Below are 144,179 nucleotides of genomic sequence, written 5' to 3'. Positions count from 1 at the left end.
TAAAAACACGGTCGCGGAATAAGATTGTGTTTGATTTGTCTGGTCTTTGACACATCTTACCCCACAACGAATTTAGCGCGAGTTTAGCCACGGATCTTTTGGTAGGATTAACGGTAATACAGTGCGGATCCAACGTGATCCCTTTGTTCTCCTTATATTTGTGAATGTACTCACGTTTAGAGGATTCATCAACGGCCCAGAATGGATATCCTGAACTTTCCTGTTTGGTCTTGAGGAACATTTTAATATATTTCATAAAATGCTCATCAGACCTTTTACGAAAGTGCCACACTTCAAACCCTTTTAGAATTTTGTAACCTTTTTCGACAGCTTTCTCAATTTCGACAGGAGCCCATGTTCCGGTAAGAGCGCTCTCCTGATCTGTATGGTCAGATTGTTTTTGCTGATATTCGGTGCATGTTCTACATAGAGGAAAGAGAGTTTGCTTTTTACAAGAAATGGGTGAACAGGTTCCCACAGACCCCTAGGTGGTAATAGTTTTGCTCTGACGATACCGATTTCGGTGGTTTAAAGTCACGATAAATGATGATAAGGTGATCAATCGGGTACGTCTTTGTCTTATTTACAAATGGGTAAAGAGAGGTAAAATCTAAATATTCAATTCTCTCACCAGGCTGAACTACATAATGTAAATGTAACACATTTGTTTGACCGCCATAAAGATCATCTCGTGGGTTTAAACGCTCAGGAAAGTCAAAGTCTTTTAGAAACATGCGGTTGTCATTTTTCTTCATTTCATTCCACTCATGTTCCCACATCAGTGTGACTTGCAAATTGTGAGTGTCTGGCAAATTCTTCATTTTCTCCATTGATTTTTGACAGACATCTCCAAAGGTAGCTTTGGATGAGCTAAGAGGATGCGGATTCATTGAGGGAAAAACACTTTTCACACCTGTGATAAAAACATCCAAGAAACTCAAAAGCCTTACATTTTTGTCCATCTTCACAGTAACCATCTACGTCATAGTTAGCAAACTGCTGGCCCAAATTTAGCCTATTACCCAAAAACATTTAAAATTCAACATAGAAGCAAATACTCACATCTGTAAACCCAGTTGGAGATAGAAAAAAGACACCAGCCGTGAGTGAGAAGAAGCAAGGGTCCAGATTTATTGGTTCCATTTCACCACACGAGATCCACACCGATGAGAATTCTCAAAAGTGATCTGACACCTGGAGCTCAAGCTCCAGTATTTATAGTGTATTTACACAGTAGATAACCCATATACTTCAGAAAGACTATGATATCAATACCAATAGGGTTAAAAAAGAGCTCATCTACATTACCATTATGTTTTGAAAGGGGCTTATCAAATTTACCATTATGTTTTGAAAGAGGACTTTCTGACTACCATTAGGATCGAAAGTGGGAGAGAGACAAAACAATTTAGAGAGACCTTGGTCTCACTTTTATCTCGCAGGGGCAGCTTGAATCAGTTACCCTTATAAATGGCTCCTCATGGTTTTCTCTTAAAATTAAGGCCTTCCTTGCGAGACAAGAATCTTCACCATCTGAGTTATGAGTAAGTTTCTTTTACATTTTTCTGTGTTTCTGGTTTATAATTTACTTTCATATTTGCTCTATATCTCTATTTTATATATAGTTATACTGCTTGCAAATGGTTTACTGTACTTCCTACTTCATAATAGCATTATATTACCCTTCTAATATCCTACATATCCTGCTACTCTTCATATTACCCTTATAATATCTTACTACTCCTTTTTATTATTCTTATAAAGTTATAATGTTATGTGTGTGTGTGTGTGTGTGTGTGTGTGTGTGAGAGAGAGAGAGAGAGAGAGACAGAGACAGAGAGTGTGTGTGTGTTTGCACTCCTCAGCTCATACTTCTCTGTGAAAACCATAGTGTGTTACTCTTAAAAGATCTTAAAGTGTGAATCCAATTCGTCAATATCCACCTAATACCGCTTCTGTGTGTCTAGGTGCCCGTCGTCATTTTTCCTACTCTCCTCACCTGTCAGTCCGCCGTACTCTCAGTGTTCTCCTTATTTCACCCTTGCTGACTATCCCATGTCCCCAGGACGCACCCCATTTTCTTCCCCCTACCGCTCTCCTCAAGATTATGCACCCACCAGTCCTGTGAATTTTCAATAAAATTACATATTACTCATACTAGGTCTCCCTCATGTTTATTTCATGTCATTTTTATCCACAACAAAACCTGACTTCACTTTCGTTCAACGCATGGCGAATGGGTAGGTTTTGCGTGTTAGAAACGTATTTGAGCCATTGTATGGAAGGTGTTGTGAAAGATTTCTGTCTGGTGATGTAATTATCAAGCGATGTAATAGCTAAAGTGTCTTTACACAGGAACTTGGTTCTAAAGATTTTCATGCATACAGATGTGATTGTTATGCATTTAAAAGCATCGACCTTTGTACTTTTCAGAATTTCATCTCTGAAAGCTAAACAGCCCTTTCTCAAAATGGCTACGTCCTTCACACAGTATTCGGCCATCTCTTTCTTGAAATCAAAGACTTTTCAGAAACCGTGCTGTACTAATTAACGAATTCTTCTCTATCCTTAGGCATCATGCCATCTACACTGTAAAACTTAGGGTCAGGATACGGTCCTACGTAATCCTGATGTTCTATGGTGTTCCAGAAATGGGGAAAATAGCCTTTCTTGCATTCTGAAAACCCCATGGCTTTCAGGATGCTGCTCAACTTCATGGGTAAGAATGATAGGCTATCAATGTAGGACTGGCAAAACGCTGCATCAGTGAAACACAAAATTGTACCGCCTTGCGCTATGATTTTGGGCGTGATTCCTTCTTTCTCTAAATAGTTTAACAAAAGGTATGAATCGAACCCTCTTGCATTATGCACGATAAACGTATAACCTTGTATGTGTTACAACGAAACTTCTAAAGAAGGCACTGACGCAATCATCCCCTTCAGCCACCCACTCCTCTCCCTTAAAATCAATACAGCATAAGAAATTAGCCACACGAATTTATGGAGATACTAGAGATCCAGATCCTTTCTGCCTCTGGATGGAGCTCAAATCTTCTTTAATTCCAGACTGCTGGGGCTACGGCTGCTCCTAACGCCATACAGACTTCATATGAATCCATAATGAACTTTTTCACACTATCTGTTGTTACCCAGATGAGGATGGGTTCCCTTCTGAGTCAGGTTCCTCTCAAGGTTTCTTCCTCTTAAAACATCTTGGGGAGTTTTTCCTTGCCACCGTCGCCACTCAGTGGCTTGCTCAGTTGGGATAAATTTGCGCCTTTGATATCTGTATACCGTGTTGATATTTCTGTAAAGCTGCTTTGAGTCAATGTCTATCGTAAAAAGCACTATACAAATAAAATTGAATTGAATTGAAATTAGCTACATGAGTTCCTGTTTCCTGTCTAGTCTCGAAATCATAAAACACATCATTCTCATTGGCGTGTTCTTTCCTAGTCGGCTGTGTAAAGTATCTATGCTCAATATCCTTATCGAGTTTTTGGCCACGGAGTATGTATTTGGAATCGGTGCGCATGTGTTCCTTACGTTTAAAAGTATATAGTTTTTTCATGGGGAGTTTTGCTAGTTTGAAAAAAAGAGTATCCGGCTTTGCTGGCGAAACAGTGTACGATTACGATTTTACAATTCAAATGTCTCTTAAATTTCGATACATCAGCAAAGGTGACTGCGGTGTTTACAGATAATTCCACATCATATTGTAATTGTCTAGCATTTGTTTTTCACGATTCAAAAGTTGGGTAACACACAAGGCAAAACACATGTCTCTGTTGTGAAAAATGTATAGATTCTTCATTTTCTTCTGTATGGTTTCTGATTTGAATATATGGCCTATTTTCCTTCTAATTGCACCACCCTAAGGTGGTCGGACGATTTGGAGGACTATTTCAAGGGTATTATCCTTAAAAATTTCACGTTTACTCTGAACTGCATTTTCGAGCATGGTCAGAAAAGAATGTAAATCGATGACACCGTTGACTAATTGAATGCATGATGAAACATTTATCGTATCACCCCTGATTTCAACGGTGATGACATCCTCAGCAGAAATTAAATTGTTAGCGATTTCAATCACACTTAAAAGAATCAATGTATAACATTTTTGACATGCGTTTTTCTGGATTTTCTTGTTGTTATTCTGTCTCTCACTGTTCAGATAAATCTACCATTAAAATTATAGAATGATCATTTCTTTGTCAGTGGGCAAACGTACAAAATCAGCAGGGGATCAAATACTTTTTTCCCTCACTGTAAGTGTATTGAAGATTAAATTTTAGATATAGTCCCGTACCAAATTACATAATGACCAGATAAGGATAATGATATACTCAGAAAGGTTAGGGTTAGGGTTATATCAATATCAGTTTCAATTGGATAATTACATAAACATTCTACTTCAATTTATAATTAGCTATTTTAATTGTTTAAAATACATCTTCTTACCTGCTGAGAAATACATGGTGTCTGGAAGTTTTGAAGGATAGAGTCTGGAAATTCTTTCGAACCTTTGCTGATTTTCCAAACTCTCCGGAGTGTTAGCCTTTTATAGACAGGGTCGTGTGTGTGTGTGTGTGTGTGTGTGTGTGTGGGTGGGGGTGTGTGGGGGGGTGTGTGGGTGTGGGAATGCACCAGAAGCAGATTTAAAGTTTACTACTGATAATAATCAATTAGCTATGACCTAAATATTTAAACAGATGTGAGGGAACACAACAGATTACAACAAACCTAACACATGTAACATTATATATCTTTAACTACGCCTGTCAAGATCTGTGATTAATCTATGGGAATGAACATGTAACATTATACATCTTTAAGTACACCTGTTAAGAAAAGGACGGTTGTTGATAACCTTATCCTATACCTGTTAAGATAATGATGGTTGGTGATGACCTTTGACCTACACCTGTCAAAATAAGGTTACAAATCATACAAACCACTCCTCTCTTTCTCGCTAACTTTTACACATTTAGCGCTTCACATTTTAACAGTGGGAAAAAGAGCAGTCTATTTGAATTGTGAATGTGAAATAAAATCTCTCAATGTGTTCAACTTAACTATCATTAAATACTTACATACTAACAGGTTAATAAGGGCGCATGGTGGCTTAGTGGTTAGCATGTTTGCCTCACACCTCCAGGGTCTGGGGTTCAATTTCCGCTGGGGCCGTGTGTGCGGAGTTTGCATGTTCTCCCCGTGCTGTGGGGGGTACCCTCCAGGTACTCCGGTTTCCTCCCCCCAGTCCAAAGACATGCATGGTAGGCTGATTGGCGTGTCTAAAGTGTCTGTAGTGTATGAATGGGTGTGTCATTGTGCCCTGTGTTTCTGTCAAAAACGTCACTTTCAGTTTTATTATTTTTTACTATTCTAAACAGTAAAAAGGGTGAAAAAATTTTAATAGAAAAAACATTAAACAGACCTACAATGAAGTGTGAAATCTAATCCTGCATAAATAACACTGATGGGGATTATAACTGGAAAGTGATTTAAAACACTGTTTGTGTGCTTTTCTCTACTGCACTGCGGTTGTGAGAGTGTGCTGCTTGAGATTTCAGATTAATAGTTTGCTAACCAGTAATGCTGCAGCAATATTTAGCTGAGGACCTGCAGATTATAAACTGCTACTCAGTGGACCAGATTGTCTAAGTTCGATAAAGAGGTGGGATGTGTGTCTGCATTCACAGGAGACAAGAGAAAGGTTAAAAGTAATTGGCTTTACTGATATAAAAGAACAAACATCATATAATGATACACTCATGTGCATGAAATGGCTCAAGTTTCCCTTTTTGTTCTGCTCGGGTCACTTTTAAGCTTTACTTACTTTCAGTTAGACTATTATATAAATTATGAAATTGGACTCACCCCTTTGTGCCCCATAGGTCTGCATTGGCTGACGTCACCAAACTTTGTACTAGGAGGAGGTCCACAAGAGCAGAGTGTGCCATTTGGGACAGAGTGGAAATTGAATACAGCTGAAAGCTTCACGTCATAATTGATGACATCATTGCAGGAAACCAACACAATGGCGGTTGACATCACTGGGTTGTGACTGAAGTCATGATGGACTGAAATGGCACAGAGGCCAGAAGTGACTCAAATATAGAGGAAGACATAGATGGTGGGGAAAATGGAAGAAACTAAAATAGCAAGTGGACTTTAGTTGAAAAGTGCAAAAGAAGGAAAGATTGGCGTCCAGCATCAGGTAGAGAAAGTGAGAAAGATGATATCCAGTCTATAAGAAGGAAAGAGTATTATAAGGTATTGGTGAAGTATATGTCAGAAGGAGTAAATAATGTGAATCCTTTAAAATTGACCAAAAAAATGGAAAGAAACGATTGGAAACATTGAAAGTGCTAAGATGTTGCAAAATGGTCAAATTATCCTATTCTGTAAATATAACAACAACAAAAGGCAGCTTTAAGGGATAAAGACCTTATTAGGACAAAATTAACATGTAAGGTTAGGGGAGAAAAGAAATGGATGAGAGGAGAAATCACAGGAATACCTACTAATGTTTCTGCTGATTCAATTAAGAAAAGCTTGTCAGGAGCAAACGTGATGGATGCAAACAAACAAATATACTTGAAACAAGGAGAAGATGGGTAGCCTATCAGTGATGTTACATTTTGATGAGCAAAAATTGCCAGATTTTTAGGAGTTATTAGTTGCACAGTTCGACCATATATCCCACTCCCACTGAGATGTTTGAAGTGCCAGAAGTATGGTCATGTGGCAACAGAATGTAGAGGAAAACAGAGATGTGCAAGGTGGGGGGATGGGGACCATGAATATGGAAAGAGTGAGGAAGGTACCAAGCCAAAATGCTGCAACTGTGGGGGAGAATATAGCATGGGATACAGAGGATGTCCAGTAAGGAAAAATGCTGCTAAGGTACAAATTGTTAAGATAACAGAAGGATTGACCTATGCCGAAGCAATAAAAGGATTTCATGTGACAGAAAGAAGTAGAGAAGATAGATTCAGTCTCGAGGATGAGAAACAAATGTCTGAACCAAGAAGAGGTAAATTAAAATAATATTATGGCGGATAAGTTGGCTTTCATTACTTTTATTGCGGAACTGAACTGCTCGGCCTAAAGTGTGTAGAACAGAAAAAATAAAAATAATCATACGAGCAGAAGATAAGTATTTGAAGGTAGATGGAATAACAGTTGATCAGATAAATGAAAAACTAAAAATGCAAGTTACTAATACCCAGACTGCATGTGGAGGCTCATAATGGTGAGGATAATCTTGCACTGGAATAGAAGAAGCTTAATATTAAATGGGCAAGAATTTAAAATATATAGATAATTTCAAGACTAAACCTCATATAATATGTGTACAAGAATTTTGGTTAAAATCATATTTAAACTTTGTGGTTCAAGGATATTCGGCAGTGCGCAAAGATAGGATTAAAGGAAATGAAGGGGAGTAGTAACTTTTATTAAACAATGAGTAACATACTGGGAGGTGGGTGTGAATGAGGAATTTGAATTGGTAGTGGTTGAAGTATGAGCTGGAAATCAGAGTATAATGGTACATTTTTTTATAATCTGTGTAAAAGATTAAATAAGGACTTAATTAAAAACATTGGAGGAGAAGGAAACTTTACATTAGTGTGGACTTTAATGCGCACAGTACATTGTGGGGAAGTGAATATAGTTATCAAAATGGGAATACTGTAAAACAAATGTTAGATTGTAATGATCTGGTGTGTCTTAATGATGGAAGTAAGCTCTGCTTCAGCAACATGAGTGTTTTGGAAAACACAGAAGCACGTGGCTATGAGGCGGGGCGGCAGAAACACACAGCTGACAACCAATGAGGGGAGCGACCTCATGCCCTCAATTTCCTTTTCCTATATGTACTAAAATAAAAGCATTTCCTGTTTTACCTGTACTCTGTCTGCACTGTTAGACATTTTATTGCATTTTTGCAATGGTGAATAAAGAAATCTTAGTAGGAGTGTTTTTGAAGTGGAAAAAGCATATGATATGCTATAGAAAGAGGGACTCCTAATCAAATTAGATAAGATGGGAATTAAAGGTAAACTATATAATGGGTAATGGATTTTCTAATAGATAATACCTTCCAAGTAAGGGTACAAGGTAATCTACGATATATATAATATTGACAATGGTACACCACAAGGAAATGTTTGTAGCCCAGTTATTTTCGACATTATGATAAATGACATCTTTTCAGGAATTGGACAAGGAATGGGGAAATCCCTTTATGCGGACGATGGTGCATTGTGGAAAAGGGGAAGAAATGCAGCATACGTGGAAATGCAGAAAGCAGTTAAAGAAGTAGAAAAATTGGCAAATAATTTGAGCTTCAGATTGTCAGTAGAAAAAAATTGGTGTGTTTTTCAAAGGAAAACAAATCACAAATAATTATGTTCAAACAATATGGTCAAACATTGGAGCAACTTCCAGAAATGAGGTTTCTAGGGGTATGGATTGATTCAAAACTAACCTTTGCGTCTTATATAAAGAAAGTAGTAGATACATGTAAAATGGAATAAATATACGAAGATGTCTGACAGGGGTAGATTGGGGTGCAACTAGACAGTCATTGAAAAGAGTTTATTGTGCAATGATAATAATAATAATAGATTATGGTAGCATGGTGTATAGCTCACCGCCATAATCTATGCTAAACAAAATAAGTGGCATAAAGTCTCAAGTCCTAAGAATAGGATGTGGGGCGTTTAGAACATCTCCCGTCTCAGCTATACAGGTGGAAATTACAGAGATGTGTTCATTATTAAATGAGTGTGGGGAACATGAGTATGTCAATTGTAGGATTTTGGAAGGAATGCTGATAAAGGCACAAAGAAAATAGGAATTGACTGTATAGAATGAGCCCTACGGTGGTTATACCTGTGATTCCTCCTTGGCTGTTTCAGAGGCCAGTCGCTGAGTTCCAGTTGCACAGTAAAATTAATGATAAGGAAAGAATTTTGCCTGAAGATGAAATAGTGACACAATATCTGAAGCAAAACTACTACTATGGAATGAAAGAACCAAGTATGGGAACAGAAGGGAAGATACTTTAATATCCAGGCTCTGTATAGGATGTAATCTCTTAAATTATTCCCTATACACTATAGGAAAAAGTGAGTCAGATCGTTGTATCCATTGTGAAATGGCTAAAACAGTTGAGCATGTGATACTGCAGTGTGAGGCATACAATATAGAAATAATTCAATTTGTGGGAAAATGAAGGGATCTTGTAATAGATAGAATAACATTAGAAAATATATTTCAATGTAGATTGAGAAAAGTAAGATTGTATAGCATTCTCTTTAAATACTTGCGGGACACAGATTTGATTTATATTACACTCCATCCCAGTAGGTGGCGGTAATGCATCTTAAGCTGGTTTGCCAACCGCTATAAAACAATAGAAGAAGACGACGAAGGAAACACACATACACACACGGTCACGGAGCTTCCTTCTCTACACGGGCTTAGAAGCTCTTATATTCTGTGTGACCTCACTAAAGGTGAGTTCATCTGTAACTGACCACCTGAGCTACTCGGTTAACAGGTTAGTGGAGATTCTGGAGTCATGAATCTCTGTATTTTTCTTCCAGTGTCCTGATTCTTTACACCTCTTATAATGAAAACCAGACGGCGCTCTTTAAGAAAATCTCCACAGACTCCTGCTGCTACTGGCTCAGAGGTAAAGTTTAGTCATGTGTCTGATTTCTTTTTTCATTTTTACACTCCGAGAATTTGTTCATAATTAAGTAACCATGACAACACTATATACAACAAGCAGAAAACTTCCCCGCAAACATCGCGCGTTCTGATGACGTCACCAGTTAGTCTCTGTTCGTCATTGTGATATTACTCTATGACAGCGTTGTTACTTTACCACGTCTTGGTAACGTTTATTTTTATATATAATCTTGGCTAACGGTCCAGAAACGTCGTGGCCACGTCCTCAAAAAACTCTCTAACTAGTCTCATTAAGAACGATGTGAAGATGTGTTTTTATATATTGTTTACAATAATTTATTGTATTCAGTGTTTACAACAAAATTGTCAACTTATTCATGAACTCTTTTATATAACAGACTGAGGACACAATCACATTTGCGTAATTCAAAACAAAAGTAGAAAAGAAATAAATTAAGAGATAATTTTTAGGGGTTTGTTATGAGTTTAATCTTGTCTAATAATGAAACAGGTTTCTGGCTTGGGGAATAATCTAGTTATTATTTTCAGATGAGTCCACATATGTAGATAGTTCTGTGCAGTGTATAAGTATCATTATCCTCACCTGTGATCCATTTTCCAAAAAAAAACTTGTTTATAGTTTAAACAACGCATAATTCTTTTAAAATGTCTTTACCTCCTAAAAACCCCTATTTAGAATGTATAATAAATATTTTTGATTTCTTTGGACATGGACATAGTCTCCACAAAGAATAACCCAGATGGTTTAAGTGTTCTTGGTTTTATTTCAGTAAAAGAGAACAACGGTATCATAACATCGAGTGACTGTAGAAATTTTATACACATCAGTGTTTTCTCAACAATATAATAAACAAATCTTTCAATTATTTCACGAATAACATTCTGTTCATTTATGTCCACGATTCTAATACATCTACCACATTCAATCATCATGTATTTTCTAACAGCATAGTTACACAAAACGGATCGACCACATTAATACACACGCATCATAGCTAACCATTCGATACACTTTTCTTACATCATCCATATTCACCTAAACCATGCTTAAGCTTCAAATTAAAACAATACTTACCACAAAAGGTAATTTCAGAAACAAATTCACTTGTACCACAAAATGTATACATTGTATGTGGATTAAAACGGTAAAAAGTAGGGTTCACACCACATTCATTAGCAGACACATCCTAAGCATTTTCTGGTCAACAAAACCGTGAAACTCCATTATGTCACACACACAGACGTTGAGATCCAAAGGTCGTAAATCACACGCCCCTACAGAACTGTCAGTCAGGGGGACATGGAAGGGTCATAAATCAAACAGTTTAACAAAGTTCATGTTATTACTACTAACGTAATATCCGCTTCGCATTTATCTTTAAAAATACTGTCAATTGTTGGAATATCCTTCTTCACTTCTTCGAAAAAAATCAAAATAATCTTCAGCCGCTTGCAAAGAAGAATATAAATTAGACTAGAACTGAAACAACTCTTTAGTAATTAGTCTATGATCAGAGTTTTCTTCCTGATTTACTATTAAGCTACTAATCATTTTCTTTCTTGTCTCCTTTTTTCCTGCTTGATGAAATATGAACTGTTCTTTTCTCCCTTTTCCATTCATTTAGCTCTGGATCTTACATATGCACCTTTTGGTTTTCCTAATATATGCTTCATCTAGCTCGGATTGTAAATAAATAACCTTTTCCTTGTCTTTGTCGGGTTTGCAACAACAATGATTTATATCTTGAATTTAAATTCTTTTTCCTTTTTCATTTATTCAAATTTTTGCTAAATGTAATTGCGTATTCTCTAATTTTGTATTTAATATATTCCCATTTCCTGCCACTGGACATATCTTTATTTCTAATCTCAGTAATCATTCGTTTAATATAGGACCGATAGTTTTGTTTTTTTTAGCAGCTCGGCGTTAAACTTCTAGTAGCCTTTTGTTCTTGAAGGTTTTTCCTTTGGTTTTACATCAAGATTAATAATATAGTGATCTGTTAAAGGGGCATTAGAAATTATACACAATTGGTAACCAAATTGGAGATCTCACTTGTACCTAACCAATAATCGATTCTTGATCAAGTGTTTCCATTTGGTTTAATCCACGAGAACTGTCTGGAAGTTGGATTTAGTTCTCTCCAAATATCTACCAATAAATTGGAGAGACCGAAATCTCGCAAAATTCCATTCACTTGCGAATTACTACATTTAGATGGAAGTCTATCTAAATATTCATCAGGCGTTATATTGAAATCCTCTCCTACCAAAACATGACTGGGGGGTTAGTTTCTTTTATAGTCTTTTACCCTCAGTTATTGTCAATAATAAATTATTATTCTGGAAATGGTTATTAAACCCGCAAACATTCAGAAAACTCGAATGAGTTCCTTGTAAACATATAAATGATCTGTGACTTTTGATTTTTGCAAAACAGAAAAATTGTCTTCTTTTTAACATCTTTTAGACTCAATTTAACAAAGAAAAGGAAACATTTGAATTCAATGAGAACATTAAACCTATTGAACGATTAAAACAAGATATATAACTAGTACAACAAAATTCTCTGTTACCTACAACTCAGCAGATAGTGTAAAAGAGAATAAAAAGAAAAGTGCAGTTTCAGTCTCCTGTAACATCAGTCCTCGATCTCACCTGATCGCACATGGAACTTGTTAATACCGGCTCATATAATACGTTTACCATCTATGTAAGGAAGCCTGCGGATTTCCCCTCCTTTCTCGCCTGCTTGATTTTACGTCTCATCAGCATGTCTTCCCTTGTCAAATCTTCCGTGAATCTGATGCCGGCTTCTTTACACACCCCTGGAGTCTTGGTTCTTGTCCACACCTCATCCCGTACAGCTCTGCCAGCAAAGAGTACGATCACTTCCCTGTGACGAAACCCATCTTCCCATATGGTGCACGATATCCACGGCCTCACCATGACGGCAGCATAATGCGGGGTTATTTTTGTAAGAAGTTGAATTAATTTTTCACTTATCTGTTCTTTCTGCTTTTTTCCACCCTTTTATATGAAGACACTATCTTCTTTTGTATCTTTTTGTCCAATATGTGACTTTTCAACTAATTTTTTTTCTTTTATGACAGTTTCCATTTCATTATCAAACACTTTGTTCTTTTCTTTGCATCCTTTTATTTCTTCAAAATTATTCGGACACCTTTGGTTACGCTTGTGATCATGGCACTCTGCTGTTTTATTTGTGAGTTTAGCTCCTTGTGTCACTCTTTGGCTTTGGCACCAAGTACTTGGATTGACAAGATGGATTTACTCTCCAACTCAGGAGTTTTTTATTTAAAAAAAATTTTTTTAAAATTTATTTATTTTTTGTGTGTGCTTTTTTCCACTTCGTGATTTACACTGCGTAGGTCGATTAGACTCAGTACGATGCCTTCTTTTGTTTGAGGCCTCAGAGATTTCCATCATGTAGCAGTGCTTCTCCATATTTTTATTTATTTATTTTTTTGTCAGTCAGATTCGTTTCACTAACACAAATTTTTATTTATTTGAAGGCTCCTTCACTGCTGGATATGCTCACGTGATCTTGTAGTAGGTAGAGATTTAGATTAAGCTGTCAGAATTAACTCGAACAAAAGAAGAGTGCACAAAAAGTTGACTGTTCAGTCTGCCATCTTGCCCGGAACCTGTGAAGATGTGGTACCCTGGTATCCAGATAACTTACTGTCATTTTATCTTTGTACAGATATGTTCTATTTGAATATAATATTGAAAATTTACTAACTGTATCAAACATTGTATGTAAGTAAATGAATCCATGTCTGAATTTGATTATCTTTTGATGTTATTTGTCACACATCAATGGCAAATATCTGCCACCAAAAGGCAATTTACAACAACTACCAAACATTTTGCTTAGTAAATGGTGATTATTCGCAATATTATATTTTTGTGAATGAAAGAGATTTTTTAATGAAGGCCCGAGACTTCTCTTTGAATTTTAAACTGTTAACAGTGTGCAGAATCAGATTTTTGGAGTACTGCACATGCGCCTAATTTTGCCAGTAACCGCCATTTTTCAACAGACAGACGCACGCTGAAAAGGTAAGCGCTACAAATCTATCTTTATGCATAAATTTAGCCCCATGTAATGTTTAATGTCACTCTAGGTGTGGAATGTGTTGTTTTGTTATGTCTAACTTAATTTTGTAATTAAATGCCCTGTTTTGTTAATTTGCACACAAACAAGAGAGTTGTGAGGTGGCCTGAGGTAAAATCTGAGAGAGATTTTACTTCCCATTTAGTATTAAATTGGCCACATAATTTAGTTTATGACATTATTATATCATTTTCTAAACTTTAGCACTGGTCGAGTGTTAATTTTACATTATGACTGCTGCTTGCACTTGATCCATGACGTTCACACAAGCTTATGCACATGTGTTGGGCTTGAATATGTTAAAGATGTATATACAGTGTAATTCACTCGTTTTTTTTAAAGCAAGCAACATGATTATAGTCAACAAAATCAACATTATTTCTTTATGGAATGTTGCAGTGTTTATTATAAAGTGTTTATTCATGCACATAAATTTTACAAAGGGTACTTCATAATCTTTAAATAAAAACATTAACATGTCCACCCCCTCGCAGTGGCTCTTCTCCAATGACGTGTACGCTGGTGCGAGGACTGGTTTGATCCCTCTCCACCAGTACCCTGTCATAAAACTTGTGTTTGTAAGCATAGCCAGCCACTTTCTATGATCCAATCATCAACCGATGGATAAAAGCAAGTCCCGCCCTCCAGTTTTTGTAAATACATCGCAATACAGAAGTAAGAGTCGGTCGCAACAGCCGTTGCATGCCGAATTTAAGCCAACGCTCTTGTTTAAAGGGGAAATGAAGCAGTCAATCAAGTTAACATGATTTACTACGTGGATTTCCAATCTGATCAGCAATTAGAAAATAAACATTATATCTATAGATTTTCACAGATGTGTAAGGGATAAGTGTGGTTTTGTCTTATAACAAATTAGTTGGAGAAAAACTTGAACAAAAACGTCACAATTGAGTCAAATGTGATATTTTATCTTTGCAATTTAATTTAAAATGTCAAATACATATGAATTGGTAAAATATTACTATCAACTGTAAGTACCTACTTAAGTATAGCAAGTCATTCACATGTTGATTTGTTGCTGTTTGTGTCCACTGCAGTTCTTTCACAGACACTCTACTCCACTCGATGTAACATATTTATGAAGTTTACATTTATTATTAACTAATTAATGAATACATTTATTGAATAATAGTATATAAGATGTTTTTGTAAGAATGTTTCTTGTGTCAGGATTTTACATAAAAATACTCCTTCTATTTAATTAACTGTTACTGTTAATCAGATGTCCATAATTATTTTAGTAAATTAAGCTTCATCATTTTCACCTACTTGAAAGGCCAAATTGTTTCAAAAAGAGTCCCTCTTATGTTAAAATGAAAAGATGCATGCTGTCCTTATCAATTAAATATTTTTGTCTGTTTTAATTTGAAACACTACTATTATAATAATAATAATAATAATAATAATAATAATAATAATAATGATGATTATTATTATTATTATTATTAGAATGAGCTATGCTTGGAGAACCACGAGGCAGGCATTGCCCAGATCTCCATCTCACCTGGAGATTAATCCACAGGTTTATGTTTGTAGAGTAATTTTTTTTTTGTTCTGCATATGAATTTGTTGGTAAGACTTCAAAATAATTATTTAGCTCAATGGTTATTTATTAGCTTAGTATGTTTGGGGGGGAAATGACAAAATTCTGATGAATAAATGCTGTAAATGTGTTGCTGATTGTTGCTTGATGTTACTTGAGGCACAGGTGTGTCTTAATGAGTACATTTTGAGATGATGGGTCGCATAGAAATTCCACAAAAAATACCATTATAATTGTATTGTTTTAATAGCTTCCATCATAACCAATACAATTTTCATTAAATACATTTGAATTTGAAGTCAGGGAATGAAAGTCAGTCCTAGATGGGTTTAAAGCAAGTTTAATTGCTTGCTGTCCATAAAGGAATGGACAGAATCACATATCCACCACTGACCAAAGGAGTGAGATGTTAGAAACAAAGGTGGAGTTGAGGCTAAATAATTGTCATGGGAGACAGGCAAGTGTAATTGTCAGTAATTGTCATGGGAGACAGTTATAATCTGTAACATCACCACGACAAATATGGGAATCATGAGGTTACGTGGTTGGAACGTTATTTGGAATGTTGCTGTGACTAATATGGTCTGGTGCTGTTACTTTACAACATACCAGTTTGGTCATTGGAACATGCTCACCACATTCCAATAACGTACAACTATAACATTGCCATGAATATGGGCATCAATGTTACATGGCTGGAATGTTAATTGGTACGTCATTGCAACAAATATGGTTATTTCTATACAACGCAACTGTGTTAGCTGGGTTCAGGTCAGGGCTCACACTTCATGTGGCCTTTAGATTATTAATATAGGAACTGATTTCATTTCTGTTGTAAATTCTGAAACAATTTGCATAAATGTGTAACACTTATGCTTACTCCACTTGTGGAATCTTCAGCAAAAAGCGCTCTAAGAGTCTCTGGGTCTTGATGTCTAAAGAGAGACTTTATTATTCAAATAATAAAGTCGAGCAGGTCTGCGGATTAACTTCCTTGCTTATCCTGGATAGATACTTTTATACAATTCTAAATGTTGATCTCATCAGGCGGGGTTTTTTTCCCTCTTTTTTTAATTTTATTTATTCAGACCTCGGTCATGCACCACCATTATTTCTAAGACTTGGGCCTCCCTCCTTACGTTGTTTAATGGTGGCGTAGTACATCCAGCTCTCTTTTTAAACAGAATACTATATTCCAAAAAGATTACATACATTGCGAGCACAAACAGGTACCAGTATACTGATTAATATTTGGTTATACTCTTTAAGCATATGTTTTAATGGATTAACTCATTTATTGATTATAACATGCTGATGCTTTGGTTATACATGAGTGAATTATACTTTGACTGATTTAAATATTCCATAATAGATGTGGGCAAAAATGGGGTCTTATTAGTGTTTTATTCAGAAGACTTTGTTTGTTTGGGGTGGAACAGAAGATTTATGCACAAGTTCAAAACTAATGTTTATAGTTTCATAGCAATTCATAAAAATATACATTATCATTAAAAAGATTTCCGTCGTTGTTTCAGAAACATCAATAAAACCAGTGTGATATGATTCTAGTGCTATAAACTTAGGTTTCTAAATAATAATCTACATGAGTTTATGGAGCCAGAGTGCTGTAAACTTTCTGCCACTTTGGTGTAATATCCATTTTTTTTCAGCTCTTTTCATAAAGATGAGCTAGAAAAGAGTGCTGCTTAATGGGTGCCATTTATTCCACTCCATTCTACTTCCACAGACAAAAACAAAAGAATAATGTGTGAGCCAGCAGATGAAAAAAGCCAATACTTTTGGCCATAATAGTTACAAGAAACTCTGTGAACTCCTGTACGGATTAATTATATCGAACAAGTCTGGGGATCGCCATACAAGTCCCCAGGGATTACTGGAGTTTTAAGAAGCATGCATGTGGCATGAGCTAGAACTTCACAACCGATTGATAGTCAGATTATTTTTTCAACAGAGAAAGTGTTTTGATTATATTAATGCTTTAAACCATTGTATTTGGAAACACAAAGTTCCATGTTGATTTCCCAGAGTCTAAACACATTCAGTGCTTCACCTTGAAAAAACATTGACGCCCAGAGTAAGGTTATCTTTGTAGGGCTAGTCTCTGAATTTTATAAACATATAAATATTTACATTAACTATTTCTGTGTGATTAGTGGTGAGAAATTATGTGTACGGTTAACTGACTTGTTCATCTTGGCTTTTTGTACAGTCACAGTGGTTTTTGTATTAGTAAAATTGGGCTGCAATCAATGGAATTATGTTACAAAACTAAAATGTCAATTTTATTACACAAGTGGTTACAAATCGCAACGTTACAAATCTAAACGCTGTTATAGCCATTAAATGTGGGTGATTGGGTGGTCAAGCCGTATTACAGTATTGTAGGAGGTGTTTCAAAAAACAGTTCCATAAACGCATGGGGATAAAATCTAAAATACGCATCTTGAATAATTTTATTGTGTTTTCCAGATGTACCACTGCTCAGATTGTGGGGAGAGTTTTACTAAAAGTCATCATCTCCAACAGCATGAGCGCATTCATACAGGAGAGAAGCCTTATCACTGCTCACAGTGTGGGAAAAGTTTTACCCAACGATGTAATCTCCAACAGCATGAGCGCATTCACACAGGAGAGAATCCTTATCAATGCTCGCAGTGTGGGAAGAGTTTTACTTTTCAGAGTAGTCTCAAACGACACCAGCGTATTCACACAGGAGAGAAACCATATCACTGTGGACAGTGCGGGAAAAGTTTTACTTTTCAGAGTAATCTCCAACAACATGAGCTCATTCACACAGGAGAGAAGTCGTATCACTGTGGACAGTGCGGGAAAAGTTTTACTCAACCATGGACTCTCCAACAACATGAGTTCATTCACACAGGAGAGAAGCCGTATCACTGCTCGCAGTGTGGGAAAAGTTTTACCCAACTATGTAATCTACAACAGCATTTGCGCATTCACACAGGAGAGAAGCCGTATCACTGTGGACCGTGTGGGAAGAGTTTTACTTTTCAGAGTAATCTCCAACAGCATTTGCGCATTCACACAGGAGAGAAGCCGTATCATTGTGGATTGTGTGGGAAAAGTTTTACTTTTCAGTGTAATCTCCAACAGCATTTGCGTATTCACACAGGAGAGAAGCCATATCACTGCTCGCAGTGTGAGAAAAGTTTTCGTGACCGGAGGACCCTCCACAGCCACCAGCAGAGTCATACAGGACAGAAGCTGTACCTCTGCGGACAATGTGGGCGGAGCTATTCGCTTTCAAGTTCATTAAGGACACACAAGTGCTCCAACATAAAACCATCAGACATTAATGTCTCAAATTAACATGTTTTTAATTTACCTTTTTTAAAGGGGAGGTAAAGAGACATTCAGGGATTAAACTATAATATTATATTATTTGTCTTGTATTCTGTTGCATGTGATTTATTGCTTACTCTCTGGGTTTTAGCAAAATTAATGATTTTATGTTGTTTTCCTGTTCCCCTAACGCTACAATACCACTCATGGAATACACATATTAGCTTTTTAAAATGTCGCGTTGTGCATACTGTTGAACTGAACACCATTTTTAGTGACAGGATACAAATTCTGCCAGATTTCCTAATGTTTGTGAGATTACCAGCCAAGATCAAGGTGTAGTCACAGAGTTTGGGGGTGTAGTCATCAAGTCCCAAAATTTTTCAGTGACTGGAAAATTGGGCTTAAATTCATGTAGTGTGCACTAGGCTTACTGTCACCTCTATTGCTAATGCTGAATAATAGGCCTTTATAACTTTTATAACTGAAAATGATTCAAATATTCTGTTCGCAATAAGATCTTATCAAACATATCTAGATTTAACTTTATTTGTCTCCTCCTGGATATATTTGTTTCTGTGTTTCGACTGTAGATAGTTAATTAGCAGCAGACCTGTTCACAAGTCCCTGAGGTCCAAGTCAAGTCTCTGAGGTGGAGTCCAAGTCAAGTCTTTGTTCTATTTTTCGCAACAGTGTATGAGGCTAAATCAATTTTGAAATATTAAAACTGATTACTTCTACAATATGTCTTGTTCATTTATTCAAAATTGTCTAATAAAGCACACAAGGTTTTACTTAAATCATTATTTCAAAATTAAATCATTAATCAAAAAACTTTTCAAATTATTACATTTGATCCAAAAGTTCCCCATATAATTACAAGAAAACAGAGCATTCATAGAAACTTCAGGAAAGATGACTTTTTTTTGCCATTTAGTTAAAAATGCCAGTGTGCTGTGTATTTTGAGGTATTTGAGTTGCCGTAGTTTGCTGTAGTTCTCAAGCAATGATGGGTAAAGTACACTTCCACTGTAACAAAACCCCAGTGTCAATAGTGAAAACTGCTTCCAATGCAGCACTGGATGTAACTGAGCTGACCGAGACAAAACACTGAAGTGATCATGCATAGAGTGTATTTAACCTGGTAAACATGGATATTATATGCATATGGTAGCTAATACTTGGGGGGGAGACATGAAAAGGACATGGAAACCTTTTGTACTTCTTGAAAATGGACAGTAAGCAACACCCTGAGAGCTGTGTAACACTGCAGCTTCCCTTCAGATGAATTGATTGCTTTTCAAATTAAATGACATGAAGATTATCACAAGGTAAGACTTGGCTATATTGTTATTGTTTGAGGTTAATTTATGTAACATCACTTTTGCAATGTGTGATGAACACATGCCTTCAGATACGTGACGTGTGTATATAATAATGCTGGCTCTGTGTGTTTAGAGATGAATTGTTGTGATATTTGCTGCTGCAGCACTTATTGATAGGGAATGAATGAATGGGGAATAAATAGAAAAATATAGTGTTTGATGCTGTCGTGTGGGGTCCCGTAATCGGGAATGTCAAACCAAAATTCTCATCACTAATGGGCAAAAATATAAGGGTAGCTGAGTCAAGCTGGCTGCCCCCCCCCCCCCCCCCCCCCCCGGGAGATAATAGTGAGACCAAGGTCACTCTAAATTGTTTTGTCTCGCCCCTAATGGTAACTTGGAAAGCCCTTTTTCAAAACATAATGGTAACTTGGAAAGCCCTTTTTCAGAACCTAATGGTAAATTGGAAAGGCCTTTTTCAAAACATAATGGTAATGTAGATGAGCTCTTTTTTAACCCTAGTGGTATTGATATCATAGTCTTTCTGAAATATATTGGTTATCTACTGTGTAAATACAGTATAAATACAAATAAAATTGAATTGATATATCCGGACAACACAATAAAATTATTCAGGATGCATATTTTAGATTTTGTCTCCATGTGTTTATGGAATTGTTTTTGGAAATGTGTCCCACAATACTGTAATACATCTTGACCACCCAATCACCCACCTTTAATGGCTGTAACAGCTTTGTAATTTTAGATTTGTAACATTCCAAATTGTAACCATTTGCAAATCTGGAAAGGCACCATCAATGCTGAAAGGTATATGCAGGTTTTACAGCAACATATGCTTCCATCCATATTCCATCCCATCTTTACTTCTGAGAGACTCTGCCTCTCTAAAATACTTTATATATATATATATATATATATATATATATATATATATATATATATATATATATATATATATATATATATACTGACCTGTTGCCAGTTAACCTAATTAGCTGTAAAATGTTCCTTCAGCTGTTTCTTTTTAGTAAAACTTACTTTTCCAGACTTTTGTTGCCCTTGTCCCAACTTTTGAGACATGTTGTGGCCATTAAATAAAAAATTACCTTATTTTTTTCTTAAAATGGTACATTTACTCAGTTTAAACAGTTGATACGTTTTCTGTGTTCTGTTGTGAATAACATATGGGTTTATGAGATGAATTGGTGTTGTAATTAAACTGATTGCAGCTCAATTTTACTAATACCAAAACCACTGTGACTGGTCATTTTAAGAGCCAAGATGAACAAGACGGTTGACCTTACACATAATTTCTCATCACTAATCACACAGAAATAGGTCATGTAAATATTTATATGTTTATAAAATTCAGAGACTAGCCATTCAAAGATGACCTTGCTCTGGGCGTCAATGTTTTTTCAAGCTGAAGGACTGAATGTATTTAGAAATAAACATGGAAGTTTGTGTTTCCAAATACAATGGTTTAAAGCATTAATATAATCAATATACGTTCTCTGTTAAAAAAAAAAATCTGACTATCAATCAGGTGTGAAGTTATAGCTCATGCCACATACATGCTTCTAAAAATTCCAGTAACACCTCATCCCTGGATATTTGTATGGTGATCCCTAGGTTTGTGTGATATAATTAGTCCGTACAGGATTTCACAATGTCAAAAATGCTTGATTTTGTTGTTTGTTTGTTTTTATTTCAAAATTTGCGGGTTTTTTTTCTTCTTTTTTTCTTTTTTTTTGTAGTTCTTTTGCGGATAGCTGGATAATTGGTGAAACTGTTTGCACAGCCTTTCCCAAGGATGTTTGTTTGTTAAATGAGACCTTTTAGCTGTATTCATGTTCGATGCACATGATTCACATGAATTGAAGAGGACTTTGACTGAATGCACGTTGTGATGACATTACATGATGGATCTTTATTCAGAATATTCTGGATTATTATTCAGAAACCTGTCTATAACACTAGAATCATATTACACGTTTTATTTATGTATCTGAAACAACACAGACGGAAAACGTTTGAACAATAATGTATACTTTTGTGAATTGCTATGAAACTATAAATATGCAAGGACATTGCTGCAAACAATATTGCACCTGAAAGAACTATTTACCAGATCATCAAGAACTTCAAAGAGAGAGGTTCAGCTGCAATGAAGAAGGCTTCAGGACGTCCCAAAGTGTCCAACAAGCGCCAGGACCATCTCCTGCTGAGGAATCAGTAACAGAATCGTGTAACCACCAGTGAAGAGTTTGCTCAATACTGGTAACAGGTGGGTGTGAGTGCATCTGCACGCGCAGTGAGGCGAAGACTTTTGGACAATGGCCTGGTGTCAAAAAGGGCAGAAAAGAAGCCACTTCTCTCCAAGAAAAACATCAAGGACAGACTGATATTCTGCAGGAAGTACAATGATTGGACAGCAGAAGAGTGGTGCAAAGTTATTTTCTCTGATGAAACCCACCCCTGACTGTTTGGGACATCTGGAAAATCGACTGTCCGGAGAAGAAAAGGTGAATGCTATCATGAGTCCTGTGTCATGCCAACAGTGAAGCATCCGGAGACCATCCATGTGTGGGTTTGCTTTTCATCCAAGGGAGTTGGCTTGCTCACAATTCTGCCCCAAAACACTACCAGGAATAAAGAATGGTATCAAAATGTCCTGCAAGAGCAACATCTCCCAACGACCCAAGAGCAATTTGATGATGATCTGTGCATCCAGTATGATGGAGCATAGTGTCACAAGGGGCACGCATGATAATGAAATGGCTCAGAGATCATTACATTGAAATTTTGGATCCGAGGCCAGGCAACTCCACGGATCTTAAGAGTGGGAAAGCTGAAGCCCACAAATTGTGATCACCTTTGAGCAATAATAAGGCAACAATGGATCATCAGTCAGGATTTGGCCCAGAAGCTGATCTCCAGCATGCCAGAGCAGATTGCAGAGGTTATGAAGAACAAGGGTCTACACTACAAATATTGACTTTTTGCATATACTGAATGTTTTTTGCCAATAAAAGCCTTTAAAACTTATGAAATTCTTTGCAAAAGACAAAATTTATACCAATACTTTTGACCATGACTGTATGCAATCTTTTTGGAATGTAATCTTTTTTTGAGAGAGAGAGAACTGGCTTTACCACACCACCATTAAAAACAATGTAAGGAGGGAGGCCCAAGTCTTAGAATTAATGGTGGTGCACGGCCAAGTTCTGAATAAATTTTTTAAAAAGAGGAAAAAAGCCCGCCTGATGTGTTGATCTGCAGATCATCTCGGCTTTGTTGTTTGCATAATAATAATAATAATAATAATAATAATAATAATAATATCTTTCGACATCAAGACCCTGAGACTCTTAGAGTGCTTTTTGCTGAAGAAGATTCCACGACACTCTCTAACAAGTGAAGCAAGTGTTACACATTTAAATCTAATGAACGTTAGTTAGCTTGTCTTTTGGTTTGCTAATCTGCTAATAGTTTCAGAATTTACAACAGAAACATGCAATGAAATCAGTTCCTTTATTAATAATCTAAAGGCCACATAAAATGTGAGCCCTGACCTGAACCCAGCTAACAGTTACTTTGTGAAGACGTAACCGGACTGAACCATATTTGTTGCAACAACATACCAAGTAAGGTTCCAGCCATGTAACCTTGTGATTCTCATATTCGTCTGTGACAATATACAATCCCAATACCAAAAAAGTTGGGACACTGAGTAAAATGTTAATAAAAACAGAATGCAAAGATTTGTAAATTTCATGAAACCATATTGGCTCATCAGTTTGCTCCTCATCCCATTCCTGCAGCGGCAGGAATCAATAGGGATGCCCACAGAGCTCTTGTGACCCAGTGTGCCGTTCATATCTAAACGTAGCCTTTAATTCGCCACAAATAAAGAAATTGCCTATGATTGAATTAAATGTGTCAAATATTGTTTATGCCTTTTTATTGGACACCGTGGCTGCTGGACTCCCCGCGTGTCTATGAGTGGTGGCTGCCAGTGCTCTTCTCGTCACGGATGCAGAACGATTGGTATTATCACACCCTTTGGTTTTACACACCACACATCAGGTAAAACAAGTTCTCTCAAACATTGAAACACAACACATGACTGCTCAATGAAGAAGTGGTTATGAAACAATTCTTTGCTCTACTGCAAATCTAACTATTAAATGCTCAACCGCACAAGACACAATCGCACATGTTCTCCATCGTCTGCCATTCCATGCCATTCCAAGAGAAGCATGATTTTTTAACAGAAATCGTAACTTTGTGTATAAGAAGTGATTTATCTGATATTCCTTTCACCCAAAGTGAGTATGTTTTTGTAGATGGCTCATCTTCAAAACCGGCTGATGGTGTTTTTCTGTGTGGTTATGCTGTCTGCACTGTACCAGATGTGATACTCGAAGCGCACTCTTCTGCACAGGCTGCTGAGCTTTTTGCTCTTACTCGCATGTGTATGATACATAAAGGCCAAAGAGTGACAATTTTTACTGATTCTCGTTACGCCTTCGGCGTAGCACATGATTTATGATGGCAGCAGCTGGGTTTTATGTCCGCTGATGGAAAACCCATATCTCATTCTACTCTCGTTGAAAATTTGATTTCCGCTTGCGCCTTACCCGAAGCGCTAGCCATCGTGAAAACTAAGGCTCATCTAACAGGAAATACCCTGGAGATACGGGGAATGCTTTAGCTGACCGACATGCGTAAAAGCCATTGCCCTTTCTAAGTGTCTGCTATACATTTTTACACCAGTACTCTTCTACCCGGGGTTGATTTTTCATTGATGCAATCTCATGCATCACCAAAAGATGCTGAGGTCTGGCAGGCTCAAGGAGCGGTCCCAGACTCTGATGGCATCTGGTTTGATCAAGTAGGTCGCCTATGTGTTCCAAAAGCCAGCGCCCCATTTCTGATACATGAGTTCCATGGTGTTTCGCATCGAGGTTTTGTTGTAAATAATGTGGTATATGGAATATGGAGAGCAAAAAAAATAACCACAGGACACAGAGGTTAAAGCAGACTACCACATTTATTGGGAATAAGGGGGGCTGGTAGGAGAGTAAGAGGGGCTGGTAGGAGAGTAAGAGGGACTGGCAGGAGAATGAGAGGGAGAAAAAAACTGATGGTAAGGTATATGCCCTGGAGAGGGAATTGGGCTCAACAGGTCATCAGAATACTCCGAACTGAGGGAATCCATGTTCTCCATTGCCTCGTAGTCATCAGCAACGTACAGAGAAGGTGTGTGGGCGACAGGACCCGTTTGAGTGGAGGCATCAACCAGAGCAGCAGCTGGGCTGAGTCGATACCGCAAAGGAGGAGGAAAGGTAGATGTTGTAGATGGAGTGTGTAGGACATCAACCAAAAGAGCAAGGTCTGCAAATAGGTGAGACAGCTGGTATCTAGTGTTGAGATCAAAGCCCTCCAGTCCCTCTAGGGCAGCGAAAAGGAAACCAAGTCCCACGTTGTGAGCTGCATACCAAAGAACAGAGATAAGAGGGGCATGAAAAGTAGGCATTAACAGAGCATTGTAGCAATATCAGATCAATGTTTAGAGTGTTTTGCTCTGCTTAGAGAGACCGAACTAGCTACATTAATCTCTTCAGCAAATTCATCAACTTGCATACTAGATCCCGTACCTACATGTTTGTTTAAACAGATTGGTCCAGGAGTAACTGAACCACTTCTAAATATAATCAATTCTTCCCTAAGCACTGGCTATGTACCTAAATCACTTAAATTAGCAGTTATTAAACTCCTGATTAAAAAACCTGATCTTGACCCGTCTCAATTGTCCAGCTATAGACCGATATCAAATCTCCCCTTCATCTCTAAGATTTTAGAAAAGGTTGTAGCAAAGCAGTTATGCTCGTACTTAGATAGGAATAACATTCATGAAATGTATCAGTCAGGATTTAGACCTCATCATAGCACAGAGACAGCGTTAGTTAAAGTAGTAAATGACCTTCTACTGACTTATGATCAGGGTTGTGTCTCGCTGCTTGTGTTACTCGACCTTACTGCAGCTTTTGATACTATAGATCACACTATTCTCCTTGATAGATTAGAAAATGTTGTTGGTATTAAGGGAACAGTCCTCTCCTGGCTCAGGTCTTATCTGACCGATCGTTATCAGTTCGTAGATGTAAATGGTGAATTCTCCATGCGTACTGAGGTTACTTTTGGAGTTCCACAGGGTTCTGTTTTAGGCCCACTGCTCTTTACTTTATATATGCTACCCCTAGGTCAAATTATTCGTAAACATGGAATTAGCTTCCACTGTTATGCTGATGATACACAGTTGTATGTTTCAGCGAAGCCAGAGGACAGACATAAGCTTAGTAAAGTTGAGGATTGTGTAAAGGACATTAGACATTGGATGTTAATTAACTTCCTTCTGCTTAATTCTGATAAAACAGAAATACTTTTATTAGGCCCACGTGTAGCTAGAAGTATCCTTTCTGATCACATGGTTACTCTGGATGGTCTTTCTGTTTCATCATGTGCAGCAGTTAAAGACCTTGGAGTGATTATTGACTCCAGCCTATCATTTGATGCTCATGTAGATAATATTACTAGGATAGCCTTCTTTCATCTCAGAAATATTTCTAAAATAAGAAACATATTGTCACTACATGATGCGGAAATACTAGTTCATGCATTCGTCACCTCTAGATTAGATTACTGTAATGCCATACTGTCTGGATGTTCCAGTAGGAATATAAATAAGCTCCAATTAGTCCAGAATGCAGCTGCTAGAGTCCTAACTAGAACTAGAAGATACGACCATATCACACCGATATTATCCACACTGCATTGGCTCCCAGTAAAATCTCGCATTAATTATAAAATACTCTTATTAACCTATAAAGCACTAAACGGTCTCGCGCCACAATATCTAAGCGACCTTTTGGTTTTATATGATCCGCCACGCCTACTTAGATCAAAAGATGCAGGCTATCTGACGGTACCTCGAATAGTGAAGGCTACAGCAGGGGGAAGAGCTTTCTCTTATAGGGCCCCACAGTTATGGAACAGTCTTCCTATTAGTGTTCGGGACTCAGACACAGTCTCAGTGTTTAAGTCTAAGCTTAAAACGTATTTGTTTACTCAAGCCTGCCCTGACTAGTTTCTGTTCTACTTTCTCCCTCTCTCCTTTCGCCGAGCCCCACACGAATTTATGGAGATACTAGAGATCCTGATCCTTTCAGCCTCTGGATGGAGCTCAAATCTTCTTTAATTCCAGACTGCTGGGACTACGGCTGCTCTTAACACCATACAGACTTCATATAAATCCATAATGAACTTTTTCACAATATCTGTTGTTACCCAGATGAGGATGGGTTCCCTTCTGAGTCGGGTTCCTCTCAAGGTTTCTTCCTCTTAAAACATCTTAGGGAGTTTTTCCTTGCCACCGTCGCCACTCAGTGGCTTGCTCAGTTGGGATAAATTCACACCTTTAATATCTGTATACCGTGTTGATATTTCTGTAAAGCTGCTTTGAGACAATGTCTATTGTAAAAAGCGCTATACAAATAAATTGAAATTGAATTAACCCCTGGGATATGTGCACCTGGCTACTAATAGCCAAAATAACACGTAGCATTAAGTAGTAAATGAGTCACCGAAAAAGGAAGGGAATGTGACAGAAGCAGGGAGCTATCTATAGGTCTATGGATACACACACATAGAGAAGGTAAGGGAGAAAGATGAGAACAAGACCACGAAAAGGGGTAATAACACGTGAAAGTTACAGATGTCACAGAGAAATGTCAATAATCTAGAACACTCACCCATATTTAATTCAGTGGGAAAATATCCAAAGACAAGCCAAAAAGCAACAGAGACCCTATTTGTTCTATGACCGGAAGACAAGTGATGGGCAAAACGGGAAGTACAGTTTTAAAAAACCCAACCCGGGCTGGGTCGATCCTAAGGGGATTGAGAGAGGGCTAAAATAGGAACATAAGGGTTAGGAAAAATAGATAGAACACAATTATAAGGGTTGCTGAGATGGGGCAATGATGAAACATAAGGGTCGTTGAAACTGTACAAATACGGACATAAGGGGAACGGGGAGTAAAAATAGTCAAACCTATTGGTGTTGGGAAATAGAACAAGGGGGCGGAGGCTCATAAGAAAATTGTATAAAAGGGGAGCCCCACTCCAGGTTAGGTAGATCACTCTTTGGGATATCTCAAACAGTTTTGGATCTCATGTATTGGGCTGAATAAAATTGGACCTTTGCTTTTCCTCACTCACTGATTCTGTGTGATATTTTTGAACCTTAAAAAGGAGACTTGGCTGAAAACAGCGTGAGTATACTTTACTAAAAATCTAACTCATGTTTTACCTGTACTGTGTAGTGGACGGCGAATCGTTCCACATTTTGGCGACCACGAAGGGACTGGGCAAAGACCCAAATATCCTGAATCCGGGTTGTGGGACTCGGTCCCGAGTGACAGCAAAAGGCCGTGTAGGGAAAAGGTATGACAGGCACCTGTTTAGACAAAGCCCTGGCTTAGATACTCTGCTGTCACTCGTGTCAGGCCCCGCGGGACAGAGGAAGGATAGAGTTGGTCTCCAAAAGAGCCCAGATTAATTATACTAGAATTGGGACACAGTTTAAAAGTGAGTGAGAAAAGGCAAAAGATGGTGTGTCATACTAAGAAAGTAAAAAGAACTTGATAAAGAAAAAGAGTAACGAAAGAATAAGTGAAATATGTGTTTGAAATGTATGTGTGAAAGTCCTGCAATACCACTGAATTAATAGATTCAGGTCTGCAATAGAGGCAGGTGGTGCCACACAACCCCAGATACCGGCCACAGAGAAGGTGGTGACTGCTTGGTGGGGACCCCTGGTACCGCTGGAGTGAGTCCAGGTCTGCTCAGAGGTATATATATCCTGGGCCCAGGTCTGGGTAGAGCATACCTGGTGAGTGTGTGAGTAAATAAAAAGGTGTTTTGAGATAGGGAAAGTCAGGAGGAAATTGGAATGTGTTATATGTGAACTGTATGTATGGTAATGTGTGAGCATTGTAGTAGGAAGTCTTAAGAGAGCACGGCTGGACCGAGAAGATGGAAGGGAAGGGGAAAAGGGAGAACACACATAAAAAGGGAAAGAGGGTGAAAACGGGAATAGATAGGAAAGAACGCATTCGGTCGAACGCAATGGAGACAGGAAGGACAGCGCTGGACATTATAGTAGAAAAACACAAGACAGACGAGAAAGATATTAAACATTATTGCAAAAAATGGAATGAGAAAACTTGTGGACTATGGAAATTGCGGAAAAGGAGTGTCAAAAGATGAAGGACCGAATTATCATCTGGGGAGAACAAAAGAAGGGACAAAGGGCGAGGGAAAAGCAAGTCAAACAGGAAAAGATAGAAGACTGGTTTTACCGAGAGGGAAGAGAAAGGAGAGACAGAGAAAAGGCTTGGAAGGAGAAAGAGGAAGCGGAAGAAAGCGAGAGGAAAGAAAGAATGGAGAAAGAGATAGCAAGGAAGGTGCAAGAGACGATGGAAAAAGAAAGATCCAGGATTGAGAAAGAAGCAGACAGTAAGAGAGGGGAAAGGGTGCCCCAAGATGGAAAGCGAGGAGAATTGGGACCCCCGTCCCCATACAACCCCCAGTTTAAACCAGAGATAAAACCACGGAAAAAGAACCTGCCAGTGGGAATATACCCATTGTTGGGAACAGAAGAGGGAGAGGAGGAATGTGAAGAGGCGGAAGTGGAAATGCAGGAGTTTTCAAAGGACTACAAAAAAAATTACGCCAACCCGAGGAGAACAAACGGTGGCTGAAAAAATAGAAGGTGGAAGGAACATACCTGTGTAGTCACCTGTGTAGAAGAACGAAGTATGGACTTTAGTATGCCAGACATTGAAGACCGAGACAGGCAGAGAATGGTGGAAGACTACGTCAGGAGCCAACAAGGGACGCAAGAGGAACAAGCACAGAAGGACAGGTGCGAACAGTATCTACGGGAAGCGAAGCAATACAAGCAAGCACAAAAGAAATGAGTGAACTGGTACCTAAAAGAAGTAAAAAATGAGGGTGCCCATACCCGGGGATAAGTCGGGGGGGGGGGGGGGGGGGCACCAGCACCCCGAAACCAGGTGCTCAAGCCAGACGAAGGGAAAAGGGACAGCAAGGGGAGAAACAGAGGGGAAGGAACGCAGAGGGAAAGGAAGTCGGGAGATGTGAGGGACGACAGGACTTTGTGGATGGAGCTTGGGACAGAGTAGTAGAGAAAAGATGGATGAAGGGAAAAGGAAGGAAGGTGAGATTGGAAGGGGATGTTATAATAAACCCCTACCCGGGATCAGATGACGAGGATATGGAAGATTGGATGGTGAGAGTAGAAGAAGTGATCATATATCTGACGGTACCTCGAATAGTGAAGGCTACAGCAGGGGGAAGAGCTTTCTCTTATAGAGCCCCACAGTTATGGAACAGTCTTCCTATTAGTGTTCGGGACTCAGACACAGTCTCAGTGTTTAAGTCTAAGCTTAAAACATATTTGTTTACTCAAGCCTACCCTGACTAGATTCTGTTCTACTACTTCGCAGTCATAATTATCTTTTTTCTCCCTCTCTCCTTTCGCCGAGCCCCACACGAATTTATGGAGATACTAGAGATCCAGATCCTTTCTGCCTCTGGATGGAGCTCAAATCTTCTTTAATTCCAGACTGCTGGGACTACGGCTGCTCTTAACACCATACAGACTTCATATAAATCCATAATGAACTTTTTCACAATATCTGTTGTTACCCAGATGAGGATGAGGATGTTACCCAGATGAGGACCCTTCTGAGTCGGGTTCCTCTCAAGGTTTCTTCCTCTTAAAACATCTTAGGGAGTTTTTCCTTGCCACCGTCGCCACTCAGTGGCTTGCTCAGTTGGGATAAATTCGCACCTTTAATACCATGTATACCATGTTGATATTTCTGTAAAGCTGCTTTGAGACAATGTCTATTGTAAAAAGCACTATACAAATAAAATTGAATTGAATTGAATATATGATAAGGGAACAATGAATAGAATGGAGGAGCTGGCCGATCAGTCTAAGCAAATAGCAGACGTAGTTACAGGGTTGAAAACCCGACAGGTGGAAGAATTGAAGAAGTTACGCGAAATGGAACAGGTGCTGAGCCGATCCATGGCCCGACAGAGGGAAGGCTTGAAGGAAACCACTTCCAGTCTGGCCGCAGCAGGTGTACTGTCGGAGGGAGAAGAAAATATGGACCGGTACCAGCCAGTGGCAGAATTGGATGAGGAAAATAGAAGGAATACAAGACGAGAGAGTGGGGGGGAAGTGACAGGAGTGGCGAAGACGAATATGGAGTGACCCAGGGAGAAACATCAGAGGAAGAGGAAGACAAGACAGAGAGGAAGCTGAGAGACAGAAAAACCCTGAAACCCCCACTCAAATATCAAACATATCCTGCCAGGGGGAAATCCATGAGGAACAAGCAAAGGGAATCACCAAAAACACAGTACCTCCTGATGGTCATGGGGAAAACATTGCAGTACACTCCATGGAATTTCATGGATCTGACTGGATTAATACAAAGGTTACCTAGCATGTGTGAGGGAGGTCAGAAGTGGATCACGTAGTCTGAAGAAAAAATGGCAGGGCAACACCTGGCTGTAGGGGATATAAAAGCCATTCTATGTCAAACAGTGGGGAAAGGACGCGCTGAAGAGATCTTGAAAACAGCCGGTATAGACGACTCACTGGACGACCCAACAATTGATTCCGTACCATTCGGTGGAATGCGGACGGCGATATGGGATGCTATTTGAGCAATATATCCGGCTAAAATGGACCCGGGGAAATTAAAAGTAATCAAGTTACAGGAAGATGAAAATGTATTAGCTTTTGTACAAAGCTTTCAGGACAAGTGGAGAGACGAGACAGGAGTGAAATGGGACGAGACAGGAGCGAAATGGGACTCCTCGGTAGCGAGTGTAGGGCTGTTAAAAATGCTGTTGAAAAAGGCCCTACCAGATGAGGTGCAGAAGAAGCTGAAAGAGGTGGTAGGGCTGAGTTCAATGGAATGGAGTACAGTTATGGCACATGTAACACACCACATAGACCAGTACAGAAAGGCAAAAAGGGAGGCTAAAGACGCCACTGAAACCCTACTAACCCATCTATACAAGGCGCAGCTTGGGGAAATAACCAGGACTAAACAGGAAGAGAAAGAAAAAAGAAAAGAGAGTGCCAAGCAAGCGACTATGATGGTGCCCGTGCAGCCAACAGTCTTCGCTGGAACAATAGTAGAAACAAAGGGAACGGACACCCAAGGATATCCTCAAACGCAGGCAACGCAAGGACCCGTGATGATGCATCCAAACCCCTATGACCAGACGTATCCAATAGGCCCCCCCATGTACCCCGGACAGCCATATTGGAACAGAGGAAGAGGATATGGCAGGAACAGGTTCATGCCTCGAGGAAGTAACCAAACTGAGGGATGCTGGGAGTGTGGGGACCCCAGCCATTTGAGAAGAAATTGCCCACACCTCTCCCAACCAACATGATAGGGTGGACAGGGCTGAAAGGCGAGGGCAGGTGTTGGGGCCTAGAGTTCCCCAACCAATGCCAGAAGGCAGCAGAGCACAACCGCCATGGCAGCCCCAGGCCCCGGTACCCAGGCCACATGTATGGCCCCGGTGGAGGACAGGGACCGAACCAAAGTTGAAGATGCCCAGAGAAGCCAGAGGGGGAGCTGATGCAGTATGCTACCACACTGCACCCCAAGCAAGAACCCACAATAACAGTAAAAATAGGAGACATGTTCTGCGCACCTTTTATGATTGATACAGGGGCCACCTATTCAAGCATCGGAAAAGAAGGCTCCCAGCTCCCCTGTTCATGTAAGGCAATACAAACAATGGGCTTCTCAGGGAAAACTCAAACCTTACGATTTACTGAGCCTCAGGAATTAACACTGGATGGGGTGACAGTCCAGGCCCCGCTCCTGTATACCCCAGATGCACCTGTCAACTTACTAGGAAGAGACACTTTGTGTAAACTAGGGGCACAAATACGGTGTGAAGCAACCAGCATATGGGTCACGTTTCCCAAGGCTAGGGCCACGCAGTGCCTAATCGTACACAAGGACAACATAGCACTGTGGGAAGTGGATAAGGTGTACTGGCTGGAAATACCAGATCTACATCAGTCAGAACTATGGAAGAAGTATCAAGAATGGCTGCCGTGGGTCCGCTACATGCGACCCAAGTACAGGGAAGCGAGTGTTCCACTGCACTGTACCATCAAGTACGACACAGGAGGGCAGGACCAGGACTACGCACAATTATGGGAAGAAATGGAAGAAGGGCAGAGAATGGATATCAAGACGCTGGATGTGATTTGTGGACCCCAAGGAGCGGCGGTAATGGTCAAACTCCCGGATAGACTAATGAATTGGTACCAGGAAGAAGAAGACACTCCCCATGTCACCCTCACGGTAGCACACGGTTTTGAGCCAAAAGACTTGGGACCCATGGTGAAGCAAGCGAAGGGGGTGAGGGAATGGACACCCACTCAAAATCAACACCTACATACGTCACCAGATGGGAAGTACATCCGCATCTCGATAGCAGCCATCGACACAACAGTTGCAGGAAGTATGGAGATACACCGGATGGTGGACGAACAGAGTAAGCAGATGGCTATAGTGGAGCCTGGGAGCGACGATACACAGGATCTGCTGCAAGATATACCCGAGCAACTATGGACCAAGCATGCAACGGACATGGGATTGGTGAAATCAGCGGGACTAGCAAAGATAAAAGGTCAAAAAGAATGCAAGACTGCCCTATCAACGACAATACCCGCTCTCGGTGCAAGCCAGGGAAGGCATAAAGCCAACCATACAGGGATTGCTGGAAGCAGGGGTCCTCGTTCCCACCAGCAGTCCCTGCAACACACCTATTTTTCCGGTAAAAAAGCCAGGCACAGACAAATGGAGATTGGTCCACGATCTGCGTGCCATCAATCAGATAGTGATGCCAGAAACACCCATAGTACCGGATCCTCATACATTGCTGACGAACATCCCAGAGCGAACAAGGTGGTATACAGTCATTGACTTGTGCTCAGCCTTTTTCAGCGTACCCTTACATCCAGAATCACGGCACCTGTTGCCTTCACATACGAGGGGAAACAGTATACCTATACAAGGCTGCTGCAAGGGTATTGTGAAAGCCCATCAATATTCAACCAAGTGCTGGCCCAAGATTTGGCCACTCTGGACTGCCAGAGCATGGTCCTGCAATATGTCGATAACCTGTTGATATGCAGCTCCTCGAAGGATGAATGTCAACAAGATTCACTAAAAATATTGAAGTTACTAGCAGAAAATGGCCACAAAGTCAGTAGGGAGAAGCTACAGTTTTGCAAAACCAAGGTGGAATACCTAGGTCGGGTATTAGAGGGAGAAAGCCGCACAATAGCTCCCAGACATGTGGAGTCCATTAGTAAGGCCCCGAGGCCGCAGACAGGATTTAGTCGCCCGTGGATATGCGAGTTTGCTCTGAGGGTCCAACCCTTGCGAGATATGATTAAGGCAGCAGACCATACGCAACCGAATGCTAAACTGGAATGGACACCTGAAGGCAACGCAGCCTTTATAGATATAAAGGCTGCGTTGGCCACAGCGCCAGCCCTCGTTAAACCAGACTAAAGGAAACCCTTTCATTTGTACGTTTCAGAAAGGAAGGGGTATGCGACTGCTGTACTAACCCAGCAACGACAAGGCAAGGGGAGACAAACTATAGCCTACTATAGCACAGCCCTTGACAACGTAGAGAAAGGCATGTCACCATGCTACCGTTCCTTGGCGGCAGCGGCGTTCGCATACCAAAAAGCATCCTCAATTACGATGGGGCATCTGGTACATCCTTTATACGACTCATGCTCTGCATGCACTCCTGACCAGTCAAAATTTCGTAATAACCAATTTGCGACGTACAGGGTATGACTCCATACTTTCAGCCCCTGAGCCGGCTATAGAAAGGTGCACTACGGTTAACCCAGCAGATACGATGATGACGCCCCTAGACGGAGATCCACATGAATGTGTCAGTGAGTCTGAAAATTTTTTAAAGGCGCGGCCTGATCTAGAAACTGACGCTCTACACAATGCGCAGTGCACATTTTTTGTTGACGGGTCCTGTGTCCGTACAAGCGAAGGGAATCGGGCGGGATATGCGGTGATAGAAGCAGACAAAACTCCCCCGGTGTTTAGGGTAGTTTTGAGTGTTCCCCTTCCGCAACCGTGCTCGGCCCAGTTGGCAGAGATAAAAGCTCTGGCAGCTGCTTGTAAACTGGGCAGTGGGAAACGATGCAATGTGTACACAGACTCTGCCTATGCACATGGGGTATGCCATGTTTTTGGTCCTATATGGGCACAGAGGGGATTCCAGCGCGCTGACGGGTCCGCTGTGACCCGTGGAGAAGCGATCTCAGACTTGCTGTATGCCATGAATTTACCATCAGCGGTAGCTATCATCAAGTGTAAAGCACACAAAACAGATGGTTCTTTCATTACCAAATGAAACGCGTTGGCAGATGAAACCACCAAGAAAGCTGCAGTAGGACCGGCCCAGATGATGGCGCTCACGCAACCAGAAGAAACCCCAGTCCGCCACCCGATGGAGGACAATGTAGCACACATAGTGGAAGTGCAAAATACAGCCAGAGAAGCGGAATTCTCCACATGGATAAAACGGGGGGCGAAAAAGGATACAGGAACTGGTCTATGGCGTAGCATTGATGGCATGAGCGTAGCCCCCACCAGTCTTCTACCGTTACTGATAAAAGAAACCCACGGTCTTGATCATACCAATAGGGCGGAGACGATCCGAAAGATAAGACAAGAGTGGTGGTCACCATATCACCCTGAACTGGGCAGGTGCTCCAGTGAATGTCCCAGAGAAATTCAAGGCCATGGGTTCGGTTGGAAGCGGGTTCCAGCGCAGGTCATACGAAATACTGCTTGGATCAACTATCTGTGGTACAATCAACAGAGATTCATTAACTACACTCTGGGGGCTTTGGGTGTCATCCGGGATCAACTCCATGCCACATCTCTGATGGCGGCCCAGAATCACTTCGCCCTTGACCAAATGAGAGCCCCAGAGGAGGGAGTCTGCACGATGATTGGCACTGAATGCTGTGTGGCTATTCCTCTTCATACGGGTGAACGGGGTGCCCTCTCCAAGGTGCTCGCCCGTCTTCAGGCCCTACAGAAAGAGCATGTGGCCAACTCTGGTCATGGCGACGCACTGCACCTGCCATCCTGGCTTTCCTGGATGATGTCGGGCAGCTGGATGGCAACGATTGCTCGCCTTGGCACTGCGGTGCTGGCACTGTTTCTGCTGCTCGCTTTCATCACCTGTTGCATTATACCTTGCACTCGCAGATTAGCCGTGTCGGCTGTCACCACGAATAACATTTCTGGCCAACACGTTGTTTTGGGTGAGGCGGTTCCGCCTCAACAGTGGGTGGTCGTTTGCAGACGACAAAGCCAGGGCGAGGAAGCGGAGGCTGTATACGTCGACATGCGCCGGGATGTCCGCGCAGCAGCCGCGAGTGCTGCGACTCATACAACTACTGATGCAGCAGACTCAGAATCCACCACTGGAAAAGACAACGAACTACTGGATGGGGAAGACGCCGTGTAGGAAGAAATACGAGAACATTGTGTAGGACGATTACAAGCATATTACGGAGATTAGGACAGTGATCGCATACAGTTCCAGTTCCTGCAATACAAGGTAGAGGTCGGAAGAGATCTATCAGAGAAAAGCGGGTACTTCATATCCTGACTGTATTTTGGTATACCAGCCCAGGACAACCGGACTCTAGCACATTACATTCGGTTTTGCAGTTACCCTGCACGTTTTACTTGCATAGCTCCGGTGGTACTGTGCGAGAACCCAAAGTCGTCCTGGATTTATTGAAAACTACCCCGGACCAAGCTATCGTACAGATTGAACCCACAGAGGAAGGATTGGGCGTGGATGAGGAGGACCAACACCTGTGGGGATACATAACAGTGACGGTACGACAATGGTCCGTACAGAGCCAAAGATTATGAAAAGGCTGTGTTTGTACATAAGTATCCAAAGAAATGAGTAATCAACTGTAAAGACCCGATTGAGATAAGTAACCACCGGTAGGACCGTCGGACCTTTCCATAAACTACCAAGCACTACAAAAAGGGAAAAAGCGGCTTCGGAGAAGATCAGAAGAAGACTAGATGAGCCATGCCCTAGGTGTAAGTGCTAGCCTAACCTCTCCCTAAGGGCGGCCCTCAACGGTGCGTAAAGTACCTGGGTTGAAGACCATCAGTATGAAAAAGTACTAAACAACAGAGCATGAGGACGGTGACCAGTGTATTCAGGCACGCGTCTGGACATAACTGCTGTCGAGCACTAAGAAAGGCTGGCAGGGTGGGAATTTTTCCTTGATTAGGTTTTTTTTGCCCACCCCTGAATACATGGTAGCACATGAAGAATATTAAATAGGACACTGCCTGAAGGATACAAGGCTGTAAGTTACAAGGACCTGGCTGAGAAAACTATGGGAGCATGTTTCTCACATTGTATATGCATATAACCCCTGTAATGATAGTAGTTATTCTCAGCAACCTTATATAATCAGCATATGTTTTAGGTGTAGTGGGATAATCAGTATTAAATCAGTGATTACCGAGCATAATAAAACGAGGAAAAACACAGCGAATTATGTATACCTGATAAGAGGGCAACGGCGGAGGGGCGTCTTATCACCAATTCTCCAGTTGCCCATTTACTATGAAGCCCCGCACCACATCACTCTAGAGAATCTCCCTCAGGCACATCAAGACCTATTAAAAACCCATCCCGATAAGTGTAGTGTGGAAATCATAAACGCAAGAGACTCTGACTCTGATAGTGGGTATAGCGACTCAGGGAAGGAGGAGGTGTATGGACAAAGGTAGTATGGCTTTGTAAGACTGACCCTTAGGCAGCTAACCCATGATGGACGAAAGGTGCCAAAACCAATTCATACACAGATACCCTTTAAATTAGAAGGTGAGGCTTCCCCAAAAGCCTCAGAGGAGGGAATGTTTTAAATAATGTGGTATACGGAATATGGAGAGCAAGAAAAATAACCACAGGACACAGAGGTTAAAGCAGACTACCACATTTATTGGGAATAAGAGGGGCTGGTAGGAGAGTAAGAGGGACTGGCAGGAGAATGAGAGGGAGAAAAAAACTGATGGTAAGGGGTATGCCCTGGAGAGGGAATTGGGCTCAACGGGTCATCAGAATACTCCGAACTGGGGGAATCCATGTTCTCCATTGCCTCGTAGTCATCAGCAAAGTACAGAGAAGGTGTGTAGGCGACAGGACCCGTTTGAGTGGAGGCATCAACCAGAGTAGCAGCTGGGCTGAGTCGATACCGCAAAGGAGGAGGAAAGGTAGACGTTGTAGATGGAGTGTGTAGGACATCAACCAAAAGAGCAAGGTCTGCAAATAGGTGAGACAGCTGGTATCTAGTGTTGAGATCAAAGCCCTCCAGTCCCTCTAGGGCAGCAAAAAGGAAACCAAGTCCCGCGTTGTGAGCTGCATACCAAAGAACAGAGATAAGAGGGGCATGAAAAGTAGGCATTAACCACTGGGATATGTGCACCTGGCTACTAATAGCCAAAATAACACGTAGCATTAAGCATGAGTCACCGAAAAAGGAAGGGAATGTGGCAGAAGCAGGGAGCTATCTATAGGTCTATGGATACACACACATAGAGAAGGTAAGGGAGAAAGATGAGAACAAGACCAGGAAAAGGGGTAATAACATGTGAAAGTTACAGATGTCACAGAGAAATGTCAATAATCTAGAACACTCACCCATATTTAATTCAGTGGGAAAATATCCAAAGACAAGCCAAAAAGCAACAGAGACCCTATTTGTTCTATGACCGGAAGACAAGTGATGGGCAAAACGGGAAGTACAGTTTTAAAAAACCCAACCCGGGCTGGGTCGATCCTAAGGGGATTGAGAGAGGGCTAAAATAGGAACATAAGGGTTAGGAAAAATAGATAGAACACAATTATAAGGGTTGCTGAGATGGGGCAATGATGAAACATAAGGGTCGTTGAAACTGTACAAATATGGACATAAGGGGAATGGGGAGTAAAAATAGTCAAACCTATTGGTATTGGGAAATAGAACAGGGGGGGGGAGGCTCATAAGAAAATTGTATAAAAGGGGAGCCCCGCTCCAGGTTAGGTAGATCACTCTTTGGGATATCTCAAACAGTTTTGGATCTCATGTATTGGGCTGAATAAAATTGGACCTTTGCTTTTCCTCACTCACTGATTCTGTGTGATATATTTGAACCTGAAAAAGGAGATTTGGCTGAAAACAGGGTGAGTATACGTTATTAAAAATCTAACTCATGTTTTACCTGTACTGTGTAGTGGACGGTGAATCGTTCCACAGTTTCACTGGCGTAATGTCTGACAAGACATCTAAATTTTGTATTAAAGATTTGAGACATCAGATTAAACTACATCTCTCTCGCTGTTTGATCTGTTTGCAGAACAATGTCCAAGGTTCACCTGTGCGTCATGATGCCCTTCCGCCCCCACAGGTGCCCTTTGAAAGTCTGCAGATAGACTTCACACATATGCCTCGAGTTGGCCCCCACAGGATGTTGTTAGTCATCGTTGATCGTTTCTCTAAATGGGTCGAAGAGTTTCCATGTGCTACTGAGAAGGCAAAAACGGTTGTACGCATCTTAGCAAAAGAAATCATTTTGCTGGTGAAACTGTCTACACGACCTGGTGTCTGTCCTGCTGGCCCTGGATGTTCCTGTTACACCTTTACACATACACAACTAGTTCCTTTTGTATTAGCTCCTATCTACCACGGATCCAAAACAATGTTATCTTCTTTTTATATTGTCCTGCATTTCACTAGGACAAAATAGGGCAATGTGGGAAACTCTCTATTCTCTATTCCCCCAGATATGTATAAGTATGTTTAGGTTATAATTTGATCTCTGTCTCATGAACTTTCCAGACCTGTCTAATGTGTACGTGCCAGTAAACATGTCATCATAGGAACTTCCTATTTTCTGCTAGCAAACATATACCATATATGATCAAAACCTGTTGTACTTTCTCAAATGGCCTAAGATGTTTTTCGTGTATGTGGCCAGACAGTTTAACTGCCACATTATTTCCACACAGCAGTAGGCCTACCCCGGCTATTTGTACCTCTGTATATGTATATAAACCTCTGTTATTCTACAATAAATCAGAAGTCTCCCTAAACTGCTCTGGTTGCCAGTGTGTTCATTTAGACTCTCTCCCGGCCCGTATACGCTCTGAGGCAAACCACATCCGCGCGGTAGCACAGAAAAGAGAAACACTCCACTCTTAACAAAGAACGGCTGAAGGCTGACAGAGGAAAGGTGAAGATAAAGCTGTTATTTGCTTTATCCTAACAGGTTGTATATTTCTTATTCTGTAGCCCCCAAATTTAAAGAAGTGCACTTTAAAATTATAAATGGAATATATCCCACTAAAGAATCTCTAAGAGTTAAATTTAAAATGGAAATCTCGAATGTATGTTTATTCCGATATAGAAACAATGAAACATTAGTTTTTTTTATTTCAACTCTGTTCAAGGGTTTTGGAGTGATATGTACAACTCGTTGAAACAAAAGATTCCTATAATACACTCTTTTACTTGGGATGCTGTTAAATTTGGAATAATATTCAATGACAAAAAAAAAAATCTTATTTATCTTTTCTGATAAATAATGTAATAATTTTGTCAACATTTTAATTCCTAAATGTAGATGCCTAAAAACACCACCTCAACCAAACATTTTCAAAAAAGAACTCTATATATGTGGACCTGCTGAAAATAATGACTATTCCCCAAGCCAGAAACCTGTTTTCACTGTTAGACAAGATAAAACTCATAACAAACTCCTACAAATGTTATTATTTTTTAAATTTCTTTTGTTTATTTTCTACTTTGTTTTGAATTATGCAAATTTGATTGTGTCCTCAGTATGTTATGTAAAAGAGTTCATGAATAAGTTGCCAATTTTGTTGTAAACACTGAATCAAACGATAAATATAAACACATCTTAACATCATTCTTAATGAGACTAGATACAGTTTTTTTGAGTACGTGGCCACGACGTTTCTGGACCGTTAGCCAAGATTATATATAAAAATAAACGTTACCAAGACGTGGTAAAGTAACAACGATGTCATAAAGTAACATCACACTGACTAACTGGTGACGTCATCAGAACGCGCGGTGTTTGCGGGGAAGTTTTCTGCTTGTTGTATATAGTGTTGTAATCGTTACTTAATTATAAACAAGTTCTCAGAGTTTAAAAATTAAAAGAGAACTCTGACACACGACTAAACTTTACCTCTGAGCCAGTAGCAGCAGGAGATTGTGGCTCATTTCCAATAAACCAGTATCATACTCCATAAATAAACCCATTAGATCAGTTATAGTGAAAAACTTGTAAAACAACTAAACAAGAAACAATGAAATTTGGGACCAGAATAGTTTGGTATAGAAACAACTGAAAAATAAATGTAAGATTGTTTCTGATTCCTCTTTACAAAAACAGCATAATGGGGCAAACCCTTCTTTTAAACTTACTAATAAAATCATTACATGGATCATATCTATTTATTATTTTAAAGTGAGTTTCTTTGACTTTATAAGGAATTACATATTTATTTATATCTGACCACAGATTCTGAAAAAAAGAAAGGATAATCATGTTTCTACTTCACCATTGCTTATGCTTATTCTTTGGTTATGATTTTTCTAATATAAAAGGTTATTAAATTTTTTATACCTGATTGAAAGGCCCCCAACAGCAAGATCTAGTAGAGAACCAATTACAGGATTATATATCTTTTCATTTTTAACAAGGTGAAGTTTTTTGGGGAAATACAAGGAATGAGTTTTAAATATTCTTTTGAGGATACATTTATCCCAAAATTATTAACAAAATCAGTGTAATTATATAGGTCACCTGAATGACTTATTAAGTCTGTAACAAAAATTAAACCTCGTTAAACCAACTGCTCCATAAAATTGTCTTGTTTTTGTATAAAATATATTGATTATTCCAAATAACACAGGAGTGGGGAGAAAAATTGTGTTTGTAGACTAATTTCCACGCATCCAAAGCTTGTTTGTGAAAGTTTGACAACGTAATTGGAAGTTTAGTGCATTTAAAATCACAGGTAAGTAAAAAATTAAGACCACCACATTTTTTAAAGATTAGATTGGGGATAAAGAACCATAGGATATTATTCTCATAAAGACAGTGCTTGGTCCAGTTAATTTTAAAGATATTATTAATAGTGTTAAAATTTAAATCATTTAATACTCCTTCTTACGGAAGCCCTAAACGGAAAATGCATTATTACTTTTTTCTGCTGTTTTCTCATTATCTTGACATAACAAAAGTTGTTTTCTCGTGATCTCAACATAACAAAAAGCCATTTTCTAACAATGTCATTTTATCACGAGAACATCTTGTGTCTTGTGAATGGGACTGGTGTAACATGCACGTTGCCGTCTTCGCCATTGCCATCATAAAGTTTATATTTGCCCGCTACAGAGATGGACTTTATCTCCGCATTAAGAGAGAGGGGTGTCCCAGAAGAGAATCTCACAAAAATGGAGGAAGATCAGCTATGTAATGGCATGACTGTCCTCCTAAAGTATTTGATAATTGAGCACCATGAATTGTTTAAACAATTGTATTCACACAAAAACTTGCTGTCAAAACATCCTTTTGTGTTTATACTACCACATGTTGCTCAAAGCAAAGCATAAAGTTTTAAAGAATACACTCATTTTTAAGAATACAAGAATTTCAAAAGCATAACTAAATCTTTGGCAAAAAGACGCATCATATGTCAATAGGCTTTGGGAAACACCACCATTGAGACAAGTTGAGCTTGGGCCAGTGAAAACATTTTGTTGGGATGATATTCACAATGGTGAAAAGTTGGCAGTAATGCTACAGAATCCCATACAGAAAAAACATACATTCCATGAACTGGGTTAAAATAGATGGGACAGACTATAAACATGACCTGATTATATGCAATGAAATTGAGAATGAAATTCCTGTTTTCACTCAGATTCGGAAAATATGTTTCATTAACACCACTTCATTTTATTGTGGACAAACCTTTCATAGAACATTTCTCAGAGCATCACCATGCATTTAAAGTACATAGATGTGACTTGGGTGAACTTGTAAAAGCCAGGAGTTTGAAGAAGTTCTACAGTCCTTTTGATCTACAGAGTCCATAAGTTATCACCCAGGAGGGCTAATCCAGGAGGCTCGAGAAGGCGACGACAATCTGGCAGTTCTGTGACTCGACCTTGCCAATGCATAGGGGTCAATTCTGTACAAGCTGGTGGAAATCTCACTGATCCTTCCAGACAGGATCAGGGACCTCATTCTGAACTATTACAACTGTTTCAGTTTGAGACTCACCTCTGGATGAACAACATCTGCATTTCATAGGCTGGAGAAAGGAATAATCACTGGGTGTACTCTCTCAGTGATTTTGTTTACCTTAGCCATGAACATGCTAGTTTAGTTTTCAGACGTGTAATGCAGAGACTCACTTACCCGGTCAGGTGTGAGACAGCCCCCCATCAGAGCGTTCATGGATGATCTGACTGTGACCACAACATCCTCAAAAGGCTGCATATGGATCCTCCAAGGCCTCGAACACCTCACCAGCTGGGCCCGAATGGGCCAAGTTCCAATCCCTTGTGTTGAGGAAGGGATATGTAACTAACAATTTCTGTTTTTTTCCTGGGAGGAGACCAAATTCCATCAATCACAGAGAAGCTAGTTAAGAGCCTGGGGAAAGTCTTCAATAGCACATTTTGGGATACAGCCACACTTCATCAAACCGGAAAAGAATTGCATGCCCGGATTGCTGCAGTAGACAAGTCAGAGTTGCCAGCAAGTTTATAGCTTGGATTTACCAGCATGGCATCCTGACACAACTCCTCTGGCCACTGCTGGTTAATGACGTCCCCCAACCACCGTCGCGGCCTTTGAGAGGTAGATCAGCCACTCTTTGCGTAGGTGGTTGGACCTCCATTGCATAGCCTTGTACGGGAGTAAGAACAAGCTACAACTCCCCTTCAGTAGCCTGTCGGAGGAATTCATGGTTTCCTGGGCAAGAAAGATGCTGCTGTACAGAGAGTCTACTGACATCAAAGTCTCCTCGGCTGGCATAGAGGTGAAGACGGGTAGCAAGTGGAGGGCACAGCAGGCATTTGACCAGGCTGAAGCGCACCTGTGGCATAGTGTGCTGGTTGGGACAGTGGCATCAGGATGTGCAGAGCTTGGCTGGATTCAACGACCTTGGGCCCAGGGAAGGCCCAGGGAAAGGACAGGTCCAGGGAAAGGACAGGTGTTGACTGGTCCAAGAAGAAATCTGAGCAGGGGTGGTGGACAGACACATCAGTAGGATGGTGGGGATAGGACTTCAAGTGCCGTGGACTCTATGGGAAGAGGCAATGGACCAAAAGATCTCGTAGTCGGAGTTGTGAAGAGCGGACCCACACCGGATCCAGTTCCTTGTCCAATCAGTCTACGATGTCCTCCCCAGCCCAACCAATCTCTTTTCCTGGGGCCTGATAGACACCCCTGCATTCAATTCAATTCAATTTTATTTGTATAGTGCTTTTTACAATAGACATTGTCTCAAAGCAGCTTTACAGAAATATCAACATGGTATACAAGTATTAAAGGTGTGAATTTATCCCAACTGAGCAAGCCACTGAGTGGCGACGGTGGTGAGGAAAAACTCCCTAAGATGTTTTAAGAGGAAGAAACCTTGAGAGGAACCCGACTCAGAAGGGAACCCATCCTCATCTGGGTAACAACAGATAGTGTGAAAAAGTTCATTATGGATTTATATGAAGTCTGTATGGCCTTAGGAGCAGCCGTAGTCCCAGCAGTCTGGAAATAGAGAAGATTTGAGCTCCATCCAGAGGCAGAAATGATCTGGATCTCTAGTATCTCCATAAATTCGTGTGGGGCTCAGCGAAAGGAGAGAGGGAGAAAAAAGATTATTATGACTGCGAAGTAGTAGAACAGAATCTAGTCAGGGTAGGCTTGAGTAAACAAATACATTTTAAGCCTAGACTTAAACACTGAGACTGTGTCTGAGTCCCGAACACTAATAGGAAGACTGTTCCATAACTGTGGGGCTCTATAAGCGCAGGCTCTTCCCCCTGCTGTAGCCTTCACTATTCGAGGTACCGTCAAATAGTCTGCATCTTGTGATCTAAGTAGGCGTGGCGGATCATGTAAAACCAAAAGGTCGCTTAGATATTGTGGCGCAAGACCGTTTTTGTGTGCTTTATAGGTTAATAAAAGTATTTTATAGTTAATGTGAGATTTTACTGGCAGCCAATGCAGTACTGATAATATTGGTGTGATATGGTCGTATCTTCTAGTTCTAGATAGGACTCTAGCAGCTGCATTCTGGACTAACTGGGGCTTATTTATATTCCTACTGGAACATCCAAGACAGTAAGGCATTACAGTAATCTAATCTAGAGGTGACGAATGCATGAACTAGTATTTCTGCATCATGTAGTGACAATATGTCTCTTATCTTAGAAATATTTCTGAGATGAAAGAAAGCTATCTTAGTAATATTATCTACATGAGCATCAAATGATAGGCTGGAGTCAATAATCACTCCAAGGTCTTTAACTGCTGTACATGATGAAACAGAAAGACCATCCAGAGTAACCATGTGATCAGAAAGATTACTTCTAGCTACACGTGGGCCTAATAAATGTATTTCTGTTTTATCAGAATTAAGTAAAAGGAAGTTAGTTAACATCCAACGTCTAATGTCCTTTACACAATCCTCAACTTTACTACGCTTCTGTCTGTCCTCTGGCTTCACTGAAACATACAACTGTGTATCATCAGCATAACAGTGGAAGCTAATTCTATGTTTACGAATAATTTGTCCTAGGGGTAGCATATATAAAGTAAAGAGCAGTGGGCCTAAAACAGAACCCTGTGGAACTTCAAAAGTAACCTTAGTACGCATGGAGAAATCACCATTTACATCTACGAACTGAAGTATTAGCTACCATATGCATATAATATCCATGTTTACCAGGTTAAATACACTCTATGCATGATTACTTCCGTGTTTTGTCTCGGCCAGCTCAGTTACATCCAGTGCTGCACTGGAAGCAGTTTTCACTATTGACACAGGGGTTTTGTTACAGTGGAAGTGTACTTTACCCATCATTGCTTGAGAACTACAGCAAACTACGGCAACTCAAATAGCTCAAAATACACAGCACACCGGCATTTTGCACTAAATGGCAAAAAAGTAATCTTTCCTGAAGTTTCTATGAATGCTCTGTTTTCTTGTAATTATATGGGGAACTTTTGGATCAAATGTAATAATCTGAAAATAAGTTTTTTGATTAATGATTTAATTTTGAAATAATGATTTAAGTAAAACCTTGTGTGCTTTATTAGACAATTTTGAATAAATGAACAAGATATATTGAAGAAGTAATCAGTTTTAATATTTCAAAATTGATTTAGCCTCATACACTGTTGCAAAAAATAGAACAAAGACTTGACTTGGACCTCAGGGACTTGTGAACATGTCTGCTGCTTGTTAACGATCTACAGTCGGACCACAGAAACAAATATATCCAGGAGGAGACAAAGAAAGCTAAATCTAGATATGTTTGATAAGATCTTATTGCGAACAGAATATTTGAATCATTTGAATCAGTGTTATAAAGGTTATAAAGGTCTATTATTCAGCATTAGCAATAGAGGTGACAGTAAGCCTAGTGCACACTACATGAATTTAAGCCCAATTTCCCAGTCACTGACTAATTTTGGGACTTGATGACTACACCCCCAAACTCTGTGACTACACCTTGATCTTGGCTGGTAATCTCACAAACTTTAGGAAATCTAGCAGAATTTGTAACCTGTCACTAAAAATGGCTTTCAGTTCAATAGTATGCACAACCCAACATTTTAAAAAGCTAATATGTGTATTCCATGAGTGGTATTGTAGGGTTTGGGGAACAGGAAAACAACATAAAATCATGAATTTTGCTAAAACCCAGAGAGTAAGCAATAAATCCCATGCAACAGAATACTACAGTCCATGACAAATAATATGATATTGTTTAATGCCTGAATGTCTCTTTACCTCCCCTTTAAAAAATGAAAATGAATAACAAATCTTAATTTGAGAAATTCACATCAAAATCTGATGGATTTATGTTAGAGCACTTGTGTGTCCTTAATGAACTTGAATGTGTATAGCTCCGCCCACAATGTCCACAGAGGTACAGCTTCTGTCCTGTATGACTCTGCTGGTGGCTGTGGAGGGTCCTCTGGTCACGAAAACTTTTCCCACACTGCGAGCAGTGATACGGCTTCTCTCCTGTGTGAATGCGCTCATGTCGTTGGAGATTACTCTGGCAAGTAAAACTCTTCCCACACTGTCCACAGTGATACGGCTTCTCTCCTGTGTGGATACGCTGGTGTCGTTGGAGACTACTCTGACAAGTAAAACTCTTCCCACACTGGGAGCAGTAATATGGCTTTTCCCCTGTGTGAATGCGCTCATGTCGTTGGAGATCCCTCTGAAATGTAAAACTCTTCCCACACTGTCCACATTGATACGGCTTCTCTCCTGTGTGAATGCGCAAATGCTGTCGGAGAGTACGCTGGCAAGTAAAACTCTTCCCACACTGTCCACAGTGATAGGGCCTCTCTCCAGTGTGGATACGCTGGTGTTGTTCGAGACTACTCTGACAAGTAAAACTCTTCCCACACTGTGAGCAGTAATACGGCTTTTCCCCTGTGTGAATGCGCTCATGCTGTTGGAGCTGACTCTCACGAGTAAAACTCTTCCCACACTGTCCACAGTAATACGGCTTCTGTCCTGTGTGAATGCGCTCATGTCTTTGGAGATTACTCTGAAAAGTAAAGCTCTTCTCACACTGTCCACAGTAATACGGCTTCTGTCCTGTGTGAATGCGCTCATGTCGCTGGAGATTACATAGTTGGGTAAAACTTTTCCCACACTGGGAGCAGTAATACGGCTTCTGTCCTGTGTGAATGCGCTCATGCTGTTGGAGATTACTCTGAAAAGTAAAGCTCTTCTCACACTGTCCACAGTGATACGGCTTCTCCCCTGTGTGAATGCGCTCATGCTTTTGGAGATTACTCTGACAAGTAAAACTCTTCCCACACTGTCCACAGTAAAATGGCTTCTTCCCTGTGTGAATCCGCTTGTGATCTTTGAGATGATGACTTTTAGTAAAACTCTCCCCACAATCTGAGCAGTGGCACATCTGGAAAAACAATAAAATTATTCAAGATGAGTATTTTACATTTTGTCCATGTGTTTATGGAATTGTTTTTGGAAACACCTCCTACAATACTGTAATACAGTAATAGATTTTGAGATTTGTAACACTGCGATATCCAACCACTTGTACATGTGTAATAAAACTGTCATTTTAGATTTGTAACATAATTCCATTGAATGCAGCCCAATTTTACTAATACAAAAACCACTGTGACTGATCGTTTTTAAGAGCCAAGATGAACAAATCAGTTGACCGTACACATCTTTTCTCATCACTAATCACACAGAAATAGTTCATGTAAATATTTATATGTTTATAAAATTCAGAGACTAGACCTTACTCTGGGCATCAGTGTTTTCTCAAGGTGAAGCACTGCATGTGTTTAGACTCTGGGAAATCAACATGGAACTTTGTGTTTCCAAATACAATGGTTTAAAGCATTAATGTAATCAAAACACATTCTCTGTTGAAAAAAAAATCTGACTATCAATCAGTTGTGAAGTTCTAGCTCATGCCACATGCATGCTTCTTAAAACTCCAGTAATACCTAGGGACTTGTATGGTGATCCCCAGACTTGTTCGATATAATTAATCCGTACAGGAGTTCACAGAGTTTCTTGTAACTGTTATGGCCAAAAGTATTGGCTTTTTTAAATCTGCTGGCTCACACATTACTTTTTTGTTTTTGTCTGTGGAAGTAGAATGGAGTGGAATAAATGACACCCATTAAGCAGCATTCTTTTCTGGCTCATCTTTATGAAGAGAAAAGAGCTGAAAAAAATGGATATTACCCAAAAGTGGCAGAAAGTTTACAGCACTCTGGCTCAGACCACAAACTCACATGGATTATTATTTAGAAACCTAAGTTTATACCACTAGAATCATATCACACTGGTTTTATAGATGTGTCCGAAACAAAGACGGAAATCTTTTTAATGATATTTTTATGAATTGCTACAAAACTATAAACATTAGTGTTGAACTTGTGCATAAATCTTCTGTTCCACCCCAAACAAACAAAGTCTTCTGAATAAAACACTAATAAGACCCCATTTTTGCCCACATCTATTATGGAATATTTCAATCAATCAAAGTATAATTCACTCATATATAACCAAAGTATAAGCTGTGAAAGAGTATCAACATGTTATAATAAATAAATGAGTTAATCCATTAAAACATATGCTTACAGGGTATAACCACATATTAATCAGTATACTGGTACCTGTTTGTGCTGGGAATGTATTTAATCTTTTTGGAATACAATATATATATATATATATATATATATATATATATATATATATATATATATATATATATATATATATATATATATATATATATATATATATATATATATATATATATTATTATTTTTTTAAAGAGAGCTGGATGTACCACACCACCATTAAAAACAACGTAAGGAGGGAGGCCCAAGTCTTAGAAATAATAGTGGTGCATGCCCGAGGTCTGAATAAATAAAATTTTAAAAAAGAGAAAGAAAAAACCCCGCCTGATGAGATCAACATTTAGAATTGTATAAAAGCATGTATCGAGGATAAGCAAGGAAGTTGATCCGCAGACCTGCTCGACTTTGTTGTTTGAATAATAAAGTCTCTCTTTAGACATCAAGACCCTGAGACTCTTAGAGCACTTTTTGCTGCAGAAGATTCCATAAGTGGAGCAAACATGAGTGTTACACATTTATGCTAATTGTTTCAGAATTTATAACAGAAATTAAATCAGTTCCTTTATTAATAATCTAAAGGCCGAACCCAGCTAACACAGTTACGCTGTGAAGACATAACTGGACCGAACCATATTTGTTGCAATGACGTACCAATTAACATTCCAGCCATGTAACCTTGTGATTCCCATATTCGTGACAATGTTATAGTTGTATGTTGTTGGAATGTGGCGAGCATGTTCCAAAGACCAAACTGGTACATTGTAAAGTAACAGCACCGGACCATATTAGGCACAGCGACGTACCAAAGAACATTCCAACCACGTAACCTCACGATTCTCATATTCGTCGTGGTGATGTTTCAGCTAGTAACATCATCGTAGTGAGTACTTCCCAACGACCATGGTCGGGAGTCTGATCATTTAATACTTTCAATCTCAACTCACGAATATATGAGCGGCTGATTACCTGTCTCCCATGACAATTATTCAGCCACTACTCCATCTTTGCTTCGAACATATCTCACTCCTTTGTTCGGGGTGGATATGTGATTCTCGAGCCATTCCTTTATGGACAGCAAGCGAATTTCTTTACTTTAAACCCATATAGGACTGACTTTCATTCCCTGACTTCAAATTCAAATGTTTTAATGTTTTGTTTGAAGCAATTAAAACAATACAATTATAATGGTATTTTTTGTGGAATTTCTATGCGACCCATCGTCTAAAATGTACTCATTAAGACACACCTGTGACTCAAGTAACATCAAGCAACAATCCGCAACACATTTATTCATCTGATTTTTGTCAATTTCCCCCCCAAACATACTAAGATAATACATAACCATTAAGCTAAATAATTATTTTGAAGTCTTACCAACAAATTCATATGCAGAACAAAAAAAATTTACTCTACAAAACATAAACCTGTGTATTAATCTCCAGGTGAGATGGAGATCTGGCTAATGCCTGCCTCGTGGTTCTCCAAGCATAGCTCATTCTAATAATAATAATAATAATAATAATAATAATAATAATAATAATGTGCTTCCCATTAAAACAGACAAAAATATTTAATTGATAAGGACAGCATGCATCTTTTCATTTTAACATAAGAGGGACTCTTTTTGAAACAATTTGGCCTTTCAAGTAGGTGAAAATGATGAAGCTTAATTTACTAAAATAATTATGGACATCCGATTAACAGTAATAGTTAATTAAATAGAGGGTTTTTTGTTTAATGTAAAATCGTGCCACAAGAAACCTTCTTATAAAAACATCTTATATACTACTATTATCTTATATACTATTCAATAAATCTATTCATTAATTAGTTAGTAATAAATGTAAATTTCATAAATATGTTACATCGAGTGGAGTAGAGTGTCTGTGAAAGAACTGCAGTGGACACAAACAGCAACAAATCAACATGTGAATGACTTGCTATACTTAAGTAGGTACTTACAGTTGATAGTAATATTTTACCAATTCATATGTATTTGACATTTTAAATTAAATTGCAAAGATAAAATATCACATTTGACTCAATTGTGACGTTTTTGTTCAAGTTTTTCTCCAACTAATTTGTTATAAGACAAAACCACACTTATCCCTTACACATCTGTGAAAATCTATAGATATAATGTTTATTTTCTAACTGCTGATCAGATTGGAAATCCACATAGTGAATCATGTTAACTTGATTGACTGCTTCATTTCCCCTTTAAACAAGAGCGTTGGCTTAAAGTCGGCATGCAACGGCTGCTGAGACCGACTCTTACTTCTGTATTGCGATGTATTTACAAAAACTGCAGGGCGGGACTTGCTTTTATCCATCGGTTGATGATTGGATCATAGAAAGTGGCTGGCTATGCTTACAAACACACGTTTTATGACAGGGTGCTGGTGGAGAGGGATCAAACCAGTCCTCGCACCAGCGTACACGTCATTGGAGAAGAGTCACTGTGAGGGGGTGGACATGTTAATGTTTTTATTTAAAGATTATGAAGTACCCTTTTTAATATTTATGTGCATGAATAAATCATTTATAAGAAACACTGCAACATTCCATAAAGAAATAAGACATGTTGATTTTGGTGACTATAATCATGTTGCTTAATTTAAAAAAAAAACGGGTGAATTACACTGTATATACATCTTTAACATATTCAAGCCCGACACATGTGCACAAGCTCGTGTGAGCATCATGGATCGAGTGCAAGCGGCAGTCATAATGTAAAATTAACACTCAACCAGTGCTAAAGTTTATAAAATGTAATAATAGTTTAGTTTATCAGATTAAGTGGCCAATTTAATATTAAATGGGAAGTAAAATCTCTCATATATATTTTACCTCAGGCCACCTCACAACTCTCTCATTTGTGTGCAAATTAACAAAACAGTGCATTTAATTACAAAATTAAGTTAGACATAACAATACAACACATTCCACACCTAGAGTGACATTAAACATTACATGGGGCTAAATTATGCATAAAGATAGATTTGTAGCGCTTACCTTTTCAGTGTGCGTCTGTCTGTTGAAAAATGGCGGTTACTGGCAAAATTAGGCGCATGTGCAGTACTCCAAAAATCTGATTCTGCACACTGTTAACAGTTTAAAATTCAAAGAGAAGTCTCGGGCCTTCATTAAAAAAATCTCTTTCATTCACAAAAATATAATATTGTGAATAATCACCATTTACTAAGCAAAATGTTTGGTAGTTGTTGTAAATTGCCTTTTGGTGGCAGATATTTGCCATTGATGTGTGACAAATAACATCAAAAGATAATAAAATTCAGACATGGATTCATTTACTTACATACAATGTTTGATACAGTTAGTAAATTTTCAATATTATATTCAAATGGAACATATCTTTACAAAGATAAAATGACAGTAAGTTATCTGGATACCAGGGTACCACATCTTCACAGGTTCCGGGCAAGATGGCAGACTGAACAGTCAACTTTTTGTGCACTCTTCTTTTGTTCGAGTTAATTCTGACAGTTTAATCTAAATCTCTACCTACTACAAGATCACGTGAGCATATCCAGCAGTGAAGGGGCCTTCAAATAAATAAAAATTTGTGTTAGTGAAACGAATCTGACTGACAAAAAAAATAAAAAAATAAAAATATGGAGAAGCACTGCTACATGATGGAAATCTCTGGGGCCTCAAACAAAAGAAAACATGGTTCTGAGTCTAATCCACCTACACAGCGTAAATCACAAAGTGGAAAAAAGGCACAAAAAAAAAAAACCTCCTGAACTGGAGAGTAAATCCATTTTGACAATCCAATACTTGGTGCCAAAGCCAAAGAGCGACACAGTGCTTCTCCATATTTATGTATTTTTTGACAGGTTTTAAAAGAATTATGCATTGTTTAAACTATAAACAAGTTTTTTGTTGTTTTTTTTTGGGGGGGGGGGGGGAGGGGGGATGGATCACAGGCAAGGATAATGATACTTATACACTGCACAGAACTATCTACATATGTGGACTCATCGGAAAATAATAACTAGATTATTCCCCAAGCCAGAAACCGGTTTCATTATTAGACAAGATTAAACTCATAACAAACCCCTACAAATTATCTCTTAATTTATTTCTTTTCTACTTTTGTTTTGAATTATGCAAATGTGATTGTATCCTCAGTCTGTTATATAAAAGAGTTCATGAATAAGTTGACCATTTTGTTGTAAACACTGAATACAATAAATTATTGTAAACAATAAATAAAAACACGTCTTCACATCGTTCTTAATGAAACTAGTTAGAGAGTTTTTGGAGGACGTGGCCACGACGTTTCTGGACCGTTGGCCAAGATTATATATAAAAAATAAACGTTACCAAGACGTGGTAAAGTAACAACGCTGTCATAGAGTAATATCACACTGACGAACAGAGACGAACAGAGACTAATTGGTGACGTTATCAGAACGCGCGGTGTTTGCGGGGAAGTTTTCTGCTTGTTGTATATAGTGTTGTCATGGTTCCTTAATTATAAACAAGTTCTCGGAGTTTAAAAATTAAAAGTGAAATCAGACGCATGACTAAACTTTACCTCTGAGCCAGTAGCAGCAGGTGTCTGTGGAGATTTTCTTAAAGAGCGCCGTCTGGACTCTGATTTCATTGTAAGAGGTGTAAAGAATCAGGACACTGGAAGAAAAATACAGAGATTCATGACTCCAGAATCTCCACTAACCTGTTAACCGAGTAGCTCAGGTGGTCAGTTTCAGATGAACTCACCTTAAGTGATGTTACACAGAATATCAGAGCTTCCAAGCTCGTGTAGAGAAGGAAGCTCCGACACCAAGTGTGTGTGTTTCCTTTGTCTTCTTCCTCTATTGTTTTATGGCGGTTATGGCAGCTTAAGGTGCATTACCGCCACCTATTGGGATGGAGTGTAACGTTCATCTGGAGGTGTATATATATATATATATATATATATATATATATATATATATATATATATATATATATATATATATATATATATATATATATATATATATATATGTTTTAAACCACCTTCATCATATTAATCAAACCTGTGTCCAGCAAGTATTTAAAGAGAATGCTATGCAATCTTACCTTTCTCAATGTACATTGAAAAATGTATTTTCTAATGTTATTGTGTCTATTCCGAGATCACTTAATTTTGCCACAAATTGAATTATTTCTATATTGTATGCCTCACACTGCAGTATCACATGCTCAACTGTTTTAGCCATTTCACAATTGATCTGAATCTGAAACAGCCAAGGAGGAATCACAGGTATAACCACCGTAGGGCTCATTTTATACAGTCAATTCCTATTTTCTTTGTGCCTTTATCAGCATTCCTTCCAAAACTCCTACAATTGACATGTCATGTTCCCCACACTCCTTTAATAATTAACACATCTCTGTAATTTCCACCTGTATAGCTGAGACGGGAGATGTTCTAAACGCCCCACAGCCTATTCTTAGGGCTTGAGACTATATGCCACTTATTTTCTTTAGAATAGATTATGGCTCTGAGCTATACACCATGCTACCATAATCTATTATTATTATTATCATTGCACAATAAACTCTTTTAAATGACTGTCTAGTTGCACCCCAATCTACCCCTATCAGACATCTTCGTATATTTATTCCAATTTTCTACTACGTTCTTTATATAAGACGCAAAGGTTAGTTTTGAATCCATCCATACTCCTAGAAACCACATTTCTGGAACTTGCTCCAATGTTTGACCATATTGTTTGAACATAATTTTTGGTGATTTCTTTTTCTTTGAAAAACACACAAATTTTGTTTTTTCTACTGACAATCTGAAGCTCAAATTACTGGCCAATTTTTCTACTTCTTTAACTGCTTTCTCCATACTACTTTCCACCTATGCTGTATTTCTTCCCCTTTTCCCCAATTCACCATCGTCCTCATAAAGGGATTTCCCCATTCCTTGTCCAATTCCTGAAAAGATGTCATTTATCATAATGTCAAAAATAACTGGGCTACAAACACTTCCTTGTGGTGTACCATTGTCAATATTATATATCTTACAATACCTTGCACCAACCCTTACTTGGAAGGTGTTGTCTATTAGAAAATCCATTATCCATTATATAGTTTACCTTTAATTCCCATTTTATCTAATTTGATTAGGAGTCCCTCTTTCTATAGCATATCATATGCTTTTTCCACATAAAAAAACACTCCTACTAAGATTTCCTTATACACCATTGCATTGAATCCATTGTATTACGTCCTTTTATAAAACTGCTTTGGTGACAGTATGGTAAGGGCCTCATACTTTAAAATTAAATTGCAGTAATGGTCTCATACTGTAAAACACATTTACACGTAAGCTACTGTAAAGGGGCAGTTACAGTAAATTACTGTCAATAGTGCTGCCAGTAAGTTACCGCAAAAATGCAACAAAATGTCTAACAGTGCAGACAGAGTACAAGTAAAACAGGGAATGATTTTATTTTAGTACGTATAAGTAGAGGGAAGGTGAGGGCATGAGGTCGCTCCCCTCATTAGTTGTCAGCTGTGTGTGTTTCTGCCGCCCTGCCTCATAGCCACGTGCTTTTGTGCTTTCCAAAACACTCATGGTGCTGAAGCAGAGCTTACTTCCATCATTAAGACACACCAAATCATTACAATCTAACATTTGTTTTACAGCATTCCCATTTTGATAACTATATTCACTTCCCCACAATGTACTGTGCGCATTAAAGTCCACACTAATGCAAAGTTTCCTTCTCCTCCAATGTTTTTAATTAAGTCCTTATTTAATCTTTGACACAGATTATGAAAATCAATTACCCTTATACTCTGATTTCCAGCTCATACTTCAACCACTACCAGTTCAAATTCCTCATTCACACTCACCTCCCAGTATGTTACTCATTGTTTAATAAAAGTTACTACTCCCCTTCATTTCCTTTAATCCTATCTTTGCACACTGCAGAATATCCTTGAACCACAAAGTTTAAATATGATTTTAACCAAGATTCTTGTACACATATTATATGAGGTTTAGTCTTGAAATTATCTATACATTTTAAATTCTTGCCCATTTGATATTAAGCTTCTTCTATTCCAGTGCAAGATTATCATCACCATTATGAGCCTCCATGTGCAGTCTGGGTATTAGTAACTTGCATTTTAAATTTTTTAAATTTCCTGATCAACTGTTATTCCATCTACCTTCAAATACTTATCTGCTGCTCGTATGATTATTTTTATTTTTTCTGTTCTACTCACTTTAGGCCAAGCAGTTCACTTCCGCAATAAAAGTAATGAATACCAACTTATCTGCCATAATATTATTTTCATTTGCCTTTTCTTGGTACAGACATTTGTTTCTTTCTCATCCTCGGGACTGCATCTATCTTCTCTACTTCTTTCTGTCACCTGAAATCTTTTGATTGCTTCAGTTTAGGTTAATCCTTCTGTTATCTTAACAATTTGTACTTTAGCAGCATTGTTCCTTACTTGACATCCTCCATATCCCATGCTATATTCTCCCCCACAGTTACAGCATTTTGGCTTGGTACCTTCCAAACTCTTTCCATATTCATGGTCCCCATCCCCCCACCTTGCACATCTTTGTTTTCTTCTACATTCTGTTGCCACATGACCATACTTCTGCTACTTGAAACATCTCACTGGGGGAGGGATATATGGTCGAACTGTGTAACTCATAACTCCTTTTTTTGTTCATCAAAATGTAACATCACTGATAGGCTACCCATCTTCTCCTTGTTTCAAGTATATTTCAGTCTGTTTGCATCCATCACTTTTGCTCCTGACAAGCTTTTCTTAATTGTATCAACAGAAACATCAATAGGTATTGCTGTGATTACTCCTCTCATCCATTTCTTTCCTTCCATAACATTACATGTTAATTTTGTCCTAATAATAGGATCATTTTACCATTTCGCAACATATTAGCACTTCAATGTTTCCAGTGGTTTCTTTCAATGTTTTTGTCCATTTTAAAGGATGCACATTATTTACTCCTTGTGACATAAACTTCACAAAAACCTTAAAATACTCTTTCCTTCTTATAGACTGGATATCATCTTTTGCACTTTCTGTACCTGATGTTTGACTCCAATCTTTCCTTCTTTTGCAGTTTTCAACTAAAGTCCACTTGCTAGTTTAGTTTCCTCCATTTTCCCCGTCAGCTAAGTGTTCCTCTATATTTGACTCGTTCTGGCCTCTGTGCCATTTCAGGCCATCATGGCTTCAGTCACAACCCAGTCATGCCAACCGCCATCGTGTTGGTTTCCTGTAATAATGTCATCAATTATGACGTGAAGCTTTCAGCTGTGTTCAATTTCCGCTCTGTCCCATATGACACTCTCTGCTCTTGTGGACCTCCTCTGAGTCCACAGTTTGGTGACGTCAGCTAATGCAGACCTATGGGGCACAAAGGGGTGAGTCCAGTTTCATAATTTATATAATAGTCTGACTAAAAGAAAGTAAAGGTTGAAATTGACCCGAGCAGAACAAAAATGGAAACTTGAGCCATTTCATGCACATGATTGTATCATTATATGATGTTTGTTCTTTTATATCAGTAAAGCCAACTACTTTTAACCTTTCTCTTGTCTCCTGTGAATAGTGACACACATCCCCATCTACTTATCGAACTTAGACAATCTAGTCCACTGTGTAGCAGTTTATAACCTGCAGGACCTCAGCTGCACATTGCTGCAGCATTACTGGTTAGCAAACTATTCATCTGAAATCTCAAGCAGTGATACACACTATCACAACCGCAGTGCAGGAGAGAAAAGCACACAACCAGAGTTTTAAATCCCTGTCCAGTTATAATCACTATCAGTGTTATTTGTGCAGTATTAGATTTCACAATTCCTTGTAGGTCTGTTTAATGTTTTTTCTATTAAAATTTTTTCACCCTTTTTACTGTTTAGCACAGTAAAAAATAATAAAACTGAAAGTGACGTTTTTGACAGAAATATTCCAGTGGCATCCCTAAAATATACTAAACTGTTAGTATATACGTATTTAATGATAGTTAAGTTGAACACATTGAGAGATTTTATTTCACATTCATAATGAACTAAATTAAAATCTCCATTTCCTGTGACAAAAAGTGAGAGCGCCATATCAAAGCATCTTTCAACAGGAGACTCCAAACACCTGCTCACCTGTCAATCATTCACCTGTCGATCATTCACCAGTTGATCATTTACATGTCAATAATTCACCTGTCAGTCATTCTGGATTCACATGATTGGCTCATCATTTTTTTATTAGGTAAAATTCTCGGCCAACCTTGGCTGGAGCTTCACAACCCCCAGGTCTCTTGAACGGACAAGCAGGTTACTCAATGGTCCCCGTACTGTCTGAGCAACTGCCTAAATGGCCCCTGTGGCCACCACAACAGTGGAGAGGCCCATGTCTCATGTTCCAGTCCTGGTCCCTCCCAAATATCGTGACCACATCGAGGTGTTCAGCAAGGAAAGAAAAAGCGGTTTACCACCACACCGACCCTACGACTATACATAGACCTCCTACCTGGAGCCAATCCACATCGGGGTCATGTGTACCCTCTCTCCCAAGCTGAACACCGAGCCATGGAAGAATACATTCAAGAGGCCCCTCAAACAAGGGTACATTCGACCCTCCACGTCCCCCGGCATGAACCAATAACCCTGAACCCATTTAACTGAAGCGATCAACCGGCTGAATTAAAGTTTAATTCCATCACACCAGGTTATTAGTCAGAGCCCTATTCAGAGTCCAAATTACAATATAACACACACACACCAGTGACAACATACAACATATTTTCTTAATGAAATCAATGTCTGTTAGAGTTACGAAATAACCTAAATGAACATGGTCATTTAGTACAATTAAACCCTGATGCAGTCAACCAGTTGAATGAGAATTTAAGATCATCGGACCAGAGCAATACTCAAAATGAAAATCCCAACCGAAAATTCCAGTCAAACTGTATCAAGCACGCTGGTGACGTCGTACTACATATTTTTCGAATTAAATCAATGTCTGTTAGAGTTACAAAATAACCTAAATGAATAAAGACAATCTATGCAGATACATCTTTGTTTAATAGATGCAATGAATCAACTCAGTGAAAAATGTGGCATTATCTCCCAATCACAATATCGTCTCAACTCCAGAAAATGCACAGGAACCTGGACCGTTATCTTCTCATGATATGTTATACAAACTTAATCAAAGTCTTATGAGGATAAATGACAGTCTGGTCCACTTAATCGAACCGACTGCCAATATTCCACAAAATTTGGGAAACGATAATGAATACAACCGTCCAATTGAAAACATGGAATCGCCTGATATCCAAGATGAGCAAGATGGTGATGGGTTAGATCCTAATATTCAAGATGAGCAAGATGGGCTGGCTGTGGCTCAGTTGGTAGAGTGAGTTATCCTCTAATCGTAGGGTTGGCGGTTCGATTCCCAGCCTGCATGACTCCACATGCCAAAGTGTCCTTGGGCAAGACACTGAACCCCTAGTTGCTCCCGATGGCAAGTTAGTGCCTTGCATGGCAGTTCTGCTACCATTGGTGTATGAATGAGACACAGTGACAGCTTTGCAGATTTTTATAATTATGTTTTAGAGATTTTAAACAGATGTGATTGAAATCACTAACAATTTAATTTCTGCTGAGGCTGTCATCACCGTTCATCAAAGGTTCATCAAATCGGAGGTGATACAATCAATGTTTCAATAGGAAAACATGCCATATATTCAAATCAGAAACCATACAGTAGAAAATGAAGCATCTATAAATTTTTCACAACAGAGGCAACATGTGTTTTGCCTTGTGCGTTACCCAACTTTTGAATCGTGAAAAAAAAAAACGATTTTGAAACTAAACAAATCGCTAGACAGTTACAACACGATGTGGGATTATCTGTAAACACCGCAGTCAGCTTTGCTGAAGTATCAAGATTTGAGAGACATTTGAATTGTAAAATCGTAATCGTATACTGTTCTGCCAGCAAAGCCGGATACTCTTTTTTTCAAACTAGCAAGATTCCTCATGAAAAAAACGATTTACTTTTAAACGTAAGGTACACGTGCGCTCTGATTCCAAATGCATAATTTGTGGCCAAAAACTCGATGAGGATATTGAGCATAGGTGTTTTATACAGCCGACTAGGAAAGAACATGCCAATGAAAATGATGTGTTTTATGATTTCGAGACTAGATAGGACACAGGAACTCATGTAGCTAATTTCTTATTGTGTATTGATTTTGAGGGAAAGGAGTGGGTGGCTGAAGGGGATGATTGCGTCAGTGCATTCTTAAAGAAGTTTCGTTGTAATACATACAACAGTTATACATTTATCTTGCATAACACAAGAGGGTTCGATTCATACCTTTTGTTAAACCATTTAGTGAAAGAAGGAATCATGCCCGGAATCATAGCGCAAGGTGAAAATTTTGTGTTTCGTTGATGCAGCGTATTGCCAGTCCTACATTGATAGCCTGTCGTTCTTACGCATGAAGTTGGGCAGCATCCCGAAAGCCATGGGGTTTTCGGAAAGCAAGAAAGGCTATTTTCCCAATTTCTGGAACACCGTTGATCAGGATTATGTAGGACCGTATCCTGACTCTAAGTTTTACGGTGTAGATGGCATGATGCCTAAGGATAGAGAAGAATTCTTTAAGTAGTACAGAACGGTTTCTGAAAAGTCTTTGATTTCAAGATAGAGATGGCCGAATACTGTGTGAACGACATAGCCATTTTGAGAAAGGGCTGTTTAGCTTTCAGAGATGAAATTCTGAAAAGTACAAAGGTCGATCCTTTCAAATGCATAACAATCACATCTGTATGCATGAAAATCTTTAGAACCAAGTTCCTGCATAAAGACATACTGGCTCAAATTTAGCCTATTACCCGAAGACACTTAAAAATTTAACATAGAAGCCAATACTCACATATTCAAAACCAGTTGGAGATAGAAAAATCAGACACCAGCCGTGAGTGAGAAGAAGCAAGGTTCCAGGTTTATTGGTTCCACCACACACGAGATCCACACCAATGAGAATTCTCAGACGTGATCTGACACCCGGAGCTTTCCCATAATACCAATATGTTTAGAACAAGCTTTCGCATAACACCATTATGTTTAGAAAGAGCCGTCCAATAATACCATTATGTTTTAGAACGAGCCTTCCCATAATACCAATATGTACGCGACTCAACATTTCGGAGAGACCTTGGTCTCACGGGGTCCACTGTTCCCATAGACTGTTATCTCGCGGCCCTCACTATTCCCATAGATGGTTCACACAGGTGCAACATGGCTCAACTACCCTTATAAACAGCCTGTCTTGGTTCTCTCTTAAAAATTAAGGCCTTCATCTGTGTCACTCCTGACTTTTTCTCGTGAGAAAAGGATCCTCCACACCTTCAAGTACATTATGAATAAGTTTCTTTCTCATTTTTCTGTATTTCTGTTTTATAATGCTTTTTCCTTTCATATTTGCTCTACATTTCTGTTTTATATCTGGTTATACTGCTTGCAAGTATTTTACCCCCTTTTCTGTACTCCATACTTCATAATATCCTTATAATCCTTATATCATCCTTATAATATTCTAATACTCCTTTTATTATCTTTATAATGTTCTGCTTTCCTTCTGTATGTGTGTACGTGGCGGCCTAGGCCTCTGTGTGTGTGTGTTTCTCAGCCTGCCCTCCTCAGCTCCTATATTTCCCTATGAATAATAAATCATAATGTTAATCTTAAAGTGTGAATCCAATTCATCAATATCCGCCTAATACAGTTTATTCGCTTTTGTGTGTCCTAGGTGCCTGTCACTTTTCCTTAGCTCCTTTATTGGAGGGGCTAGATTTGGATCTGAACACTCGCTGTCAGCTCGCGCATCTCACTGCTGACATCACTATGCTACTCGACGTTCTACGCACTCCCTCTGGAAATGCGGGGTTCCCCTCACCTCTCAGATATAGAATCCACCCCGTGAATGTGTGCATTGACGCCTCCCTCCAGCTATCAGACTGAGGATAATGTGACCTTCTCTGACCCGGGCTCTGACCATTCTCCCCTTTTATCACCTGCCAGTCCCGAGTACTCTCCTCAGTACACCTCGGCTGGCTATTCCACGTCCCCAGGACGCACCCCATTTTATCACCCGTTTTCTCCCTACCGTTCCCCCCAGGATTATGATCCCACCAGTCCTGTGAAACCTCAATAAACTTACATACTAATCATACTTGGTCTCCCACATATTTATTTCATGCATTTTTTATTCCCCCCTGTGAGGCTATAAAGCCCCATAAACTATGTCAATTAAGCAGGTATCTGTGGAGAAACTGGTTCTGCCGCACCCCATGGCCGTCCCCCGCTAGCTGTCGGAGGATTACCCTAACAAAGCCATAATTCCTGCGATCATCTGCGTCATCAAATGGGTCCCTTACAGCAACCACTTCCACGCTACACTGATCAGGATAGGAGCTGAGGAGGGTTTGTAGACCCGGTGGGAGTCGCTCCAGTGTTGTGCACCCAGGGGCCTCAAAGTCGATTGGCAGCTGGAGAAAGGCCTTAGGGCCCCCCTACGTCCACTTTGCGCCGGACCCATGTAGATGTACCTAGCCATAACCTTTCACTTCCTCTCGAGTAATGCGCAAATATATATATATATATATATATATATATAGTTTCGAATGTAACTACCTCGATTATGCGTTTGTTTAACTGATCAAACCCTATTTACTTATTACTACTACTGCCGCCGTTAGTCTAATTATGAGTAAGTATGAGTGGGCACTACGAGTAACTACTTGATTGGATCTACACGTCCCTATCTTTCTCAACTGGGCCTGTCAGCCCTCAGTTTTGTATTTGTGAGGACCTGCAGGGTCTTGCTTCCCCCAAAGAAAAAAACAACCTTCGCATTCAGGGGTGGGTGAAAAAACCTCCTATGAGGAAAAATTCCCACCCTGCCAGCACTATGTGCTTGACAGCACCATTATACTTTTCTCATGCCTGATTATGTCACACTTTGTTGCACATCACATGTCATATCACAAACATTTTATAACAACCCAAATTGACAGTCTCTGTTTCTAGTATTCAGTCCATCTTACACCCCTTTGCATTTCTCTCTGAGTGCTGGTTGTCTTCGGCCCAAGCACTACGTACTGTAGAGGACCACCGTTGGGGAGAGGTTAGGCTAGAACTTACACCCAGGGTATGGCTCTTCACATCTTCTTCTCACCCCTAAGTGTTCAGTAGGTGACAGTAGAAGGTCACAGTATAACGTCCCTGGAGGGCAGACCCCCCGTTGTCCTGCAACACAGACGAACACATACAAAACACAAATACAGGTCCCGTTTTTCTCGGATAGGCCCAGTAGGCCACTACTTTGTACAAACAGGACCGCTCCCCTTGCTCCCCTCACAGGACTTCACTGTCCTCGTCAAGGCTCATATCCTTGTAATTCCGTCCCTCGCTGCTCACTGTCTCCCATCTCATGGTCTCGCTTGCAGGCTCAGGCTCCCGGAACCGGTGGAACACCACCCCCCGTTGAGGCGGTAATGCCTCACCCATAACAATGTACTGGCCAGAAAAGGTATTAGAGGTGATGGAGGACACCACCATCCGTCGTGCGCAGGGGATCACACAGCAGGCCACAAGACCCAAAAGGAGAAGGAGGGTGAGCAGGGACACACCCAAGCGGGTCAGGGCAGCAGTCCAATCACCAGAAAGAAACCAGGAGAGCCACGGCGGAAGGCGGATGCCAGACCCAAAACCGGAGTTAGCCGCTTGCTCCACTCGGAGGGCCTGCAGTCGACCCAGGACCTTGGAGAGAGCTCCCTCGGCACCAGTGTGCAAAGGGATCGCAGCACAGCACTCGTGACCAATCATTGCACAGACGCCCTCCTCAGGGGCACGCATCTGGTCCAGGACAAAATGGTTCTGAGCGGCCATAAGCGAGGTCACATGCAGCTGACCAAGGATCAGCCCGAAAGCACTCACCGAGTAGTCAATGAAGCGTTGCTCATTGTACCACATGTAATTAATTCAAGCTACATTGCGGTTGATCTGCACGGCCGGGAACAAAATGGACGCCACACCGCTGCTGACGAGCGGGAACGCCAACGGGGGTGCCCCCAAAGTCAAGATGGATGGTCTCATCAGCGGCCCAGTCAGAATAGCTCGTCGCACTGGCGTCACAGACATACTGAGTCCACAGGGCCATGTCGCAGCGTGAACGGGATCGGCCAGACGAAGGATGGTCAGCCACCAGCAAAACACGGGTCTTACCGTCCAACCTAACCAGGGCGCAGCACCCCTGCCACTCCGCAGGCAAAGTCTGGCGTACACGCTGGCCCCCACAGAATCAGAACACATCAGCAAGGGGAACAGTACCAGCACTAAGATCAGGGAGGGGAATCGTCATACTCACAGAGCCGGCAGTGCATGGAGATGAATCACAGACAGAGAGGGTATCAATGTGCAGATCGTCAGCGAGCAGGGAGACATTACATCGGGCAGACAAGTTCCCCATGGGATACACGCCAAAAGAGGAACAGAGGCAAATGGGAAAGAACAAGGGCAGAGACGGTTGAACGAGGACAAAAGTCGACACTCGAGTGGAAACAGGGCAAAACAGGCATGAGGAGCTTGCATTGTACATCCACGATGGGCCAAAGTCAACAGAAAGGGCCCCAAAAAGGCATACAGTAGGACACAAAAAATCAACAGAATAGGGGACGGTGAGGCATTCCGTGAGGTTCCCCATGGGCAGCATAAAATGGGGAGTAGGGCTACGATCATGACAAACGAGACACATCTGTGCCAGATACATGTTACTCTGCTCCTCCGCAACAGAGGTTTTATCGGTGGAGACCGAATAGCGTTGCAATTTCATCAAACTATGTGCGACGGGGGTAGACACCAAAGGGGCAATAAGGAGGGGGCGGAGAGCACGGGATGCGAACGGTGAACCTGCACTATCATGGTAAGAACATGACATAGCCAAGCAGAGGAACGGTAGCCACAGGGGGCCAATTGTGGGCGGCTCAAAAGAGCACAAACTTGTCCGTGCCATACCAGTAATCCTAAGATGTCCCACGCGAATCTCCTCTGAGCAAGCTCGGGAGAAAGTGAATGAGGCCAAATGGGGGCTTCCGCCAATCAGAGACTCCTCATGGGTGAGTCTAAGGAGAGCTAACGCACACATCGAGCTACGCGAACCCACATCTAAGCCAGGGGCAGACCAGGACTGAGCACGCCTAATATGGGAATAGGGGGCTGTGTGGGAAGTAGCAACCAAACGTGGGCAGAGTGTGCTGCAAGAATCCAGGGTATCACTGAATGTATGAATTGTCCTCCCGAACATCGGGTCGTAGAAAAAGAAAAAGAACGCTATTAGCCCTGTTGCAAAAATCCCAGCCCAGGGAGCTCCAATCACCCTACCCCCATATGTGCTACTACTCGGCGGAACCCGTGCCATCGGTCCCCTCCGGAACCGGTGAAGGGGGAGTGTGCAAGGATTCATACGGAGACTGAAGCTCAGGAGGTAAGCTCAAATGTGCCTCAAGGGACTGTAGCGTACCAAAGTCAATTGTGCCCAGAGGCAAGGCGATGGGGTCGTCAGGGTCCTGAAAGAGAGGGGCAAATGTGGACAGAATATCCTCAGTTGGGGGTACACGTTCCTGCAAGCCGGTAGCTACATCACCTGTCACTTCTAATGGGGGCGAGAGTGCAGGTTCAATATCAGATTTAGGAGTGGAGTGAAGCGGAGAGCCGGTTGAGCTACTGACATCAGAGTGAGACAGTCTACCCAATTTCCCAATGGCCCGCCGCTTAGTCTGGGCTTGAGTGCCGTGGGCAGGGCTCAGAGACGCATCTGAATCACTGTCACTATCGGTTGACACCACTGCCTCAGTAGGAACCAAGGGCTGCCTTGTACTGACTAGGCCAGAGGTCGAAGGTTGTTCATCGGTTGTGTCTCGCCGTAGTGGTCCCTTACCTGGTCCAGCACGGCTGCAGTGGTATAAGTGATACCAGTAATCCCTCCCCTCAACTTTCACAGCCGTGGGGGTTGCAGTGACCACGGTGAAGGGGCCTTCTCGGTGTCCCACGAGGGGGCCCTTCCTCTTGAAGATGCGGATATACACTTGGTCCCCGGGTGCCACTAGACGCACATCTTCCCGTACCTCGTCCTCTCCATGGGCCGCCTCACGAACCTGTGAATGCAAATGTCTATGGATTTGGGTGAGGGTTCGCACATACTTTTGCATTTCGTCCTCCAATTGTGTCAAAGACGGCATTGAGTATGGACCTCGGTGAACGCCATGTGCATTGGGCGCCCAGTAAGAATTTCATGGGGAGTCAAGTTCATGATGCGACTAGTCTGTGAACACATCTTCATTAATGCCAGTGGTAGGGCTTGGACTGAATTTAGGTGAGAGCTCTCGCATATTTTTGCCAGTTTACTTTGTAGGGTACCATTCACACGCTCCACCATGCCCTGGAATTGAGGATGATACACCCAACCGAGTGTATGATCTACCCCCAAGGCCAATGCAACATTGTCTATGACGTTATTCACAAAGTGGGTGCCGTTGTCCGAACTCAGAAAATTTGGAATACCGAACCGGGGAATAACCTCGCGACATAAAAATTTGTTTGTCCAGATCCATGTCTGAACTCACTTGTTTCTTCTTCTGCTGGTGGTATATTAGGACCTTTGTGGCCTTACTCAGGCTTTTTACCTGTTTTCCTACTGACTGGTTCAGTGCTTTTCCCGACCTCTGTGACTTTGATTCTCCCAGACGGGGCTTGTGTGTATTCTTATTCTTCGCAGCTTTCGCCATTTGGAATGCTTGGCCTGCGAGATCTTTCAATTCATCCATTTTAACCACGCCGTATGATATCCCGTTCTCCAGTCGTCGAATCCTGCCCTCCAATTCCTTATCCTCCTCTGTAGCATATGGGGTGAGCAACACATCCCCTTCTATGCAGACCACCCGTCCCTCATTGTCTCTTGGCTCCCTTTTTTCTCCTCCTCTAATGCGTGGAGCCTCTTGTGCCCTGTTTTCACCCTCATGCCCTCTCTCACTCCTACAACCCTCTTGCTTCTCACTGGTACAGTGCTCCTCTTGGTCCTGTATTTCCTCCAGTTTCTTGTCTCTTTGCTTGTGCACCATTGGCTGTGACCCTGGCCTCAGGGTGCTAGTGCTAGTGGGAAACTCGCTGTACTCCGGCCACCCCGGAGTGTTGGTCCAGTTTTTCATGTACTCCTGTAGTTCCCTATTCCTCTCTTTGTTGCCTACATGTGGGAGGTCCAGCCGCGGGCTTCAGCTCTCTACCGGGGTTTCATCCTTGTGTCCAGCAGTTCCATCTTCCATTCTGGTTGGTTCTCCGTCGTCCCGCATGGGATGCCTCATTCTTTGGTATCCGGTGAATGTTCTCTCAATGTCCACCTCGGTTTCCTTCCATTCATCTTCTCTGCCTTCCACCTCTTGCATCATGTACAGCCCGGCAGTCGGGGCACTTCTGACGGGTCTCACCGGTGGGCGGAACTGTGGGTTATATGGGGGAGGAGGCTTGGACTCCCCCTGCCTCTCCCGTGGTGGCGCAGTTCCTACCCTGTCTGCCTCTTTCTCCGCCTTGGCCCGTTCTTTCTGAATAGCCTCCTTTATCTTTTTTGCTAGGTTCACTTCCCATTGTTCTTTCTTCCTCTCCGCCGCCTCTGTTCATTCTCTCTGCTGTCTTTCCTTCTCCTTTTCTTCCGTCCCTGCGTTCACAAACCAGTCCACCATAGAAGCGGGATTAGGCGGACATTGACGGATTGGAATTACACTTTAAAGATCTTTAAGAGCAGTAGTAGTCAAAAAAAAGCCAAAAAGAGGTATACGAGCTGAGCTGAGGAGTGCTAATGCACACACACACACGCTCGTACAGTCAAGGGCGGGCAAGTAGACACAACATACACACACACTCTCTCTTTCTCATACACACACATGAATAACTTTAATAATATCTTATAGTAATAGAGAAACTCTATAAAAAAAAACCCAGAATAGTAGGATATGCAGGACAGTAGAACTGTAATGATATTAAGAAGTTGGAAGTACAGTAAACCACTTTTCAAGTAGTATAAATATATATAAAATAAGAAATATAGTGCAAATATGAAAATAAATTATAAACTAGAAATACAGGAAAATGTAAACCTACTCATGACTCAAATGGTGAGGGTTCTTGGCTCGCAAGGAAGGCCTTAATTTTAAGAGAAAACCATGAGGAGCCATTTATAAGGGTAGCTGAGTCAAGCTGACCCCGCGAGATTAGAGTGAGACCAAGGTCTCTCTAAATTGTTCTGTCTCTCTCCACTTCCGAACCTAATGCATAAATACTGGAGCTTGAGCTCCAGGTGTCGGATCACTTCTGAGAATTCTCATCGGTGTGGATCTCGTGTGGTGGAATGGAACAATAAAGCTGGACCCTTGCTTCTTCTCACTCACGGCTGGTGTATTTTTTCTATCTCAGAGGTAGATGTGAGTATTGGCTTCTAAGTTGAATTTTAAATGTTTTTGGGTAATAGGCTAAATTTGAGCCAACACTCTTCCCTTTCTTCCTACATTTCTCCCTTGCTCTCACACCTTTTTTCTGTTCACTGCATATCGCTAATCTCTCCCTCATTATCTGGCATAGCTGTTCATCAAAAGTACCTTCCTCAGGCCATTTCCATTCACCACTAGTCTTCTCACTCCATTTTTTACAATAATGCCTAATGTCTTTCTCATCTGTGTGGTGTTTGCTAATCACCCTCTCTATTGGGCTCACCGCTATTTTACACTCGGCCATAGCTCTGCTGCAGGTCGTGTCTCACACCTTTCAGCCCTTAGGGTCCTTAAGGGTTATGTACGTGCCCCCCTCCTAGTGCCCTTTGCAGTTATCCCTCTCAGCCAAATGTTTTTCTCCTACCTTGTCCCGCTCCTCCAGCCCGCTTAGTCTACCTCGTACTGTTTTATTCCTGTTTCCCCTTCCGTCCGTACTCAGTCCAGCTGCCCTAGGGACTCTCTCACACACACACACACACACACAGTATACATATCAATGCCGACATGCATTTCATATGACAATTAGACTTGTTCTGAATAAGTAATTCACACAAGGGGAATCTGGCAGATGTCTTAAATGTGTACACTGTTCATGGACACAGTATTAAAACATATATTATACCCTATACATTCAATATATTAATGATACCAACACTTAACACACATGGGCAACGATGTTGATGCTTTCTACCTCATCACTCTCTTTGAGGTCAGTATTATTGAAATTTTCACTTGCCCGTACAGATGGGATATTAACATGTTTTTTTTTTTTTTTCACAAATAGTCATACATCACAACTACATCAAAATACAGTCACTAATGGTCCCAGGCCAATGGACCCTTGTTTCTTCCATTCACCAAAAGAAATTCAGGAAGGGATATGAATCTTTGCCACGTGGGGTCTTTAACAGTTTAACTAAACATCAGAGTATAAAGCACCTTTATGGAGAGGTGCCATGACAAATGCAGGCTTGCACAGAACACATACTCACTCACACTTATCTCCAAACCTAGTTTTTGGAGTTTATCAAACACACCAACTCCTTATGTATGAAGCTTATATTCGTATAGATTAAATGCAACATTCACATTCGTCTCCAAAACTATTTTTCAGAGCTTATCAAACAAACATATCTCCTTATGTATGGAGCTCATGTTCAGAGCATTAATTAGTACAACATTCTTACTTGTCTCCAAAACTAAGTTTCAGAGTTTATCATACACACCTGCAAGCTCTCACACCATAGTATATTCACCTATTTATATTGTTACACACGCACACACTTATGTCGTCACAACCATACACCGGGCACGCTTCTCTTGACGGGTCCTTACGCGGAGCTGCGTGACGTGGATCTGGGCCCAGGATTTACACACCTCTCTATCCAGCCCTGAAATCTTTCACCAGCGGTATTAGGGGTCCCCCACCAAAGCAGCCGCCACCTCAAGTGGCCGGTATCTGGGGTTTGAGGCCTCACTTCCACCTGCCTCTAAGCAGCCCTGGAATCTTTCACCAGCAGTATTGCAGGACGTTCATTCACACAACACATATACAATTTCATTAATCAACCTTATACACCTTATACATAACCCTTATACAATCACAATCGATTCACACTTCTTTTACCTTTTCTCACTCACTATCTCAATATCTAGAGAGTTAACACATTGTACACAGGTAAAGAGGTAAAGAATGCTTTTTATTTACTCTAGGGTACATTTAAAAAAATAAATAAATAAATACAGCAGCATTATCATTTCTATTTAAATCTTTGCTATACATAGACATATGGTTAAATGAATAACCTTTAGCTTTATGACACAGAAAAAACAGTTTTTTAGCAAACTGAAGTAAAGTTTTGAACTTGTACAGAGTTCAATTTCATTTTGCAACAGTTCTTGGTCAAAAAATTATTTATTGAGCGAGGAATGAGTTCGTAATTTGGAGGGTTTCCATAAGAGTCAAAAAATTCTCCAGTGGTTTTGTCATTAAGGCATAAAGCAAGTCAGTGCTCACTGTGGCATTTGGAGAAAAACAGGAAAACAACATAAAATCATCAATTTTCTAAAATCCAGAGAGTAAGCAATAAAGTCCCATGCAACAGAATACTACAGTCCATGACAAATAATATAATATGGTATAATGCCTGAATGTCTCTTTACCTCCCCTTTAAAAAATGTAAATTAAAAACACATATCTTAACTTGAGAAATTAACGTCTGATGGTTTTATGTTAGAGCACTTGTGTGTCCTTAATGAACTTGAAAGCGTATAGCTCCGCCCACATTATCCACAGAGGTACAGTTTCTATCCTGTATGTCTCTGCTGGTGGCTGAGGAGGGTCTTCTGGTCACGAAAACTTTTCTTACACTGCGTGCAGTGATAGGGCTTCTGTCCTGTGTGAATTGTTGTGGATAAAAATGACATGAAATAAACACGAGGGAGATTGAGTATGAGTAAAAATGTAATTTTATTGGTAATTCACAGGACGGGTGGGTGCGTAGTCTGGAGGAGAGTAAGAGGGGGAGGAAAATGGGGTGCGTCCTGGGGACATGGGGAAATCAGGGTGGGTGAAGTGAGCGGACCACTGAGAGTCGGGCGGACTGGTGGGTGAGAAGAGGGACGGATGGTCGGGGCCCGGATCGGAGAAGACAACATCATCATCCTCGGATTGGAAGCTGGAGGGGGGTTCTGGGTCTGACTGTGTAGAGGCGTCAACACGCACGTTCGTGGGGCAGATTCTGTAACGAAGAAGAGGGGGGAACCCCGGATCTCCATTCTTGGGGGGGGTGCTGCGAAGATAGTTAAGTAGCATCATGATATCAGCAGTGAGATGCACAAGCTGGTAATGAGTATCCAGATCCAGGTCCAAACCCTGATCCAGGTCCAGTAACGGAGAGAGAGGGGACTGACGACGGGCACCGGCACCTAGACACATAGAAGCGGGATTAGGCGGATTGGAATTACGAGCAATTTAAGAGCAGTAATAGTAAAAAAGTCAAAAAGAAATGTACGAGCTGAGGAGTGCTAAAAACACACACACTCGTACCGTCAAGGGCGGGCAGGTAGACACAACATACATACACACACATGAATAACTTTAATAGAATCTTATAGTAATAGGGAAACTCTATAAAAAACAGAATAGTAGCATATGCAGGACAGTAGAACTGTAATGATATTAAGAAGTTGGAAGTACAGTAAACCGCTTTTCAAGTAGTATAAATATATATAAACTAAGAAATATAGTGCAAATATGAAAATAAATTACAAATGAGAAGTACAGGAAAAAAAGGAAAATATAACTTACTCATGATTCAGATGGTGAAAATTCTCGTCTCGCAAGGAAAGCCTTAATTTTTAGAGAACCATGAAGAAAGCCAGTTATAAGGGTGGCTGCCCCCCCCTCGAGATAACGATAAGACCAAGGTCCCTCCCGGTTGTTTAGTCGTCTTGCTTACGTCATTTTTTTACCTAGGGAAATGGGAATCTTGGTTTTTGAAAACCTAGGTAAAAGAGAACCCTGGTTTTTGAAGACCTAGGTAAAAGAGAACCCTGGTTTTTGAAAACCTAGGTAAATAGAAACACTGGGTTTTTGTTTCCTGGGTTGTTGGAAATGCCTGGGTTCTGATTTTATGTGTAAAGTAAAACCCCTGGTTTCAATTCTATGGGTAAGTGAAATAGGCCTTTTCTGGAAACCTATGGGTTATCTAGTGTGTAAATACAGTATAAATACTGGAGCTTAAGCTCAGGGTATGGGGGATCACTTTTGAGAATTCTCATCGGTGTGGATCTCGTGTGGTGGAATGGAACAATAAAGCTGGACCCTTGCTTCTTCTCACTCACGGCTGGTGTGTTTTTTCTATCTCCAACTGGGCTCAGAGGTAGATGTGAGTATTGGCTTCTAAGTTGAGTTTTAAATGTTTTTGGGTAATAGGCTAAATTCGAGCCAACATTTGGCGACCCAGATGGGACTGGGCTAAGATCTATATGTCTGGAATCTCTCCCGTGGGACTTCGCTCTCTAAGCAACAGACAGGCCGTATAGGAAAAGGCATTGCAGACGCCTGTTATTTCAAAGCTCTGTTTTAGTGGTCTGTTGTTACGATTGAGAAGCCCTGGGGTGGGAAGAAAGACTAAGTGGGTCTCCAAAAGAACCTGGAGTGAGTGAGAAGAGGTAAGAGAGAAGTGTAGATTGTAGAATGTACTTTTTATAATTGTAATAAAGAAATGGTATATGTGTTGTGTGAGTGAAAGTCCTGCAATACCGCTGGAGGAAGGGAAAAAAGGTAGAAAAAAGAGTAGAGAAATAGAGAAATACTCCAGGGCGGGGATAGAAAGCAGGTGGAAAATGAGGCCTCAGACCCCAGATACCGGCTACTAGACTTGACTAGCAGTCTAGTGGTGGCTGCATTGGTGGGGACCCCTAATACCGCTGGAAAAGGATTAGATAAAAGATAGATAGATTAGATTCCAGGGCTGGATAGAGAGGGGAATAAATCCTGGGCCCAGGTCCGGGTCGTGCAATACAGCATGCCCGGTGTATGAATGGAATATGTACTAACAAATGTGTGTGCTTAAAATATATGTGCTTATAATATGTATAATATGAGTGTGGTGTGAGAGCGTGTGAGTTTTGGAGACAGGGAAAATGTATTTATTAGTGCTCTGAACATGAGCTCCATACCTGTATTGGATAAGTGGGATAAGATTCAGAGAAAAGAATTTTTTTTTGGAGAAAGTTGGATTTAATTTGTATGACTGTAAGCTTCATGCATACGGAGCTGGTTTGGAGGTGCTTTATACTTTGAAAACTTCATGTAGTAAAATAAGTGTAATAATGTGGAATACAATGTGTGTATGTGAGCTTGCCTGCGTTGTTGATAGAAAAGGGGGGTGTATGTGTGTGTGTTCCTGTCCGTTCTTATCTGTGCGTCTGTGTGGAAGGACAAGGGAAAAAAAAAAAAAAAAGGGGAAAAAGGTAAGACAATTCGGTGTGTGTGAATTCTTCAGAGTGGGCTGGGTAATGCGGAGCATTGTGAGATATCTTGCGGACTTTGAATATTTCAAATCCTGTACATACGTTCGGTGAGTCGCTAGACTGTGTGTGTGTTATAATTAATTTAATATCCATAACTGCTGTATAAGTGTAAAAAAAAAAAAAAAAAAAAAAAAAATAATATATATATATATATATATATATATATATATATATATATATATATATATATATATATATATATATAAATAAATATGTAAGTGTATATATATATATATAAATATATGCATATTTTAGAGCATGCACGCCAATGGTACATATTTTAGACATCTGTACGACTGCCCATTGGGTAAATAGGAATTACTAGACCTGTAATATATAACACCATATTCCCAGATTGTGTGATCCAGGAACAGGAAAACTGAAGGTGGGAGAAAAGTGTATATTGTCGGGCCATTATTGAGAAATGAGTGAGTTAGTCCATTTGGACCCTTTATTTTTATGCTATAAATTACGAATGTGATGTCTAGGTAAAAGCCCCAAAAATGAGAATAATAATATATTGTTTTTGCGGAAGCTGCCACAGGGCCTAGACGGGGGAGGTTCCTAACTCAGGACGGAGAAAGTAGGCGGCTGCGGCATCCACAGGGACACAATGGAGCCCGCGTGAAAGAGATACAAAACGATGCAGGAGTAAGTGAAATTTTGTCCTGGTTAAAACGGGGGGCTCAAAAAGACGGTGCGGGGATATGGCGCAGTGTGGAAGGGTTGTGTATAGCCCCAGTCAGCCTCCTCCCATGCTTGATCAAAGACGCCCATGGCGTGGATCATGTCAATAAGACTGAAATGATCCGGAAAATCCGTCAGGAATGGTGGTCCCCTCAGCTGGCCTCACAAGTGAACCAAATGGTAAATGTATGTGCTGTGTGCATCAACCACAACGTGCGAAAGAACCTCACCACCCCCTTAGGACATATTCCCCCGCCGACGGGACCGTTTCGGCATCTAATGATGACTCATATAGATATGGGAGCGGAGTTACAGGTGGATGGGAAACGCTTCCTTCTGGTAATAGTGGACCGCTTCAGCCGGTGGGTGGAGGCGACTGCTACTTCTGGGGAAGATGTGGAGTCCGCTAAATTTTTATGTTGTGAGGTCATACCTCGATTCGGTATCCCTGATTTTTTGAGTTCAGACAATGTCAATGGCAAGAATGTTACATCGGCCTTGAAGATTGATCATAAGCTAGGATGTGTATATCTTCCTGAGTCCCAAAGCACGATGGATCCAGGGTACCGCACCCTAACTAATAAATTGGCAAAAATATGCGATGAATCACACCTAAACTGGGTCCAAGCCTTACCACTGGCATTGATGAAGATACGATCACAAATCAATCGTATGACGCACTTGACTCCTCATGAAATGCTCACTGGGCGCCCAATGCCTATGGCGTACACCAAAGGTCCATACATAGAGCCGTCTGAGGCTCAATTGGAGGGCGAAATGCAGGATTATATGCGAATCCTCACTCGAATTCACAGACAGTTATATTCACAGGTTAGAGAAGCAATCCATGGTGGGGACGGGGTAAGGGAGGATGTACGTTTAGTAGCACCCGGGGATAAAATACACATTCGTATGTTTAAGAGGAAAAGCCCCCTCGGGGCACGTCGGGAAGGACCCTTCACTGTGGTCGCTGCAACAGCCTCGGCTGTGAGAGTTGAAGAGAGAGATCATTGGTACCACCTGAACCAGTGCGTCTGGGCCGGAGCAGGTACGGGACGGGGAGGACCAACAACCCCGGGCCCTGCCACTACAGGGCAGCCCATGGAGGCGGAGGTGTTAACCGACAGCGACTCAGATACCTCATTTATGGGTCCGGCCTACGGCACTCGAGCCCAGGCTAAACGACGGGCTGTTGACAGGTTGGATAGACCGGCCCAGTCGGATGCCGGTAGCGCAACAGGCTCTTCGTTCCTCTCCTCTCCATACGATGATATTGACCCTGTTACCTCCCCCCGAGCTGAAGCGGGAGACGTAGCTGCCATCCCGCTGGTAACCCCACCAGAGGCAGAATTGTTATCAACACTCGCCACTCTCTGGCAATCTGATAACCTTGATGACCCCATGCCTATGAGCACTGTTGATTTGGGTATACTGCAGGACCTTGAGGTACAGTTAAGAACACCCCCCGTCCCCGTGCCCCCTGAGCTCCGGTCTCCGTAGGGATCTTTACACACTCCCCTACCATTGGGTCGAGAGAACACTGGTTCAGTAGAGTAGCTGGGGGGGGGGGGGGGGGGCGCCTTATACCACAGGGCTAAAGAGTTCCTGTTTAGACCAGAGGGTGATGTTCGGAGGAACACACCGTCATTGTATAATTTACTGATCATAATCTAGACTGCGTACAGTCCTATATATAGATTGTGACGGGTCAATAGCTTGCGTACCTTTAATTGGTAATTGGAAGTCGGTATGATTCCATGTTTGTAAACTGAATGAGAACGTTATCTAAACCACCGAGCGCGCGAGAGAGGGAGAGAGCGCGTGCGAGAGATTTCTGTTTTTACCCCTTTTTTCCAATCCTTTATCTTACGCTCTACATTAAAATCGAAGTGATTCAATATGTATATATACGTAGATATATTCCTGAAAAAAAATTTAAATCAATCAGTATGTCTTGATGTTATCAGTTCGGAGAGAACTTTAATAATAGTTTATGTGGTGTGCATTGTGCCACTTAGTTTCTACTGCAGAGGCATCTTTTCCTGACTAATGATAAAATTGACATGTGAACCTGTTCGTTTTGAGTGATATTAATAAAAAAAACCCTGAAAAGTAAAACCGACCCGAGGTAACAGTCTCTGGCTGATCAAAATGTGGTCCGTATCAGGGAGGTCACATCCTCCCTGTTGAGATAATGTTGAGCCTAAACATTTGGTTTCAGCGAGCAGTCTACCTTCATGAACTGACTCACTAACAAGAACTGGAGTAACCATAATTAATTTGTATCGGTGATTCCTATATGGGTACGTGTCTATACAATATCTTAAGCAGTGTAAGTGCGAATTCTTCTGGCGAATTCTATTCCCTGAATAATTTCTGCATGTTTTCTCTTTAAATGCTGTGTATATGTCCAATGATAAGTAATTAGTAAGATCAGATGGCAGTAGTAGTCTGCACATTTTAAATTCTGTATAATGTGTTGTACGCCTGTTACAGATGTGATATCTGGATCAGTAACATTAGAATAAGGTGATGATTGATTTGATTACTTACTTTTGCAGACATGTTGTGCTGATATGAGTTTGGGAGGTAGTTTAATTACGGTCCCTTTACAATAGTGTAGTTTGAAGTGTTTTTTCCTGAACCGTAGATTGGTGAATAGAATAGAGTAGTTATGCAAATATATATGTGTGGGTGTGTATATATATACATATGTGCTATACGGTGTGCTATGGATATGTCATATAAAGTATACGAGTTACAATATTTAAATAATACAAAGCAGTGGTCACAAACTCGAGAAAGGGAGGATATACTGCACAACCTGTGAAGTGAATTGAATTGATAATACGTTATACAGCAGCTGAGAACTGATAAAAACTGAGAGCTAAGAACTGGATGCAGGTGTGTGTGATCTGGGAATTGCAGTTCATGGCAGCCAGCCATGTTTGTGGGCCGCAGTGAAGGATGGGGAATGTGGTTTGTGATATGAGTAGATTTAACACTACCTTAATATGGTCAAATACAGTTTAAATGAAATAGATAAAATTATAGGGCGAATCTTATGCTTCTTACAATTGTGCGTTCAGCCAGGGTAACAACTTGGTGGTAAATTGAAACAAAGTTCACAGATGATAAATTTTATTTTAGACTAAGTTAAATACATATTCACATTCCTCCAAAGTGAGCAACATTTAAATGTCATGTATGAAGGATCTGAGTGATATTTTGAGTACAGTATTTTGATACAGTTATAAATTAATAAGAAACAAAATGCATGTACATGCATGTATACCATTTAGACTACAGACTAGTGCTGTACACATAGAACCAAATTCACTAGGTTGTTTTGAATGTAAATTAGTGGGATAAAAGTGGTTAGAGGACTGTAAATGCATATCTAGATCTCAACCTCATTTACTCTATTTTAGTTTTATCTTATTGGGATAATCACTCGTTAGCACAGATGGAATATTAATATGTTCGGGTAGTGTACACCACAAATTTTTAGACTAAAGGAATTTTGTTTTCCTTTCTCAATATCTTTCTGGTGAATGAAAAACAGGACGGGATAAGAATGTATCTTTGTCAATCGGGTTTTAAAAGTAAACAGACTAGAACTATTTTACAGGGATAACTATACATGAGAGTGGAAAACCCCTTTAAGAAAGGTGTTATTCGTTTGATTAGAGCAGTGGAGATTACTTTAGTAAATTTTTTAAATGATTCGATAGACCAACATTATTTAACCTCTGCAGCAATATTTCCTGATTCACTGTGTTGGGAGCCTCTTCTAAATCAACAGACAGGGAAGTGCAGAGGGTACCGTGACATTGTTTTAAGACTTTCAAAACAACAGTTGTGCTGATATGTTAGTATGACCTTAGACTTCTTGCAGACTGATAACATGTGAACGATTTACTGAAAAAGCTTTCTACAAGGGACATAGGCGAGGAGGCCGTGTTATTGGATTGTAATGATCTAATATAGTTGGGTGTCCCTGATTTAATGTAATAAATAAATAAGAAAACTGATTTCCAAATTTCTAGTATAACCCCTTTGTCTAATCAAAGATTAAAATGATACATTGAAAGAGATGAAATAATATCAACTGCTAAGTCGTTTAGAAATACAGACTCCACACAATCAGGGCCTTGTGATGTGTTTATATCGAACTTGAGTGATCTGTAAACATCACAAGTCTTAACCCGTTAAAAACTGAACTCCTCATTTTGAATTGTTTTTAATAGCTTCCTGCTTTATTAAAATCAGGGTATAGTAAATCACGATAAATATTCACTGTTTTAAGGACTAGATCTGATGCATAAATTGAACATTTAATGATGGGTTTTGCAGTTGTGTGTTCCCAGTTGTCTGTCTCCAGTTTCCAGTACTATTGTCCTGTAAACAATATTTTCGATCCTCAGAGGGAGGATGACAGGACATGCCCAATTACCATTATTACAGCAAGCTGTGATAACAAAAGCGATAAGTTTTGCGATACAACCAACCCACCCAGTAACCATTATTTATAGTATGATGTATATATATATTATATATATATATATATATATAAAAATATAAGATGTCCCAATTGTAGCCTATAACTGTAATTCCATTCCACATGATATTATTATGGATCCGCGCTTTTTCCAAATGACTGCATGTGAGAGCTCAAGGCCATTATTCCTCTTAACAATTCCTAGATTAGTAGGACACCTGGCGCCGCGAGCTGGAAGCGTCTCCTTCGCGGGGCTGTGGGCTCCCCTGTGGTGTACTCCTCTGTGGTCATAGACTCCCTTGCACGCTCCCAAGGCCGTCAGGACATGATTGGGGTCATCCTCCGCCCCATAAAAGCACAATAAATGTTCCTGGACGTTATCAAGTATGGTCTACAGTGGATCACTGATTGCTCACTAAAGGACGGCATCCTGAGATCCGGGTGTTCTTTGGACAAGCCTGACATTGAATGAACTTATGCTTTGCACCTGAACTATGGCTAGCAAACAATAACAAAGACTGTGTCTTACATGTGACTGAAGGGGTTGGGTGCTGCTGGGGGGGGGGGTCCCGGCTCAGGAGAATGGGGCGCTTACAGGGCTGAAATTTATGTATTGAAAATAATGGATTTGGTGGCACAAGGATTGCCAGGCTGGAGATGCTCTCTTAGTGCAGATTATTGGGAAAATTGCTCTCTCACACATCGATCTTACGTTTGTCACACCAGGTCATTCTATTTTGAAAGAACATGATATGGGGATATGGGATTAATCGATGTGCCACCCGAACTAAAATTTTTAAACCTGTTAGTGTGCCTAACTCACCAACTGTAGTGTTGTAGTGGTGTAATTAATTCTGTGGAGCCAGTCACTGAGAACACACACGATTGCCCAGCCGAAATTTGTATTTCGTTGAGCTTAAAAGTTTTGGGTCTGAAATTTCACAAACATTATGAACACCCTGTTCTGCCCAATTGGCTGAATAGAAGTCTATCACTAAAGAATGCAACCTGGTTAAGGGTAGAATTGTTAAAAAATAAATAAAAAAATAATATAAATACTGACGTTTAGGCCCATGGATTGTGTCGTCTGTTTGGAGTTGTTTGAATGCAATGAGGTTCTAGGAAAAAATTGGAACGCCACTTATCGAACAAATAGTTTAATTGAATTCTGACTGCACTTCTTGCTGTATGTATTACAGCTGCCCATGATCTTAGCCTCAGAGGGGGAAGGTAGAGGAATGATCTCTGTACTTGCAGGCAACGATGGAGGGTCACCTGAAGTGTGCTCAAGATTATTATTATTTTTTTTTTTCCTTGACCAGGGATAGGTCTGGCATACCCTGATTTGTGTTGGATACAATTTGTGCTGATACTAAACGTATTTCGGTAGATGCTCTACCTCTTGCACTAATGACCCATCACATGCAGACTAACAGCAATATGTATCTAACACCGCATGAAATGGGTCGACCCATGTCTGTGTCTGTTCCTTATGATGGACGGCCGCTGGAGTAATTGCAGATGAATCGGAAAACATATATAAGACCACTAACTATTATGTATGGAGCTATATATTCACAGGAACACAGCTAAGTGCAGTGTTATCAGTGTTATGTGTGAGGCGTCACCGCCTCAACGGGGGGAGGTGTTCGGAGGTGTTCACCCGGAGGTGGGAGTCCCGGAGCCGCGAGAGAAGGCTGACTACAGGGCAGCAGCGGACTAGAACATGCAACCCCTGGAGGATGCTCAATCCTCCAATGACGAGATGGTGGGGAACACGTGAAGGTCCGGTACAAAGCATCAACGGGGGGTCTGCTCTGTGGCAGACAGGATGAGAAGATGTGAAGATCCATACCCTGGGTGTACGTGCTAGCCTAACCTCTCCCCAAAGGGTGGCTCTCTACAGTACGTAAAGTGCTTGAGCTGAAGACAACCAGCATGCAGAGAGATACAGATACTGCATACAACAGACTGTCAAGTATTGTTATAAAATGTTATAACATGTTTGTGATGTGACGCAATCAGGCACAGAAAAGTATAATGGTGCTGCCGAGCACATAGTGCTGGCAGGGTGGGAATTTTTCCCTCGTAGGAGGTTTTTTCGCCCACCCCTGACTGCGAAAGACTGGGGTTTGGTTTTTGAGGGGAAGCAAGAATCTGCAGGTCCCGACAAATACAAAACGTACGGCGGTAGTAGTAGTAATGAATGATTAGGGAAACTCAGTTAATCACACTTATAATCGATGTAGGGTATAATCAAAGTAGTTAGATTCAAAATGATATATATATATATATATATATATATATATATATATATATATATATATATATAAAAGGAGAAGTAAGTTAAGGGTTAAGAGTTATAACGAGGTACATCTACGCTTAATTAAAGTATTGTATGAGGCTTCATAGCCTCAGAGGGGGGAAATGTTGTGGATAAAAATGACATGAAATAAACACGAGGGAGATTGAGTATGAGTAAAAATGTAATTTTATTGGTAATTCACAGGACGGGTGGGTGCGTAGTCTGGAGGAGAGTAAGAGGGGGAGGAAAATGGGGTGCGTCCTGGGGACATGGGGAAATCAGGGTGGGTGAAGTGAGCGGACCACTGAGAGTCGGGCGGACTGGTGGGTGAGAAGAGGGACGGATGGTCGGGGCCCGGATCGGAGAAGACATCATCATCATCCTCGGATTGGAAGCTGGAGGGGGGTTCTGGGTCTGACTGTGTAGAGGCGTCAACACGCACGTTCGTGGGGCAGATTGTTTAGTCGTCTTGCTTACGTCATTTTTTTTACCTAGGGAAATGGGAATCTTGGTTTTTGAAAACCTAGGTAAAAGAGAACCCTGGTTTTTGAAGACCTAGGTAAAAGAGAACCCTGGTTTTTGAAAACCTAGGTAAATAGAAACACTGGGTTTTTGTTTCCTGGGTTGTTGGAAATGCCTGGGTTCTGATTTTATGTGTATGCGCAAATGCTGTTGGAGATTACTCCGAATACTAAAACTCTTCCCACACAATCCACAGTGATACGGCTTCTCTCGTGTGTGACTGCGCAAATGCTGTTGGAGATTACCCTGGCAAGTAAAACTCTTCTCACACTGTCCACAGTAATATGGCTTCTGTCCTGTGTGAATGCACTCATGTCGTTGGAGAGTCCATGGTTGGGTAAAACTCTTCCCACACTGTCCACAGTGATATGGCTTCTCTCCTGTGTGAATGCGCTCATGTTGTAGGAGAGTACTCTGAACAGAAAAACTCTTCCCACACTGTGCACAGAGATACGGCTTCTCCCCTGTGTGAATGCGCAAATGCTGGTGGAGAGTATGCTGGCAAGTAAACCGCTTCCCACACTGTCCACAGTGATACGGCTTCTCTCCTGTGTGGATACGCTGGTGTCGTCGGAGATTACTCTGTAAAGTAAAACTTTTCCCACACTCTGAGCAGTGATGAGGCTTCTCTCCTGTGTGAATGCGCTCGTGTCGTTGGAGATTACTCTGGCAAGTAAAACTCTTCCCACACTGTGTACAGAGAAACGGCTTCTCCCCTGTGTGAACGCGCTCATGCTGTTGGAGATGACTCTGGCAAGTAAAACTCTTCCCACACTGTCTACAGTAAAGTGGCTTCTTCCCTGTGTGGATCCGCTTGTGATCTTTGAGATGATGACTTTTAGTAAAACTCTCCCCACAATCTGAGCAGTGGAACATCTGGAAAACATAATAAAATTATTCAAGATGCGCATGTTAAATTTTGTCCCCATGTGTTTATGGAACTGTTCTTGGAAAGGCCTCCTACAATACTGTAATACGGCTTGATCACCCAATCACCCACTTTTAATGGCTGTAGACTAGCCCTACAAAGATGACATTGCTCTGGGCATCAATGTTTTTTCAAGGTGAAGCACTGCATGTGTTTTGACTCTGGGAAATCAACATGGAACTTAGTGTTTCCAAATACAATGGTTTAAAGCATTAATGTAATCAAAACACGTTCTCTGTTGAAAAAAGAATCTGAATATCAATCAGTTGTGAAGTTATAGCTCATGACTCATGCATGCTTCTTAAAAAACTCCAGTAATCCCTGGGGACTTGTATGGCGATCCCCAGACTTGTTCGATATAATTAATCCGTACAGAGTTTCTTGTAACTGTTATGGCCAAAAGTATTGGCTTTTTTCATCTTCTGGCTCACACATTATTCTTTTGTTTTTGTCTGTGGAAGTAGAATGGAGTGGAATAAATGGCACCCATTAAGCAGCACTCTTTTCTGGCTCATCTTTATGAAGAGAAAAGAGCTGAAAAAAATGGATATTACTCAAAAGTGGCAGAAAGTTTACAACACTCTGTCTCAGACCACAAACTCACATGGATTATTATTTAGAAACCCAAGTTTATACCAATAGAATCATATCACACTGGTTTTATTGATGTTTCCGAAACAAAGACGGAAATCTTTTTAATGATTTTTAATGCTATTCTTATGAATTGCTACAAAGCTATAAACATTAGTTTTGAACTTGTGCATAAATCTTCTGTTCCACTCCAAACAAACAAAGTCTTCTGAATAAAACACTAATAAGACCCCATTTTTGCCCACATCTATTATGGAATATTTCAATCAATCAAAGTATAATTCACTCATATATAACCAAAGTATAAGCTGTGAAAGAGTATCAACATGTTATAATCAATAAATTAGTTAATCCATTAAAACATATGCTTAAAGAGTATAAGCAAATACTAAATCAGTATACTGGTACCGGTTTGTGCTGGGAATGTATGTAATCTTTTTGGAATATAATTATTTATTTATTTATTTATTTTTTTAAAGAGAGCTGGATGTACCACGCCACCATTAAAAACACGAGGGAGGCCCAAGTCTTAGAATTAATGGTGGTGCATGACCAAGGTCTGAATAAATAAAATAAAGGGAAAGAAAAAACCCCGCCTGATGAGATCAACATACAGAATTGTATAAAAGCATGTATCGAGGATAAGCAAGGGAGTTAATCTGCAGACCTGCTCGACTTTGTTGTTTGGATAATAAAGTCTCTCTTTAGACATCAAGACCTTGAGATTCAGAGTGCTTTTTGCTGAAGATTCCACAACACTATCTAACAAGTGGAGCAAGTGTTACACATTTCTGCTAATTGTTTCAGAATTTCCAACAAACATGAAATGAAATCAGTTCCTATATTAATAATCTAAAGGCCACATGAAGTGTGAGCCCTGACCTGAACCCAGCTAACACAGTTATGTTGTGAAGACATAACCATATTTGTTGCAATGACGTACCAACTAACATTCCAGCCATGTAACCTTGTGATTCCCATATTCATTTCAATGTTACAGCTGTACGTTATTGGAATGTGGCGAGCATGTTCCAAAGACCAAACTGGTACGTTGTAAAGTAACAGCACCGGACCATATTAGTCACAGCGACGTACCAAATAACGTTCCAACCACGTAACCTCATGATTCCCATATTCGTCGTGGTGATGTTACAGCTTATAGTATGTTGCTCAAACGTAGGGAGTATGTCCCAATGACCATGGTCAGATTTGACCATGGTCAAATTCAAATATTTTTAATGTAAATTGTATTGGTTTTGATGGAAGCAATTAAAACAATGCAATTATAATGGTATTTTTTGTTTAATTTCTATTCGACCCATCATCTCAAAATGTACTCATTAAGACAAACCAGTGCCTCAAGTAACATCAAGCAACAATCAGCAACACATTTACAGCATTTATTCATCAGAATTTTGTCATTTCCCCCCAAAACATACTAAGCTAATACATAACCATTAAGCTAAATAATTATTTTTAAGTATTTACCAACAAATTCATATGCACACTGTAAAAGATGTTTGTGAATTTAACAGTAAAATACTGTAAAAGGTTACAGTAAAAAGGCTACAGTGTCTTATGTAGATAATATTACTAGGATAGCTTTCTTTCATCTCAGAAATATTTCTAAGATAAGAAACAATTGTCACTACATGATGCGGAAATACTAGTTCATGCATTTGTCACCTCTAGATTAGATTACTGTAATGCCTTACTGTCTGGATGTTCCAGTAGTAATATAAATAAGCTCAAGTTAGTCCAGAATGCAGCTGCTAGAGTCCTAACTAGAACTAGAAGATACAACCATATCACACCAATATTATCAATACTGCATTGGCTCCCAGTGAAATCTCACATTAACTATAAAATACTTTTATTAACCTATAAAGCACTAAACGGTCTTGCGCCACAATATCTAAGCGACCTTTTGGTTTTACATGATCGGCCACGCCTACTTAGATCAAAAGATGCAGGCTATTTGACGGTACCTTGAATAGTGAAGGCTACAGCAGGGGGAAGAGCTTTCTCTTATAGAGCCCCACAGTTATGGAACAGTCTTCCTATTAGTGTTCGGGACTCAGACACAGTCTCAGTGTTTAAGTCTAGGCTTAAAACATATTTGTTTATTCAAGCCTACCCTGACTAGATTCTGTTCTACTACTTCGCAGTCATAATAATCTTTTTTCTCCCTCTCTCCTTTCGCCGAGCCCCACACAAATTTATGGAGATACTAGAGATCCAGATCCTTTCTGCCTCTGGATGGAGCTCAAATCTTCTCTAATTCCAGACTGCTGGGACTACGGCTGCTCCTAACGCCATACAGACTTCATATAAATCCATAATTAACTTTTTCACACTATCTGTTGTTACCCAGATGAGGACGGATTCCCTTCTGAGTCGGGTTCCTCTCAAGGTTTCTTCCTCTTAAAACATCTTAGGGAGTTTTTCCTTGCCACCGTCGCCACTCAGTGGATTGCTCAGTTGGGATAAACTCACACCTTTAATATCTGTATACCATGTTGATATTTCTGTAAAGCTGCTTTGAGACAATGTCTATTGTAAAAAGCGCTATACAAATAAAATTGAATTGAAAACCCGTATTGTACAAAAACCATATAATTTTTTTTAATGAAATGAGATGAAATTATGCAGCACACATGCCAGTCATCGGTAGCACGTGGGCATGGTTTTGCACAACACAAAACCTTGGTACATAAATTGTACACACTCGTATGTATATGTATGAAACTCAGTACACACATTGTTCTCATCGACCCAAACAACTTTCAACTTCTGAACAACAATCAATAGCTCTGCCCAACAGGAAGTTGGCCATTTTGGATTTCGTGCATGCAGTGAACTTTTAATTATTCTTTCTAGGGGATTCATGTGATTGTCACCAAACTTGGTCAACATTATGGCAAGACAATCAGGATGTAAAATTGCGAATGGATTTTTGACATCTCAAACAGTTTCACCATGATGAGGCAGTAAATGTATGGCAAAAAAAGGAGAGAAAAAAAAAAAAAAAAAAAAAAAAAAAAAAAGCTGTATGTTTGGTACTGGGGCCTGACCACATGGATGTGACTATTGTGAGTGATGGTCATAGCGCCACCTCCTGGCAGCAGGAAGTGTGTCACACAAGGCTTTCAAAGAGTTTTCTCATATTCACCCGAATCGCTTCAATCTTGGTCAGAATAATGTCGCGACATGGCTGATGACAAATTGCAAAATGATTCTCTGTCTCTCACATAATGTTGATGTGGTAATGCATCAAAATTTAATACTCTTCTCTTTGTATACTTGTGAACTGTACTATATAACACTCGCTTCACTATGCATTGATTTCATACACCCACAGGTGGTGATGGCACTGAAGTGCTTGGGCCTGTCATTGCTGCTTGCAGCTATATTATTTTCTTATTATTACACAAACTTATTTGGTTTCCTGTGCAGTGTGCACTTAAAGGAATATTTCTGGTTCAATACCCGTTTAGCACAATCAACAGCATTTGTTGTATAATGTTGATTACCACAAAAAGTTAAATAAAAAAATTATTTTAACACTTTAAAAAAGCAGAACAGTGAGGCACCTACAATGGAAGTGCATGGAGCCAATCTGTAAATGTTAAAATACTCATGTTTCTATAGCCACAGGATATTAACAAATGTATATTAACATGATTTTCGTGCCATAACATCAGCTACTGGCCTTTTCTTGGTAGTTATAACCAATTTTACAGCTTTGTTGCCAAGAAGACACAGTGTCAACAAACCCTAAAACAACCTTAAAATCAATTTAAAGAACTTCACAGCTTAAATAATACACATTTTAACTAAAAGATTAATGTAAATACTTTCATAAAATTATAAGCTTTTCTTCAATTCAGTGTTTTAACAGAGCGGTGCAGTGCAGTGTGTGCTTGTTCACATAATTTAAAATGTTTTACTGTCATTTCTGTTGCCAGATATCACTAGAAAAGTCGACTCCAGTTTCCATGTTTTAATCCCACAAAATAACTCAATATTATCAGCAGACATGGCAACACTGTACTGGGAAACCCATCTAAAAGGAACAACTGATAAAAAAATATATATATAAATAAAATGTAAAGACAGAAAATGTGCTTAGTAAGGATGTCACGAGAACCGATACTTCAGTACCAAGTTGATACCAACATTCTTAAACCATGACGGCACTTGTTTTTCTGCAGCTGCTTAGGTATCGTTGGTTATGAAGGTAAAGAGGTTCCAATTCTTCCAGAAATGAAGGGGACAGCAAATACGCACAAGTGTTTTAGTCAGTCCACAAGTGGTAAAGAAGATGAAGAACGCCTACAAGCACACGGGAAAAACTACAGAAAATGGTGACAATTTTAGCTCTGCCCTGACTTGTTGAGAGGAAAGGTAGCATCGGTTGCCGGTGTGCAACCAATGCTATCGTTCATTTCAAACAAAAAGAGGAAACCCCTGGAATTTGGCAAAGCACCTGAAAGACGGTCCTATATTATGTTTGTTTTAGGCAGCTGGCACTGTAGCCATGAAACTAGCTAACATTATGTAATGTCTGTGATAGCCAGTTTTTTGTTAATGACGCTAACGCATTGCAGTGTTATAAACTACCTCCTAATGGGCCACCATGCATCGCCATTCAGCCCGTGTCCTGTCAGCTAAATGTAGCCTAATGTCACTAATAATTTTTCAAATGTTCATACTTTTAATAAATCTTTTTGCCCTGCCACCACATCAGTGAATTTAAACTAATGCTTATGAGTGCACATTTATGAGTGCACGCACTTGTTATTAACACTGTTTAGTCATTGTCAGATAGTGTTTGATAACTAAAATGTCCCCCCCCCTCTTTTTGCCAGTATTAGCCAGAGGAGGATGTCCTCCAGGAGTTTTATTTAAAAAAAAAAGATATTTTTTTTTAACCACATCGTGTTATCGACTTGGTATCGAGTATCATGTACTTGTGGTGGTATCGGTACTGACAAGATTTTTGGTATAGTGACATCCCTAGTGCTTAGTTATAAATAAATAATTTAATATAAAAAAAAGACATTAACTTCATAAAATATAATTAAAATGAGAAATTAAATGATGTTTAATTACTGTGGGTTACACTTAATATCAATTTGACATAAGCTTAGTTTGCCATCTCCTTAGAAAGCTATTAGCCTTTTTGCGAATATAGATCATGCCTGTGTCAATCTACTTTTAATTAGGACTCCATTGTTTAAAATATTTAAAAATAAATATTTTATGCTTGTTTATTTATCAATTAACCAATAGTATTTCTCATTGCTATTATTTTAATTCAATTAACGGTGACCATGAGCAGAGAGCTTACATTTAACCGTTTATGACAGACCTCCTGATTAAAGCTTAAACAGAAAAAAGATTGGTATCTGGATCGGTTTCGGTCGTAAAAATCCTGATCGGTGCATCCCTAAGGAACACCATTAAACTAAAGTGCTTTTCATCTGACGGGTAAATGAACTCACGCAATCACATCCTATATGAGATTATTCAGATATATACACACAATATACACAGAATGGTTCGAGAACTGACTCCAGCCCAGAACCATGACAGTGGAAAATGTCTAATAGTGTAGCTTTAAATATATTTAAGAGGAGCAGACTTCAAATACTGAACATTAAGGTTTTTTGTATTTGTTTACAAGGTGGAACAAGTTAACGGTTGTTTTTTTTTCTGCATACAGCCTGTAAAATTAACTGAAAATATTACATTTAGTTTATTAGAAGTTCTCTCATGCATACTTATATTTACTTATATTGTGGCACATTAACATTACCATCTCTAAAAAAATAAATAAAAAAAATTAAGAAAAATGTAAAACAAACAAACAAACAAACAAACAAAAAAAACCCTAACTTCAACTGTGCTCCTAAATTGTTGTAATTAGGAGCACAAGTGCTCCTAAAAGAAATTGTTTTGCATCTCTCCTCCTGTAAACACTTAAAGATTTGTACATTAGCAGGAATGTAGCACAACAACATGGAGGCGAAGGCAGCAGTCTGATTATTTAAATGTGAAAGCGCAGTTAAAAATATGTTGTCCCTAAAAATCAATGAATAATTGAGATAAATAATCGAGATCTCAATATTGATCAAAATAATCGGGATTATCATTTTGGCCATAATTGTGCAGCCCTATTCTTGGGTTTGCGTGCTGCAACCACCTTCTTCGAATCCCACCAGAGACTTTCTATGGGGTTCAAGTCAGGTGACTATGATGGAATTTGAGGTATGCTTGAGATCATTGTCCTGGTGGAAGGTCCAATGACACCCAAGCTTCAGCTTCCTCACAGACAGCATGACATTTTCTCCTAGGATTTCCTAATAATTCAATGAATCCATCTTGCCTTCCACACGCTGTAGGTTTCCATTGCCAGAGGATGCAAAGCAGCCCCAGAGCATCACCGAACCACCACCATGCTTGACTGTGGACAGAGTGTTCTTTCTTCGTTCTTCTTCCTCCAGCCATACCGCTGATCCATCGTGCCGAGAAGTTCCAGTTTTGTTTCATCGCTCCACAGAACAGAATCCCAAAACTTCTGTGGCTTATTTCTATGATGTTGAGCTGATTTTTCTAGTGCTTTTGGATCAGTAGTCGTGAACGTCTTGGAGTTCTGGCATGGAAACCTGCTGCGTTTAGTATGTGCCTTACTGTGCTCACAGAAACCTCAGTGTCTGTTACACCAAGTCTTGCTCCTCGTCTTTTGCAGTCACTTGAGGGTTTTTCACAATCTGTCTTCTCAGAAATCTGTTTGCAGCCATTGATAGCTACCTATTTCTGCCCTGTCCAGGTATTTCATATATTTTCTGCCCCTACCCAGTTCAGGTATTTCATGTGTTCCAAGTCAAGCACACCTGGTGCAAATAAGTTGCAAAAGTAGGTGAACCTTTGCTTTCATTATCTGGTGTGACCCCCCTTGTGCATCAATAACTGCAACTAAACGTTTGCGGTAACTATTGATCAGTCCTGCACATTGACTTGGAGGAATTTGGCCCATTCCTTAGTGCAGAACAGCTTCAACTCTGGAATGTTGGTGGGTTTCCTCACATGAACTGCTTGCTTCAGTTCCTTCCACAACATTTCTCTTGGATTAAGGTCAGGACTTTGACTTGGCCAATACAAAACATTAACTTTATTGTTCTGTAATCATTGTTTGGTCAAACAACTTGTGTGCGTAGGGTTGCTGACTTGCTGAATGACCCACTTTCTCTTGAGATTCAGTTCACTGACAGATGCCCTGATATTTTCCTTTAGAATTCACTGGTATAATTCAGAATTCATTGCTCCATCAATGATGGCAAGCCATCCTGGCCCACATGCAGCACAACGGCCCAAACCATGATACTACCACCACATTGTTTGACAAACTGCAGAAGGGCAGCAATGTTATTTTTGAAGAGCAGTGGCTTTTTCCTTGTAACCCTGCCATGCATATTATTGCTGTTCAGTCTTCCCCTGATGGTGGACTTATGAACATTAACTTTAGCCAATTAGAAAGAGGCCTTTAGTTGCTTAGAAGTTACCCTGGGCTCCTTTGCAACCTTGGGGACTATGACATGTCTTGCTCTTGGCATGATTTTTGTTGGTGGACCATTCCTGGGGAGGGAATTAATGGTCATAGATTTCCTCCATGTGTACACAATCTGTCTGACTGTGGATTGGTGGAGTCCAAACTGTTTAGAGATCTTTTTGTAACCTTTTGAAGCCTGATGAGCTCCAACAACTCTTTTCCTGAAGTCCTCAGACTCTCTGTTGTTCGTGCCATGATACACTTCCACAAACGTGTTGTGAAGATCAGACTTTGATAGATCCCTGTTCATTAAATAAAACAAAGGTGCTCAACTGATTATCATTAATTGAAAACACCTGACTCTAATTTCACTTTCAAATTAACTGCTAATCCTAGAGGTTCACATACTTTTGCAACTCACAGATATGTGATATTGGATCATTTTCTCCAATAAAGAAATGACCACGTGTAATATTTTTTTTATCTCATTTGTTAATTGGGTTCTCTTTATATACTTTTAGCATTTGTGTGAAAAGCTGATGTTTCAGGTCATATTCATGCAAACATATAGAAAAATCTAATGAGTTCACAAACCTTCAAACACCACTATCTTTCCATCTCTATATCTGTGGTCTGTCATTCTATCCATCTGTCTGTCTGAATGTCTGTCTGTTTATGTATATATCTGTACACACACACACACACACACACACACACACACATTTGTGTATAACTACATGTGAATATATTACGTTGAAATTTAGTTTTATCCACAGGACCCTCCTGCTATGCTGGTGATCGATTCATACAGAGTGTGGACAGCAAGATTGTGAATGATGACATTCCCACATTCATCTCTGCTGTCTGTCTGATGTTTGGTAGTTATTACTGTTTCAACATTCACTACCCTTCAGAACTGGCCTCAGTGCTTGAGTTCCTGCAAAGTTATGCAAAGTTGTTTTTATTTGGGTGGAGGCGGGGTTCATTTACTACGTAGGTTTATTTACAGAATTTTCACAATCATTCATTCTTTTCCAATGTGTTTTTTCATCATAAATCCTGAGAAGGGCACAAAAGTCGAGGAGAAGAAGAACAAAAAGCGACTTCCAGTGAACCCAAGAGTCTTCCCCTTAATCTCAGACCTTTCGGATCACGAGTGGCGAGAGACATTGTAAAGCGGAACTGTTTTTTTTGTTATAGTGAATTAACAAGGAATGTGTTATTGACATGTGTTGTAACCACAAGATGGCAAGTTTGCGGGTCATCAAAACAGCTGAATAAAATTTTGTGATGTTCTATTTTGTTTTGATTTTTTTTACATGATGTGCTGATTTAAATGATTTACTGAGGTTATGTTATAGTAAATTACGGAGTCTTTAAATCACTGTTTTTCTGTGAAGGATTTTCCTCATAGGATGTTAAGTAGAACAATGTCTTTAAACATCCACTTTTCTCTTTGCTCTTGCAGTGAACCTTTAATTTATCAGGTTTATTTAACCTTTACTTAACTTTAAATAAGATTTGTTGGAAGTGCCTGTAGAGTAGTAAGAGTGATGTTTTAACTTCTACAGTCAGGACTAACTGGAGCATTTGTGTTTTGTTTAAATCACTGCCTACTTCTGTTCAAAAACAGAAAAATCCTTCATTTCTTGCCGGTCTTAATTAAAAATACTTGGGACCACATTGATGTCTTAGTTCTTTTATGGATTAGTTTTTGGTTTGCAAGTTTTATATATTTGCTAATTAGTGTAACAGTACTCTTAATAATTTTAACCTTGAATTCCTCTCGTTGTTTAAAGCATTATTAAAATTACAATTTAAAAGTAAAAGAAACATTTTTGTCAGCTGCACAATATGTAGCTTATATTTCATAAAGTCTGAGCTTCCAGCTAGTGTGATAGTATGATGCTTTCATAGAAACTTCCGAATGAAATTAGTGGTTATTTGTAATTTTTACAGTGAAACATGTGAATGGTTCACAATATCCAACATATTTAATGTAATTTTTCCTACAATTAAACACTGGTTTCCTGTGCCCTTTGGGGAAACAATTTTATAATTACAGTTTTTGTCTGTAATTAGTACAACAAACCTTTAAATTAGACAGTAATGAGCTGTTCATAACTGTATTTTACAGCATAAACCTTTAAATTAGACAGTTTTGAACTGTGAAAAATATAGTAGACAAAGTGCAATCCCGTACAACTTAAAACGTTGATACCTTATTTTTTACGGTAAAGTTCTGGCAACCACAGCTGCCGGTTTTTTACCATAATTTTTTTTTTTTTTTTTTTTTTACAGTGCAGGACAAAAAAAAAATTTACTCTACAAACAGAAACCTGTGAATTAATCTCCAGGTGAGATGGAGATCAAAAAAAGCAAAAGGTGCATATGTAAGATCCAGAGCTAAATGAATGGAAAAGGGAGAAAAGAACAGTTCATGTTTCATCAAGCTGGAAAAAAGGAGACAAGAAAGAAAATGATTTGTAGCTTAATAGTAAATCAGGAAGAAAACTCTCATCATAGAGTAATTACTAAAGAGTCGTTTCAGTTCTAGTCTAATATATATTCTTCTTTGCAGGCGGCTGAAGATTATTTTGATTTTTTTCAAAGAAGTGAAGAAGGATATTCCAACAATTGACAGTATTTTTAGAGATATGTGTGAAGCGGATATTACATTAGTAGTAGTAACACGAACTTTGTCAAACTGTTTGATTTATGACCCTTCCATGTCCCCCTGACTGACAGTTCTGTAGGGGCGTGTGATTTACGACCTTTGGATCTCAACGTATGTGTGCGCTACTGGCCATTGTCTGTGTGACATAATGGAGATTCACGGTTTTGTTGACCAGAAAATGCTTAGCATGTGTCTGCTAATGAATGTGGTGTGAACCCTACTTTTTACCGTTTTAATCCGAACACAATGAGGTGAATATGGATGATGTAAGAAAAGTGTATCGAATGGTTAGCTATGATGCGTGTGTATTAATGCAGTCGATCCGTTTTGTGTAACTATGCTGTTAGAAAATACATGATGATTGAATGTGGTAGATGTATTAGAATCGTGGACATAAATGAACAAAATGTTATTTGTGAAATAATTGAAAGATTTGTTGATTATATTGCTGAGAAAACACTGATGTGTATAAAATTTCTACAGTCCCTCGATGTTACGATACCGTTGTTCTCTTTTACTGAAATAAAACCAAGAACACTTAAACCATCTGCGTTATTCTTTGTGGAGACTATGTCCATGTCCAAAGAAATTAAAAATATTTAATTTACCTTCTAAATAGGAGGTAAAGACATTTTAAAAAGATGTTTTAAAAGAATTATGCGTTGTTTAAACTATAAACAAGTTTTTTTGGAAAATGGATCACAGGCAAGGATAATGATACTTATACACTGCACAGAACTATCTACATATGTGGACTCATCTGAAAATAATAACTAGATTATTCCCCAAGCCAGAAACCTGTTTCATTTTAGACAAGATTAAACTCATAACAAACCCCTACAAATTCTCTTATTTTAATTGATTTCTTTTCTACTTTTGTTTTGAATTATGCAAATGTAATTGTGTCCTCGGTCTGTTATACAAAAGAGTTCATGAATACGTTGACAATTTTGTTGTAAACGCTGAATACAATAAATTATTGCAAACAATAAATAAAAACACATCTTCACATCGTTCTTAATGAGACTAGTTAGAGAGTTTTTTGAGGACGTGGCCACGACGTTTCTGGACCATTAGCCAAAATTATATATAAAAATAAACGTTACCAAGACGTGGTAAAGTAACAACGCTGTCATAGAGTAATATCACAATGACGAACAGAGACTAACTGGTGACGTCATCAGAACGCGCGGTGTTTGCGGGGAAGTTTTCTGCTTGTTGTATATAGTGTTGTCATGGTTACTTAATTATGAACAAGTTCTCGGAGTGTAAAAATGAAAAGAGAAATCAGACACATGACTAAACTTTACCTCTGAGCCAGTAGCAGCAGGTGTCTGTGGAGATTTTCTTAAAGAGCGCCGTCTGGATTTCATTGTAAGAGGTGTAAAGAATCAGGACACTGGAAGAAAAATACAGAGATTCATGACTCCAGAATCTCCACTAACCTGTGAACCGAGTAGCTCAGGTGGTCAGTTTCAGATGAACTCACCTTTAATGAAATCACACAGAATATCAGAGTTTCTAAGCCCATGTAGAGAAAGAAGCTCCGCGAACAAGCGTGAGAGAGGTTCTTTCGTCGTCTTCTATTGTTTTATGGCGGTTGGCAAACCAGCTTAAGGTGCATTACCGCCACCTACTGGGATGGAGTGTAACGTTCAGTGGGAGAAAAAAAATCAAAACCACCTACATCCTATTAATCAAACCTGTGTCCCGCAAGTATTTAAAGATAATGCAGTATACTCTTACCTGATGTACATTGAATGTACATTGAAATATATTTTCTAATGTTATTGTATATATTCCAATATCACTTAATTTTCCCACAAATTGAATTATTTTTTATATTGTATGCCTCACACTGCAGTATCACATGCTCAACTGTTTTAGCCATTTCACAATGTATACATCAATCTGACTCACTTTTTACTATAGCGTTTTATTAATTTAATATGTAAAATTAAAATGTAATAATAATTTAAGAGAGCATGTACAGTATATACCGGGTCTGTACTGTATTACAGAACAGACCCAGGCCTGGGCCCAGGATTTACACACCTCTCTATCCAGCCCTGAAATCTTTCACCAGCGGTCTTAGGGGTCCCCCACCAAAGCAGCCGCCACCTCAAGTGGCCGGTATCTGGGGTTTGAGGCCTCGCTTCCACCTGCCTCTAAGCAGCCCTGGAATCTTTCACCAGCAGTATTGCAGGACGTTCACTCACACAACACATACAATTTCATTAATCAACCTTATACACCTTATACATAACCCTTATACAATCACAATCGGTTGACACTTCTCTTACCTTTTCTCACTCACTATCTCAATATCTAGAGAGTTAACACATTGTACACAGGTAAAGAGTTAAAGAATGCTTTTTATTTACTCTAGGGTACATTTTTTTAAACAAAAAAAAAAAAAATACAACAGCATTATCATTTCTATTTAAATCTTTGCTATACATAGACATATGGTTAAATGAATAACCTTTAGCTTTATGACACAGAAAAAAACTGTTTTTTAGCAAACTGAAGTAAAGTTTTGAACTTGTACAGGGTTCAATTTTATTTTGCAACAGTTCTTGGTCAAAAAATTATTTATTGAGCGAGGAATGAGTTCGTAGTTTGGAGGGTTTTGACAAGTCAAAAAATTCTCCAGAGGTTTTGTCATTAAGGCATAAAGCAAGCCAGTGCTCACTGTGGAATTTGGAGAAAAACAGGAAATGGTATAATGCCTGAATGTCTCTTTACCTCCCCTTTAAAAAATGTAAATTAAAAACACATATCTTAACTTGAGAAATTAACGTCTGATGGTTTTATGTTAGAGCACTTGTGTGTCCTTAATGAACTTGAAAGCGTATAGCTCCGCCCACATTATCCACAGAGGTACAGCTTCTATCCTGTATGTCTCTGCTGGTGGCTGAGGAGGGTCTTCTGGTCACGAAAACTTTTCTTACACTGCGTGCAGTGATAGGGCTTCTGTCCTGTGTGAATGCGCAAATGCTGTTGGAGATTACTCTGGCAAGTAAAACTCTTCCCACACAATCCACAGTGATATGGCTTCTCTCGTGTGTGACTGCGCAAATGCTGTTGGAGATTACTCTGGCAAGTAAAACTCTTCTCACACTGTCCACAGTAATATGGCTTCTGTCCTGTGTGCATGCGCTCATGTCGTTGGAGAGTCCATGGTTGGGTAAAACTCTTCCCACACTGTCCACAGTGATATGGCTTCTCTCCTGTGTGAATGCGCTCATGTTGTAGGAGAGTACTCTGAACAGAAAAACTCTTCCCACACTGTGCACAGAGATACGGCTTCTCCCCTGTGTGAATGCGCAAATGCTGGTGGAGAGTATGCTGGCAAGTAAACCGCTTCCCACACTGTCCACAGTGATACGGCTTCTCTCCTGTGTGGATACGCTGGTGTCGTCGGAGATTACTCTGTAAAGTAAAACTTTTCCCACACTCTGAGCAGTGATGAGGCTTCTCTCCTGTGTGAATGCGCTCGTGTCGTTGGAGATTACTCTGGCAAGTAAAACTCTTCCCACACTGTGTACAGAGAAACGGCTTCTCCCCTGTGTGAACGCGCTCATGCTGTTGGAGATGACTCTGGCAAGTAAAACTCTTCCCACACTGTCTACAGTAAAGTGGCTTCTTCCCTGTGTGGATCCGCTTGTGATCTTTGAGATGATGACTTTTAGTAAAACTCTCCCCACAATCTGAGCAGTGGAACATCTGGAAAACATAATAAAATTATTCAAGATGCGCATGTTAAATTTTGTCCCCATGTGTTTATGGAACTGTTCTTGGAAAGGCCTCCTACAATACTGTAATACGGCTTGATCACCCAATCACCCACTTTTAATGGCTGTAGACTAGCCCTACAAAGATGACATTGCTCTGGGCATCAATGTTTTTTCAAGGTGAAGCACTGCATGTGTTTTGACTCTGGGAAATCAACATGGAACTTAGTGTTTCCAAATACAATGGTTTAAAGCATTAATGTAATCAAAACACGTTCTCTGTTGAAAAAAGAATCTGAATATCAATCAGTTGTGAAGTTATAGCTCATGACTCATGCATGCTTCTTAAAAAACTCCAGTAATCCCTGGGGACTTGTATGGCGATCCCCAGACTTGTTCGATATAATTAATCCGTACAGAGTTTCTTGTAACTGTTATGGCCAAAAGTATTGGCTTTTTTCATCTTCTGGCTCACACATTATTCTTTTGTTTTTGTCTGTGGAAGTAGAATGGAGTGGAATAAATGGCACCCATTAAGCAGCACTCTTTTCTGGCTCATCTTTATGAAGAGAAAAGAGCTGAAAAAAATGGATATTACTCAAAAGTGGCAGAAAGTTTACAACACTCTGTCTCAGACCACAAACTCACATGGATTATTATTTAGAAACCCAAGTTTATACCAATAGAATCATATCACACTGGTTTTATTGATGTTTCCGAAACAAAGACGGAAATCTTTTTAATGATTTTTAATGCTATTCTTATGAATTGCTACAAAGCTATAAACATTAGTTTTGAACTTGTGCATAAATCTTCTGTTCCACTCCAAACAAACAAAGTCTTCTGAATAAAACACTAATAAGACCCCATTTTTGCCCACATCTATTATGGAATATTTCAATCAATCAAAGTATAATTCACTCATATATAACCAAAGTATAAGCTGTGAAAGAGTATCAACATGTTATAATCAATAAATGAGTTAATCCATTAAAACATATGCTTAAAGAGTATAAGCAAATACTAAATCAGTATACTGGTACCGGTTTGTGCTGGGAATGTATGTAATCTTTTTGGAATATAATTATTTATTTATTTATTTATTTTTTTAAAGAGAGCTGGATGTACCACGCCACCATTAAAAACACGAGGGAGGCCCAAGTCTTAGAATTAATGGTGGTGCATGACCAAGGTCTGAATAAATAAAATAAAGGGAAAGAAAAAACCCCGCCTGATGAGATCAACATACAGAATTGTATAAAAGCATGTATCAAGGATAAGCAAGGGAGTTAATCTGCAGACCTGCTCGACTTTGTTGTTTGGATAATAAAGTCTCTCTTTAGACATCAAGACCTTGAGATTCAGAGTGCTTTTTGCTGAAGATTCCACAACACTATCTAACAAGTGGAGCAAGTGTTACACATTTCTGCTAATTGTTTCAGAATTTCCAACAAACATGAAATGAAATCAGTTCCTATATTAATAATCTAAAGGCCACATGAAGTGTGAGCCCTGACCTGAACCCAGCTAACACAGTTATGTTGTGAAGACATAACCATATTAGTCACAGCGACGTACCAAATAACGTTCCAACCACGTAACCTCATGATTCCCATATTCGTCGTGGTGATGTTACAGCTTATAGTATGTTGCTCAAACGTAGGGAGTATGTCCCAATGACCATGGTCAGATTTGACCATGGTCAAATTCAAATGTTTTTAATGGAAATTGTATTGGTTTTGATGGAAGCAATTAAAACAATGCAATTATAATGGTATTTTTTGTTTAATTTCTATTCGACCCATCATCTCAAAATGTACTCATTAAGACAAACCAGTGCCTCAAGTAACATCAAGCAACAATCAGCAACACATTTACAGCATTTATTCATCAGAATTTTGTCATTTCCCCCCCAAAACATACTAAGCTAATACATAACCATTAAGCTAAATAATTATTTTTAAGTATTTACCAACAAATTCATATGCACACTGTAAAAGATGTTTGTGAATTTAACAGTAAAATACTGTAAAAGGTTACAGTAAAAAGGCTACAGTGTCTTATGTAGATAATATTACTAGGATAGCTTTCTTTCATCTCAGAAATATTTCTAAGATAAGAAACAATTGTCACTACATGATGCGGAAATACTAGTTCATGCATTTGTCACCTCTAGATTAGATTACTGTAATGCCTTACTGTCTGGATGTTCCAGTAGTAATATAAATAAGCTCAAGTTAGTCCAGAATGCAGCTGCTAGAGTCCTAACTAGAACTAGAAGATACAACCATATCACACCAATATTATCAATACTGCATTGGCTCCCAGTGAAATCTCACATCAACTATAAAATACTTTTATTAACCTATAAAGCACTAAACGGTCTTGCGCCACAATATCTAAGCGACCTTTTGGTTTTACATGATCGGCCACGCCTACTTAGATCAAAAGATGCAGGCTATTTGACGGTACCTCGAATAGTGAAGGCTACAGCAGGGGGAAGAGCTTTCTCTTATAGAGCCCCACAGTTATGGAACAGTCTTCCTATTAGTGTTCGGGACTCAGACACAGTCTCAGTGTTTAAGTCTAGGCTTAAAACATATTTGTTTATTCAAGCCTACCCTGACTAGATTCTGTTCTACTACTTCGCAGTCATAATTATCTTTTTTCTCCCTCTCTCCTTTCGCCGAGCCCCACACAAATTTATGGAGATACTAGAGATCCAGATCCTTTCTGCCTCTGGATGGAGCTCAAATCTTCTCTAATTCCAGACTGCTGGGACTACGGCTGCTCCTAACGCCATACAGACTTCATATAAATCCATAATTAACTTTTTCACACTATCTGTTGTTACCCAGATGAGGACGGGTTCCCTTCTGAGTCGGGTTCCTCTCAAGGTTTCTTCCTCTTAAACCATCTTAGGGAGTTTTTCCTTGCCACCGTCGCCACTCAGTGGATTGCTCAGTTGGGATAAACTCACACCTTTAATATCTGTATACCGTGTTGATATTTCTGTAAAGCTGCTTTGAGACAATGTCTATTGTAAAAAGCGCTATACAAATAAAATTGAATTGAAAACCCGTATTGTACAAAAACCATATAATTTTTTTAATGAAATGAGATGAAATTATGCAGCACACATGCCAGTCATCGGTAGCACATGGGCAAGGTTTTGCACAACACAAAACCTTGGTACATAAATTGTACACACTCGTATGTATATGTATGAAACTCAGTACACACATTGTTCTCATCGACCCAAACAACTTTCAACTTCTGAACAACAATCAATAGCTCTGCCCAACAGGAAGTTGGCCATTTTGGATTTCGTGCATGCAGTGAACTTTTAATTATTCTTTCTAGGGGATTCATGTGATTGTCACCAAACTTGGTCAACATTATGGCAAGACAATCAGGATGTAAAATTGCGAATGGATTTTTGACATCTCAAACAGTTTCACCATGATGAGGCAGTAAATGTATGGCAAAAAAAGGAAAAAAAAAAAAGCTGTATGTTTGGTACTGGGGCCTGACCACATGGATGTGACTACTGTGAGTGATGGTCATAGCGCCACCTCCTGGCAGCAGGAAGTGTGTCACACAAGGCTTTCAAAGAGTTTTCTCATATTCACCCGAATCGCTTCAATCTTGGTCAGAATAATGTCGCGACATGGCTGATGTCAAATTGCAAAATGATTCTCTGTATCTCACATAATGTTGATGTAGTAATGCATCAAAATTTAATACTCTTCTCTTTGTATACTTGTGAACTGTACTATATAACACTCGCTTCACTATGCATTGATTTCATACACCCACAGGTGGTGATGGCACTGAAGTGCTTGGGCCTGTCATTGCTGCTTGCAGCTATATTATTTTCTTATTATTACACAAACTTATTTGGTTTCCTGTGCAGTGTGCACTTAAAGGAATATTTCTGGTTCAATACCCGTTTAGCACAATCAACAGCATTTGTTGTATAATGTTGATTACCACAAAAAGTTAAATAAAAAAATTATTTTAACACTTTAAAAAAGCAGAACAGTGAGGCACCTACAATGGAAGTGCATGGAGTCAATCTGTAAATGTTAAAATACTCATGTTTCTATAGCCACAGGATATTAACAAATGTATATTAACATGATTTTCGTGCCATAACATCAGCTACTGGCCTTTTCTTGGTAGTTATAACCAATTTTACAGCTTTGTTGCCAAGAAGACACAGTGTCAACAAACCCTAAAACAACCTTAAAATCAATTTAAAGAACTTCACAGCTTAAATAGTACACATTTTAACTAAAAGATTAATGTAAATACTTTCATAAAATTATAAGCTTTTCTTCAATTCAGTGTTTTAACAGAGCGGTGCAGTGCAGTGTGTGCTTGTTCACATAATTTAAAATGTTTTACTGTCATTTCTGTTGCCAGATATCACTAGAAAAGTCGACTCCAGTTTCCATGTTTTAATCCCACAAAATAACTCAATATTATCAGCAGACATGGCAACACTGTACTGGGAAACCCATCAAAAGGAACAACTGATAAAAAAATATATATATAAATAAAATGTAAAGACAGAAAATGTGCTTAGTAAGGATGTCACGAGAACCGATACTTCAGTACCAAGTTGATACCAACATTCTTAAACCATGACGGTACTTGTTTTTCTGCAGCTGCTTAGGTATCGTTGGTTATGAAGGTAAAGAGGTTCCAATTCTTCCAGAAATGAAGGGGACAGCAAATACACACAAGTGTTTTAGTCAGTCCACAAGTGGTAAAGAAGATGAAGAACGCCTACAAGCACACGGGAAAAACTACAGAAAATGGTGACAATTTTAGCTCTGCCCTGACTTGTTGAGAGGAAAGGTAGCATCAGTTGCCGGTGTGCAACCAATGCTATCGTTCATTTCAAACAAAAAGAGGAAACCCCTGGAATTTGGCAAAGCACCTGAAAGACGGTCCTATATTATGTTTGTTTTAGGCAGCTGGCACTGTAGCCATGAAACTAGCTAATATTATGTAATGTCTGTGATAGCCAGTTTTTTGTTAATGACGCTAACGCATTGCAGTGTTATAAACTACCTCCTAATGGGCCACCATGCATCGCCATTCAGCCCGTGTCCTGTCAGCTAAATGTAGCCTAATGTCACTAATAATTTTTCAAATGTTCATACTTTTAATAAATCTTTTTGCCCTGCCACCACATCAGTGAATTTAAACTAATGCTTATGAGTGCACATTTATGAGTGCACGCACTTGTTATTAACACTGTTTAGTCATTGTCAGATAGTGTTTGATAACTAAAATGCCCCCCCCCCCCCCCCCCCCCCATTTTGCCAGTATTAGCCAGAGGAGGATGTCCTCCAGGAGTTTTATTAAAAAAAAGAAAAGAAAAAAAAAAAAAAGAAAAAAAAGAAAAAAGATATTCTTTTTTTTAACCACACCGTGTTATCGACTTGGTATTGAGTATCATGTACTTTTGGTGGTATCGGTACTGACTACAAGATTTTTGGTATCGTGACATCCCTAGTGCTTAGTTATAAATAAATAATTTAATAGAAAAAAATAGACATTAAAATAACTTCATAAAATATAATTAAAATGAGAAATTAAATGATGTTTAATTACTGTGGGTTACACTTAACATCAATTTGACATAAGCTTAGTTTGCCATCTCCTTAGAAAGCTATTAGCCTTTTTGCTATGTATCATGCCTGTGTCAATCTACTTTTAATTAGGACTCTATTGTTTAAAATATCTAAAAATAAATATTTTATGCTTGTTTATTTATCAATTAACCAATAGTATTTCTCATTGGTATTATTTTAATTCAATTAACAGTGACCATGAGCAGAGAGCTTACATTTAACCGTTTATGACAGACCTCCTGATTAAAGCTTAAACAGAAAAAAGATTGGTATCTGGATCGGTTTCGGTCGTAAAAATCCTGATCGGTGCATCCCTAATGAACAGCATTAAACTAAAGTGCTTTTCATCTGACGGGTAAATGAACTCACGCAATCACATCCTATATGAGATTATTCAGATATATACACAATATACACAGAGTGGTTCGAGAACTGACTCCAGCCCAGAACCATGACAGTGGAAAATGTCTAATAGTGTAGCTTTAAATATATTTAAGAGGAGCAGACTTCAAATACTGAACATTAAGGTTTTTTGTATTTGTTTACAAGGTGGAACAAGTTAACGGTTGTTTTTTTTCTGCATACAGCCTGTAAAATTAACTGAAAATATTACATTTAGTTTATCAGAAGTTCTCATGCATACTTATATTTACTTATATTGTGGCACATTAACATTACCATCTCTAAAAAAATAAATAAATAAAATAAAGAAAAATGTAAAAATAAAAAACAAAACAAAAAAAAAAACAAAAAAAACAAACAAACCTAACTTCAACTGTGCTCCTAAAAGAAATTGTTTTGCATCTCTCCTCCTGTAAACACTTAAAGATTTGTACATTAGCAGGAATGTAGCACAACAACATGGAGGTGAAGGCAGCAGTCTGTTTATTTAAATGTGAAAGCGCAGTTAAAAATATGTTGTCCCTAAAAATCAATGAATAATTGTGATAAATAATCGAGATCTCAATATTGATCAAAATAATGGGGATTATCATTTTGGCCATAATTGTGCAGCCCTATTCTTGGGTTTGCGTGCTGCAACCACCTTCTTCGAATCCCACCAGAGACTTTCTATGGGGTTCAAGTCAGGTGACTATGATGGAATTTGAGGTATGCTTGAGATCATTGTCCTGGTGGAAGGTCCAATGACACCCAAGCTTCAGCTTCCTCACAGACAGCATGACATTTTCTCCTAGGATATCCTAATAATTCAATGAATCCATCTTGCCTTCCACACGCTGTAGGTTTCCATTGCCAGAGGATGCAAAGCAGCCCCAGAGCATCACCGAACCACCACTATGCTTGACTGTGGACAGAGTGTTCTTTCTTCGTTCTTCTTCCTCCAGCCATACCGCTGATCCATCGTGCCGAGAAGTTCCAGTTTTGTTTCATCGCTCCACAGAACAGAATCCCAAAACTTCTGTGGCTTATTTCTATGATTCTGAGCCGATTTTTTCTTGTGCTTTTGGATCAGTAGTCGTGAACATCTTGGAGTTCTGGCATGGAAACCTTCTGCGTTTAGTATGCGCCTTACTATGCTCACAGAAACCTCAGTGTCTGTTACACCAAGTCTTGCTCCTCATCTTTTGCAGTCACTTGAGGGTTTTTCACAACCCGTCTTCTCAGAAATCTGTTTGCAGCCATTGATAGCTACCTATTTCTGCCCCGTCCAGGTATTTCATATATTTTCTGCCCCTACCCAGTTCAGGTATTTCATGTGTTCCAAGTCAAGCACACCTGGTGCAAATAAGTTGCAAAAGTAGGTGAACCTTTGCTTTCATTATCTGGTGTGACCCCTCCTTGTGCATCAATAACTGCAACTAAACGTTTGCGGTAACTATTGATCAGTCCTGCACATTGGCTTGAAGGAATTTTGCCCATTCCTTAGTATAGAACAGCTTCAACTCTGGACTGTTGGTGGGTTTCCTCACATGAACTGCTTGTTTCAGGTCCTTCCACAACATTTCTCTTGGATTAAGGTCAGGACTTTGACTTGGCCAATCCAAAACATTAACTTTATTGTTCTGTAATCATTGTTTGGTCAAACAACTTGTGTGCGTAGGGTCGTTGACTTGCTGAATGACCCACTTTCTCTTGAGATTCAGTTCACTGACAGATGCCCTGATATTTTCCTTTAGAATTCACTGGTATAATTCAGAATTCATTGCTCCATGAATGATGGCAAGCCATCCTGGCCCACATGCAGCACAACAGCCCAAAACATGATACTACCACCACACTGTTTGACAAACTGCAGAAGGGCAGCAATGTTATTTTTGAAGAGCAGTGGCTTTTTCCTTGTAACCCTGCCATGCATATTATAGCTGTTCAGTCTTCTCCTGATGGTGGACTTATGCACATTAACTTTAGCCAATTAGAAAGAGGCCTTTAGGTGCTTAGAAGTTACCCTGGGCTCCTTTGCAGCCTGATGAGCTCCAACAACTCTTTTCCTGAAGTCCTCAGAATCTCTGTTGTTCGTGCCCTGATACACTTCCACAAACATGTGTTGTGAAGATCAGACTTTGATAGATCCCTGTTCATTAAATAAAACAAGGTGCTCACCTGATTATCATTAATTGAAAACACCTGACTAATTTCACTTTCAAATTAACTGCTAATCCTAGAGGTTCACATACTTTTGCAACTCACAGATATGTGATATTGGATCATTTTCCTCAATAAAGAAATGACCACGTGTAATATTTTTGTCTCATTTGTTAATTGGGTTCTCTTTATATACTTTTAGCATTTGTGTGAAAAGCTGATGTTTTAGGTCATATTTATGCAAACTTATAGAAAAATCTAATGAGTTCACAAACCTTCAAACACCACTCTATCTTTCCATCTCTATATCTGTGGTATGTCAGTCTATCCATCTGTCTGTTTATGTATATTTCTGTATATACACACACAAACACACAAACACACACATTTGTATATAACTACATGTGTATATATTACATTGAAATTTTGTTTTATCCACAGGACCCTCCTGCTATGCTGGTGATCGATTCATACCGAGTGTGGACTGCAAGATTGTGAATGATGACATTCCCACATTCATCTCTGCTGTCTGTCTGATGTTTGGTAGTTATTACTGTTTCAACATTCACTACCCTTCAGAACTGGCCTCAGTGCTTGAGTTCCTGCAAAGTTATGCAAAGAAGTTTTTATTTGGGTGGAGGCGGGGTTCATTTACGACGTAGGTTTATTTACAGAATTTTCACAATCATTCATTCTTTTCCAATGTGTTTTTTCATCATAAATCCCGAGAAGGGCACAAAAGTCGAGGAGAAGAAGAACAAAAAGCGACTTCCAGTGAACCCAAGAGTCTTCCCCTTAATCTCAGACCTTTCGGATCACGAGTGGCGAGAGACATTGTAAAGCGGAACTGTTTTTTTTTGTTATAGTGAATTAACAAGGAATGTGTTATTGACATGTGTTGTAACCACAAGATGGCAAGTTTGCGGGTCATCAAAACAGCTGAATCAAATTTTGTGATGTTCTATTTTGTTTTGTTTTTTTTTTTACATGATGTGCTGATTTAAATCTATATATTTAACTGCTATAGTTGAAAACTACAGACCTGTTTCCCTACTTACTTTTCTTTCAAAAACGCTTGAAAGAGCCGTTTTTAATCAACTCTCAAATTTTCTCACACAGAACAACCTCCTGGACACCAAGCAGTCTGGCTTCAAGAGCAACCACTCCACGGAGACTGCTCTGCTTTCCGTCACTGAAGCCTTACGACTAGAGCAACCTCTAGATTAATTTAACCTCTTAATTTCATTGTACATATGTATAGTGACAATAAAAGGCATTCATTCATTAGATCATCTGTCCTCATCCTACTTGACCTCTCTGCTGCTTTCGACACTGTGAACCATCAGATTCTCCTGTCAACTCTCTCCAGCCTGGGCATCACTGGAACAGTTCTGAGCTGGGTGGAATCCTATCTCTCTGACAGATCCTTCAAGGTATCATGGAGGGGAGGTATTTCTGAAAGTCAGCAACTCACAACTGGCGTTCCACAGGGGTCAGTTCTGGGTCCACTCTTCTTTTCTATCTACACCACATCTCTAGGGCAGGTGATTGAGTCTCATGGCTTCTCATATCATTGCTATGCTGATGACACCCAGCTCCATTTGTCCTTCCAGCCTGACGATCCATCAGTCTCTGCGCGCATCTCTGCTTGCCTTTCGGACATCTCGGTCAGGATTAAACTTATCTTAAAACCATCTTAAAACTTATCTTATCTTAAAACCATCTTAAACTTAACCTGGCAAAATCTGAGCTTCTCGTCATCCCAGCCTGTCCCTCAATCAACCACAAACTCACTGTACAGCTCGGCTCACTCACACTCATGCCAACCAGGACGGCCAGGAACCTTGGGGTGATTCTTGATAATGGCTTGACCTTTGCAGACCATATCTCAGCAACTGCAAGGTCCTGTAGGTTCATCCTTTACAACATCAAGAAAATCCGACCCTACATCACCAAACAGGCTACACAGATTCTAGTCCAGGCTCTTGTTATCTCTAAACTGGACTACTGCAACTCAATGCTTTCAGGCCTCCCAGCCAGCTCATCAAACCCCTTGAGATGATTCAGAATGCTGCAGCGCGCCTCGTCTTCAACCAGTCCAAGAGAACCCATGTCACACCCCTCTTCATCTCCCTCCACTGGCTTCCTGTAGCTGCCCGCATCAAGTTCAAGGCCTTCATGCTCACCTACAAGACCTCATCAGGAACAGCACCCTCCTACCTCAACTCTCTCCTGAAGGCCCACGTTCCCTCTCGCAATCTGCGATCGATTAGCGACCGACGTTTAGCAGTTCCAACTCAGCGTGGCGCAAGGTCCCTTTCCAAAACCTTCACACTAACTGTTCCTCAGTGGTGGAATGCACTTCCAATATCAATCCGGACAGCAGAATCTCTCACCATCTTCAAAAAACAACTAAAGACCCACCTCTTCAAATGAACACCTAACCAACTCATTTATTAAAAAATAAAATAAAATAAAAAATGCACTTACACCTCTACTCTGCACTTTGCTTCTTCTGGAATTCAATTAATAGATCTCGTATGGTAGCACTTCTTGTATTGTTCTCTGCTTGATATCGCTTTGCTTGTATCTTTCTCATTTGTAAGTCGCTTTGGATAAAAGCGTCTGCCAAGTGAAAATGTAAATGATTTACTGAGGTTATGTTATAGTAAATTACGGAGTCTTTAATCACTGTTTTTCTGTGAAGGATTTTCCTCGTAGGATGTTAAGTAGAACAATGTCTTTAAACATCCACTTTTCTCTTTGCTCTTGCAGTGAACCTTTAATTTATCTAATTTATTTATTTAACCTTTACTTAACTTTAAATAAGATCTGTTGGAAGTGCCTGTAGAGTAGTAAGAGTGATGTTTTAACTTCTACAGTCAGGACTAACTGGAGTATTTGTGTTTTGTTTAAATTACTGCCTACTTCTGTTCAAAAACAGAAAAATCCTTCATTTCTTGCCGGTCTTAATTAAAAATACTTGGGACCACATTGATGTCTTAGTTCTTTTATGGATTAGTTTTTGGTTTGCAAGTTTTATATATATTTGCTAATTAGTGTAACAGTACTCTTAATAATTTTAACCTTGAATTCCTCTCGTTGTTTAAAGCATTATTAAAATTACAATTTAAAAGTAAAAGAAACATTTTTGTCAGCTGCACAATATGTAGCTTATATTTCATAAAGTCTGAGCTTCCAGCTAGTGTGATAGTATGATGCTTTCATAGAAACTTCCGAATGAAATTAGTGGTTATTTGTAATTTTTACAGTGAAACATGTGAATGGTTCACAATATCCAACATATTTAATGTAATTTTTCCTACAATTAAACACTGGTTTCCTGTGCCCTTTGGGGAAACAATTTTATAATTAGAGTTTTTGTCTGTAATTAGTACAACAAACCTTTAAATTAGACAGTAATGAGCTGTTCATAACTGTATTTTACAGCATAAACCTTTAAATTAGACAGTTTTGAACTGTGAAAAACATAGTAGACAAAGTGCAATCCCGTACAACTTAAAACGTTGATACCTTATTTTTTACGGTAAAGTTCTGGCAACCACAGCTGCCGGTTTTTTACCATAATTTTTTTTTACAGTGTAGGACAAAAAAAATTTACTCTACAAAGATAAACCTGTGGATTAATCTCCAAGTGAGATGGAGATAAAAAAAAAAAGAAAAAGGTGCATATGTAAGATCCAGAGCTACATGAATGGAAAAGGGAGAAAAGAACAGTTCATATTTCATCAAGCTGGAAAAAAGGAGACAAGAAAGAAAATGATTTGTAGCTTAATAGTAAATCAGGAAGAAAACTCTCATCATAGAGTAATTACTAAAGAGTCGTTTCAGTTCTAGTCTAATTTATATTCTTCTTTGCAAACGGCTGAAGATTATTTAGATTTTTTTCAAAGAAGTGAAGAAGGATATTCCAACAATTGACAGTATTTTTAAAGATATATGTGAAGCGGATATTACGTTAGTAGTAATAACAAAAACTTTGTTAAACTGTTTGATTTATGACCCTTCCATGTCCCCCTGAATGGCAGTTCTGTAGGGTCGTGTGATTTACGACCTTTGGATCTTAACGTGTGCGCGCGCTACTGGCCATTGTCTGTGTGTGTGTGACGTAATGGAGATTCACGGTTTTGTTGACCAGAAAATGCTTAGCATGTGTCTGCTAATGAATGTGCTGTGAACCCTACTTTTTACCGTTTTAATCCACACACAATGAGGTGAATATGGATGATGTAAGAAAAGTGTATCGAATGGTTAGCTATGATGCGTGTGTATTAACGCGGTCGGTCCATTTTGTGTAACTATGCTGTTAGAAAATACATGATGATTGAATGAGGTAGATGTATTAGAATCGTGGACATAAATGAACAGAATGTTATTCGTGAAATAATTGAAAGATTTGTTTATTATATTGTTGAGAAAACACTGATGTGTATCAAATTTCTACAGCCCCTCGATGTTATGATACCGTTGTTCTCTTTTACTGAAATAAAACCAAGAACACTTAAACCATCCGTGTTATTCTTTGTGGAGACTATGTCCATGTCCAAAGAAATTAAAAATATTTATTATACATTCTAAATACGGGTTTTTAGGAGGTAAAGACATTTTAAAATAATTATGCGTTGTTTAAACTATAAACAAGTTTTTTTGGAAAATGGATCACAGGCGAGGATAATGATACTTATACACTGCACAGAACTATCTACATATGTGGACTCATCTGAAAATAATAACTAGATTATTCCCCAAGCCAGAAACCTGTTTCATTTTAGACAAGATTAAACTCATAACAAACCCCTACAAATTATCTCTTAATTTAATTTATTTCTTTTCTACTTTTGTTTTGAATTATGCAAATGTGATTGTGTCCTCAGTCTGTTATATAAAAGAGTTCATGAATAAGTTGACAATTTTGTTGTAAACGCTGAATACAATAAATAAAAACACGTCTTCACATCGTTCTTAATGAAACTAGTTAGAGAGTTTTTTGAGGACGTGGCCACGACGTTTCTGGACCGTTAGCCAAGATTATATATAAAAATAAACGTCACCAAGACGCGGTCAAGTAACAACGCTGTCAAGAGTAATATCACACTGACGATCAGAGACTAACTGGTGACGTCATCAGAACGCGCGGTGTTTTCTGCTTGTTGTATATAGTGTTGTAATCGTTACTTAATTATAAACAAGTTCTCAGAGTTTAAAAAGGAAAAGAGAAATCAGACACATGACTAAACTTTACCTCTGAGCCAGTAGCAGCAGGAGTCTGTGGAGATTTTCTTAAAGAGCGCCGTCTGGTTTTCATTATAAGAGGTGTAAAGAATCAGGACACTGGAAGAAAAATACAGAGATTCATGACTCCAGAATCTCCGCTAACCTGTGAACCGAGTAGCTCAGGTGGTCAGTTTCAGATGAACTCACCTTTAGTGGAATTACACAGAATATCAGAGCTTCTAAGCCCGTGTAGAGAAAGAAGCTCCGTGAACAAGCGTGAGAGAGGTTCTTTCGTCGTTTTCTATTGTTTTATGGCGGTTGGCAAACCAGTTTAAGGCGCATTACCGCCACCTCCTGGGATGGAGTGTAACGTTCAGCTGGAGAAAAAAAAATTAAACCACCTACATCCTATTAATCAAACCCGTGTCCCGCAAGTATTTAAAGATAATGCAGTATACTCTTACCTCTCTCAATGTACATTGAAATATATTTTCTAATGTTATTGTATATATTCCGAGATCACTTAATTTTCCCACAAATTGAATTATTTTTATATTGTATGCCTCACACTGCAGTATCACATGCTCAACTGTTTTAGCCATCTCACAATGCATCGATCTGACTCACTTTTTCCTATAGTGTTTTATTAATTTAATATGTAAAATTAAAATGTAATAATTTAAGAGAGTATGTGTTGGCTCGAATTTAGCCTATTACCCAAAAACTTTTAAAATTCAACTTAGAAGCCAATACTCACATCTACCTCTGAGACCAGTTGGAGATAGAAAAAATACACCAGCCGTGAGTGAGAAGAAGCAAGGGTCCAGCTTTATTGTTTCATTCCACCACACGAGATCCACACCGATGAGAATTCTCAGAAGTGATCCCCCATACCCTGAGCTTAAGCTCCAGTATTTATACTGTATTTACACACTAGATAACCCATAGGTTTCCAGAAAAGGCCTATTTCACTTACCCATAGAATTGAAACCAGGGGTTTTACTTTACACATAAAATCAGAACCCAGGCATTTCCAACAACCCAGGAAACAAAAACCCAGGGTTTCTAGTTACCTAGGTTTTCAAAAACCAGGGTTCTCTTTTACCTAGGTTTTCAAAAACCAGGGTTCTCTTTTACCTAGGTTTTCAAAAACCAAGATTCCCATTTCCCTAGGTTAAAAAAATGACGTAAGCAAGACGACTAAACAACCGGGAGGGACCTTGGTCTTATCGTTATCTCGGGGGGGCAGCCACCCTTATAACTGGCTTTCTTCATGGTTCTCTAAAAATTAAGGCTTTCCTTGCGAGACGAGAATCTTCACCATCTGAATCATGAGTAAGTTATATTTTCCTTTTTTTCCTGTATTTCTCGTTTATAATTTATTTTCATATTTGCACTATATTTCTTAGTTTATATATATTTATACTACTTGAAAAGCGGTTTACTGTACTTCCAACTTCTTAATATCATTACAGTTCTACTGTCCTGCATATCCTACAATTCTGTTTTTCATAGAGTTTCTCTATTACTATAAGATTCTATTAAAGTTATTCATGTGTGTGTATGAGAAAGAGAGAGTGTGTGCGTATGTTGTGTCTACTTGCCCGCCCTTGACTGTACGAGCATGTGTGTGTGTGTGTGTGTGTGTGTGTGTGTGTGTTAGCACTCCTCAGCTCGTACACTTCTTTCGACTATTTCGACTAATAACCCATAAAGATCTTTAAAGTGTTTTACCAATTTATCCACTTCTGACTAAAACCGCTTCTGTATGTCTAGGTGCCGGTGCCCGTCGTCAGTCCCTTCTCTCACCGTTACTGGACCTGGATCTGGATCTGGACCTCCCTTATGTTTATTTTATGACATTTTTTATCCACAACATTTCCCCCTCTGAGGCTATGAAGCCTCATACAATACCTTAATTAAGCATGGAGGAACTGATTCTGCCGCACCCCATGGCCGTCCCCCGCTAGCTGTCGGAGGATTACTCTAACAAGGCCATAATCCCTGCGCCCGTCGTCCCCGTAATCCAATGGGTCCCTTACATTAACCACTTCTACGCAACACTGATCCGAACAGGAGCTGAGGAGGTTTTGTAGACCTGGTGGGAGACGTGCTAGTGTTGTGCGCCCTGGGGTCTCATAGTAGATTGGCAGCTGGAGAATGGGCCTTAGGACCCCCCTACATCCACTTTGCGCCGGATATGTGTAGATGTACCTAGCCATAACTCTTAACCCTTAACTTACTTCTCCTTTTAACTATGTGTATATATATATATATATCTCATTTCGAATTTAACTACCTTGATTATACGTTTGTTTGCCTACATCGATTATAAGTGTGATTAACCGAGTTCCCCTAATCATTCATTACTACTACTATTGCCGTACGTATGAGTACACTACAGTAACTAACTACTTGATCTACACGTCCCTATCTTTCTCAACTAGGCCTGTCAGCCCACAGTTTTGTATTTGTCGGGACCTGCAGATTCTTGCTTCCCCTCAAAAACCAAACCCCAGTCTTTCGCAGTCAGGGGTGGGCGAAAAAACCTCTTATGAGGAAAAATTCCCACCCGGCCAGCACTATGTGCTCGGCAGCACCATTATACTTTTCTGTGCCTGATTGCGTCACATCACAAACATTTTATAACATTTTATAACAATACTTGACAGTCTGTTGTATGCAGTATCTGTATCTCTCTGTATGCTGGTTGTCTTCAGCTCAAGCACTTTACGTACTGTAGAGAGCCACCCTTTGGGGAGAGGTTAGGCTAGCACGTACACCCAGGGTATGGATCTTCACATCTTCTCATCCTGTCTGCCACAGAGCAGACCCCCCGTTGACGCTTCGTACCGGACCTTCACGTGTTCCCCACCATCTCGTCATTGGAGGATTGAGCATCCTCCAGGGGTTGCATGTTCTAGTCCGCTGCTGCCCTGTAGTCAGCCTTCTCTCGCGGCTCCGGGACTCCCACCTCCGGGTGAACACCTCTGAACACCTCCGAACACCTCCCCCCGTTGAGGCGGTGATGCCTCACACATAACACTGATAACACTGCACTTAGCTGTGTTCCTGTGAATAGATAGCTCCATACATAATAGTTAGTGGTCTTATATATGTTTTTCGATTCATCTGCAATTACTCCAGCGGCCGTCCATCATAAGGAACAGACACAGACATGGGTCGACCCGTAAGCATTTCATGCGGTGTTAGATACATATTGCTGTTAGTCTGCATGTGATAGGTCATTAGTGCAAGAGGTAGAGCATCTACTGAAATACGTTTAGTATCAGCACAAATTGTATCCAACACACATCAGGGTATGCCAGACCTATCCCTGGTCAAGGAAAAAAAATAATAAATAATCTTGAGCACACTTCAGGTGACCCTCCATCTTTGCCTGCAAGTACAGAGATCATTCCTCTACCTTCCCCCTCTGAGGCTAAGATCATGGGCAGCTGTAATACATACAGCAAGAAGTGCAGTCAGAATTCAATTAAACTATTTGTTCGATAAGTGCCGTTCCAATTGTTTCCTAGAACCTCATTGCATTCAAACAACTCCAAACAGACGACACAATCCATGGGCCTAAACGTCAGTATTTATATTATTTTTTATTTATTTATTATTATATATATATATTTTTTTAACAATTCTACCCTTAACCAGGTTGCATTCTTTAGTGATAGACTTCTATTCAGCCAATTGGGCAGAACAGGGTGTTCATAATGTTTGTGAAATTTCAGACCCAAAACTTTTAAGCTCAACGAAATACAAATTTCGGCTGGGCAATCGTGAGTGTTCTCAGTGACTGGCTCCACAGAATTAATGACACCACTACAACACTTACAGTTGGTGAGTTAGGCACACTAACAGGTTTAAGAATTTTAGTTCGGGTGGCACATCGATTAACCCCATATCCCCATATCATGTTCTTTCAAAATAGAAATGACCTGGTGTGATAAACGTAAGATCGATGTGTGAGAGAGCAATTTTCCCAATGATCTGCACTAAGAGAGCATCTCCAGCCTGGCAATCCTTGTGCCACCAAATCCATTGTTTTCAATACATAAATTTCAGCCCTGTAAGCGCCCCATTCTCCTGAGCCGGGACCCCCCCCAGCAGCACCCAACCCCTTCAGTCACATGTAAGACACAGTCTTTGTTATTGTTTGCTAGCCATAGTTCAGGTGCAAAGCATAAGTTCATTCAATGTCAGGCTTGTCCAAAGAACACCCGGATCTCAGGATGTTGTCCTTTAGTGAGCAATCAGTGATCCACTGCAGACCATACTTGATAACGTCCAGGAACATTTGTTGTGCTTTTATGGGGCGGAGGATGACCCCAATCATGTCCTGACGGCCTTGGGAGCGTGCAAGGGAGTCTATGACCACAGAGGAGTACACCACAGGGGAGCCCACAGCCCCGCGAAGGAGACGCTTCCAGGTGTACTACCTATCTAGGAATTGTTAAGAGGAATAATGGCCTTGAGCTCTCACATGCAGTCATTTGGAAAAAGCGCGGATCCATAATAATATCATGTGGAATGGAATTACAGTTATAGGTTACAATTGGGACATCTTATATATATATATATATATATATATATATATATATATATATATATATATATATATATATATATATATATATACATATATATATATATATATATATATATACATATACATATACATATACATATATATATATATACACACATATATATATATATATATATATATATATATATATATATATATATATATATATATATATATATATATATATATATATTCTATATACATCATACTATAAATAATGGTTACTGGGTGGGTTGGTTGTATCGCAAAACTTATCGCTTTTGTTATCACAGCTTGCTGTAATAATGCTAGACTAAGTGGGCATGTCCTTTCAAGATATTGTTTACAGGGCAATAGTACTTGGAAACTGGAGACAGACAACTGGGAACACACATCTGCAAAACCCATCATTAAATGTTCAATTTATGCATCAGATCTAGTCCTTAAAACAGTGAATATTTATCTTGATTTATTATACCCTGATTTTAATAAAGCAGGAAGCTATTAAAAACAATTCGATATGAGGAGTTCAGTTTTTAACGTGTTAAGACTTGTGATGTTTACAGATCACTCAAGTTCGATAAAAACACATCACAAGGCCCTGATTGTGTGGAGTCTGTATTTCTAAACTATTATTTCATCTCTTTCAATTTATCATTTTAATCTTTCATTAGACAATGGGGTTATACCAGAAATTTGGAAATCAGTTTTCTTATTTATTTATTACATTAAATCGGGGACATCCAACTATATTAGATCATTACAATCCAATAACACGGCCTCCTCGCCTATGTCCCTTGTAGAAAGCTTTTTCAGTAAACCGTTCACATGTTATCAGTCTGCAAGAAGTCTAAGGTCATACAAACATATCAGCACAACTGTTGTTTTGAAAGTCTTAAAACAATGTCACGGTACCCTCTGCACTTCCCTGTCTGTTGATTTAGAAGAGGCTCTCAACACAGTGAATCAGGAAATATTGCTGCAGGGATTAAATAATGTTGGTCTATCGAATCATTTAAAAAATTTACTAAAGTAATCTCCACTGCTCTAATCAAACGAATAACACCTCTCTTAAAGGGGTTTTCCACTCTCATGTATAGTTATCCCTGTAAAATAGTTCTAGTCCATTTATTTTTAAAAGTACAAACCCAATTGACAAGGATACATTCTTATCCCTTCCTGTTTTTCATTTACCAGAAAGATATTGAGAAAGGAAAACAAAATTCCTTTAGTCTGAAAATTTGTGGTGCACACTACCCGAACATATTAATATTCCATCTGTGCTAACGAGTGATAATCCCAATAAGATAGAACTAAAATAGAGTAAATGAGGTTGAGATCTAGATATGCATTTACAGTCCTCTAGCCACTTTTATCCCACTAATTTACATTCAAAACAACCTAGTGAATTTGGTTCTATGTGTACAGCACTAGTCTGTAGTCTAAATGGTATACATGCATGTACATGCATTTTGTTTCTTATTAATTTATAACTGTATCAACATACTGTACTCAAAATATCACTCAGATCCTTCATACATGACATTTAAATGTTGCTCACTTTCGAGGAATGTGAATATGTATTTAACTTAGTCTAATAAAATTTATCATCTTGGCTGAATGCACAATTGTAAGAAGGATAAGATTCGCCCTATAATTTTATCCATTTCATTTAAACTGTATTTGACCATATTGAGGTAGTGTTAAATCTACTCATATCACAAACCACATTTCCCATCCTTCACTGCGGTCCACAAACATGGCTGGCTGCCATGAACTGCAATTCCCAGATCACACACACCTGCATCCAGTTCACAGCTCTCAGTTTTTATCAGTTCTCAGCTGCTATATAACGTACTATCAATTCAATTCACTTCACAGGTTCTCGAGTTTGTGACCACTGCTTTGTATTATTTAAATATTGTAACTCGTATACTTTGTATGACATATCCATAGCACACCGTATAGCACATATGTATATATATACACACCCACACATATATATTTGCGTAACTACTCTATTCTATTTACCAATCTACGGTTCAGGAAAAAAACACTTCAAACTACACTATTGTAAAGGGACCGTAATTAAACTACCTCCCAAACTCATATCAGCACAACATGTCGGCAAAAGTAAGTAATCAAATCATCACCTTATTCTAATGTTACTGATTCAGATATCACTTCTGTAACAGGCGTACAACACATTATACAGAATTTAAAAAATGTGCAGACTACTACTGCCATCTGATCTTACTAATTACTTATCATTGGACATATACACAGCATTTAAAGAGAAAATATGCAGAAATTATTCAGAGAATAGAATTCGCCAGAAGAATTCGCACTTACACTGCTTAAGATATTGTATAGACACGTACCCATATAGGAATCACCGATACAAATTAATTATGGTTACTCCAGTTCTTGTTAGCGAGTCAGTTCATGAAGGTAGACTGCTCTCTAAAACCAAATGTTTAGGCTCAACATTATCTCAACAGGGAGGATGTGACCTAGCCTGATACGGACCACATTGTGATCAGCCTGAGACTGTTACCTCGGGTCGGTTTTACTTTTCAGGGTTTTTTTATTAATATCACTCAAAACGAACAGGTTCACATGTCAGCTGATCAATTTTATCATTAGTCAGGCAAAGATAAAGATGTCTGTGCAGAAGAAACTAAGTGGCACAATACACACCACATAAACTATTATTAAAGTTCTCTTCGGACTGTTAACATCAAGACATTCTGATTGATTTTAATTTTTACAGGAATATATCCACGTATATATATATATATTGAATCACTTCGATTTTAATGTAGAGCGTAAGATAAAGGATTGGAAAAAAGGGGTAAAAACAGAAATCTCTCGCACGCGCTCTCTCCCTCTCTCGCGCGCTCGGTGGTTTAGATAACCGTCACCATGGAACTCAAAACACTTTCATTCAGTTTCCAAACAGGGAAACACATGGAATTCAAATTAAAATGAAAAGAATGATTTGGAGCTCCGGCGCGCATGATTCTGACCAGCCGTGCACCCCATCTAAACATGGAACTGTGTACAATCTGCGCAACACGGTCTCAATCCAGTCTGGTGTCATGCCAGGAGACTGAGGAGCCGGGCCGGACGGAGACCCTCCCTCCTAACTTGGAACACGCACAGTAACACCATAATACTAAACAAACAACAAACACACATAAAACTCTTTTAGGCGAACCACACAGACAGTTTTGCAAAACACCCATCATTTTTGAGTTATGACAACTTTAAATTAATTTCAACCAATGAAGCGCATTGAGTTGGAGAAATCACCTTTTCCTCTACAGTCAAAAGGTCTTCCATTAAAACTCATTTAATAATCTGTATAATAACCACAAGTTTTTAACTTAATTACTCATAGAAATAATGTTGTTCCAACTAGTTTTTCCACACTATTTAAAAGGAATTTAAGTGTTATGTACTTATTTACCATAATTGTGAACACAATTTTTTAAAATATAATTTACTAACTTCAAGTTGTATAACAATAGTTACTAAAATGCTACAAATATAAATGAAATGAAATATAAATATAAATGGAATATAAATGAAAGGTCCAAATGGACTTTCTCCTTCACATTTGGAGCGTCGGACTCATTCTGGGGCCTGAAAATGCACTCTTTTTTTCTGCCTTCAGTCTTCCTTTTTCCCTGGATCACACAATCTGGGAATATGTTTTTATATATTACAGGTCTAGTAATTCTTCTTTACACAATGGGCAGTCGAACAGATGTCTAAAATATGTGCCATTGGCGTGCATGCTCCCCAAAATTTTTAACACACTTATACAGCAGTTATTGATACCAAATTAATTATAACACACACAGTCTCGCCGACTCACCGAAAGTATGTACCGGATTCGAAACATTCAAAGTCCGCAAGATATCTCACAATGCTCCGCATTACCCAGCTCACTCTGAAGAACACACACACAACGACTTGTCTTACCTTTTTCCCTTTTGTTTTTTTTTTGTTTTTTTTGTTTGTTTTTTTCCTTGTCCTTCCACACAGAAGCACAGATAAGAACGGACAGGAACACACACACATACACCCCCCCTTTCTATCAACAACGCAGGCAAGCTCACATACACACATTGTATTCCACATTATTACACTTATTTTACTACATGAAGTTTTCAAAGTATAAAGCACCTCCAAACCAGCTCCGTATGCATGAAGCTTACAGTCATACAAATTAAATCCAACTTTCTCCAAAGGAAAAAATTTTCTTTTCTCTAAATCTTATCCAACTTATCCAATACTTTAGGTATGGAGCTCATGTTCAGAGCACTAATAAATACATTTTCCCTGTCTCCAAAACTCACACGCTCTCACACCACACTCATATTATACATATTATAAGCACATATATTTTAAGCACACACATTTGTTAGTACATATTCCATTCATACACCGGGCATGCTGTATTGCACGACCCGGACCTGGGCCCAGGATTTATTCCCCTCTCTATCCAGCCCTGGAATCTAATCTATCTATCTTTTATCTAATCCTTTTCCAGCGGTATTAGGGGTCCCCACCAATGCAGCCGCCACTAGACTGCTAGTCTAGTCTAGTAGCCGGTATCTGGGGTCTGAGGCCTCATTTTCCACCTGCTTTCTATCCCCGCCCTGGAGTATTTCTCTATTTCTCTACTCTTTTTTCTACCTTTTTTCCCTTCCTCCAGCGGTATTGCAGGACTTTCACTCACACAACACATATACCATTTCTTTATTACAATTATAAAAAGTACATTCTACAATCTACACTTCTCTCTTACCTCTTCTCACTCACTCCAGATTTTGGAGACCCACTTAGTCTTTCTTCCCACCCCGGGGCTTCTCAATCGTAACAACAGACCACTAAAACAGAGCTTTGACATAACAGGCATCTGCAATGCCTTTTCCTATACGGCCTGTCTGTTGCTTAGAGAGCGAAGTCCCACGGGAGAGATTCCAGACATATAGATCTTAGCCCAGTCCCATCTGGGTCGCCAAATGTTGGCTCGAATTTAGCCTATTACCCAAAAACATTTAAAATTCAACTTAGAAGCCAATACTCACATCTACCTCTGAGACCAGTTGGAGATAGAAAAAATACACCAGCCGTGAGTGAGAAGAAGCAAGGGTCCAGCTTTATTGTTTCATTCCACCACACGAGATCCACACCGATGAGAATTCTCAAAAGTGATCCCCATACCCTGAGCTTAAGCTCCAGTATTTATACTGTATTTACACACTAGATAACCCATAGGTTTCCAGAAAAGGCCTATTTCACTTACCCATAGAATTGAAACCAGGGGTTTTACTTTACACATAAAATCAGAACCCAGGCATTTCCAACAACCCAGGAAACAAAAACCCAGGGTTTCTAGTTACCTAGGTTTTCAAAAACCAGGGTTCTCTTTTACCTAGGTTTTCAAAAACCAGGGTTCTCTTTTACCTAGGTTTTCAAAAACCAAGATTCCCATTTCCCTAGGTTAAAAAAATGACGTAAGCAAGACGGCTAAACAACCGGGAGGGACCTTGGTCTTATCGTTATCCTGGGGGGGGGGCAGCCACCCTTATAACTGGCTTTCTTCATGGTTCTCTAAAAATTAAGGCTTTCCTTGCGAGACGAGAATCTTCACCATCTGAATCATGAGTAAGTTATATTTTCCTTTTTTTCCTGTATTTCTCATTTGTAATTTATTTTCATATTTGCACTATATTTCTTAGTTTATATATATTTATACTACTTGAAAAGCGGTTTACTGTACTTCCAACTTCTTAATATCATTACAGTTCTACTGTCCTGCATATCCTACAATTCTGTTTTTCATAGAGTTTCTCTATTACTATAAGATTCTATTAAAGTTATTCATGTGTGTGTATGAGAAAGAGAGAGTGTGTGCGTATGTTGTGTCTACTTGCCCGCCCTTGACTGTACGAGCATGTGTGTGTGGGTGTGTGTGTGTGTGTGTGTGTGTGTGTTAGCACTCCTCAGCTCGTACACTTCTTTCGACTATTTCGACTAATAACCCATAAAGATCTTTAAAGTGTTTTACCAATTTATCCACTTCTGACTAAAACCGCTTCTGTATGCCTAGGTGCCGGTGCCCGTCGTCAGTCCCTTCTCTCACCGTTACTGGACCTGGATCTGGACCTCCCTTATGTTTATTTTATGACATTTTTTATCTACAACATATGTCCTATACGGAACCTGGATATTACAGTAGTGGGGCAGCCGCCACCTCAAGTGGCCGGTATCTGGGGTTTAAGGCCTCACTTCCACCTGCCTCTAAGCAGCCCTGGAATCTTTCACCAGCAGTATTGCAGGACTTTCACTCACACAACACACATACAATTTCATTTCATGAATCAACCTTATACACCTTATACATAACCTTTATACAATCACAATCGGTTCACACTTCTCTTACCTTTTCTCACTCACTATCTCAATATCTAGAGAGTTAACACATTGTACACAGGTAAAGAGGTAAAGAACGCTTTTTATTTACTCTAGGATACATTTTTTTTAACAACAACAACAAAAAAAATACAACAGCATTACCATTTCTATTTAAATCTTTGCTATACATAGACATATGGTTAAATGAATAACCTTTAGCTTTATCACACAAAAAACTTTTTTTTTTTTAGCAAACTGAAGTAAAGTTTTGAACTTGTACAGGGTTCAATTTTATTTTGCAACAGTTCTTGGTCAAAAAATTATTTATTGAGGAGGAATGAGTTCGTACTTTGGAGGGTTTCCATACGAGTCAAAAAAAAAATTCTCCAGTGGTTTTGTCATTAAGGCATAAAGCAATCCAGTGCTCACTGTGGCATTTGGAGAGAAAAAACCAAACAGGAAAACAACATAAAATCAATTTTCTAAAACCCAGAGAGTAAGCAATAAAGTCCCATGCAACAGAATACTACAGTCCATGACAAATAATACAATATGGTATAATGCCTGAATGTCTCTTTACCTCCCCTTTAAAAAATGAAAATTAAAAACACATATCTTAACGTGAGAAATTAATGTCTGATGGTTTATGTTAGAGCACTTGTGTGTCCTTAATGAACTTGAAAGCGTATTGCTCCGCCCACATTATCCACAGAGGTACAGCTTCTATTCTGTATGTCTCTGCTGGTGGCTGAGGAGGGTCCTCTTTTCACGAAAACTTTTCTTACACTGCGTGCAGTGATAGGGCTTCTGTCCTGTGTGAATGCGCAAATGCTGTTGGAGATTACACCGAATAGTAAAACTCTTCCCACACAATCCACAGTGATATGGCTTCTCTCGTGTGTGACTGCGCAAATGCTGTTGGAGATTACCCTGGCAAGTAAAACTCTTCTCACACTGTCCACAGTAATATGGCTTCTGTCCTGTGTGAATGCGCTCATGTTGTTGGAGAGTCCATGATTGGGTAAAACTCTTCCCACACTGTCCACAGTGATATGGCTTCTCTCCTGTGTGAATGCGCTCATGCTGTAGGAGAGTACTCTGAACAGAAAAACTCTTCCCACACTGTGCACAGAGATACGGCTTCTCCCCTGTGTGAATGCGCAAATGCTGGTGGAGAGTATGCTGGCAAGTAAAACGCTTCCCACACTGTCCACAGTGATACGGCTTCTCACCTGTGTGGATACGCTGGTGTCGTCGGAGATTACTCTGCAAAGAAAAACTTTTCCCACACTCTGAGCAGTGATGAGGCTTCTCTCCTGTGTGAATGCGCTCGTGTCGTTGGAGATTACTCTGCAAAGAAAAACTCTTCCCACACTGTGTACAGAGAAACGGCTTCTCCCCTGTGTGAACGCGCTCATGCTGTTTGAGATTACTCTGGCAAGTAAAACTCTTCCCACACTGTCTACAGTAAAGTGGCTTCTTCCCTGTGTGGATCCGCTTGTGATCTTTGAGATGATGACTTTTAGTAAAACTCTCCCCACAATCTGAGCAGTGGAACATCTGGAAAACATAATAAAATTATTCAAGATGCGCATGTTAAATTTTGTCCCCATGTGTTTATGGAACTGTTCTTGGAAAGGCCTCCTACAATACTGTAATACGGCTTGATCACCCAATCACCCACTTTTAATGGCTGTAGACTAGCCCTACAAAGATGACATTGCTCTGGGCATCAATGTTTTTTCAAGGTGAAGCACTGCATGTGTTTTGACTCTGGGAAATCAACATGGAACTTAGTGTTTCCAAATACAATGGTTTAAAGCATTAATGTAATCAAAACACGTTCTCTGTTGAAAAAAGAATCTGAATATCTATCAGTTGTGAAGTTCTAGCTCATGCCACATGCATGCTTCTTAAAACTCCAGTAATCCCTGGGGACTTGTATGGCGATCCCCAGACTTGTTCGATATAATTAATCCGTACAGGAGTTCACAGAGTTTCTTGTAACTGTTATGGCCAAAAGTATTGGCTTTTTTCAACTGCTGGCTCACACATTCTTTTGTTTTTGTCTGTGGAAGTAGAATGGAGTGGAATAAATGGCACCCATTAAGCAGCACTCTTTTCTGGCTCATCTTTATGAAGAGCTGAAAAAAAATGGATATTACCCAAAAGTGGCAGAAAGTTTACAGCACTCTGGCTCAGACCACAAACTCACATGGATTAGAATTTAGAAACCTAAGTTTATAGCACTAGAATCATCTCACACTGGTTTTATTGATGTATCTGAAACAACGACGGAAATCTTTTTAATGATAAAGTATATTTTTATGAATTGCTACGAAACTATAAACATTAGTGTTGAACTTGTGCATAAATCTTCTGTTCCACTCCAAACAAACAAAGTCTTCTGAATAAAACACTAATAAGACCCCATTTTTGCCCACATCTATTATGGAATATTTCAATCAATCAAAGTATAATTCACTCATATATAACCAAAGTATAAGCTGTGAAAGAGTATCAACATGTTATAATCAATAAATGAGTTAATCCATTAAAACATATGCTTAAAGAGTATAAGCAAATACTAATCAGTATACTGGTACCGGTTTGTGCTGGCAATGTATGTAATCTTTTTGGAATTTAATATTTCAATTTTTTTTTTTTTTTTTTTTTTTTTTTTTAAAAAGAGAGCTGGATGTACCACGCCACCATTAAAAACAGGAGGGAGGCCCAAGTCTTAGAATTAATGGTGGTGCATGACCAAGGTCTGAATAAATAAAATAAAGAAAAAGAAAAAACCCCGCCTGATGAGATCAACATACAGAATTGTATAAAAGCATGTATTGAGGATAGGCAAGGGACTTAATCTGCAGACCTGCTTGACTTTGTTGTTTGGATAATAAAGTCTCTCTTTAGACATCAAGACCCTGAGACTCGGAGCACTTTTTGCTGAAAATTCCACAACACTATCTAACAAGTGGAGCAAGTGTTACACATTTCTGCTAATTGTTTCAGAATTTCCAACAAACATGAAATGAAATCAGTTCCTATATTAATAATCTAAAGGCCACATGAAGTGTGAGCCCTGACCTGAACCCAGCTAACACAGTTACAGTGAGGGAAAAAAGTATTTGATCCCCTGCTGATTTTGTACGTTTGCCCACTGACAAAGAAATGATCATTCTATAATTTTAATGGTAGATTTATTTGAACAGTGAGAGACAGAATAACAACAAAAAAATCCAGAAAAACGCATGTCAAAAATTTTATAAATTGATTTGCATTTTAATGAGGGAAATAAGTATTTGACCCCTCTGCAAAACATGACTTAATACTTGGTTTAAAAACCCTTGTTGGCAATCACAGAGGTCAGACGTTTCTTGTAGTTGGCCACCAGGTTTGCACACATCTCAGGAGGGATTTTGTCCCACTCCTCTTTGCAGATCTTCTCCAAATCATTAAGGTTTCGAGGCTGACGTTTGGCAACTCGAACCTTCAGCTCTCTCCACAGATTTTCTATGGGATTTAGGTCTGGAGACTGCCTAGGTCACTCCAGGACCTTAATGTGCTTCTTCTTGAGCCACTCCTTTGTTGCCTTGGCCGTGTGTTTTGGGTCATTGTTCTGCTGGAATATCCATCCACGACCCATTTTCAATGCCCTGTCTGAGGGAAGGAGGTTTTCACCCAAGATTTGACGGTACATGGCCCCGTCCATCGTCCCTTTGATGCGGTGAAGTTGTCCTGTCCCCTTAGCAGAAAAAAAACCCCAAAGCATAATGTTTCCACCTCCATGTTTGACGGTGGGGATGGTGTTCCAGGGGTCATAGGCAGCATTCCTCCTCCTCCAAACATGGCGAGTTGAGTTGATGCCAAAGAGCTCCATTTTGGTCTCATCTGACCTAAACACTTTCACCCAGTTGTCCTCCGAATCATTCAGATGTTCATTGGCAAACTTCAGACGGGCATGTATACGGGTTTTCTTGAGCAGCGGACCTTGCGGGCGCTGCAGGATTTCAGTCCTTCACGGCGTAGTGTGTTACCAATTGTTTTCTTGGTGACTATGGTCCCAGCTGCCTTGAGATCATTGACAAGATCCTCCCGTGTAGTTCTGGGCTGATTCCTCACTGTTCTCATGATCATTGCAACTCCACGAGGTGAGATCTTGCATGGAGCCCCAGGCCGAGGGAGATTGACAGTTCTTATGTGCTTCTTCCATTTGCGAATAATTGCACCAACTGTTGTCCCCTTCTCACCAAGCTGCTTGGCAATGGTCTTGTAGCCCATTCCAGACTTGTGTAGGTCTACAGTCTTGTCCCTGACATCCTTGGAGAGCTCTTTGGTCTTGGCCATGGTGGAGAGTTTGGAATCTGATTGATTGATTGCTTCTGTGGACAGGTGTCTTTTATACAGGTAACAAACTGATATTAGGAGCACTCCCTTTAAGAGTGTGCTCCTAATCTCAGCTCGTTACCTGTATAAAAGACACCTGGGAGCCAGAAATCTTTCTGATTGAGAGGGGGTCAAATACTTATTTCCCTCATTAAAATGCAAATTAATTTATAAAATTTTTGACATGCGTTTTTCTGGATTTTTTTGTTGTTATTCTGTCTCTCACTGTTCAAATACAACTACCATTAAAATTATAGACTGATCATTTCTTTCTCAGTGGGCAAACGTACAAAATCAGCAGGGGATCAAATACTTTTTTCCCCTCACTGTATGTTGTGAAGATATAACCATATTTGTTGCAATGACGTACCAACTAACATTCCAGCCATGTAACCTTGTGATTCCCATATTCGTTTCAATGTTACAGTTGTACGTTATTGGAATGTGGCGAGCATGTTCCAAAGACCAAACTGGTACGTTGTAAAGTAACAGCACCGGACCATATTAGTCACAGCGACGTACCAAATAACGTTCCAACCACGTAACCTCATCTGTATACCATGTTGATATTTCTGTAAAGCTGCTTTGAGACAATGTCTATTGTAAAAAGCGCTATACAAATAAAATTGAATTGAAAACCCGTATTGTACAAAAACCATATAATTTTTTTAATGAAATGAGATGAAATTATGCAGCACACATGCCAGTCATCGGTAGCACGTGGGCAAGGTTTTGCACAACACAAAACCTTGGTACATAAATTGTACACACTCGTATGTATATGTATGAAACTCAGTACACACATTGTTCTCATCGACCCAAACAACTTTCAACTTCTGAACAACAATCAATAGCTCTGCCCAACAGGAAGTTGGCCATTTTGGATTTCGTGCATGCAGTGAACTTTTAATTATTCTTTCTAGGGGGTTCATGTGATTGTCACCAAACTTGGTCAACATTATGGCAAGACAATCAGGATGTAAAATTGCGAATGGATTTTTGACATCTCAAACAGTTTCACCATGATGAGGCAGTAAATGTATGGCAAAAAAAGGAAAAAAAAAAAATTATATATATATATATATATATATATATATATATATTTATTTATTTTTGAGCTGTATGTTTGGTACTGGGGCCTGACCACATGGATGTGACTATTGTGAGTGATGGTCATAGCGCCACCTCCTGGCAGCAGGAAGTGTGTCACACAAGGCTTTCAAAGAGTTCTCATATTCACCCGAATCGCTTCAATCTTGGTCAGAATAATGTCGCGACATGGCTGATGTCAAATTGCAAAATGATTCTCTGTATCTCACATAATGTTGATGTAGTAATGCATCAAAATTTAATACTCTTCTCTTTGTATACTTGTGAACTGTACTATATAACACTCGCTTCACTATGCATTGATTTCATACACCCACAGGTGGTGATGGCACTGAAGTGCTTGGGCCTGTCATTGCTGCTTGCAGCTATATTATTTTCTTATTATTACACAAACTTATTTGGTTTCCTGTGCAGTGTGCACTTAAAGGAATATTCCTGGTTCAATACCCGTTTAGCACAATCAACAGCATTTGTTGTATAATGTTGATTACCACAAAAAGTTAAATAAAAAAATTATTTTAACACTTTAAAAAAGCAGAACAGTGAGGCACCTACAATGGAAGTGCATGGAGCCAATCTGTAAATGTTAAAATACTCATGTTTCTATAGCCACAGGATATTAACAAATGTATATTAACATGATTTTCGTGCCATAACATCAGCTACTGGCCTTTTCTTGGTAGTTATAACCAATTTTACAGCTTTGTTGCCAAGAAGACACAGTGTCAACAAACCCTAAAACAACCTTAAAATCAATTTAAAGAACTTCACAGCTTAAATAGTACACATTTTAACTAAAAGATTAATGTAAATACTTTCATAAAATTATAAGCTTTTCTTCAATTCAGTGTTTTAACAGAGCGGTGCAGTGCAGTGTGTGCTTGTTCACATAATTTAAAATGTTTTACTGTCATTTCTGTTGCCAGATATCACTAGAAAAGTCGACTCCAGTTTCCATGTTTTAATCCCACAAAATAACTCAATATTATCAGCAGACATGGCAACACTGTACTGGGAAACCCATCTAAAAGGAACAACTGATAAAAAAAAATATATATAAATAAAATGTAAAGACAGAAAATGTGCTTAGTAAGGATGTCACGAGAACCGATACTTCAGTACCAAGTTGATACCAACATTCTTAAACCATGACGGTACTTGTTTTTCTGCAGCTGCTTAGGTATCGTTGGTTATGAAGGTAAAGAGGTTCCAATTCTTCCAGAAATGAAGGGGACAGCAAATACGCACAAGTGTTTTAGTCAGTCCACAAGTGGTAAAGAAGATGAAGAACGCCTACAAGCACACGGGAAAAAAAAACTACAGAAAATGGTGACAATTTTAGCTCTGCCCTGACTTGTTGAGAGGAAAGGTAGCATCAGTTGCCGGTGTGCAACCAATGCTATCGTTCATTTCAAACAAAAAGAGGAAACCCCTGGAATTTGGCAAAGCACCTGAAAGACGGTCCTATATTATGTTTGTTTTAGGCAGCTGGCACTGTAGCCATGAAACTAGCTAACATTATGTAATGTCTGTGATAGCCAGTTTTTTGTTAATGACGCTAACGCATTGCAGTGTTATAAACTACCTCCTAATGGGCCACCATGCATCGCCATTCAGCCCGTGTCCTGTCAGCTAAATGTAGCCTAATGTCACTAATAATTTTTCAAATGTTCATACTTTTAATAAAACTTTTTGGCCTGCCACCACATCAGTGAATTAAAACTAATGCTTACACAAGGTGCGTGTGTGCACGCACACATTTATGAGTGCACGCACTTGTTATTAACACTGTTTAGTCATTGTCAGATAGTGTTTGATAACTAAAATGCCCCCCCCCCCATTTTGCCAGTATTAGCCAGAGGAGGATGTCCTCCAGGAGTTTTATTAAAAAAAAGAAAAGAAAAAAAAAAAAGAAAAAAAAAAAAAAAGAAAAAAGATACTTTTTTTAACCACATCGTGTTATCGACTTGGTATCGAGTATCATGTACTTTTGGTGGTATCGGTACTGACTACAAGATTTTTGGTATCGGGACATCCCTAGTGCTTAGTTATAAATAAATAATTTAATATAAAAAATAGACATTAAAATAACTTCATGAAATATAATTAAAATGAGAAATTAAATGATGTTTAATTACTGTGGGTTACACTTAATATCAATTTGACATAAGCTTAGTTTGCCATCTCCTTAGAAAGCTATTAGCCTTTTTGCGAATATGGATCATGCCTGTGTCAATCTACTTTTAATTAGGACTCCATTGTTTAAAATATTTAAAAATAAATATTTTATGCTTGTTTATTTATCAATTAACCAATAGTATTTCTCATTGCTATTATTTTAATTCAATTAACGATGACCATGAGCAGAGAGCTTACATTTAACCGTTTATGACAGACCTCCTGATTAAAGCTTAAACAGAAAAAAGATTGGTATCTGGATCGGTTTCGGTCGTAAAAATCCTGATCGGTGCATCCCTAATGAACAGCATTAAACTAAAGTGCTTTTCATCTGACGGGTAAATGAACTCACGCAATCACATCCTATATGAGATTATTCAGATATATACACAATATACACAGAGTGGTTCGAGAACTGACTCCAGCCCAGAACCATGACAGTGGAAAATGTCTAATAGTGTAGCTTTAAATATATTTAAGAGGAGCAGACTTCAAATACTGAACATTAAGGTTTTTTGTATTTGTTTACAAGGTGGAACAAGTTAACGGTTGTTGTTTTTTTTGCATACAGCCTGTAAAATTAACTGAAAATATTACATTTAGTTTATCAGAAGTTCTCTCATGCCTACTTATATTTACTTATATTGTGGCACATTAACATTACCATCTCTAAAAAAAAAAAATAAAGAAAAAAATAAAGAAATGTATTTAAAAAAAAAAAAAAAAAAAAAAAAAAAAAAAAAAAAAAAACCTAACTTCAACAGTGCTCCTAAATTTTTGTAATTAGGAGCACAAGTGCTCCTAAAAGAAATTGTTTTGCGTCTCTCCTGTAAACACTTAAAGATTTGTACATTAGCAGGAATGTAGCACAACATGGAGGTGAAGGCAGCAGTCTGTTTATTTAAATGTGAAAGCGCAGTTAAAAATATGTTGTCCCTAAAAATCAATGAATAATTGTGATAAATAATCGAGATCTCAATATTGATCAAAATAATCGGGATTATCATTTTGGCCATAATTGTGCAGCCCTATTCTTGGGTTAGGGTTCCAGTTTTGTTTCATCGCTCCACAGAACAGAATCCCAAAACTTGTGTGGCTTATTTCTATGATGTTGAGCTGATTTTTCTTGTGCTTTTGGATCAGTAGTCGTGAACGTCTTGGAGTTCTGGCATGGAAACCTTCTGCGTTTAGTATGCGCCTTACTGTGCTCACAGAAACCTCAGTGTCCGTTACACTAAGTCTTGCTCCTCGTCTTTTGCAGTCACTTGAGGGTTTTTCACAACCCGTCTTCTCAGAAATCTGTTTGCAGCCATTGATAGCTACCTATTTCTGCCCGGTCCAGGTATTTCATATATTTTCTGCCCCTACCCAGTTCAGGTATTTCATGTGTTCCAAGTCAAGCACACCTGGTGCAAATAAGTTGCAAAAGTAGGGGAACCTTTGCTTTCATTATCTGGTGTGACCCCCCTTGTGCATCAATAACTGCAACTAAACGTTTGCGGTAACTATTGATCAGTCCTGCACATTGGCTTGGAGGAATTTGGCCCATTCCTTAGTACAGAACAGCTTCAACTCTGGAATGTTGGTCGGTTTCCTCACATGAACTGCTTGCTTCAGGTCCTTCCACAACATTTCTCTTGGATTAAGGTCAGGACTTTGACTTGGCCAATCCAAAACATTAACTTTATTGTTCTGTAATCATTGTTTGGTCAAACAACTTGTGTGCGTAGGGTCGTTGACTTGCTGAATGACCCACTTTCTCTTGAGATTCAGTTCACTGACAGATGCCCTGATATTTTCCTTTAGAATTCACTGGTATAATTCAGAATTCATTGCTCCATCAATGATGGCAAGCCATCCTGACCCACATGCAGCACAACGGCCCAAACCATGATACTACCACCACATTGTTTGACAAACTGCAGAAGGGCAGCAATGTTATTTTTGAAGAGCAGTGGCTTTTTCCTTGTAACCCTGCCATGCATATTATAGCTGTTCAGTCTTCTCCTGATGGTGGACTTATGCACATTAACTTTAGCCAATTAGAAAGAGGCCTTTAGGTGCTTAGAAGTTACCCTGGGCTCCTTTGCGACCTTGGGGACTATGACACATCTTGCTCTTAGCATGATTTTTGTTGGCGGACCATTCCTGGGGAGGGAATTAATGGTCATTGATTTCCTCCATGTGTACACAATCTGTCTGACTGTGGATTGGTGGAGTCCAAACTGTTTAGAGATCTTTCTGTAACCTTTTGCAGCCTGATGAGCTCCAACAACTCTTTTCCTGAAGTCCTCAGAATCTCTGTTGTTCGTGCCCTGATACACTTCCACAAACATGTGTTGTGAAGATCAGACTTTGATAGATCCCTGTTCATTAAATAAAACAAGGTGCTCACCTGATTATCATTAATTGAAAACACCTGACTAATTTCACTTTCAAATTAACTGCTAATCCTAGAGGTTCACATACTTTTGCCACTCACAGATATGTGATACTGGATAATTTTCCTCAATAAATAAATGACCACGTGTAATATTTTGGTCTCATTTGTTAATTGGGTTCTCTTTATATACTTTTAGCATTTGTGTGAAAAGCTGATGTTTCAGGTCATATTTATGCAAACGTATAGAAAAATCTAATGAGTTCACAAACCTTCAAACACCGCTCTATCTTTCCATTTCTATATCTGTGGTATGTCAGTCTATCCATCTGTCTGTTTATGTATATTTCTGTATATACACACACACACATTTGTATATAACTACATGTGTATATATTACGTTGAAATTTAGTTTTATCCACAGGACCCTCCTGCTATGCTGGTGATCGATTCATACAGAGTGTGGACTGCAAGATTGTGAATGATGACATTCCCACATTCATCTCTGCTGTCTGTCTGATGTTTGGTAGTTATTACTGTTTCAATATTCACTACCCTTCAGAACTGGCCTCAGTGCTTGAGTTCCTGCAAAGTTATGCAAAGTTGTTTTTATTTGGGTGGAGGCGGGGTTCATTTACTACGTAGGTTTACTTACAGAATTTTCACAATCATTCATTCTTTTCCTATGTGTTTTTTCATCATAAATCCCGAGAAGGGCACAAAAGTCGAGGAGAAGAACAAAAAGCGACTTCCAGTGAACCCAAGAGTCTTCCCCTTAATCTCAGACCTTTCGGATCATGAGTGGCGAGAGACATTGTAAAGCGGAACTGTTTTTTTTGTTATAGTGAATTAACAAGGAATGTGTTATTGACATGTGTTGTAACCACAAGATGGCAAGTTTGCGGGTCATCAAAACAGCTGAATAAAATTTTGTGATGTTCTATTTTGTTTTGTTTTTTTTACATGATGTGCTGATTTAAATCTATATATTTAACTGCTATAGTTGACAACTACAGACCTGTTTCCCTACTCACTTTTCTTTCAAAAACGCTTGAAAGAGCCGTTTTTAATCAACTCTCAAATTTTCCTCACACAGAACAACCTCCTGGACACCAAGCAGTCTGGCTTCAAGAGCAACCACTCCACGGAGACTGCTCTGCTTTCCGTCACTGAAGCCTTACGACTAGAGCAACCTCTAGATCATCTGTCCTCATCCTACTTGACCTCTCTGCTGCTTTCGACACTGTGAACCATCAGATTCTCCTGTCAACTCTCTCCAGCCTGGGGATCACTGGAACGGTTCTGCGCTGGGTGGAATCCTATCTCTCTGACAGATCCTTCAAGGTATCATGGAGGGGAGGTATTTCTGAAACTCAGCAACTCACAACTGGCGTTCCACAGGGGTCAGTTCTGGGTCCACTCTTCTTTTCTATCTACACCACATCTCTAGGGCAGGTGAGTGAGTCTCATGGCTTCTCATATCATTGCTATGCTGATGACACCCAGCTCCATTTGTCCTTCCAGCCTGACGATCCATCCGTCTCTGCGCACATCTCTGCTTGCCTTTCGGACATCTCGGTCAGGATTAAGGAAAACCATCTTAAACTTAACCTGGCAAAATCTGAGCTTCTCGTCATCCCAGCCTGTCCCTCAATCAACCACAACCTCTCTGTACAGCTCGGCTCACTCACACTCATGCCAACCAGGACGGCCAGGAACCTTGGGGTGATTCTTGATAATGGCTTGACCTTTGCAGACCATATCCCAGTAACTGCAAGGTCCTGTAGGTTCATCCTTTACAACATCAAGAAAATCCGACCCTACATCACCAAACAGGCTACACAGATTCTAGTCCAGGCTCTTGTTATCTCTAAACTGGACTACTGCAACTCACTGCTTTCAGGCCTCCCAGCCAGCTCCATCAAACCCCTTGAGATGATTCAGAATGCTGCAGCACGCCTCGTCTTCAACCAGTCCAAGAGAACTCATGTCACACCCCTCTTCATCTCCCTCCACTGGCTTCCTGTAGCTGCCCGCATCAAGTTCAAGGCCTTCATGCTCACCTACAAGACCTTGTCAGGAACAGCACCCTCCTACCTCAACTCTCTCCTGAAGGCCCACGTTCCCTCTCGCAATCTGCGATCGATTAGCGACCGACGTTTAGCAGTTCCAACTCAGCGTGGCGCAAGGTCCCTTTCCAAAACCTTCACACTAACCGTTCCTCAGTGGTGGAATGCACTTCCAATATCAATCCGGACCGCAGAATCTCTCACCATCTTCAAAAAACAACTAAAGACCCACCTCTTCAAATGAACACCTAACCAACTCATTTATTAAAAAATAAAATAAAATAAAAAATGCACTTACACCTCTACTCTGCACTTTGCTTCTTCTGGAATTCAATTAATAGATCTCGTATGGTAGCACTTCTTGTATTGTTCTCTGCTTGATATCGCTTTGCTTGTATCTTTCTCATTTGTAAGTCGCTTTGGATAAAAGCGTCTGCTAAGTGAAAATGTAAATGATTTACTGAGGTTATGTTATAGTAAATTACAGAGTCTTTAATCACTGTTTTTCTGTGAAGGATTTTCCTCATAGGATGTTAAGTAGAACAATGTCTTTAAACATCCACTTTTCTCTTTGCTCTTGCAGCGAACCTTTAATTTATCTAATTTATTTATTTAACCTTTACTTAACTTTAAATAAGATCTGTTGGAAGTGCCTGTAGAGTAGTAAGAGTGATGTTTTAACTTCTACAGTCAGGACTAACTGGAGCATTTGTGTTTTGTTTAAATCACTGCCTACTTCTGTTCAAAAACAGAAAAATCCTTCATTTCTTGCCGGTCTTAATTAAAAATACTTGGGACCACATTGATGTCTTAGTTCTTTTATGGATTAGTTTTTGGTTTAGGTTTGCAAGTTTTATATATTTGCTAATTAGTGTAACAGTACTCTTAATAATTTTAACCTTGAATTCCTCTCGTTGTTTAAAGCATTATTAAAATTACAATTTAAAAGTAAAAGAAACATTTTTGTCAGATGAACAATATGTAGCTTATATCTCATAAAGTCTGAGCTTCCAGCTAGTGTGATAGTATGATGCTTTCATAGAAACTTCCGAATGAAATTAGTGGTTATTTGTAATTTTTACAGTGAAACATGTGAATGGTTCACAATATCCAACATATTTAATGTAATTTTTCCTACAATTAAATACTGGTTTCCTGTGCCCTTTGGGGAAACAATTTTATAATTACAGTTTTTGTCTGTAATTAGTACGTTTCATAACTGTATTTTACAGCATAAACCTTTAAATTAGACAGTTTTGAACTGTGAAAAATATAGTAGACAAAGTGCAATCCCGTACAACTTAAAACGTTGATACCTTATTTTTTACGGTAAAGTTCTGGCAACCACAGCTGCCGGTTTTTTACCATAATTTTTTTTTTTTTACAGTGCAGGACAAAAAAAATTTACTCTACAAACATAAACCTGTGGATTAATCTCCAGGTGAGATGGAGATAAAAAAAAAAAAAAAGCAAAAGGTGCATATGTAAGATCCAGAGCTACATGAATGGAAAAGGGAGAAAAGAACAGTTCATATTTCATCAAGCAGGAAAAAAGGAGACAAGAAAGAAAATGATTTGTAGCTTAATAGTAAATCAGGAAGAAAACTCTGATCATAGAGTAATTACTAAACAGTTGTTTCAGTTCTAGTCTAATTTATATTCTTCTTTGCAAACGGCTGAAGATTATTATGATTTTTTTCAAAGAAGTGAAGAAGGATATTCCAACAATTGACAGTATTTTTAAAGATATATGTGAAGCGGATATTACATTAGTAGTAATAACAAGAACTTTGTTAAACTGTTTGATTTATGACCCTTCCATGTCCCCCTGACTGGCAGTTCTGTAGGGGCGTGTGATTTACAACCTTTGGATCTTAACGTGTGCGCGCGCTACTGGCCATTGTCTGTGTGTGTGTGTGTGAGACGTAATGGAGATTCACGGTTTTGTTGACCAGAAAATGCTTAGCATGTGTCTGCTAATGAATCTGGTGTGAACCCTACTTTTTACCGTTTTAATCCACACACAATGAGGTGAATATGGATGATGTAAGAAAAGTGTATCGAATGGTTAGCTATTATGTGTGTGTATTAATGCGGTCGAACCGTTTTGTGTAACTATGCTGTTAGAAAATACATGATGATTGAATGTGGTAGATGTATTAGAATCGTGGACATAAATGAACAGAATGTTATTCGTGAAATAATTGAAAGATTTGTTGAATATATTGTTGAGAAAACACTGATGTGTATAAAATTTCTACAGTCCCTCGATGTGGTTTGTTTTTGAAATAAAACCAAGAACACTTAAACCATCCATGTTATTCTTTGTGGAGACTATGTCCATGTCCAAAGAAATTAAAAATACTTATTATACATTCTAAATAGGAGGTAAAGACATTTTAAAAGAATTATGCATTGTTTAAACTATAAACACATTTTTTTTGGAAAATGGATCACAGGCAAGGATAATGATACTTATACACTGCACAGAACTATCTACATATGTGGACTCATCTGAAAATAATAACTAGATTATTCCCCAAGCCAGAAACCTGTTTCATTTTAGACAAGATTAAACTCATAACAAACCCCTACAAATTATCTCTTAATTTAATTTATTTCTTTTCTACTTTTGTTTTGAATTATGCAAATGTGATTGCGTCCTCAGTCTGTTATATAAAAGAGTTCATGAATAAGTTGACAAGTTTGTTGTAAACACTGAATACAATCAATTACTGTAAACAATAAATAAAAACACATCTTCACATCGTTCTTAATGAAACTAGTTAGAGAGTTTTTTGAGGACGTGGTCACGACGTTTCTGGACCGTTAGCCAAGATTATATATAAAAATAAACGTTACCAAGATGCGGTAAACTAACAACGCTGTCATAGAGTAATATCACACTGACGATCAGAGACTAACTGGTGACGTCATCATAACGCGCGGTGTTTGCGGGGAAGTTTTCTGCTTGTTGTATATAGTATTGTGATCGTTACTTAATTATAAACAAGTTCTCGGAGTTTAAAAATAAAAAGAGAAATCAGACACATGACTAAATTTTACCTCTGAGCCAGTAGCAGCAGGAGTCTGTGGGGATTTTCTTAAAGAGCGCCGTCTGGTTTTCATTATAAGAGGTGTAAAGAATCAGGACACTGGAAGAAAAATACAGAGATTCATGACTCCAGAATCTCCGCTAACCTGTTAACCGAGTAGCTCAGGTGGACAGTTTCAGATGAACTCACCTTTAGTGGAATCACACAGAATATCAGAGCTTCTAAGCCCGTGTAGAGAAAGAAGCTCCGCGAACAAGCGTGAGAGAGGTTCTTTCGTCGGCTTCTATTGTTTTATGGCGGTTGGCAAACCAGCTTAAGGTGCATTACCGCCACCTACTGGGATGGAGTGTAACGTTCAGCTGGAGATAAAAAAAAATAAATACATTTTTTAAAAACCATATTAATCAAATCTGTGTCCCGCAAGTATTTAAAGAGAATGCTATACAATCTTACTTTTCTCAATCTACATTGAAATATATTTTTCTAATGTTCAATTCAATTCAATTCAATTTTATTTGTATAGCGCTTTTTACAATAGACATTGTCTCAAAGCAGCTTTACAGAAATATCAACACGGTATACAGATATTAAAGGTGTGAATTTATCCCAAATGTTATAATGTTATTCTATCTATTACAAGATCCCTTCATTTTCCCACAAATTGAATTATTTCTATATTGTATGCCTCACCCTGAAGTATCACATGCTCAACTGTTTTAGCCATTTCACAATGGATACATCGATCTGACTCACTTTTTCCTATAGTGTATTATTAATTTAATATGTAAAATTAAAATGTAATAATAATTTAAGAGAGTGTGTCCTATACAGAGCCTGGATATTAAAGTATCTTCCCTTCTATTCCATACTTGGTTCTTTCAATCCATAGTAGTAGTTTTGCTTCAGATATTGTGTCACTATTTAATCTTTAGGCAAAATTCTATCCTTATCATTTATTTTACTGTGCAACTGGAACTCAGCGACTGGCCTCTGAAACAGCCAAGGAGGAATCACAGGTATAACCACCGTAGGGCTCATTCTATACAGTCTATTCCTATTTTCTTTGTGTCTTTATCAGCATTCCTTCCAAAATCCTAAAATTGACATACTCATGTTCCCCACACTCATTTAATAATTAACACATCTCTGTAATTTCCACCTGTATAGCTGAGACAAGAGATGTTCTAAACGGCCCACATCCTATTCTTAGGGATTGAGAGTGTATGCCACTTATTTTCTTTAGCATAGATTCTGGCATACACCATACTACTATAATCTATTATTAATCTTATCATTGCACAATAAACTCTTTTCAATGACTGTCTAGTTGCACCCCAGTCTACCCCTGTCAGACATCTTCGTATATTTATTACCTTTTACATATATCTACTACTTTCTTTATATAAGACGCAAAGGTTAGTTTTGAATCCATCCATACTCCTAGAAACCTCATTTCTGGAACTTGCTGCAATGTTTGACCATATTGTTTGAACATAATTTTTGTTAATTTCTTTTTCTTTGAAAAACACATCAATGTTGTTTTTTTCTACTGACAATCTGAAGTTCCAATTATTCACCAATGTTTCTACTTCTTTAACTGCTTTCTGCATACTTCTGCATTTCTTCCCCTTTTCCACAATGCACCATCGTCCGCATAACGGGATTTCCCCATTCCTTGTCCAATTCCGGAAAAGATGTCATTTATCATAATGTCAAAAATAACTGGGCTACAAACACTTCCTTGTGGTGTTCCATTGTCAATATTATATATCGTAGATTACCTTGTACCAACCCTTACTTGGAAGGTGTTGTCTATTAGAAAATCCATTATCCATTATATAGTTTACCTTTGATTCCCAATTATCTAATTTGATTAGGAGTCCCACTTTCTATAGCATATCATATGCTTTTTCCACATCAAAAAACACTCCTACTAAAGATTTCTTTATTCACCATTGCCTTTCTAACTTCTGATTCTTGGCTTATGATTGAATCCATGGTATTATGTCCTTTTTAAAAAACTGCTTTGGTGAGAGTACGGTAAGGGCCTCATACTGTAAAATTATATTGCGGTAAAGGCCTCATACTGTAAAACACATTTACAGGTAAGCTCCTGTAAAGGAGCAGTTACAGTAAATTACTGGCAATAGTGCTGCCAGTAAGTTACAGCAAAAATGCAATAAAATGTCTAACAGTGCAGACAGATTACAAGTAAAACAGGAAATGCTTTTATTTTACTACGTATAGGAAGGGGGAAGGTGAGAGCGTGAGGTCGTTCTCCTCATTGGTTGTCAGCTGTGTGCGTGTTTCTGCCGCCCCCCCTCATAGCCACGTGCTTTTGTGCTTTCCAAAACACTTGTGTTGCTGAAGCAGAGCTTACTTCCATCAATAAGACACACCAGATCATTACAATCTAACATTTGTTTTACAGCATTCCCATTTTGATCACTATATTCACTTCCCCACAATGTACTGTGCGCATTAAAGTCCACACTAATGTAAAGTTTCCTTCTCCTCCAATGTTTTTAATTAAGTCCTTATTTAATCTTTTACACAGATTATGAAAATCAATTACCCTTATACTCTGATTTCCAGCTCATACTTCAACCACTACCAGTTCAAATTCTTCATTCACACTCACCTCCCAGTATGTTACTCATTGTTTAATAAAAGTTACTACTCCCCTTCATTTCCTTTAATCCTATCTTTGCGCACTGCAGAATATCCTATCCCACTGCAGAATATATGCAGAACCACAAAGTTTAAATATGATTTTAACCAAGATTTTTGTACACATATTACATGAGGTTTAGTCTTGAAATTATCTATATATTTTAAATTCTTGCCCATTTAATATTAAGCTTCTTCTATTCCAGTGCAAGATTATCCTCACCATTATGAGCCTCCATGTGCAGTCTGGGTATTAATACCTTGCATTTTTAGTTTTCCATTTATCTGATCAACTGTTATTCCATCTACCTTCAAATACGTATCTGCTGCTCATATGATTATTTTTATTTTTTCTGTTCTACACACTTTAGACCGAGCAGTTCACTTCCGCAATAAAAGTAACGAATGCCAACTTATCTGCCATAATATTATTTTCATTTGCCTTTTCTTGGTTCAGACATTCGTTTCTCATCCTCGAGACTGCATCTATCTTCTCTACTTCTTTCTGTCACATGAAATCCTTTCATTGCTTCAGCCTATGTTAATCCTTCTGTTATCTTAACAATTTGTACCTCAGCAGCATTTTTCCTTACTGGACATCCTCCGTATCCCATGCTATATTCTCCCCCACACTTGCAGCATTTTGGCTTAGTACCTTCCTTACCCTTTCCATATTCTTGGTCCCCATCCCCCCACCTTGCACATCTTTGTTTTCCTCTACATTCTGTTGCCACATGACCATACTTCTGGCACTTCAAACATCTCAGTGGGGGTGGGATATATGGTCGAACTGGGTGACTCGTAACTCCTAAACATCTGGCAATTTTTGCTCATCAAAATGTAACATCACTGATAGGCTACCCATCTTCTCCTTGTTTCAAGTATATTTCAGTCTGCTTGCATCCATCACGTTTGCTCCTGACAAGCTTTTCTTAATTGTATCAACAGAAACATTAGTAGGTATTCCTGTGATTACTCCTCTCATCCATTTCTTTCCTCCCCTAACATTACATGTTAATTTTTTCCTAATAAGGTCTTTATCCCTAAAGCTGCCTTTTGTTGTTGCTATATTTACAGAATACGATATTTTTACCATTTCGCAACATCTTGGCACTTTCAATGTTTCCAATCTTTTCTTTCAATGTTTTTGTCAATATTAAAGGATTCACATTATTTACTCCTTCTGACATAGACTTCACCAATTCCTTATAATACTCCATCCATCCATCCATCTTCTATACCGCTTATCTTTTTCATGGTCACAGGGAAACCTGGAACCTATCCCAGGGAGCATGGGGCACAAGGTGGGGTACACCCTGGACAGTGTGCCAATCCATCGCAGGGCACCTCTTTCCTTCTTATAGACTGGATATCATCTTTCTCACTTTGTGTACCTGATGTTTGACTCCAATCTTTCCTTCTTTTGCAGTTTTCAACTAAAGTCCACTTGCTAGTTTAGTTTCTTCCATTTTCCCCACCATCTATGTCTTCCTCTATATTTGAGACACTTCTGGCCTCTACGCCATTTCAGACCATCCTGACTTCAGTCACAACCCAGTGATGCCAACCGCCATTGTGTTGGTTTCCTGCAATGATGTCATCAATTATGACGTAAAGCTTTCAGCTGTATTCAATTTCCGCTCTGTCCCAAATGGCACACTCTGCTCTTGTGGACCTCCGCCGAGTACAAAGTTTGGTGACGTCAGCTAATGCAGACCTATGGGGCACAATTACATAATTTATATAATAGTCTAACTGAAAGTAAGTAAAGCTTAAAAGTGACCCGAGCAGAACAAAAAGGGAAACTTGAGCCATTTCATGCACATGAGTGTATCATTATATGATGTTTGTTCTTTTATATCAGTAAAGCCAATTACTTTTAACCTTTCTCTTGTCTCCTGTGAATGCTGACACACATCTACACCTCCTTATCAAACCTGGACAATTTGGTCCACTGTGTAGCAGTTTATAACCTGCAGGTCCTCAGCTGCACATTGCTGCAGCATTACTGGTTAGCAAACTATTCATCTGAAATCTCAAGCAGCGATACACACTCTCACAACCGCAGTGCAGTAGAGAAAAGCACACAAACAGTGTTTTAAATCACTGTCCAGTTACAATCCCCATCAGTGTTATTTATGCAGGATTAGATGTTACACTTCATTGTAGGTCTGTTTAATGTTTTTTTATATTAAAATTTTTTTCACCCTTTTTACTGTTTAGCACAGTAAAAAATAATAAAACTGAAAGTGACGTTTTTGACAGAAATATTCCAGTGGCATCCCTAAAATATACTAAACTGATGGTATATATGTATTTAATGATGGTTAAGTTGAACACATTGAGAGATTTTATTTCACATTCATAATGAACTAAATTAAAATCTCCATTTCCTGTGACAGAAAGCAAGAGTGCAACATCAGAGCATCTTTCAAGGGGAGACTCCAAACACCTGCTCATCTGTTGATCATTCACTGGTTGATCATTCACCGGTTGATCATTTACCCATCAATAATTCACCTGTCAGTCATTCTGGACTCACATGATTGGCTCATCATGTTTTTATTTGGTAAAATAAGTAGACTGCTCTTTTTACGCTGTTAAAATGTGAAGCGCCAAATGTGTAAAAGTTAACAAGAGAGAGAGGAGTGGTTTGTATCATTTGTAACCTTATTTTGACAGGGCTAGGTCAAAGGACATCATCAATTATATTCATGTTGACAGGTGTTGACAGGTGTAGGTCAAAGGTCATCACCAACCATCATTATCTTAACAGGTGTAGGTTAAAGGTCATCACCAACCGTCATTCTCTTAACAGGTGTAGGTTAAAGGTCATCACCAACTGTCATTTTCTTAACAGGTGTAGTTAAAGATATACAGTATAATGTTACATGCTCATTCCCATAGATTAATCATGTGTCACCTCATGGCAAGCGCGCAACTACAGTTCCCAGAAGGCAGTGCCAACTACAAACATGGCCAACTACACTTCCCGACCATACACGTGCTCACGTTCACCAGAGTACTAAGTGATAACACCTGTGTCGTGTCATAGGTTATATAAGGCCTCGTTAACTTCAGCGCATCGCGAAGTAAATGCTCAACTGCCTTGCACCTGACATTCACAAAGCCTTCGTTCATGTTTTGGAATTCTACGGTTTTTGGAGTTTTCACTTGCCCTTGGATTATGTTTTCCTGTATAGCCCAGTTTGTATTGTTCACCCGATCGCCTGACCTTCTGCTATCTTCCGCATTTCGTCTTCCACCTGACCCCAGTACTCCTGTCCTGTTCATCCACGCTTGCCTCCGACAAGGTAACATACCATTGATCTTGACAGGTGTAGTTAAAGATATATAATGTTACATGTGTTAGGTTTGTTGAAATCTGTTGTGTTCCCACACATCTGTTTGAATATTTAGGTCATAGCTAATTGATTATTACCAGTAGTAAACTTTAAATCTGGTTCTGGTGCATTCCCATATACACACACACACACAAACACACATGCATACGACCCTGTCTATAAAAGGCTAACACTCCGGAGAGTTTGGAAAATTGGCAAAGGTTCGAAAGAATTTTCAGACTCTATCCTTTAAAACTTCCACATGCAATGGATTTCTCAGCAGGTAAGAAGATGTATTTTAAACGATTCAAATAGTTAATTATAAATTGAAGTAGAATGTTTATGTAATTATCCAATTGAAATTGATATTGATATAACCCTAGCTACCCAAGCTACCCTTCTGAGTATAACAATCATTATCCTTATCTGGTCATTATGTAATTTGCCATGGCACTATATCTAAAATTTAATCTTCAATATCACCTCCAGTACAGCACGAGTAAATGAAGGGCAAGGGCCCCCATATTGGGGCAGAGGAAGAGGATATGGCTGCAGAGGTTTTT

At 39.3% G+C, this 144,179-nt stretch overlaps 5 protein-coding genes and 1 long non-coding RNA gene across 7 annotated transcripts in view; 3 read left to right on the top strand and 3 right to left on the bottom strand.

Moving 5' to 3' along the window:
- The window catches only part of LOC128635417 (uncharacterized), a 9,450-nt gene extending 1,530 nt beyond the window's left edge, over positions 1-7,920 (top strand). Inside the window, exon 2 of the long non-coding RNA XR_008398392.1 lies at positions 1-7,920. This exon is cut by the window's left edge and continues 974 nt beyond it. This is a non-coding gene — a long non-coding RNA (uncharacterized LOC128635417).
- A 1,490-nt stretch (positions 7,921-9,410) lies between these two features.
- Positions 9,411-19,514, top strand: LOC108279550 (zinc finger protein 239). The gene is made up of 3 exons (XM_017493885.3): positions 9,411-9,532; positions 9,623-9,711; positions 17,927-19,514. The coding sequence occupies exons 2-3, from the start codon at positions 9,649-9,651 to the stop codon at positions 18,785-18,787; spliced, it is 924 nt and encodes a 307-aa protein (XP_017349374.3). The 5' UTR covers positions 9,411-9,532; positions 9,623-9,648; the 3' UTR covers positions 18,788-19,514.
- Positions 19,515-46,773: 27,259 nt separating this feature from the next.
- Positions 46,774-54,688, bottom strand: LOC108279555 (zinc finger protein 239). 2 transcript variants are annotated; one of them, XM_053688348.1, is made up of 3 exons: positions 54,555-54,688; positions 54,370-54,464; positions 46,774-48,595 (listed from the first exon to the last, which is right to left on the bottom strand). In XM_053688348.1, the coding sequence occupies exons 2-3, from the start codon at positions 54,436-54,438 to the stop codon at positions 47,477-47,479; spliced, it is 1,188 nt and encodes a 395-aa protein (XP_053544323.1). In that variant the 5' UTR covers positions 54,439-54,464; positions 54,555-54,688; the 3' UTR covers positions 46,774-47,476. The 2 variants fall into 2 exon arrangements, with proteins under 2 accessions (XP_053544323.1, XP_053544324.1); XM_053688349.1 differs by lacking the exon at positions 54,555-54,688 and adding an exon at positions 52,821-53,371.
- Positions 54,689-74,712: 20,024 nt separating this feature from the next.
- On the top strand, positions 74,713-76,713 carry LOC128635413 (uncharacterized). Its single transcript, XM_053688338.1, has 2 exons — positions 74,713-74,901; positions 75,009-76,713. Exons 1-2 carry the CDS (start codon positions 74,898-74,900, stop codon positions 76,658-76,660), a joined length of 1,656 nt encoding a protein of 551 aa, XP_053544313.1. The 5' UTR covers positions 74,713-74,897; the 3' UTR covers positions 76,661-76,713.
- A 5,421-nt stretch (positions 76,714-82,134) lies between these two features.
- On the bottom strand, positions 82,135-111,750 carry LOC108279545 (gastrula zinc finger protein XlCGF26.1). Its single transcript, XM_053688354.1, has 4 exons — positions 111,611-111,750; positions 111,432-111,520; positions 97,314-97,968; positions 82,135-83,309 (listed from the first exon to the last, which is right to left on the bottom strand). The coding sequence occupies exons 2-4, from the start codon at positions 111,492-111,494 to the stop codon at positions 82,522-82,524; spliced, it is 1,506 nt and encodes a 501-aa protein (XP_053544329.1). The 5' UTR covers positions 111,495-111,520; positions 111,611-111,750; the 3' UTR covers positions 82,135-82,521.
- A 10,747-nt stretch (positions 111,751-122,497) lies between these two features.
- Positions 122,498-137,902, bottom strand: LOC108261756 (zinc finger protein 239). Its single transcript, XM_053688351.1, has 3 exons — positions 137,792-137,902; positions 137,613-137,701; positions 122,498-123,977 (listed from the first exon to the last, which is right to left on the bottom strand). Exons 2-3 carry the CDS (start codon positions 137,673-137,675, stop codon positions 123,141-123,143), a joined length of 900 nt encoding a protein of 299 aa, XP_053544326.1. The 5' UTR covers positions 137,676-137,701; positions 137,792-137,902; the 3' UTR covers positions 122,498-123,140.
- Positions 137,903-144,179: the final 6,277 nt, after the last annotated feature.

Source organism: Ictalurus punctatus, chromosome 19 (genome assembly GCF_001660625.3).
Source record: "Ictalurus punctatus breed USDA103 chromosome 19, Coco_2.0, whole genome shotgun sequence".
Taxonomy (NCBI): domain Eukaryota; kingdom Metazoa; phylum Chordata; class Actinopteri; order Siluriformes; family Ictaluridae; genus Ictalurus; species Ictalurus punctatus.
The sequence above is the reverse complement of the archived record's forward strand: the minus strand, read 5'-3'. Positions and strand labels throughout refer to the sequence as shown.

Bases quoted from the DNA above. Each gene is read 5' to 3' on its own strand.
- LOC108279550 (XM_017493885.3), top strand. From the start codon at position 9,649: ATGAAAACCAGACGGCGCTCTTTAAGAAAATCTCCACAGACTCCTGCT. The intron at 9,712-17,926 runs GTAAAGTTTAGT...TGTGTTTTCCAG, and splicing joins CTGCTGCTACTGGCTCAGAG to ATGTACCACTGCTCAGATTG.
- LOC108279545 (XM_053688354.1), bottom strand. From the start codon at position 111,494: ATGAAAACCAGACGGCGCTCTTTAAGAAAATCTCCACAGACTCCTGCT. The intron at 97,969-111,431 runs GTAAAGTTTAGT...TATGTTTTCCAG, and splicing joins CTGCTGCTACTGGCTCAGAG to ATGTTCCACTGCTCAGATTG. The intron at 83,310-97,313 runs GTCACACACGAG...ATCATCTCAAAG, and splicing joins TCTCCAACAGCATTTGCGCA to ATCACAAGCGGATCCACACA.
- LOC108261756 (XM_053688351.1), bottom strand. From the start codon at position 137,675: ATGAAAACCAGACGGCGCTCTTTAAGAAAATCCCCACAGACTCCTGCT. The intron at 123,978-137,612 runs GTAAAATTTAGT...TATGTTTTCCAG, and splicing joins CTGCTGCTACTGGCTCAGAG to ATGTTCCACTGCTCAGATTG.
- LOC108279555 (XM_053688348.1), bottom strand. From the start codon at position 54,438: ATGAAATCAGAGTCCAGACGGCGCTCTTTAAGAAAATCTCCACAGACA. The intron at 48,596-54,369 runs GTAAAGTTTAGT...TTGTTTTTCCAG, and splicing joins CTGCTGCTACTGGCTCAGAG to ATGTGCCACTGCTCAGATTG.